This window comes from Pocillopora damicornis, chromosome 1 (genome assembly GCF_964200805.1).
Source record: "Pocillopora damicornis chromosome 1, jaPocDami1.2, whole genome shotgun sequence".
Taxonomy (NCBI): Eukaryota; Metazoa; Cnidaria; class Anthozoa; order Scleractinia; family Pocilloporidae; genus Pocillopora; species Pocillopora damicornis.
Genome location: NC_142670.1, coordinates 5,438,327 through 5,567,000, shown reverse-complemented (window position 1 = coordinate 5,567,000; position 128,674 = coordinate 5,438,327). Strand labels below are relative to the sequence as shown.

The 128,674-nt window shown below is 37.8% G+C and overlaps 9 protein-coding genes across 11 annotated transcripts; 5 read left to right on the top strand and 4 right to left on the bottom strand.

Annotated features, from left to right (window-relative positions):
* Positions 1-9,245: 9,245 nt before the first annotated feature.
* On the bottom strand, positions 9,246-23,091 carry LOC149051542 (uncharacterized). 2 transcript variants are annotated; one of them, XM_089183932.1, is made up of 19 exons: positions 21,764-23,090; positions 19,967-20,002; positions 15,873-17,776; positions 15,722-15,781; positions 15,356-15,554; positions 14,552-14,659; positions 14,230-14,317; positions 13,909-13,999; positions 13,793-13,842; positions 13,454-13,580; positions 13,272-13,375; positions 12,714-12,816; positions 12,458-12,608; positions 12,265-12,346; positions 12,043-12,109; positions 11,254-11,342; positions 10,960-11,080; positions 10,647-10,688; positions 9,246-10,532 (listed from the first exon to the last, which is right to left on the bottom strand). In XM_089183932.1, exons 1-19 carry the CDS (start codon positions 21,834-21,836, stop codon positions 10,368-10,370), a joined length of 3,660 nt encoding a protein of 1,219 aa, XP_089040058.1. In that variant the 5' UTR covers positions 21,837-23,090; the 3' UTR covers positions 9,246-10,367. The 2 variants fall into 2 exon arrangements, with proteins under 2 accessions (XP_089040058.1, XP_089040063.1); XM_089183937.1 differs by lacking the exon at positions 15,722-15,781 and having other exon boundaries at positions 21,764-23,091.
* On the bottom strand, positions 9,246-51,517 carry LOC149051539 (stimulated by retinoic acid gene 6 protein-like). The gene is made up of 7 exons (XM_089214435.1): positions 51,502-51,517; positions 50,686-50,741; positions 50,147-50,182; positions 49,826-49,911; positions 48,774-48,916; positions 47,272-47,392; positions 9,246-9,597 (listed from the first exon to the last, which is right to left on the bottom strand). Exons 1-7 carry the CDS (start codon positions 51,515-51,517, stop codon positions 9,528-9,530), a joined length of 528 nt encoding a protein of 175 aa, XP_089070561.1. The 3' UTR covers positions 9,246-9,527.
* Positions 23,219-44,830, bottom strand: LOC149051541 (uncharacterized). The gene is made up of 26 exons (XM_089186588.1): positions 42,897-44,830; positions 42,497-42,696; positions 38,762-38,850; positions 38,468-38,588; positions 38,160-38,201; positions 35,482-35,779; positions 34,470-34,505; positions 33,701-34,084; positions 32,249-32,647; positions 30,707-30,936; positions 30,551-30,610; positions 30,090-30,288; positions 28,925-29,032; positions 28,596-28,683; positions 28,259-28,349; positions 28,143-28,192; positions 27,747-27,864; positions 27,552-27,655; positions 27,082-27,184; positions 26,823-26,973; positions 26,626-26,707; positions 26,404-26,470; positions 25,649-25,737; positions 25,354-25,474; positions 25,058-25,099; positions 23,219-24,948 (listed from the first exon to the last, which is right to left on the bottom strand). Exons 6-26 carry the CDS (start codon positions 35,513-35,515, stop codon positions 24,829-24,831), a joined length of 2,676 nt encoding a protein of 891 aa, XP_089042714.1. The 5' UTR covers positions 35,516-35,779; positions 38,160-38,201; positions 38,468-38,588; positions 38,762-38,850; positions 42,497-42,696; positions 42,897-44,830; the 3' UTR covers positions 23,219-24,828.
* On the bottom strand, positions 45,046-47,262 carry LOC149051540 (uncharacterized). The gene has a single exon (XM_089185180.1). The coding sequence runs from the start codon at positions 46,330-46,332 to the stop codon at positions 45,664-45,666; it is 669 nt and encodes a 222-aa protein (XP_089041306.1). The 5' UTR covers positions 46,333-47,262; the 3' UTR covers positions 45,046-45,663.
* Positions 51,518-51,836: 319 nt separating the features above from the next.
* On the top strand, positions 51,837-88,844 carry LOC149051536 (uncharacterized). Of its 2 annotated transcripts, XM_089184961.1 has the most exons (11): positions 51,837-51,967; positions 53,750-53,847; positions 54,059-54,092; positions 54,336-54,409; positions 82,507-82,597; positions 83,132-83,260; positions 83,963-84,155; positions 84,779-85,057; positions 86,076-86,257; positions 87,886-87,921; positions 88,246-88,844. In XM_089184961.1, exons 2-8 carry the CDS (start codon positions 53,769-53,771, stop codon positions 84,941-84,943), a joined length of 765 nt encoding a protein of 254 aa, XP_089041087.1. In that variant the 5' UTR covers positions 51,837-51,967; positions 53,750-53,768; the 3' UTR covers positions 84,944-85,057; positions 86,076-86,257; positions 87,886-87,921; positions 88,246-88,844. The 2 variants fall into 2 exon arrangements, with proteins under 2 accessions (XP_089041087.1, XP_089041094.1); XM_089184968.1 differs by lacking the exon at positions 83,132-83,260.
* Positions 55,712-59,739, top strand: LOC149051538 (replication factor C subunit 1-like). Its single transcript, XM_089185134.1, has 5 exons — positions 55,712-55,828; positions 56,998-57,177; positions 57,653-57,891; positions 58,538-58,684; positions 59,402-59,739. The coding sequence occupies exons 3-5, from the start codon at positions 57,681-57,683 to the stop codon at positions 59,722-59,724; spliced, it is 681 nt and encodes a 226-aa protein (XP_089041260.1). The 5' UTR covers positions 55,712-55,828; positions 56,998-57,177; positions 57,653-57,680; the 3' UTR covers positions 59,725-59,739.
* Positions 66,717-75,909, top strand: LOC149051537 (uncharacterized). The gene is made up of 8 exons (XM_089186555.1): positions 66,717-66,783; positions 66,995-67,060; positions 68,570-68,731; positions 68,991-69,068; positions 69,789-69,856; positions 70,333-71,709; positions 71,838-74,639; positions 74,970-75,909. The coding sequence occupies exons 1-7, from the start codon at positions 66,717-66,719 to the stop codon at positions 74,634-74,636; spliced, it is 4,617 nt and encodes a 1,538-aa protein (XP_089042681.1). The 3' UTR covers positions 74,637-74,639; positions 74,970-75,909.
* A 10,068-nt stretch (positions 88,845-98,912) lies between the features above and the next one.
* On the top strand, positions 98,913-108,682 carry LOC113674944 (uncharacterized). The gene is made up of 19 exons (XM_089186614.1): positions 98,913-100,045; positions 101,132-102,193; positions 102,358-102,572; positions 102,647-102,706; positions 103,275-103,470; positions 103,895-104,002; positions 104,134-104,221; positions 104,497-104,587; positions 104,678-104,727; positions 105,462-105,588; positions 105,683-105,786; positions 106,121-106,223; positions 106,332-106,482; positions 106,592-106,673; positions 106,935-107,001; positions 107,315-107,399; positions 107,834-107,958; positions 108,256-108,297; positions 108,410-108,682. The coding sequence occupies exons 1-19, from the start codon at positions 99,988-99,990 to the stop codon at positions 108,500-108,502; spliced, it is 2,907 nt and encodes a 968-aa protein (XP_089042740.1). The 5' UTR covers positions 98,913-99,987; the 3' UTR covers positions 108,503-108,682.
* Positions 108,683-116,139: 7,457 nt separating this feature from the next.
* On the top strand, positions 116,140-125,609 carry LOC149051535 (uncharacterized). Its single transcript, XM_089199797.1, has 19 exons — positions 116,140-116,438; positions 117,558-118,433; positions 118,590-119,251; positions 119,329-119,388; positions 119,999-120,194; positions 120,612-120,719; positions 120,938-121,025; positions 121,300-121,390; positions 121,480-121,529; positions 122,272-122,401; positions 122,496-122,599; positions 122,931-123,033; positions 123,142-123,292; positions 123,404-123,485; positions 123,789-123,855; positions 124,195-124,283; positions 124,555-124,675; positions 124,981-125,022; positions 125,135-125,609. The coding sequence occupies exons 1-19, from the start codon at positions 116,381-116,383 to the stop codon at positions 125,276-125,278; spliced, it is 3,222 nt and encodes a 1,073-aa protein (XP_089055923.1). The 5' UTR covers positions 116,140-116,380; the 3' UTR covers positions 125,279-125,609.
* Positions 125,610-128,674: the final 3,065 nt, after the last annotated feature.

Below are 128,674 nucleotides of genomic sequence, written 5' to 3'. Positions count from 1 at the left end.
AAAAGAAAAAATTATCATTAAAATTTATCATCTAACCAAGTCTATTTACTCATCTGTCGTTCGTTATAGTTTTTCCTGTTTAATTGTCTTATTAGCGGCTGTTTGAAGCCCTGAGTTAGGATTGTATATTTTCTTTTTGGTTGGTGCGTCTACTAGTTTGTTTCCCTCCCTTGTTGGTCTGTTTCAGGAAGGTTTGGGTCGGGTAGAGAACGGGAAGGAGGTTTGACTCGCGTCGAAAACAGGAAAGAGGTTTGGGTCGGGTCGAAAACAGGAGTGAGGTTTATGTCGCGTCGAAATTTGGGTCGGGTAGAAAACAAGAGGGAGGTTTGGGTCGGGTTGAAAATAGGAGGGAGGTTGTACCGTTGTACTTATGCCCCCTCATTATAGATATATCCTCTGACGTAATGTGATACAGTGCCCAATCATATCTTGTGATCTATCGAGCAACACGCGGCTTGGGACTGGTTAAGAGACTCCGTTGTAGTTCTGTCTTTAAGCAAAAGTACTCATTCAAGGGGGTCGGGATAAGTGGAAAATTTGACCAGTATTTTCCAGTAACAGCGGATGAACAACTTCTTGCTGATTTCAGGAAAATTTGCTATCTACATGGTCATTGCTAACCAGATCATTGGCCTTTCTCTCACACACATTTCTTCCCTGCAGTCTGGCTTTATTTACAGTCTTTACTGCTCGACTTGCGACTCCAATGACAACATTTTACCCACAAGCTAAGACAAAAGCTCAATGTGGTGTCATATCATAATTGATTTATTTTCTTTAATAGTTGAAGATCATAGATTATAATTCGTTGACGCAAAATTCTATATTTTTTGACGCTTCATCCTGATCTGCCAGAGGTGAGATCGACTGAGAGGTCAAAGTTGTGATTATTTGTCTGCGTCATGAAGTCTTCCTTCAGTCAGAGAAGTTTGGCCTTCAGTTATTTATTTGGAATACTTTGGGTTTTTGCTGTATCGCTTTGAGCCCTCCGTTAAAAAGGTTGAAGTAGTAGATTATGATTTTATTGCGGTTCCGCTGATTATAGCTGTCACACCTAGCTGCATATTTTATACTGTCACAGATCTAGAGCGCTCTGTTGTTATTCCACAGAGCACTTCAAGCTCAGTGATCTGAAAGACAATGATCTTTGAAAACCAAATTCCTCACGTGAAACTTATAAGCACGTACATCACATGAAAGCCAGTAAGGCAGCCGTTCACGAATATACACTATCGCCTGAGCCATACTCGTTTTCCATCCCATCGCCTAAACACATCTCTTTTTTAGTACAGTTTTCAAATCATTGAAGGATACAATGCACTTGTGGGTGGATTTGTCATAATCTACCCCGTTTATGACAAATTTACACAAGGATCAAATCGAAAATCGGGGTAAAGATGACTACGGAAAGTCAGTAGGACATAATCCACTTAAAGGATGAATTTCACAGAATTTATCCCGTTTTTCTAGAGTCCACTGATCAAATGAAAAATCGGTGTAAAGATGGTTACTGTAAGTCCGTAGGGTTTCTTCTACTTAAAGGATCAATTTTTACAGAATTTGAGATCTAAAAGTGAAATTCAGGCAAAGTTAAAACAAATTTTAACAACAAACGACTGGGTGTCATTTAAATCATCTCTTATTCAAATGGTTCCTGATCGTTGCTCAAAGACATGGCTCGAACAAAACATCTTTACCCTTCCGTGGTTTGTAGAAACGACGAAGCAGCCTTGAAAACCAGTTTAATCCAACCATATTCGCCCTGTTTGAAGCAACACAAAAAGAAATTATACCACCGATCCTGAGTAATTAGAAAATCATGATAATCTGAATGAGCTTACGCAACGACGAAAGAAATATGTCACCGTGACATGTGGACATATGGCTTAAATCATTCATCACCGATGTATGCATCAATCCCACGTTTATGTTATCGTTGGTGATCAATGGCAGCTCTTTTCTTTACGTACACGTTCTTTTCAACCAAACATGACAGCGTTACACGTAGGCCAAAGGAATCAAGACTGATTGGAGCGCCTTCCAGAACAATCATAAAAAGTAATGAGTGAATTGAAAGATTCAAGTATAAATCTAAAAGCGTTTAGTCAAAAATTCTGCAGTCTGATTGGCTTTGCTAATCCTTCACTATTTAACAATATTTGAGCAACAGACCGAACTTTCTACCGGTGTACCGGCATAGTAACCTACTTGAGTTGTTGGGAGAACACGACAAAAGTTTGTAAATCACCCACCCCAGGCTCTTTATTAATAAGTTTTTCCCACTTTCTTTTAACATCCCAAGTGGGTTTTCACGCTGGTAAACCAATAAAAATTGTAGTCCACTGCTTTTACAGTGTAACTTAGAACAAAGCAGATGGCTTAACCAGTACAATAAACGGTTGGGTTTCAACCAATCAGGGCGTAGTATCTAAGTTATTCCACAAGGCGTAGCAGTTGTGAGTGCGATGTCTGAATCAGTCATAACGCAGAGGAAATCACAAGCGACAAATCTTATCGGTTAAGAATAAACCAACAAATCGAAGAAAACCTAGTAACAAGATAGGCTGGCGTTTTAAATCCTCTTTGTTTACAACCGTATAGTGTCAGGCTAATCCCTTAAAAAAACTAACTCTATCACAACGCTGATAGCTGTATTCTGTACCAGGTCACTTCTCCGACATGTCAGCTCGCCAACACTATTGGTCAACTCGTCAACAGTGACATATTTGCTCAACTCTCATTTCATAGTTTTAATTTTAAAAAGCTCAATCCGAGATTGATATTCAATACTAATTAGTGATATACAGTGCGTAACGTGAATAGCCTATGTACAGATTGTAAAATAAAGAAACGAGTCTTGCGGTTAAGTTATTAATGCTCGGCTGATTTCTACTGAGAGAATACTGTTATTTTCCTGAAAATTCTGTGCTTGATTTTCGATTCAGGCTTTAGAGCGATAGAGATCTCATGCGAATAATCTTACCGTGGGAAAAACCCATTTTACAACAATTTATGTGAAAAAATTTTTATGTAGTATATTGTCAGAGTTTGGTATCCAACCCTGCTAGATTATCAATTTTGACCGCTTACGAAATTGATCCCGGGTACAGGACTTCCGTCGTATGAGCGATCTTCGTTTCTCTGGCCAAACGCGTACCGCGGATTTCGTCGCCACCCTGGAAAAGAAAAGCTGATGATATTTTGTCAGCAGTAAAAGCTTCCACACAAACTTTAACAACAGTTACCCTTATCTGAGGATGGTTCCAGACAATTTATGAAGTACAGAGAGGGAGCAAGCAGTAACTCCTCCCCAATCTCCATCCTTGGATAGCTTTTTATAGCCAGCGTTCAAAACTGTGAGACGATGATCACGAAAATCGCGAGTGATCGACGAAATATCGTGCCATAAAAACACTTGTAAATGTCGAAAGTAACCATTATCGCTTTGTTTATGCTTTACTTCGCTCTTTGACTGGTCCAGAAAAATTGCACCATTCTTTCAACCAATCAGATTAAAAGCTAAAACCAATCTCGACTTGTTCACCCGCGTTTTCCCGCGTTTCAGGATGTTTGGTTTTTTTTACTTGGACTTGTCGTATGGCTCTGAAAAGTAGAAGCTGTTGTTAAGACACTGACGATATCGTATTGAACCATTCAAACGAGTTTTTCTCTGGGCGATACATCTTTTCAACTCATTGATATACATTATCGTTATGTACCCTGTTTCTTTTTTCAGATCTCTAGGACTGTTTCAATTTTCTTTCGCATACTTTGCGAGAGAGTGGTGGTTTCTTATGTTATCCTTTAAGGCGGAAATTGGCGCACGGCTAGCCAGAATTGATCCCCTCGCACATGCCGGATGTTGAACTGCTGTGTGTCGTGTTCCCCACAAATGACTTACCCTTCTCTCAGATGGGAACCACTTCTTTCTCACTTCACGATAGAGCAGGATACCGAACCTCATCCAAATGAATGCAAGGCAGAGGTTGATTGGAACTGACCCCAGATATGTCAGGTAAAATAATTCCTTCTGGTACTCTCCCTAAGTGAAAAAAAGAAAAGTAATTCAGGAATGAATAAATAAATAAATAAATAAATAAATAGAATAAAAGAGTAAAAATATACATGTGAATAAATAACTAAATGGGGGCCGGTCATTATTCATCACCTGGGGGAGGGGGGTAGGGGCAGGAGGATTTTGGTTCATTATGATCAATTGGACCTGATCACCCCCATAAGACTCTGTAATATCATTACAACCCCCACCCCACCACACCCCGCACAAACGCACATACACGCATACGCACACCCACCCCCACTCACACTTAAAAATAAAGCAATTTGCTTTTTTTAAGTTCCAAACAACATACATACACTCATTGACCTCGGTGAACACGCCTTGTAACTTGTGGCAAGGGAAAATTCTGTTGGCTAGATTATCCTAATCGTAGCGCGCTCGACAAAAGTAGTGAAACATACAATTTCGATCGCTGTTTTTCCAGCTGCAGGCGATGCAAAAAGGGACAATTCTAGAATGATTAATTTTTCTTTAACATGTGTCCCGGAAATTTCGTGGGTTTTATGTTCAACTAACACGCGCTTAAAAGTTCATTCATCGCTCACACGTACAAATCAGAGGAGCTGAGTATACTCTGCGAACTATATTTCTACTTTTAAGAGGCAAGAAAAATTATCATGACACAAGTGCAAGACTCTAATGTCAAGTATTTAATGTCAGCACATTACATACTTTATGGTTGGAATGTTATCTTACCTCCGGGCGTCTCGCAAATGTAGGCATTTCTTCTAGGCGTCGAGATAACAGGCCTCCATTCTTAGATATTTCCGCCCATTTGTCGTTACTATTTGACTGAGAATCTCGCCATTTTGAAATATTCCGTTGTTCTCCACTCACCCAAGTCCAAACCCCACCTTTCTTCTCTAAACCAATGTGCCACGCACTAGTATTCCAAGTACCACGTTTTTGAATCTCTTAATTGATAAACTGCTATTCTTCTTCAGTTTCGATGGAGACTAAGTAGCCTCCCTGACTGGAGCAGACATTCCTGTTGTTAACCCAAACTCTTTCCCATGTTGAAAAGATGCAAGAGGAGTTTTTGAAATAGGTTGCTTGGCATTCTATGGGAAGCAAATAAATAAATAAATGAAAAAATTTCTACTGACGATAACAATAATGCTGACACGAATATAGAAGCGATCCTCGATCCTCGATCCTTAAACAAACGATGGACATCAAAAACCCTCTACCTCACTAAAGCAAAAATTAGAATTAGGCTTCGTTTTACCAGTGGAAATTGTGCAGATCAGGGTAGTAGCGCCGTTATTCTTTGAATTTTTTCTTTTTTTCTCCAACTTACGTTTTAATCACGTAATTCTAACAGGAAGTCTATGACTAATTATGTGCATAATCGGTCAGATATTATTTTTTTTCCCGTTCAATTTAAGGTGCATAAATGATAAAATTGGAATTAAGCTGCCTCACCTGTTCCTGACAAATCCACCAACAAATGAAGGAAAAAATAAATAAATTGATTGTTAACTCAAGAATAACATTTGAAACAATGAAAAAGTTTATCAGATTTCGATTTAGACGCTGCTAATGTATTTTATTTGCTACATACCCTTTAACATATACCCAGGACTTTTATTACCTTCCCTAGGGAGGAGACGGAGAAATTTTAAAAAATGCCGCATCTCCGCAATTTACCAACCAGCTGAACAAAACTTGTGTAAAATTTTTTTAAGGATACGGTAGACATTCGCGAATGTCCATCGGAAAATTCTTTAAACAGGCTATTCAGAGTGCAGCTAGATTATAAAACAATGAAAACGATGTAAAATGCACTATCCAGAAAAAATAGTGTTTCGTTTTAGCTCACAACAATTCAAAACGGACGACGGCTGTTTCTTTAACCAAATGAATCGGGTATCAATTCTGACCGCTTGAATAAAAACTTCCGCACAATTTGAATCTTGATGGGTTGGTTTCCAAAATCTGTGAGGATTTTTCCATATTCTTGGGTGTTACTAATTTGTGGATCAGCAGACCGTGGTACCTGCGGAACCCACATATTTTGTTTTTTGTTGTTTATGGTTTTTTTGTTTTGTAAAAGAAGAGCATTGAGATAAGTATAAGTTTGCTTTTGGGTACAAAGAAGAAAAATTTAAAAGAAACATATATGTATTAATTGTCCATGACGTCCAACTTGGCGAGCAGTTAGCAGTCATCTACTCTGAGTGTTAATAACTGAACAATAACTCGAAAGCTGTAACGGTTTGGGTACCGCGATATTTGAATAACGCCTCATCCGAAGGCTCCCAGTGAACCTAAAAGTTGGAATTCATTGTACATGACCCTGGAATGAGGAACACGAGGTGTAAAGTAACATTATCGCCCGTGATCCTTGTATAATTTCGGGGTGAACCATTAAACATGACTGGAAAGAGGGCTTTATTAAAAACCCAATCTTATAATTTTTAATTTAAGCATAAATCAAAATAGAATCTCCGAGTGGCTGTAAGGAATTCCATAACTGAATTTTAATACGTAAATATTGTTTAATTTTAAGAGTTGTTTTAATTATTTTTTTCTGTGAATGCACTTCACTTTAACCCCTCAGCGCATTCTTAAAATCAGCCATCGAAATTCATGAATAGTGATGGTGTTTTAACTTATTACGAGTAAGGAAGAAGTACACCAACCCAATCAATTTTTTCCCAAACCCCGGATCGAAAGTTAAAGTATGTATCTGCCTAACCTAATGCTAATTTAAGTGGACCCTGTTGGGTAAGTAAGTTCGATCGCTTGTCTAAGCTCGTCAAATGTTTAGCAGCTATCTGACGCATAAAAAGAGGAGACACGTTTCCCTTTTCACATCTTGTCATAGTGACATAAAACGATAGAAACTAAGCTATCTGTTCCTGTTATCTTAAATATAGCTGCAAAAGCTGTTGTGCAGACAACCACGACGCGAACAACATGACCACCGCATGAATGTCTGTCTTGTGCTATTTGATCTTTGATTTCTTTGCACTATATGGAATCTAAAAGGCTTCAGGAATCCAATTTATGAGAGATCCTTCTCTAATTAATAACTAAGAGTTTATTGCGCACATCTTTACAGGCTGGCTTGTTTTGTTTTAATTAAGAGTGCCAAATAACCGCCACCTGACATTTTTTCTCAGATTGGTTTCGCTGAGTTTCACAAGACGTTCCAAAATCGATATAAATGTTTGCAAATGGATAGTCAAAATATAATTAAGGTGGTACTTACTTCACAACTTATAAAATTCAATTGTACTCATCGCACAATTCATCAAGCGCATGAAACTATTGTAGGTTGAAACTATTATAGGCGCGGTGGCTTCATTGTTAGTGCGCTCGACTCCGGATCGAGTGGTCCGGGTTCGAGCCCTGGCCGGGGTAATTGTGTTGTGTTCTTAGGCAAGACACTTTACTCTCAAAGTGCTTCTCTTCACCCAGGTGTACAAAATGGGTACCAGCAAAAATGCTGGGGGTAACCCTGCGATGGATGGCATCCCATCCCGGGGGGAGTAGCAAACTCCTTGCCGCTTCATGCTAATGAAACCGGAGTTAAGCGCCGGACCCATAGGCCACTTGGCCTGTATAAAGGTTTACTTACCTAGTGCACAACTTATAAAATTCAGTTGTACTCATCGCACAATTCATCAAGGACACGAAACTATTATAGGTTGCTGTCAGTAAGCTGTCTTTACACTTACACGGATGTTTCATTCTGGCTATTTCTTTTTCAATCATTTGGCATTGGGCAAAAAGTGAAAAAAAATGAGCAATTAATAACAATGATAATAATGATAATACAAAGATCCCAAAGTTTTACTATGATGATTAAAAATAGTTTAGAAAGGAGATTTGTAGAGTTTGGTATGTTTCGTTATTAGAGCTCCGAAGCTTAAAAATGAAAATAAATATTTCACAAATTGGAAAGTCAGTTTCGACGGTTTCGTAGCTACAGCAGAACAAATAGGGATAACTAGCGTCGTACTTACCCAACATACAACACATTAGAAAGGTTTTGAAAAATTTTCGGGATTTAGTTCCATTTGTCATCCACTTTATAATGCCTAAGATGTGTAAAGGTTGCTGTTAAGAGCTGTAGTTACACTAAAATTTGATTCATCTCACCTGAGAGTTTTGGATTTGCGGCATTCTCGTAAAACGCTTTGGTACTAGTTTGAGTTTAATGCAAATCATGGTCTGTGATCGCATATTCATGGCGTTAGTCTCCATTTTTACTTTTCTGTCATAGACGGAACAATAGACAAAAGGCAACTTGCACCAGATGTGGACCATTGTTTTTCTTAATACAATCGAAAAACCTCACGGCATTAAACCCCTTTTTGTAGTTGAAGTTTTGTAAAGAAGCAGCTCAAAAATAATTGATGTTCAGAACTATTATGTCTTTATGAGCTCTGCTAATGAAAATGATTATTATTCATTCATCTCGCCGATGACATGCTTAGCGTTTCAGTTGGTGGGTCTAATTACTTCGTATGCCTTCAACTTTGATGGACTAATTCGCTCATGTGTTAATTAGCGAGTATTATTACTTTCGTAGCGCGGCAAACTCCGACATTTTACTCTCTTAGAATGTCTCTGCGCTAATGGAATAATCGATAATTTATTCTGGAAAATTCCCTAGTCCTAGCTGCGATCTATTTAGTCAATCGAAGCTTAAAGCGTTTTGACCTATCGCATTTGAGCGGTGTAGAGAGAAATGTGCTTGTATATTCTAGAATAATTCTTTTTTTTTTTACTCTTCCGTCTTAATCGTATGCTCCGTCATTCATGTTTGTTTATAAATGGGTGTGAAATAACCTAGACTGTTGTAAATTGTTAGGAACATCTATGTAATCGACTCCTTCTCTGGCTTGTTGAAATTTCTCTTCAATGCTACGTCTCCGCTGTAGTGATATTTAGAAACCAGGCCAGTGGAAATATTCGGCATTTCTATCGCCAAGCTTTTTCCTTTCAATTGTATACTCTGTTCTTTAATCGTTGTTTAATGATGTGTGCCGAATAGTTTATAATCTCTTGGTTTGTTATTTCCGCTTAAAATTGCCCCAATTTAATTCCAAATTATTCGATGTATTTTCGATTCAAAACGATGCTCCTTATCTTAGAATGCGAAAAAAAAAATGGGTAAATGAAACTGATCTACAAAAGATCCAGTCATAAGGAGTTTTTTTTTCTGTTCCTTTTAAATTGGTTGTTTATTTATTCAAACATTTACGTATTCATCTACTTATTCATTACACAACAACTTTGAATGACAGCGCTAGCTGGTAAGACTATTAGTATTACTTGTTACGGTACAATTTAACAGACAGAAAGAGCATCATTTATTAACAAACGTAACTACTTTATTAAACAACTTGTAATATTTTTATCAATGACCGACTGTAAAAGGAAGTAGAATAATTATCCTTAAATAAACTGATTGAAGCCCACCATAAACTATTTCTTAGCTCACCACTGACACAATCTCACAGTTGTCTCCAAAGTGCCTCAAAATTAACAATTTTCCACAGTACCTCTCTCTCGGTATAGCCTTCTGAAAAGTCAGTCACTCCCGACAACAACATTACTGCTGCACAACTGAGTCCTTATGTACAAAGTATTCTTGAAAATTCCGGACACTTACAACACAACCATATTGATAGTGTTATATCATAACTAAGTAACCTAGTAAAATGCTTCAGAAAGTTCCTTGGTATGCATTTCAGCATGACTAGGCATTCTCTAAATTTTTAGAAACTTATACTTTAAGTTATTATCCATATGGCTCATTGTTAAAAGTAATAACAGCGTTTGGTGAGAAGTTTGTAAACTCAATAAGTGAAAAGTCGAATATGAAATAATCATGCGGTAAGCGCAGAAAGTTGGCGCGTAAGAATCAAAAGATAAATACGTTCAATTAAAGGTGCGTGCTAGAGTGCTTCTTAAAGAAAGACAATTCGTGATATCTTGACATGAATTTCCGCGTCATCTGTAGTAGACTGTGGTCTCATTCGAAGGAAAGTCATCAAGATACTGAGCTATTAGAAATTTGAATTTATTGATTGATTTACTTCGATGAATCTTGCCTACAAATATAAGATCGCTTAGAAAATAAGCTTATAATCATAAAGAAGATAGGTTACAATTACACTGAACTGGTTGAGTGCTTAAACATTAATAAAAAGAAAGACCTCTTTTTAGCTGCAGATCGCAAGTCAGACCGATCGTAGCCTACTTATTGCTGTTAACTTAGTGATTGTACTAAGTAATTGACTGTCATTTCCGGTTGGCTGGATCCAATTATTTAAGTTACGTGCGATTTCAATTCAAACTCAGCACAAGACTGCATTTCAACTGCCCATACATCCCCAACCTCACTTGGATTGACCTGTGAGCTCTTACTTGTGGAGTTGTTCTTTATAGAAGATGGAAAAACGATATTCATCTTTCCTTTGAATCCCTCTCTGATCTGCAGATAGACAAGCAACATGAAATATGGTTCTTAGCACTAGTACTCGGATATTTATCGAAACAATAAAACTTGATGATATGGAGTTGATAATCAGTTTAATGTTTTACTTACCTGACTGTTTCGCATGCAGTGTAGAGCGAAAATCAGGAAACCCTGCAGCATAAAAATGATTTCAAGATCATTGATTTTTATAGTATACAAACAAATCAGTCAAATACCTATTAAGATTTCCAAGAAAGAAAGAAAATTGCATATCTTATAATGGAAAAAGAAGTCTGTCTTCCCTTGCATACTCAACTGCATTTTTGTTTTCAAATTAAAATTGAAAAAAAAAATGTGATTACTGCAATGGTGTCCCACTTGGTTAGAAAGTAAAATAAAGATAGAGATTGAATAATTTTGAGTATTACCATCGAATACTGACCTGAGCAGAGTTAAGTACGGTGAAGATGTGAGCGAAAGCTTTATGTACAGGCGAAAGGAGACCGAATACCCATGTGACACCCAGCAGGGGAATCATTACCACGCATGCTGTGATGCTAATTCTAGGAGTGAAAAAGAGAAAATTCCTTTATTTTCCTTTGACAATGAATTTTCATTTTAGATATCGTATGGCCTTACTGATTAAGGAATGAGGAAGTTAGGCGAATATAGCCTCACAGGAGGACATGGTAGCTTCTTCCACTCTTTTGTTTTAGGTTTAGGTTGTGAATCTTACCGTATTTGCTGAGAATGATACTCTTCCCCAGTCGGCTGCAACAAATTGATCATCTCCTTTATGACTCGTACGAGTATCAAGATATTGAGCTGAAAAATACAATAAAAATAAATTGATTATTAGGATATGGTTGTCGAATAGCCAAAGTAGAAAGGATCCTTGCTAAAGACGTTATTAGTTTGGTAACTAGCTGGGGATGAAGAGTCATTTACAGGGAATAGAACTCCCAACTGTGGGACCTAGATTATGAGCTTCGATTCCCTGACTTCGAGCAAAAGAAATCGCGAACTAAAGTGTCTGAACTAAATGAACTATGCAAAGTGAATCCTCATGTTAAATCACATAAATTTAATATCTCCTAAACTTCCTGCCCCTTTCATCTTGTTCAATGTTTTTTAAGAGTTACTTTTGCGCAAAAAACATATGTTGGTATATCAGTGTGAAACAGTGAGAAAACTTCAACAAGGAAAGGGAAGAATCTTTTTCCTCATACTATGTAGTTAAAGTTGGAGAATGTATGAAGCTATCTATTTCCCGTGTAGACTTTGTACCAACAGGCTTTACTCGCTATTAAAGGCCATCACTTAGTCATAATTGACCAGCATCCCTGTAAAAAGCAGCTGCGTCCAAATTTTTTTGTGAGTAAATAGGAAAAGGAAAATAGTAAATGATGTGTGATGTCATATCATACATATTTAATTCCTTTTTTAAAGATCAGAGAAAAAAATCTTTAGCAGCAAGTAGTCCAGGTATACCAATCACAATTACCAGCACTAATCATAAACTCACAACTTCAATGAAAGCCACAAATGCGACGAATATCCAGATCAGGTTGTCAGACGAGGAAAGCCAGCAACTAAACTCGAAGAGGTGAGAGACACGAAAGAAACACAAATTGTCAGCAAATGAAATGATACCTGTCTCAAAATATATGAAAAAACAAAACAAAGAATTAAATGCAACGAATTAGAAGGAGAAGAGCAAGAAGAAATCGTCGAAGTTTTTTCTTACTATTGATCACTCGTGTAGCTTTGTAACCCTTCTTTTCCAGCAGCGATGCCAAGTGACATGGCCACCATGATCACTGGAAGACCTACCCATAAAGAAAGGAAGGAAATCAAAACATTTTACTGCATGACAACACCAGATTTGGCGGTCCGAAAGCATGGTTACAGTTACCAGTGCTTAAAAATAATAAACTCACCCCATGAGGTGACGTGATACATGTACATCTTGGTGTTAATGTTGCAAACTTTCACAACGAAGAAGTAGAGATAAATTCCCTCAATCAGCATCCAACAGAAAGCGGCCATCAAGAAATACTGCATCAGAGCTGCTATTGTAACACAGACAGCCTGTGGAAAGAAAGAGTTTTCGTATTCTTATCACGCTCCTTTCGACAAGATATTTACGGTGCAACGGGGAAATTCATTCCATGGATAGAAAAAGGGGCCACTAACTTTGTTTTCTGTGGCGTTTATTCCGGCGAGGAAGATGATCTGTCCAGCTCCAAGGGACATAGAAACACTCATTCGAATTTGAGAGAGAGGTTGACCAACATCTCTGATGAAATAGTAAAAAAAAATAGTAATAATAGTAAAAATAAAAAGAGTGAATTAGAGAAAAGCAACTACAACAATAACAACAACACACTAAAGACACTAAGCACAAAAAAGAAGAGAATTGAATTAATTATAGTGTACAGTAAAATATGGCCAAAGAAATCAAGTAAAATTCTGACAGTAAATGAAAGAAAAATACTCAGTAAATAGCTCCAGAAAGTACAAAAAAAGAAAGTATCACGGGGGAAATGACTAGACCCTAAGCAATTCATAAACAATGAAACTATGAGTTGTTCAAGCGTTCTTTATGGGGCATGGAATGTAATTTGAATTTTTGAGTTACCCGACATTCGTGTTTTTAGTGGCATGGAGATTTGCACTGAGATCTCTTTTCTCTCTAGCATAGTTGAGGGAAGTCAAGAATCTACCTCACTGATACTCAGGTTCATTACTTACGTGAGGCAAGAATAAAGTATTAATGTTAAAAGGATCCCGACGATGGAAAGGCTTAGTCCGACGTGGGTGATAATTTTCAGAGCTGTTTCGTCCTCTTCGGCGAGCTGTGTCAAAAAGAAAAAATTCAAATAAGAACATTGAGTTAGTTAAATGTTATTTAAATTATTTTGGCTTTTGATTACCTTTGTGCTACCGTCGTAGTTCATTAAGACGGCAAAATGCGTCAAATGATTGCAGCTGCAAACTGTTTCTTCTGAGTTGCTTTTCAATGAAACTACATGGCATCCTTCCTCTGAAAAGCCTTCTGACCTAAAAAAAAAAGTAAAGTTAACAAAGCGCACAAAATTAAACACTGTTTGGGGAAGAGGTGATGTTCGGTAATTTTACGTTATAGTTTAGTGTCTCAGTTGGGAGAACATTTTAGTCGGACTTTACGAAAAAAGACAACATCTTAGCTTCCAGGAAATTGTTAACCTGAACAATGAATAAATACTATACAATAAAATATTGCAGTTTTTTACCTTGTGTTAAAGCCACTCCAAAACATACAGCGCTTCTCTGCTGTCGAAACCTGAAAATAGATTTTATCATGTCAAAATAAATCAAAACAATGCATAACAACTTATTTTAATTTTACCTTCAGATTTTCGAACTTTAGGATGACATTTACTCGCAACTTGTTTGGCTTGGGGTCCATAGCTATGGCCATTATCTTGGAGTTGATATAACTATAAAGGAAATTTATTTAAAAATAAATCAGAACCAAAGAAGTAACATCGTTTACCTTTGACATATTGAAGCGAATTTTTCATGAAGGTGGACAGGCAGGGAAACTTCCAACCCCAGTTAAGGTTTTGGAAAGTGTCTAAGTTCAGGTTAGTTGAACGTAGATCTTATGTGTTTCCGTGTTACGTATTTCCATGGAAAGCGACATACAATAATAGGAAAATAGCATCACCTTTTGTTGTCTGTTTCACTCCTGATAGCTTGATCTGTCAGAAGTAGGTCATGCAGATCCTTGTACACGAACGCAACTACCAATGATCCTTAACCCCCCAAAAACAACAAAAAAAAGGAATCAAACAGCAAAAAGCACGCAATATTCAAATTTTCTTTAGGCTCTGAGGATGTGACATCAGAAGGAAGGCGGATGATGAAAGAAAATAGACTATGTAAACTAATGAAGCTCATTCTTAAGGTTTTATCTCGATATATAAATTTCCAGTAGAGAAATTAAGGCAACTAAAAGCTGTATAGGTAACACCTTATTTAATACGAACCATTCTCCTCAAAGTTTGAAGAGGCAATATTGATTCTCGTATGCCATTGTTGTACCTCAAAGCTGAAGTCACTCGCGTTCAAGTGATAGGCTTTTTGAATTACCAAAACTGCCGGAAAAACAATACTTATAGACAACATACGTTTTGCGGTATAGTTTATAATCATATTGAATGGACGTGTATTGTTTGTATTGTATTTACCCTTTCATGACTCTCCAACGAATACAACCATTTTAAAAACGTAACGCTTTTTTAAAGGAACGTTCTACACGGACTAAAATTGTGAAAAATCATTTCTGAAATGTCGTTCCCCGTTTCAGCAGAGAAAATTAGCGTTCATTAGGGAGTTTTTACGAGTGCGCTTAAAAAGCAGGGATTTATATACATCGTAGACGATATGCCAATTTTGAGCTCAGTGCATAGCATGAAGTAAAGGGAAATATTTGCAAGATTTGATTATTTCAATAGCAATTTCTGTTCACAAATATACTTTATTATTAAGGATAGATTGCAAAAACAGAGCAAGAAGAAGGGTTTTAAAATTTTGAAGGATTCCTTTTTTCTCTTCTTGATTGTTTAAGAATACCTCTAATTTTCCTCTCCAATGCAAAAAATTAAAGCGTCAAAGATATTTAAAAAAACAAATGAGTCGATGACATACAACAACATTTCTAAAAGGTTAGGTTTACAGTGAGTTCTTACATTGTCTAGGAACTAACACAACTCAGTCCGTTGGTCAACAAGTCAGTAAGTAACAGAGGAATACACTTTAAAACTAAACAGAGTTGTAGGCCGTAACCTCACCTATTTTTGAGAAAACGAACCTCTCCAAAGGTCTCATTCCGCTCAGGTGTTGCTTGCCATAATTAAGGGCAAATTTCTCGAAGGCTTTTGCCACCTTAAAGATGGATATTCTTAGCGTTTTAACCTCTTCCATGCCAGCCTTGTCTTTTGTGACGTTCTTGATTTTTATGATGAAATCTTCAAACATAGTAACAGCCTCCTACAATTACATAAAATATTTCGAGATCTTAATTAGCCTGTCTCGTATAGACAATTCGTACTAAGAATGCAGATAGAGCCTAGCCTGAGGCCTCAACTGATGTTTAGGGTTTCAATTGCTAGAAAACTCTTTCAGGAGCCTAAATTTTTATTATGAAAATTGTATACCTCTATGGTACTCCTTCTGGTATTGATAATTTCGTCAAATTCTAAAACATACTCATTTGCCTGGAATAAATAAATAAAAAAGTGTCCGTCAAATTTATAAACCGTGCAGGTCCTGAAAAGAAACATGCAGAGACATATTTGGAACACATACCAGTGCCCTTAACAACGATGACAATGATGCTGTTTGCAATGGCGAGAGAGAGGACAGCGACGGCGACGGCAAAGACGACAATGGCGATGGCGACGTGGATGGCGACGGTGAATGCAATGGCAATGACGAGAGCGAGGATAAGGCTGAGGGCAATGGCGATGGTAATGTCAATGTCGATGGCAATGTCGATGGCGACGACGACCGTGACGGCGACGGCGACGGCGACAGCGATGGCAATGGTGATGGAGCTGGCGAGGGCGAGGGCGTGAACGAGGGCGAGGGCGTGGACGAGGGCGAGGGCGAGGGCGAGGGCGAGGGCGAGGGCGAGGGCGAGGGCGAGGGCGAGGGCGAGGGCGAGGGCGAGGGCGAGGGCGAGGGCGAGGGCGAGGGCGAGGGCGAGGGCGAGGGCGAGGGCGAGGGCGAGGGCGAGGGCGAGGGCGAGGGCGAGGGCGAGGGCAAGTGCAGTGCCCTTAACAACGATGCTGTTTGCAACGATGCTGTTTGCAATGGCGAGAGAGAGGACGGCGACGGCGACGGTGACGGCGACGGCGAAGACGACAATGGCGATGGCGACGTGAATGGCGACGGTGAATGCAATGGCAATGACGAGAGCGATGACAAGGCTGAGGGCAATGGCGATGGCAATGTCAATGTCAATGTCGATGGCGACGGCGACGGCGACAGCGATGGCAATGGTGATGGAGCTGGCGAGGGCAAGGGCGAGGGCAGTGCCCTTAACAACGATGACAATGATGCTGTTTGCAATGGCGAGAGAGAGGACGGCGACGGCGACGGCGAAGACGACAATGGCGAAGGCGACGTGAATGGCAACAGTGAATGCAATGGCAATGACGAGAGCGAGGACAAGGCTGAGGGCAATGGCGATGGCGACGTGAATGGCGACGGTGAATGCAATGGCAATGACGAGAGCGAGGACAAGGCTGAGGGCAATGGCGATGGCAATGTCAATGTCGATGGTAATGTCGATGGCGACGGCGACGGCGACGGCGACAGCGATGGCAATGGTGATGGAGCTGGCGAGGGCGAGGGCGAGGGCGAGGGCGAGGGCGAGGGCGAGGGCGAGGGCGAGGGCGAGGGCGAGGGCGAGGGCGAGGGCGAGGGCGAGGGCGAGGGCGAGGGCGAGGGCGAGGGCGAGGGCGAGGGCGAGGGCGAGGGCGAGGGCGAGGGCGAGGGCGAGGGCGAGGGCGAGGGCGAGGGCGAGGGCGAGGGCGAGGGCGAGGGCGAGGGCGAGGGCGAGGGCGAGGGCGAGGGCGAGGGCGAGGGCGAGGGCGAGGGCGAGGGCGAGGGCGAGGGCGAGGGCGAGGGCGAGGGCGAGGGCGAGGGCGAGGGCGAGGGCGAGGGCGAGGGCGAGGGCGAGGGCGAGGGCGAGGGCGAGGGCAACGTGAATGGCGACGGTGAATGCAATGGCAATGACGAGAGCGAGGACAAGGCTGAGGGCAATGGCGATGGCAATGTCAATGTCGATGGTAATGTCGATGGCGACGGCGACAGCGATGGAAATGGTGATGGAGCTGGCGAGGGCGAGGGCGAGGGCGAGGGCAGTGCCCTTAACAACGATGACAATGATGCTGTTTGCAATGGCGAGAAAGAGGACGGCGACGGCGACGGCGAACACGACAATGGCGGTGGCGACGTGAATGGCAACGGTGAATGCAATGGCAATGACGAGAGCGAGGACAAGGCTGAGGGCAATGGCGATGGCGATGGCAATGTCAATGTCGATGGCAATGTCGATGGCGATGACGATGGCGAGGGCGATGGCATGAGCGATGGTGACAGCGATTGCAATGGCGTAGGCGATGGTAACGGCAATAGCGATGGCGACAGTGATGGTGGGGGCGACGGTGACGACGATGGTAAGGGTGATGTAGATATTGATGAATCTTTAAAGAAAAATAAAGCTTAAGACCATATCATAAGACAAAATTGCCTTAATTTTACACTGTGATTGCAAAAATGCAGGCAGAGAGCATACCAACAAAATGGCCGCTCAGAACGATGAAATCTCTCAAATGCACTCGATGTTTTGTTGGTTAAACAGAACACTTTTATTGTTTCCTTTGTATTTTCCAAGTCGTTCGCACACATCTTCTGTGATTGATGTTCCGATAAAGTTTTGGGATTTTTTTGGAAACTAGACACCAAATGAGTAGAGAATGAAATATCTTCTGAAGAGTTTTCCCTAGTGGCTGAAAAAGCTGTAAGACAATATTTTAACAGCTTGTTCCGTATTCTGTTGTTTGAATTGTATTCCACCGATCAAATTCCATTATGCCTCATTAGACTTTTCTCCATCACGAGTTATTTCCTCGTAAACAACTTGCATTTTATCACTTATTCGAACCGCATTATCCAATACCAAAAAATTCACATGAAAATGAATGCTACTGATAGTGAATTATGTACGTAATTCTCCCGCGTTATGACTTTTTGTGAGAATAAAAGTCGCTTTTAGCTACTTTGGGCTTGATCCCATCGCATTTCAATTCAGGTGGCAAAGTCCAGATAGGCAACAACGAACCAAGGAGCCGTCTTTAAAATACTTTCCTCATCTCCTATTCAAAATATCTTCACTTATTCGAGATCGCAATCTATCTTTGGCTAGGGTCTATTGGAAATACTACAGGGTTTCGTTTCGCTTTTGGCGGTAAAACGAGGATTCTTTTTTGAGGTAACTAACTGTAGACGAATAATGTTGATCTTCTTGCTGTCTTAGGAACAGCAGTAAACGTTGTCTCTTTCTCGACCGTTATTTGTGTGACGAGACCAAACAACAACGGTAAGCGTGGCACCGATGCATTTTATTTTTCCTTAGAGGGTTTTTAGACAATAGAGACAATAGACCACAAATAGTGTAAGTTCAGATAATTTAGGTTTTGTTTTCTTTCTTTTTAGGTGAAGTAATGCGATATTTTCGCTATTTTAAAAGTTATGCTTTTTTCCGTTATAAAACTGAAAGCGTTAGGAACACCAAGTGTCCCATCTCAACCCTCCTAACCAAAATAATAGTTCTTGCATGCTTCGCATGTCTATGTTTATCTTTTCGGTGAGCAGAATGTCAATTAAAACTCCAACTCAGTTTTGACTATTTTTAAAACAAAAGAATGTATCTACGCCCCGTGGTAACATAATTATGAGAACTGAGGCAACCCTTACTAACCTCGGTGTAAAATAGTGGTTGCTAGGTCGATCGAAGTGCTCACAATATTCGAATTAGATGCAGGATGGTCAGTTTATTATGTTCACCGCACATTTTGCGCTGCATTGAAATTAGCCCCTACAACTTTACAGTTCAAACGATTGGATATTAAAATAGTATGCAATAAACGTAAAGGTGATTCCCCTTTGCGAAGAACAAATAAGTCTGCAAGTCTTCTGTATTTGTTTTATAAAACGATAATCGGCATGTCTCTTAACTGACATGAGTCACTAGCACGCAAAAGATATCGCACTTCACATCATCACGCGTTATCAACTAGCAAAGCAACTGGACTGATGATTCTTTGCAATTGTAATTCACTATCAGTTTCGTAACTGCTGTTACTCGCAATAGTGATAGTAACAGAACCGTCTGTAACTTTCCTCCGCTCGCAATGTTAAAAGTTAGACACATATATCGTTAAAACGTTCATTGAGATTGTTTAAAACAATAATTTTGAAACAGGTTGCTTGGCACTCTATGAGAAAAAATAAAGGAATGAATAAATAAACGAAAAAATGTATACTGATGATAACAATTGTGATAATGATAATGATAATGATGGAGACGAGAAAGTATTTTTTTTGACACTATTAATTTTAATAACAAACAATGGGCATCAAAACCCTCTACATCACTGAAGCGAAAGGTTTTAAAACTGGAAATAAGGGAGATCAGGGTAATAGCACCGTTATTCTATGACTTTTTTGTTTTGCTTTTCAACTTACGTTTTGAGTCACAATCCGATGTAATCCTAACAGGAAGTCTGTAAGTCTATGGCTAATTATTATGATAATCAATCAGATATTTTTTTTTTCATCTTCAGTTCATTTTAAGGTGCATAAATATTAAAATCGGAATTACACTGCCCCACCTGTTCCTGGCAAATCCATCAACAAATGAAAGATGACTGTAGAAGAGAAAACGAGCAAAATAATTGATCATTATCTCAAGAATAACATTTGAAACAATGAAAGAGTTTATTAGATCTCGAGTTAGACTATTTCTAATGGAGATTATTTGCTACATACCCTTTAGCATCTACCCATGACTTTTATTACCTTCCCTAGGGTGCAGACGGATAAATTTTAAAAATGCAGCATCTCCACAATTTACCAACCAGCTGAACAAAACTTTTCACATGTAGAAAACATTTTTAAGGATACGGTGGACCTTCGCGAATGTCCTTCGAAAAACGTTTTTGCACGGGCAATTCGGAGTGCAACCAAACCATATAACAACGAAAAGGTGCGCTATTAAAAAAAAAAAAGTCTCGTTTTAGCTCGCAACAATTCGAAACGGACGATACTTTATTAAGCGAATTAATCAGGTATCGATTCTGACCGCTCAAATAAAAATTCTGCTCAATTTCAATCTTGAGGGGTTGTTCTCCAAAATTTAGTGAGGATTTTTCCATATTCTTGTCATCGGGTGTTACTAAACTATGGATCAGCAGACCGCGGAACCTCCACCATAGATTTTTTTATAAAAGAAGAGCAATGAGATTAGTATAAAGTTTGCTTTCGGGTACAAAGGAGAACAATTTAAAAGAGAAGTATGTTTTTATTGTCCATGACGTCCAACTTGGCGAGCATTCGGCAATCATCTACTCCGAGTGTTAATGACTGAACAACAATTTGAAAGCTCTAACAGTTTGGGCATCTGAATAGTGCCTCATCCGAAAGCTCTCAGAAAAGCTTTAGGCTGGAATTCATTGAACATGACCCTGGAATGAGGAACACCATCGTATCATTTCATGATGATCCATTAAACATGACTAATAATTTATTTATTATTTGAACTATACTTAAATTAAAAAAAGAATCTCCATGTGGCTGTAAGGAGTTCAATTGCTGAATTTTAATTCGTAAAAATAATCAATTTCAAGGGTTGTTTGAATTATTTGACTCTGAGTGCACGTCACTTTAACCCCTCAGCTCTTTCAGAAAAGCAGCTATCGAAATTCATGGATATTAACGGTGTTTTAATTTGCGATAAGAAAGGAAAAAGTGCACCAATTGAAACATTTTTTTCCAAATACCGGATCGAATGTTAAACTTTGAATCTAACGCCAGTTTAAGTGGACCCTGATGATTAAGTTCGATCTCTTGTCTAAGCACGTCCAACGTTCAGCAGCTATCTGAAGTCGACACGTTTTTTGTTTTTCACATCTTGTCATAGTGGTATAAAACGATAGCAACTAAGTTATCGTGTTCCTGTTATCCTAAATATGGCTGCTAAAGCTGTTGTGCAGACAACTATGACGCAAACAACATGACCACAGGATGAATGTCTCGCCTGTGCTTTTTGATCTTAAATTGCTTTGCACTATATGAAATCTAAAAGGCTTCAGGAATCCAATTTGTAAGAGATCCATCTCCGATTACGAACTAAGAGTTTAAAGCGGACACCTTTAGAATCTGGTTTGTTTTGTCTTAATGAACAGTGCCAATGTCCACCAACTGACATTTTCTTTCAGCCAAACTTCACAGGACGTTCAAAAATCGATATAAAGTTTTGCAAAAGGAAAATCAAGATATAATTAGGTGGTTACTATACTAGCGCACAACTTTTAAAAAAGGTTTTGCTCTCTTTGTGGGATTCAGTTGTACTCATCACGCAATTTGGTGGCTACCGCACAACAAACAGGAATAACTAGCGTCGTACTTACCCAGCACACAACATGTTAATAGAGTTTTGAAAATTTTTCCGGATTCAGTTCCATTCATCATCCACTTCATCATGGCCAAGATATGCAAAGGTTGCTGTTAAAAGGAATCCTTACACTAATATTTGATTCTCCCAGCTTGAGAGTTGCGGATATACGGCATCTTATAAAACCCTTTTGCACGAGACAGAGTTTAATGCAAATTATGATCTCTGATAGCTTGTTCCCGACGTTTGTCTCCATTTTTTTTCCCGTCAAAGAGGCAACAATAGATAAAAGGCAGCTTGCACCAGATGTGAAGCATTGTTTTTCTTAATATAATCGGAAAACTTCACGGAATTAAAATACTCTTTATAATTCCAATTTTATAAAGAAGCAGCTCAAAAATAATTGATGTTAAGAATGATTATTTCTTTATCAGCTCCGCTAAATGAAAGTTTTCTTAAATCAACTTCTGTTTTGTCAAACGGCAGCTAAAGCTAGCACGCCATCTGTTCGTATGCATAAACGGAAATGATTATTGTTTATGCTGCCGTTTCAGTTGGTGGGTGGTGGTAATTATTTCGCTGGCCTTCAACTTTGGTGGATTAATTCACTCATGTGTTAATAACATGTATTAATATTTTTACAGCACGGCAAACTCCGAGTCAAAGGATTCCTTCTCGATTTTCTTAGACCGTGAACTCGATGTGAGTTTACGTAAAGTTGATCGTTAATTAATGAAAAAACGAACGGAGGCCAACGGCCATAGTTTAGCGTTCAGCCTACAAAACAACTCTCCCATGCAAAAGCGTCATGCAGACCATTACTTTAGTGTCCAGATGTTTGAATTCCAACATTTTAGAAGGAGCGGTGGGGTCAAAATATGAAGTAGCCTTAGCTGTAATAAAGTTAGCCAATCGAAGCTTGAAACGTTTTGAGATATCACTTCTTCCGCCTAAATCGCACGCTTCTTCATCCATGCTGATTTATAAAGAGGTGCAACGTAGTTTAGGTTGTTGTAAACCGAGTTAGACACATCTACATGTTCAACTCCTTCTTTCGCTGGTTGAAATTCCTCTTCAATGCTAGCCTCTCCGTTGTAGTGATATTTGAAGGCCAGGCCCTCGCAAATTTTCCGCATTTCTATCGCTGAGCTTTTTCCCGTTAAATTGTCTACTCTGTGTAAAAGTTCTTTCATCGCTGTTTAATGAAGTTTGCGCAAGAGAATATAATCTCTTGGTTAATGCCATTTACGGCTAGCATCGCCCCAATTGAATTCCAGATTATTCGATGTATTTTCGATTCAAAATGCTACTTCTTATCTTAGGGATGCGAAAAAAAAAGAAAAAAGAATAAAACTGGCAAATATAACTGATCAAAAACGATCCAATCATGCGGGTTTTTCTGTCCTTTTAATTGAGCTGTTTATTTATTCAACCATTTGCGTATTCATCTATTTGTTCATTTACCAACAACTTTGAATGTCAACTTTATTTTTTTTATTTTTTTTTCAAATTTAATAAACATTTATTGAAGAAACATTTGTACAAAACTAAACTTACATTACATTACTCTACTTACATTACTCAACATCACTCTACTTATTACATTACTGTACTTATTGGATAAGTCACTTTTACTTATTTCTTACTAACAGTCACTTAGTAACAGTCACTTACAGCGTCATGTTACTTACATAACGTTACTAAACAGAACATGACTTACAATACATTACAATACAAAATTCGCAATTCGCTAATTAAGCTCACTTGCCTACCTATAACTACTTAAGTACTTTACGAAACGGCACCTTAATTACCTTCTACGAACACTACAAAGCAAATTTAGAGACAGTGTTGGTAGAAAGAAAAGATAAGATTTTGGGCTTTGATTTAGTGTGTCTGTTTAAATTGGCTGGTTAAATCAGGAAAAAAAGGCTTGGCGGGAAAATCTGTGAATTAGGGATGAGCTTCTTTAAATTCCTGCATGTTTGGTTTCTTGTCGAAACATTTTCAAGGGTAAATGAATAATTAGATTAATTAGATTAATTAGATTTGATTAGAATAATTAGAATAATAATGAAAAGGTGTAGTCTGTGTCTTGGGAAATCGGTTAGGTGAGTTAAACGGGGGATGTCGTTAAAAGTTATTTGTTTATTTGAAAGTGTAATGTCGGTGTCATTTTCCTGGTTGAACCATGATATGGCTGTGAACGTCAACTTTAGCTGCTACTACTATAGGCATTTTTTGTTACGGTACAATTTAACTAACAGAAACAAATATTAAACAACTTTAATATTCTTACTAAGGAGCGACTCTTAAAGGAAGTACACTTTTATGCTAAATAAACTTATTTAAGCCCACTACAAATTACATCTTAGCTCACCACTGACACAATCTCACAGTTGTCTCCCAAGTTCCTCGAAATTAACAATCTTCCACAGTAGCTCTCTTTCGTTATAACTCTCTGAAAAATCAGTCACTCCCGACAACAACAACTACTACTGCTGCACGATTGAGTCCTTTTGTACAAAGTGTTCCAATAATTCCAGAAGCTTGCAAAAACCATTTTGGTGGTGTTACACCATAGCTACGCAACCTAATAAAAATTTGCAGAAAGTTCCTTCGTGTGCATGTCAACATGACTACGTATTCTAGAAATTTCTAGAAACTGATAATTTCAGTGACTATCCATAGCTTATAGTTAAGAGTAATAACAGTGTTTGATAAGAAGTTCATAAACTAAGTAAGTGAAACAAAGCAGTCATCAGCATACGGAGCCATTAGGAATTTAAATTTATATATTGGTTTATTTCGATGATTCTTGCCTGCAAATATACGATCGCCTAGAAAATAAACTTATTATCATAAAAATGATAGGTTTCAAAGACATCAAGTTGAATGCTTAAACAATAATGCAGACACAGACCTCTTTTTACCTGCAGATCGTAACTCAGACCGATCGTAAGCGACTTATTGTTGTTAACTAAGTGATTGTTCTAAGTATTTGGTTGTTATTTCCGATTGGCTTAATCAAGTTATTTAACTTAAGTACAATTTCGATTCAAATTCAGCACATGACTGCAATTAAATTGCCCATACATTCCCAACCTCATTTGGATTGACCTGTGGGCTCTTCCTTGAGGAGTTGTCCTTTATAGAAGATGGAAAAACGATGTTCATCTTTCTTTTGAATCGCTCTCTGATCTGCAGATAGACGAGCAACACGAAATATGGTTCTTAGCACTCGAATATTTATTGAAACACTAAAACTTGATGATATAAAGTTAATAATCAGTTCAATGTTTTTTCTTACCTGAGTGTTTCGCATACTGTGTAGAGCGAAAATCAGGAAACCCTGCAGCATAAAAATGATTTCAAGATCATTAATTTCTACAATATGCAAAAAAATTAATAAAATATCTATTAAGATTTCCAAGAAGGAAGGAAAATTGCACATCTTATAATTGAAAAAGAAGTCTGCCTTCTCATGCATAGTTGACACCTATTTGTCTTAAAAATTCCAAAGAAATGTAATCTGACCATCCTAATGGTGTCTCACTTGCTCAGAAAGAGATTAATGTCTTTTTACAGTTACCATCGAATACTGACCTGAGTAGAGTTAAGTATGGTGAAGATGTAAGCGAAAGCTTTATGTACAGGCGAGAGGAGACCGAATAGCCACGTGACACCCAGCTGGGGAATCATCACCACGCATGTTTTGATGCCAAGACTAGGAGTTAGAAAAAAACATTCTTTTACTTTCCTCTGACAATGAATTTTCATTGTTAAAAATTGTGATGCCTTACTGATTACGGAATAAGGAGGCTAGGCAAATATAGCTCCACAGGGGGGGCATGGCAATCTCTTCCACTATTTGGTTTTAGTTTTATGATGTGATTCTCACCGTATTTGCTGAAAATGGTGGTCTGCCCCTGTTGGCTGCAACAGATTGGTCATCTCCCTTACTACACGTAGGAGTATCAAAATGTTGAGCTAAAGTATACAAAAAAAGGTGATTATTTAGATATGGATGTCAAATAGCCAAAACAGGGGAGGATCTTTGCCAAGGAAGTTATTAATTCGGTAACAAGCGTGGGATGAAGAGTAATTTACTGGGAATAGATCCCCCAACTGGGGAACCAGGATTAGGAGCTTCGATCCTCTGCCAATGAGCAAAAGAAATCGCGCACAAAAGTGTCTAAACTGAAAGAACCACGCCAAGTAAAGCCTTATGTTAAATTATATAAATTACATAAATATATCCCACTCTTCCTGCTCCTTTCACATTTTTAATTTTTTTTGTGTTTTTTTTTTTTCATGAGTTATTTTTGTGTTGAAGGAAGGGGGAGAAGTTTTTTTTCATAATGTGTAGTAAAAGTTGGAGAATTTATGAAGCTATCTTATGCCTGTGAGGACATTGTCTCCACAGGTTTTTCTCGCTATTGAAGACCATCAGTAGGTTAAAATTGACCAGCATCCCCGCAAACAGCGGCTACGTTCAAAGCTTTTTGTGAGTAAATAGGGAAAAGAAAATGATATACATTGTCTTGGGTCATATCATAAATTTTTAATTCGTTTTAAAGAGCAGAGGAAAAAATCTTTAGCAGCAATTAGTCCAGGTATACCGATCACAATCACAAACACTAATCATTAACTCACAACTTCAATAAAAGCCACAAAGGCGACGAATATCCAGATCAGGTTGTTAGTTGAGGAAAGCCAGCAACTAAACTCGAGGAAGTGAAACACAAGAAAGAAACACAAATTGTCAGAAAATAAAATGATACCTATTTCAAACTATATCCAAAAACAAAACAAAGAATTAAATGCAACGAATTAAAAGGAGAAGAGCAAGAAGAAACCCTTGAATTTTTTTCTCACTATTTATCACTCGTATAGCTTCGTAACCCTTCTTTTCCAGCAGCGATGCCAAGTGAAATGGCCACCATGATCACTGGAAGACCTACCCATAAAGAAAGAAAGGAAATCAAAACATTTTACTGCATGAAAACACCAGATTTGGCGATCCGAAAGCATGGTTACAGTTACCAGTGCATGTTTTAAAATAATAAACTTACCCCACGAGATGACGTGATACATGTACATTTTGGTGTTAATGTTGTAAACTTTCACGACGAAGAAGTAGAGATAAATTCCCTCGATCAGCATCCAACAGAAAGCGGCCATCAAGAAATACTGCATCAGAGCTGCTATTGTAACACAGGCAGCCTGTGGAAAGGACGAGTTTCCGTATAATTCTTAACGTGCTTCTTTCGACAAGATATTTACGGTGCAAAGAGTAAACTCATTCTATGGATAGAATGAGAGGCTACTGACTTTGTTTCCTGTGGCGTTTATTCCAGCGAGGAAGATGATCTGTCCAGCTCCAAGGGAAATAGAAACACTCAGTCGAATTTGAGAGAGAGGTTTACGAACATCTCTGGTAAAATAATATTAAAAACAAGAAGAATGAATGAGACAAAAGCAACAACACACAGGAAAAAATGGCAATAAATTAACTAAATCTTGACAGCGAAGGAAAGAAGAAAGTCAGTAAATAGCTCCAGAGAGGACAAAAAAAGAAAATATTGCGAAGAAAATGTCTAAAGCCTAAACAATTCATAAAAAGTGAAACCATTAGTTGTTCAAAAGTTCGTGATGGGGCATGAAATGTAGCTTGAGTTTGTGAATTATGCGACATGACTGTTCTTGTTTGCATGGAGACTGACATTGAGATCTCTTTTATCACCAGCCTTGTTGAGGGGAGTTAAGAATCTACCTCATTATTAATCGAGTGCATTGCTTACGTGAGGCAAGAATAAAGTATTAATGTTAAAAGTATCCCGATTATGGAAAGGCTCAGTCCCACGTAGGTGGCAACTTTCAGAATTGTTTCGTCCTCCTCGGTGAGCTGTGTCAAGAAAAGAAAAATTAAAGGACAACATTGAGTTAGTTCATTGAGCCCATAAAACTATTAAGTAAGGCAAAAATAACTTTATTACCTTTGTGCTACCGTCGTAGTCCAGTAAGACAGCAAAATGCGTCAAATGATTGCAACTGCAAACTGTTTCTTCTGAGTTACTTTTTGACGTAACTACATGACAACCTTCCTCTGAAAAGCTGTCACACATGGAAAAAGAGTAAAGTTAAAAAATTATTCATCGTTTGGGTAAAAGGTGATGTTTGAGAATTTTGCGCTAAGATTTTCTTCCACTGTAGTCATATTTGCGAGAACATTTCAATCAGACTTCCATTCTCTAAAAACGACAACATGTTGGCTTCCAGGAAAGTGTTAATCTGCGCAAAAACATCTGAGAAAGTTCATTCATTGTCCTACATACTAAATTTAATTTAAGAAGGAATAAATACTATGCAATAATATATTGTAGTTTTTTCACCTTTTGCTGCGGCTACTCCAAAACATACAGCGCTTCTCTGCTGTCAAGACCTGAAAATAGATTTTATCTTGTCAGAATAAATCAAAACAACGCATAGCAGCTAATTTTTATGTTACCTTTAGGTTTTTGAAGTTTAGGATGACATTTTCTCGCAATTTCTCTGGCTTGGGGTCCATAGTTACGGCCATTATCCTGGAGTTGATATACCTATGAAGAAATTGTATTTAAAAATGGACCAGAACCACGGAAGCAATGTTACATATTCTTGGTAGATTCAATCAGCCAATTTTTCATGAAGGTGGAATGATCAGAGACAAGCAGGGAGTCTTCCAACCCTAGTTAGGGTTTTTGGAAAGTGTGTCAGTTCAGTTTAGTTGAACTTAGATCTTATGTGTTTCCGTGTTATGTGTTTTTAGAGGTAAACGACATGGAGTAATATGAAAATAACGTCACCTTTGGTTGTCTGTTTCACTCCTTATGGCTTGATCTGTCAGAAGTAGGTCATGCAGATCCTTGTACAAAAACGCAGCTGCCATTGATCCTTTAAACGCCCCAAGAACCAACAAAAAATGCTTTTAAACAACAACAAAAGAACAATATTGAAAAGTTTATCAGGCTCTGAGGTATGTGACATTTTAGGGAAGGCGAATGATTGAAGAAGATAGACTATGTAAACTAAGGAAGCGCCTTTACATGAAGCTTTATTTCAATAAAGAAATTTCTATCGGAGAAACCAAGGTAATACTAAAAGTTGTAAAGTTACCACAGTAGTTAATACGAACCATTTTCCTCAAAATTTGAAGAAGCGATATCGATTCTCGCTCGCCATTGTTGTTCCTCAAAGTCGAAGCCACTTGCATTCAAGTGATAGGCTTTTTGAATGACCAAAACTGTCGGAGAGAAAAAAATGACAAATGAAAGCACCTACGGTGAAATTTGCAATAGCACACCTACACAAACATGCGTTTTGCGGTGTACACAAATATTTCATAATCTTATTGGATGGAAGTGTATTGTTTGTATCCTATTTGCCCTTCAACGACTATTCGACGAATTCAACCATTTTACAACGTTTTTTCAATGTAAAACTGATGAAAAAGTGCGTAGTACTGCACGGACTAAAATTGTGAAAACTCAATTCGTTCCTCGAACCGTTTCGTTAGAGAACTATAGAGTTCATTAGGAAATTTTTACGAGTACGGTTAAAAATCTTGCATTTATGTGCATCGCAGACGATTGGCCAATTTTGAGCTCAGTGTACGGTATGAAGTAAGCGGAAAGTATTTCTAAGATTTGGCAATTTTAGTTAGTAAAGTGTTACTCACCAATCTATTATTTAAGAAAAGTTCCAATAAACAGATCGAGAAGAACGCTTTCACAATTTGAAGGATTCCTATTCTCTCTTGTTGATTGTTTAAGAGAACGTTCAATTTTCTTCTCCACCGCGAAAAATCAAAGTATCAAACAAATTGAAAAAAAAAAGATGAATCGATGACATCCAACAATAACATTTCTGATAAGTTGGGTTAATAGCTGAGTTCTTACATCATGCCATAGGAAATTAGACAACTCAGTGGGACAGTCAGCAAGTTAGTAAGTAACAGAGGAATAGACTTTGAAACTAAACAGGATTGAAGGCCGCAAACTCACCCATTTTGGGGGAAACGAAATTTCACAATTTGAAGGATTCCTATTCTCTCTTGTTGATTGTTTAAGAGAACGTTCAATTTCCTTCTCCACCGCGAAAAATCAAAGTATCAAACAAATTGAAAAAAAAAAGATGAATCGACGACATCCAACAATAACATTTCTGATAAGTTGGGTTAATAGCTGAGTTCTTACATCATGCCATAGGAAATTAGACAACTCAGTGGGACAGTCAGTAAGTTAGTAAGTAACAGAGGAATAGACTTTGAAACTAAGCAGGATTGAAGGCCGCAAACTCACCCATTTTGGGGGAAACGATCCTTTCTGAAAGCCTCATTCCTCTCAGGTGTCGGTTGCCGTAATTAAGAGCAAATTTCTCGATGGCCTCTGCCACCTCAAAGATGGATGTTTTCAGTGTTTTAGCCTCTTCTATGCCGGCCTTGTCTTTTGTGACGTTCTTGATTTTTAAGGTGAAATCTTCAAACATAGTAACAGCCTCCTACAATTACGTAAAATATTTCCAGGTCATTAAACAGGCAGTCTCATACTGTATATACAATTCACACTAAGGATCCAAATGGTGTCCAGGGTATTCATTGGCCAGAGAACTCTTTTGGGGCCTGGATTATTTTTTCAGCTTCACCATTTTACCTCATATGGCTTAATGGTGGTTTATCCTTAAAGGTCAGGTATTTACTTTTTTATCGTTTAAAAACATACACCAAAGTTAAAAAGCCTTTAAGTCATATAGAATTAGATACCTGTAGGGAAGTCCTTCTGGTAATATTTATTCCGCCAAATTTTGAAACATACTCCTTTGCCTAAAATTAAAAATATTGTCTCTCACGTTTGTAAACAGAAGAGATGCTGAAAAACGGCATGCATAAAAACGGTAAATGACTATTTAGAGAACATACTAGCTGCTCAACTGGTGATGGCGATGGCGATGGTGATTGCGACGGCGACGGCGACGGCGACGGCGACGGCGACGGCGGTGGCGATGGTGATGGCGAGGGGAATGGCGATGACGAGGGCGATGGTCGTGGCGACAGCGACAGCGACGACGAAGGCGATGCCGATGGTGATGGTGAGGTTGCTATTCTGGGTGATAGTGAAGGCGACGAAGTTACCAAAGATATCGAGGAATCTTTAAAGAGAAATGTTAATCAAGACCACATCATACAAAAAAGTTGCCTTACTATTACACTGCGAGGGCAAAACTGCGGACGGAAAGGGGAGTAACAAAATGGCCGCTAATAACGTTCAAAACTCTTAAACGCACTCGATTTTTTATTAGTTATACAGAAAGCTCCTATTGTTTCTTTGGCATTTTATTCATCTTTGGCACACGTCTTGTGTGATTATTGCTTAGATAGGGCTGTAGGATGTTTTTCGAAAACTACACACCAAAATATTAGAGAATGAAACATATTCTGTAGACTTTTCCCAGTATTATAACATAGCCAGTAAATTTGTCTAATCAAATTCAATTGCGCGAGCGTGCTTCATATTCCTATTGTGCACGCTCATGACGTCAGCAATCAAATCCCTCGAGAAAAACATTTTCCACTCAAGAAGCTAGAGTTGCTCTCGGCTACGCCTCGAGCAACTCTTACGCATCTTTCGTGCTCTCCAAACTTCCCGCGTGCTTCATATCTCGATGAACGCACGCTGACGTATGAACCAATTTTTAATTGACTATCTCTTAGACAAGAAAGTGTATCTACGCCCTCTGAGGATATATGAGAACTGAGGTAATCCTTACCGACCTCGTTATAGAGTAGTGGTTGCTAAGTCGATCGAAATGTCCGCCATATTCGAATTAGATGCACGATGGTCAGTTTATTATGCTCACTGCACATTTTGCATTGCATTGAAATTAGCCCCTACAACTTCACAGTTCAAACGATCGGATATTAAAATAGAACACAGTAGACTTAAAATTGATTCCCCTATCCGAAGAACAAATAAGCCTGCAAGTGTGTTGTATTTGTTTTAGAAAACGATAATTGGCATGGTTCTTAACCGACATGAGTCAGGAGCTCTTCACAAAAAGATAACGCTCTTCACATCATCACGCGTTATCATCTATCAAAGCAATTGAACTGATAATTCTTTGCAATTGGTATTCACCATCAGTTTCATAACTGTTGTTATTCGTAAAAGTGATAGTAACTGAACCATCTGTAACTTTCCCCTGTTCACAAGGTTAAAGTTAGACGCGTATATCGTGAAAACGTTCATTGAGATTGTTTCAAACATATTTTAATTTACTCAAAGGTAAGTGTAAACTTGATTTTGACTGAGTGAGGGTTTTTATAATTTCTCTCGAGAATACCACAAACGTTAGCAAATAATGTTTTATATTGCCCTTAAGCGCTTCTAGTGCCTTCGAGTTTACTCAAAATAACATAAAAAAAAAGAAAAAGAAAAACAACAACAACAACATATCAACTCACCCTTGGCGATCTCACAAATATAAGCGTGCTGTTTCTTCCAACTTTCATTATTATGAATTCCAAACACGCCCCGTTCGCCATTACGGAACCTCTTGTACATGAAAGCCGCGTCGTGTTCACCACTTGGCTCCCCTTGTCCCCATTTGGAAATAGTCAGCGGTCTTCCACTCACCCACGTCCAATTCCTGGCCCTTTTTCTTAAACCAATTCTCCATTTATTTTCATAGTTTGTAGTATTTCGCCTTTGAATTTCGTCATTAATTAAACTCCATTCTTCTTGGGTTTCAAAGGAAACTAGGTCCCCTCCTAGACTTGAGCATGTGTCTCTGCTCCAATGCTCGGACTCTCCATCCACTGAAATTATGTACCAAGAGTTTTTAAAAGTTATATTTGGGCATTCTACATGATGGAGAAGATGAAAACAAAGATACCAATTATCCTAATGACCATAAACAAAGCGATAATTTTAATAGCAATGATAACATAAAAAGATTATAATCACAATAAAGGAAAAAATGAATGAGGCAGATAACGTGACTCATTCCCAAAATAATTCCTTTTTCTTTTTTTACATCATATGGTTTTGTTTGATCAGTGTCAGTCAATACAATACATCCTTCTTCACTACGGCGTCCGCCACCCTGGCCTGCTTTTGTGGATTAGTTAACTTCACTTCAGCTAAGATTATCATTATAAGGTTATTTGTGAATTCATGTAATTTTCGTAGTTGAGTTTTTGAATATTAATTAGTTCCTAGAACAGTGAGCGAGGTCTTCTATACTTCAAATACGCTTTCGGTAAGTCTTTGCAAGTCCGTTCAAAGTGGACATTGGTACCGGAAATTTTGCAACAGTAAACAAAAGAATTCAACGAGAAAAAGCTACTTTAAAATTCCCCTTTTCATGAAAGACCAGTTCCACAAGAAAACTACCACACTTAAAGAGAGAAACAAGAAACAAGAAAACTACCGCACTTACAGCCGTAACTCATTAGGGCTCTTAAGGAAAACATTTCGTTAATTTCAAGGGAAAAAAACTGTTATTCACCAGCCTAGGTCGGTCCGTATTGGGAAAGACTGTGCAATTTATCTGAACTACCGGTGCTCAAGACCTTGGGCACAGTGATAACCAATACAGACCTTCCAGCCGGTGAATAACATATTGATGACTTGTACAAGAAACACACACCCGAACACACAAAAATAAAAGTACTTCGATGTGTTATGTACAAAACATCAAGCATACACAAAAAATTTCACGGGCAGTGTGTTCAACTACTTATGCGCGCCTAAAAGTTCATTCGTCGCTCACACGTACAAGTTAGGTGGGCTGAGTATATTCTGTGAGCAATGGTTTTTTACTTTTAAGAAGCAAGAGCAATTTTCATGACATACGTGCAAGACTGCTATTGTTTCAGCACATTATATGCTTTATGGTTGGAATATGATCTTACCTCCGGGCATCTCGCAAATGTAGGCATCTCCTTTATCATTCAGAGAGATACCATTAAAGAGGCTTCCATTCATGGATATTTCCGCCCTTTCGTCGTTCACACTTGGCTCAGAATCTCGCCATTTCGAAATATTCAGCTGTTGTCCACTCTTCCATATCCAAACCCCGTCTTTCTTCTCCAAACCAATGAGCCACGCATTAATAGTCGAAGTATTCCAAGTAGCATGCTTTTGAATCTCATGATTGATAAACTGCCATTCTTCCTCAGTCTCGATGGAGACTAAATAACCTCCCAAGATGGAGCAGACTTCATTGTTATAAAACCTGTAAATTTTTCCTTTCGAAAATATGTAAGAGGAGTTTTTGAAACAGGTTGGTTGGCACTCTATAAGAAGAAAATAAATGAATAAATAAATAAACGTAAAAATGTATACTGATGATAACAATAGTGAAAGCGATAATGATAAAGACGAGAAAGTATTTTTTATATCATTAATTTTAATAACAAACAATGGGCATCAAAACTCTCTACATCGCTGAAGCAAATATTACAATAAGGCTAGGTTTTAAAAGTGGATCTTGGGGAGATCAGGGTAATAGCACCGTTATTCTTTGACTTTTTGTTTTGCTTTTCCACTCACGTTTTGAATCGCAACCCAATATAGTTTTTAAAGGAAGTCTATAACTAATTAATATGATACTTAGTTAGGTATTATCTTTTTTTCCATTTTAAGGAACATAAATATTAAATTGGAATGAAGCTGCCTCACCTGTCCCTGGCAATTTCATCAACAAACGAAGGATGTCTGTAGAAGAGAAAATGGACAAATAAATTGCTTGTTATCTCAAGAGTAACATTTGAAACAATGAAAAAGTTTATTAGATTTCGAGTAAAACGAGTACTAATTCATTTTATTTGCTACATGCCCTTTAACATCTATTCATGAATTTTATTACCTTCCTAGGGAGCTCACGGAGAAATTATAAAAAAAATGCAGCACCTCCGCAATTCACCAACTAGCTCAACAAAACTTGTCACATGTGGAAACATTTTTAAGGATACGATAGACCCTTAGGAATGTCCTTCGGAAAATTTTTTTAAACGGGTTATTCGGAGCGCAACCGAACTATACATGAATGAAAAGAATGTAAAATGTGCTATCCAGAGGAAAAAAATGTTTCGTTTGAGCTCGCATTTTAAGCGAATGAATCGGGTATCAAATCTGAGCGCTCCAAGGAAACCTACTTTCCACTATATGGAATCTAAAAGGCTTCAGGAATCCAATTTATAAGAGATCCATTTCTGATTAAGAACTGAAAGTTCAATGCGGAAATCTTTAAAGTCTGTTTTGTCTTGTTTTAATTAACAGTGCCAAATATCCGCCACCTGACTATTTTTTTTTCTGTTTGGTTTGGCTGAATTTCACAGGACGTTCCAAAATGGATATAAATGTGTCACAAATGGAAAGTCAAGATATAATTAAGGTGGTACTAACCTAGAGTACAACTTATACGAATGTGTCATTACGAGTGATTATTATTCAATTATTTTTCATTGCAAGGAAAGAGAAAAATATCGAAATAACTAATACTAACGATAATGATGATAATTAGCTTTAATAATTAGACAACAACTAGAGAGGACATGTTAAGAGTTTGGTATGTTTAGTTATTAGAGTTCCGTAAGGTAAATGTCGAAATAAATATTTTACAAATAAAAGTCAATTTTGACGGTTTCATAGCTACCGCAGAACAAACAGGAATAACTAGGGTCGTACTCACCCAGCATACAACATATCACCGATGTTTTGAACATTTTGCAGGATTCACTTGTATTTGATTCACACCGCGTGAGAGTTGCGGATTTGCGGCATCCTCACAAAAAGTCTTTCGTACGAGTTAGACTTTAATGCAAATCATGATCTCTGAACACATGTTCATGGCATTTTTTTCTGTCATAGACGGACCAATGGACAAAAAGCCACTTGCACCTGGTGTGGAGCATTGTTTTTCCAATAGAATCGGAAAACTTCACGGCATTAAAATACTTTTTGTAGTTGAAGTGTTGTGGAAGAAGTAGCTAAAAAATATTTGATGGTAAGAACAGTAATTGTTTTATGAGCTCTGTTAGATGAAAGTTGTCTTAACAAAATTCTGTTTTATCAACGGGCAGCTTAAGCTAGTATGCCATCTGTTCGTTATGCATAAATGAGAATTATTGTTATTTATTCATATCGCCTGTGACATGCTAATTACTTCGTATGCCTTTAAAACAACTGTGGCTAACGGCCAAAGTTTAGTGTTCAGCCTACAAAATAACTCTCCTCTTCAAAAGCGTCATGCAGACCATCACTTTTCTGTCAAAATGTTTGAATTCCAACAATTTAGAACGAGCGGTGAGTCAGAAGCTCTTAGTGCGAGACGTTCTTGGATCATAGTGATGTGCTCTGTGGGCGAGACATTCTACTCTCCCAGTATCTCTCCACGCTCATGGAATAATTTATTATTTATTCTGGAATATTCGCTCGTCTTAGCTGCGATATATTCAGAGGTCAATCGAAGCTTGAAGCGTTTTGACCAATCACATTTGAGCAGTGCAGAGAGGAAAGTGCTTGTTTACTTCAGAATAATTCTTATTTTAACTTCTTCCGTCATAATCGCACGCTTCGTCACCATGTTTATTTATAAATGGGTATGACGTAAATTAGATTATTATAAACTGTTGAGCACATATACATAATGGACTCCTTCTCTCCCTCATTGAAATTCCTCTGCAATGCTAAGTTTTACTATAGTGATATTTGAAAACCAGGCCTATCGAAATATTCTGTATTTCTATCGCTAAGCTTTTTCCTTTAAATTATATACTCTGCGTAAGAGTTCTTTAATCGTTGTTTAATGATGTGTGCCGAATAGTGTATAATCTCTTGGTTTATGCCATTTAAGGCTAACATTGCGCCAATTCAATTCCAAATTAATCGATGTGTTTTCGATTTAAAACGACACTCCTTATTTTAGGAATGCGAAAAAAAAATGGGTACATGTAACTGATCCAAAAAAAGATCCAGTCATAAGGGGCTTTTTCCTGTTCTTTCTAAAGAAGTTGTTTACTTATTCAAACATTTACGTATCGATCCATTCATTTATTAAGCAACAGCTTTGAATGTCAGCGTTAGCTGCTAAGACTGTTAGTATTATTTTTAACAGTAAAATTTGAAAGACAAAAAGAGCATCATTTATCAACAGACCCAATTAATTTATTAAACAACTTGTAATATTCTTGCCAAGGAGCGACTCTTAAAGAAGTAGAATAATTATCCTTAAAGAGACAACCACAAACTATTTCTTTGCTCACCACTGACACAATCTCGAAGTTGTCTCCAAAGTAACTCGAGATTAACAATCTTCCACGGTTGCTCTCTCTCGGTATAGCTTTCTGAAAAGTCAGTCCCTCCCGACAACAATTACTACTGCTGCACGACTGTGTCCTTATGTACAAAGTATTCTCGCAAATTCCGGACGCTTACAACACAACGATATTGGTAGTGTTACATCATAACTATTTAACCTAATAAAATACTCCAGAAGGTCCCTTGGTATGCATTTTTGCATGACTGGGCATTCTCGAAATTTCTAGAAACCAATAGTTTCAGTCATTATCCATAGCTTATTATCTAAAGTAATAACAGTGTTTAGTGAGAAGTTTGTAAACTCAATGAGTGAAATATCGAATATGAAATAATCATGCAGTAAGCGCAGAAATTTAGCGCGCAAGAATCGAAAGATAAATACATTCAATTAAAGCTGCGTGCTAGAGTGCTTCTTAAAGAAAGACAATTCGTGATATCTTGGCTTAAATTCCTGCCTTGTCTGTAGTGGACTGTGTTCTTACTCGAAGGAAAGTCATCAAGATACTGAGCTGTTAGAAATTTGAATTTATAGATTTGTTTATTTCGATGAATCTTGCCTTCAAGTATACTATCGCCCAGAAAATAAACTTGTTATCGTAAAGAAGATAGATTACAATTACAGTTAGTTGAGTGCTTAAACAATTATGAAAAGAAAAACCTCTTTTTAGCTGCAGATCGCAAGTCAGATCGATCGTAACCGACTTTATGCTGTTAACTAAGTGATTGCAATAAGTAATTGACTGTCATTTCCGGTTGGCTGGATCCAGTTATTTAAGTTAGGTGCGATTTCGATTAAAACTGAGCACAAGACTGCAATTTAACTGCCCATACATCCCCAACCTCACTTGGATTGACCTGTGAGCTCTTCCTTGTGGAGTTGCCCTTTATAGAAGATCGAAAAACGATGTTCATCTTTCTTTTGAAACGCTCTCTGACCTGCAGATAGACGAGCGACGCGAAACACATTCCTAGCACTCGTACTCGGATATCTCTCGAAAAACTAAAACTTGATGATATGGAGTTAACAATTGGTTTGTTTATTTTCCTTACCTGAGTGTTTCGCATGCAGTGTAGAGAGAAAATCAGGAAACCCTGCAGCATAAACATGATTTCAAGATCATTAATTTTTACAATATGCAAACAAATTAGACAAAATACCTATTAAGATTTCCAAGAGGAAAGAGAATTGCATGTCTTATAATTAAAAAAAGTCCGTCTTCTCTTGCATAGTTAACAGAATTGTTTTTTTTAAACTTCCAAAAAATATCATGTGACGATCGTAATGGTGTTTCACTTGGTTAGAAAGTAAAATAATGATAGAAATTGAATGATTTTGGCAGTTACCATCGAACACTGACCTGAGCAGAGTTGAGTATGGTGAAGATGTGAACGAAAGTTTTATGTACAGGCGAGAGGAGACCGAATAGCCACGTGACACCCAGGAGGGGAATCATCACCACGCGTGTTTCGATACCCATTCTCGGAGTTAAAAGAAAACATTCATTCATTTTCCTTTGACAATTAATTTTCATTTTTAGATATCGTAATGCCTTACTGATTAAGGAATGAGGAAGTTAGGCGAATAGAGCCTCACAGGAGGACATGGCTGCCTCTTCCACTATTTTGTTTTAGTTTTATGTTGTGAATCTTACCGTATTTGCTAAAAATGGTTGTCTTCCCCAGTTGGCTGCAACAAATTGGTCATCTCCTTTATGACTCGTACGAGTATCAAGGTGTTGAGCTGAAGAATACAATTGGAATAAATTGATTATTTAGATATGATTATCGAATAGCCAAAGCTGGAGAGGATCCTTGCCAGAGACGTTACTAGTTTGGTAACAAGCGTGGGATGAAGAGTTATTTACAGGGAATAGAGATCCCAACCGGGGAGCTTTGATTATCTGACAAAGTGCGAAAGAAATCGCAAACTTAAGTGTCTAAACTGAATGAAAAATTTCAATCTACTTCTCTTACTGCCCCTTTCATCTTGTTCAATGTTTTTTTTAGGAGTTATTTGTGCGCGAAAAACATGTCTTGGTAAATCAATGTGAAACAGTAAGAAAACATTAACAAGGAAGGGGAAGAATCTTTTTGCTCATACTATGTAGTTAAAGTTCGAGAATTTATGTAATTTTGGTAGTTGAGTTTTTGAATGAAGAAATGTAAAATGCATATGGTTTCCGTGTTTACATAGCCTGATGTCGATAAGCTGGAAACCACTCCGCTTCGCGTCGTGGTTTCCCTACGCTTATCTCGTGTTCTCCCAACCTCCCGCGTGTTTACATCAGGCTATGTAAACACGGAAACCATTTTACATTTCTTTTATAAAATAACTAATGAAAGAGGAACGAAAACCGTGTTTACGTACGCTTATGTAAAATGGTTTTATGGCCAATCAGAGCGCGCGTACTATTTGAATTATTTTATAATATCAATTAGTTCCTCGTTGAGCTGCACCTCCCCCGCCCCCTACACTTCCTTCTTCCTCTCCCACCTGAACAGACTTAGAAAAAACGTAAATTAAATGTGAATACAAGTTATCATAAATGTCCAACTGGAGATACACAGTTAACCTTATAAAGTTGTTACCGGAAAGTTTGTCGGAAAAAAGAGCAAAAATTTAAAGTGCACGCGACAATCTCAAAAGATTATCTGGGTAACGGTAATTAATACGGACATAAAAAGTAAAGATAAATTAATTAGTGTTAGTTCGTTCTTTTTTTCGTTTTCATACAGTTTAGAATGTAAAGTCAGTGTTTTAGATAAAATAGGTTAATCAAACCCATGATGCCTCGTCCTTAAATTAACATTTTCTTAACTTTCCCTGAAATCCTGAGGTCAAGTCTAGCCATGACATAAAAGCTACCCGCAATACCTTTCGGGGTTATCCCTTGCACTTCCGACATGCTTTCTTCTGACAGCCTTTCTGGAAAGAACTGTATTTATTTTTTGTCTTTCTCAGAGGGCGCAGTAACGAATCCTGTAATCTTACTGGCCATAAGTGCGGTCCGGATTTTCCTAACTCTGCCCACTGGCACGGTATCACTTGCGCAAGCCCCGCACTACATGCCTAACTTTGTTGCTAGTTTTCGTAAATACATTTCGTTTTGCCAGCCGGGCAGTATTTTCAAGCAAATTATTTGACAAAAAAATCAAGCCGATTAACAACTTGTTGATCCTCAATTTCTCTCTCTCAAATCACTTTGGTTGCCAGCCAAAAATTTGAGTTTTAAATGAATTTTGGTAGCAAGTATGTCATTAAATAGGTTGACACGCGGCCTAAAAACCATTTGTGACTAACCTAAACCTTCAGTAGAAGAAGCTCAGAAAGTTAAAAGGTGAGGTATTTCTTTACAATTGAAATTATTAGTGGAAATTTCATTTATCATATATCTGAATCTCTCAAACAAGTTGTTCATTAAAAACCAGTGAGCGAAGTCTTCTATACTTTAAATACGCTTTCGGCAAGTCGTTGCAAGTGCGTTCAAATGGGACAGTCGCTTCCGTAATTTCACAACAGAATACGAAGGAATTCAGCAATAAAAAGCTGCATTAAAATTCCCCTTTTGATGAAAGACCAGAGTTACTCGCGTGATTGCACTAAACAAACGAGCAAACTCCCACAACTTCAAAATATACTTTTAAATTTAATTACAATTACTTTCACGTAAGTTTATTTGCCAAACCAGCGCCGTTGTTGTTGTTGTCCTTTTTTCTTACGCGCCCTCTAATTGACAGGTGTCAGATTGTGACAGATACTTGTGAAACAAATGTTTCAAAGTTTTTTTAAAGAAGCCTTTTAAATCACTTTTTTCAATAAACAAATAAAAATATTTCAGTGAAGCCTCTCTTTAATTTGCATTACCTCAGTCTGTTTCGACTACCATTTACTCGCTCAAAATTTGTTCAGTTCATGGAGGATCTTGCCGTAATTACAGCACTAACTCATTAGGGTTCTTTTGGAAAACATTTCGTCGAGTGTGGAGAAATTCTGTACAGTAAATGGTGTTAACCCGGGGGTAAGCACTCTCTTAGGTACTTAGGTCCAGTAATCTGGTCTAAGTTAGATGGAAAAATAAGAGCAATAAGAACGCTGCAAGAATTTAAAAACGCTTTACATAAAGTAGATATACAAAGTTTAATCTCTTCGAATAATTGCAAGAACTGTATTTTATGTAAATCTTAAATATTTTAAATATTATCAAGATCATATTATTGTAATTATTATTATCTTATTATCTCATTATATTAAGGTTATGATCTTATTATACAGGGTAGGGTATTATAAACATGGGGTCTACTATTTCGGGGTAGGGTAGTTTTATATGGGAAGAGCTCTTTTATCATATTCCAATAGATTTTTAATGCATGGTTTTATATAGATTAGATTAGTTTAGTTTAGGTGTCCTTACTTAGTGGGAAACTGCTATCTTATTTGACACGTAAATAAAGTTTATTATTATTATTATTAACATGTAATAGTGTAGTTTGATCGTTCAGGTGAGTGTAGTCCTAAGAAGGACTGTTGTCGGTAGTGGTGACTGACGTTTCGACAACCCAAGGTAAGCCCTGACGACAACTCACTACGGAGAGCAGTTTACAGGAAACCGACACATACCTACAAATTACTGGACGAGTCATTCTACAACCCGACATCAAAGAAAGCCACAACTATCAGGACTCTCACGCGACGAGCGCAACTAGTATGCAACACGACAGACAGCTTTTGCACTAACCTAGTCTATAGAACGACATACAGCACAACAGAAATTCATGGAGAATATTGGATTATGGCCTGAGTGTAACGCCATAACGCCACTTTATTAAAGCAGATAATAATAACATCTACAAAAAGAGAGACTGAAAATTTAAACTAGAGAAAGCCGTGCCAGGAGGGGCAAACCCTGTGGGAAAAACGGATAGGAAATCTGAGGAGGGCCAGGCACGACTTAGTCCCCCGCCGAGACTACTAATTAAATAATTTATCGTAAGCAAACGAAATCCGAAACTAAAGAGCAATAGATCGAGCAACTTTTAAGGGATCATTAACAGTGTGCTTAATGTGCCTGTTCTTTGAAATGGCACATTTCCAGCCGGCGTGCGTGTCCAGCAGATCAGCAGAAATACTCCTACACGCAGAATTTCAAGCGGCGCCAGACTTGATAATATGCGTGCCATAACTAGTGATGTCGTCTACAAATGGCTTAACGTATTTCCTAAATTCCTCTCTAAGCGTCGTGTACCAATCGCCTTTAGTAGCATGAAAATACTCCTTAGACTTAGATTAAACAATTCGTCCAACGAGGGGGGAGGATGACTCAGTAGATGAAGGAAGAAGCTTGAGTAACCTCTCGGTAATAGAAACCAGGCGAGTAGCCTTATGAGACCTTGCTAGGAGGGATGTATGCCCCTCCCGCCAATCTTAGGAGCTGCCCATTTACGCCACTTCAGCCAGCCAGATCTGTATTTCTGCTCGGTGGAAGGAGCCCTGGACTCCAACTGTAAATGGAGAAGGTTGGAACAAGCCTACGCAAAGATAGATCGACCAGAGAATTTGCGTCACGCCAAATCCCCGATTGCAGAACGTCTACAAGAAATAAAATAAAATAAAATAAAAGTAAGAAAAAAACAAAAGGTAGAATAACATAAAAAAAGAGATACATAATACAAACAGAAAATGGGATGCCACAAAAACCATCAAAACGGCCCAAGAGATACTGCCAAATCAGGCAAAACACAATAAAATAGCAAACGCGACGTAAAAACAATTTAGCCCAGAACACATACCGTCAAAACGACGATGCCAAATCAGGCAAAAGGTTCAAAACAAACGGAGGTCAAACTATTGACCGAAATGACACTGCCAAATCAGACAAAACACAACGAGGTTAGACTAAAAGATCAGCAACGACAAGGTGAGGAGCAGAGCTGAAAGAAAAGAGACATGTATGGTAAACAAGGATGACAAAAGCTCACCTAAAAAATACCCGTAAGGCGAACATTCTGAATCTCGGGTAACCACTGAAAACTGAGGGACGCGCCTTGTAAATTTGCCTCTGACCGGGACCTTCCAACAAGAGGTCTTCTATACAAGGAAGCTCAAACACTCCCTTAATACAAGACTTGAACGGAGAAGAGCTGTCATGCAAAAAGGGCCAAAAATAGGCCGAAGGCCACTGTGGAACGATCAGAGTGCCGTAACCAGAGCACGACGAGAGAGCTCTAACAGAAGGGACGATGGCACTCACAGGAGGGCAGACCCAATTGTTCTCGTCTCGCCAATCCAAGGCCAAGGCGTCAACGCCGCTGCAGCCGGGGGAGGAAAATTTATAATTGAACCTAGGAACCTGGGCGTTGTAATGCGACGCAAACCGATCGATTGTGTGAGGGCCCCATTTGGCGTCAATCACACGAAATACAGAAGGGTTGACGGACCAAATCTGCTGAGAAAATCTGCCCTTTCATTAAGCGACCTTGGGATCCATTGCGCTTCCAGAATGATGCTGTTAACAAGACAGAGATTAAAAATGTCCATGGCCAGAGCCTGGAGATTAATTTTGGAGCTTCCGATAGCAAAAATTCTGGCGGCGCCCTGATTATCAGTAAAGATTTTAACTCTCTTGTATTTCAATTAAGCAACGTAGGAAAGCAATAAGAAATAAATAGCTTTCAGTTCGCGGAACGTAGAACTTTGGCCGATATCCTCGGGTTCCCACATGCCGCTGAAAACGGTGCTGTCTAGAAAAGTTGAAAAAGCAGACACTACTAAGGCCGAAAGGAAGAACTGCAAAGGTAGAATATCTAACAACGCCGGAAAAAGGCCAAGCAAAACCGAGATACTTTTGGTGATCAAGACAAATATCAACATGATGTAGCCGGACTTAAGGTCCCATGTGAAAAACCAGTGTTCTTCATCCAGAACTTGGGATAGCGAGCGCAAGTCTTCATATTTGAATCTGGGTTTAACTAAACAATTGTTGACGCGCCTAAGATCAATAAGGAGACGCAATTTCTTTCCTTCCGCGACTGTTAAAGGATTCATGCAGAACGGAGGAACGACATGCTCAACAATACAACCATTACTAAGTAGCTCGGTAATTGCTTCGGCCAGAAATTCTGGATGCTGAAGCGCAGATCTGTTGTTCTTTAGAAAGCACTGTGAGGGATACTAGGCAAAAGGTAACCTGTAACCTCGCCTAATCATGTCAAGCACAAAATCTGAAGCATCTAATGCTTCAACCCAGAAGTTAAGCAAGGACTTCAAACGACCTTTGACGTCATTGCTACCGCCTTTACCACTAAATTCGTCGCTACAGGAAGACAATAAATCTACAAAATCACACTCAACTTGCTGGGCATCAGCATTATCAGTGATCACCAAACCGCCCTCTTGTCAATCACGGCGAGCGCTACTCTTTGAAGTGTCCGCAAGTTTCGTGCGTGTCAAGCTCAAATGACCAAAACCTCCACACTGAAAAAGGGGAAGTCACAATTGCATGAAAATAAAATCCACAGCATAAAAATAAAAGAAGTAGCGTGGAGTAGCGTGTGGCGTTAGCAGACCCGAAGGAAGATCACTAACTGACAACAGCTCTATATACGACACGCAAATAACGCGTATTGCGTAACTGAAACATCTAATTGTCTAACACAATAGACTGCCAAATACAGAACATGCAGAAAACAAATATCTGCTAAACGTACCGCACATATTTTGATATTCTGCACTAACTTAGTCTATAAAACAACATACAGCAAAACAGCAATTCATGGAGAATATTGGATTATGGCCTGAGTGTAACGCCATAATCGACGAGGTAAAAACAAAGCCAGTATAACGAGAAAGAGCAGGCTACTTATCTTAAAACAAGGCCCCAAACGACGAGCTGGTCTAGCTTCCGAACGAGAAGCCAAATCCTTAGACGAGAATCTCGACGAAGAAGCCGCGCGAAATACAGAGAAGGAACCACTTCCTTTCTCGTCAGAACGGACACGACGACGCTTCTCTTTATTATGGGCGGCCGTCACCACCAAAAATACAAGGATGTCAAATAAATCAGCAAATACAAAGCTGGCCTAAGGATCGGCTGCAGGATAGCACAGCGAATATACCGTTTGTGTGTACGCTGTACCACTCGACATTACGCTGAGCCATTTCACGCAACGCTACACTGTTTGTATGTACGCTGCACCATTCGACATTACGCTGAGCCATTTCACGCAACGCTACACCGTTTGTGCGTACGCTGTGCTATTCGACATTACCCTGAGCCATTTCAAGCAACGCCACACCGTTTGGTATGTGCACTGTACTATTCGACATTGCGCTGAGCCATTTCACGCAACGCTACACCGTATGTGTGCACACTGAACAATTCGACATTACGCTGAGCCATTTGACTCAACGCTACACCGTTTGTGTACTGTATTGCAAAAGAGTTCTAAGCTATTCGCAATTGAGCTAGTCCATTTCATAATTTCATGTTCCAACTCGACATAGGCAACTAGACCGTTTATCAATTGGCTAAACTATCCATGTTTAGGGTGTTCTGTTTCATGAAGGAAAACTAAACCGTCTATAATTTGGCCACGCCATTCCTTTATTAGCTATGCTATCCTGCAGCCGATCCTTAGACCAGCTTTGTATTTGCTGATCTATTTGACATCCTTGTATTTTTGGTGGTGACGGCCGCCCATACACTTTATTGGTTTTTCTCCCGGCTCTCCTCTCGGCCTGGTAAATTCTCTTCTCGTCGTCGGAGTCAGAGGCGAGTTCGTCAGACAAATATTCGTTAACAGTCGCCCATCCACATCCGCTCTCGTCAGCTAGCTTAATGCCTTTAACACGCTTGGAAACTAATTCAGTACCTGACTCCAGGGCAACTTTAACTTTCTCGTACAATTTCTGCTTGAGAGCGTCGGATGCTTCGTCTAGTTTATCCATCACCTGGAGGGAATGATCCAACTGCTGCTGGTTTCCTTTCCTTTTGCAGGTATATTGATCGCGCCGAGCTCTCTTGACTGCTTGATCAACGGACGAGCTGTTCTCCTCGGAAAATCGCTTCGCGAAATCGCTAAGCTTAGATTCAATAACCTTAGTGAGGTTATCGGCTAAAGAACCCATCGATTCAGAAACGGCAGACTGTATAGCAGCAGCGACAGAAGGATCTAAAACTCCATCGCTCCGACTAGAACATGCCCTAGCTTCCTCAGAGTCGCTCATGCTAAAGAACAGTGGAGTAGCGTGTGGCGTTAGCAGACCCGAAGGAAGATCACTAACGACACGCAATTGACGCGTACTGCGCAACTAAAACACCTAATTGTATAACACAATAAGAATACCAAATACAGAACGTGCAGAAAACAAATATCTTCTAAACTACGTACCGCAGATATTTTGGTGTTATCTGACGAGAACAAGTACCTTAACCGTGTTTTTTCCAAGAACAACTATAACGAGGACTTCATCCGACGATACACTCACCGACCTTAACTACTACTACCGAAGCTAACGACAACGCAACTCCTACGACCACAGCAACTATACCGCACATAAAGGGCATATCTGAAAACATCTCGCGCATCCTACAACCATTCAATATCCGCGTCGCTCACAAACCCATTTCCACGTTCCGCCAGTTACTGACTAACGTCAAAGACCAAGACGAACCGAGGAACAGACAGGGACTGGATTATAAGATCAACTGCTCCGACTGGCACGCCTCCTAAATCGGTGAGACCGGCAGAAACCTCAAAGCCAGACTGACTGAACACAAACGAGCGACGAAGAAAGGCGATGTCTACAATCACATTGCTGGACAACACCGACTTACGAACCACACTATTGACTGGGACTCTGCGCAATGCCTAACCCACAACACCAACTACTTTCAACGACTGACTCTGGAAAGCTAGTTTACTAACTTGGAACAGACTCCTCTCATACTGTGTTCCCTATTTACCAGGACATGTGTACAAAAAATGATCCAAAATTAACACAAACATCACTTCTTTCAAAGCCAAGAGTAGTATTCCACATTAGAGTAATATTTGAATTAAGTATTGGCAATTGTATAGTTCTGAGAACTGTATTTGATAATTAAAAAACAAACTCACAGTCTGATTAAATTGGTATTCATAAACAAAGTAATAGCTAGCTCACCTGATCGTAACATAAAGAAAACCAAGCAAGGACCCAACCAGTCTGTTGTCAGTTGTCAGACAGGCAAAAAATGGGTAGAACAGGATCCTGTATACAAGAACAGCGACAATATTCTGAAAAACTAATTAAAACAGAGGAATTAATTTTTTTTTCTGCTAGCTCATGTTGAGTGTTGGACTGCTGTGCAGGTAAAGGGGGTAAGTTTGTAGAGAAACTGTGGTGCTGTTTCAGTGGGGGAGTATAACAGGGTAATTAGAATTATTGTCTGAGTTGATAGTGGAAATTGGCCACTTTATAGAGTTTAAAAGCTGACGTTTCGTGTGCAATAGCCCTTCATCAGAGCAGTTGGAGGAACTGTGGGTTGTGTGTGTATTTATAGGCAGAAAATGGAGCTATGCTATTGGTGGGAATATGGTGATGAGAAAACAAGAATAAATTAGTTAAATGAAAAGCATTCATTGATACCATGTGGCTTAAGAATACCTGTTTGAAAGATAAATTTTGTTCTGGAGTTTTGCGGCCCTCCAAGTTGCCTTATATAAATGTATAGGGGAAGGCTGCAAAGTGCCATATGCTGCCCAGAATTATTAGGGAGATTAAAGTATCTAGCGACTGGTTTGGATGTGTCCTTGTCATTAATTTTTACATTGCAAAGGTGTTATGGCTGTGTTGGTAGTTGAAGGTTCAAGCCCCAGACCAAAACAACACTCAGGTCTTAAAATAACTGAGGGGAATGTGCTGTCTTTGATACAACATCTGCAAATGGTTAGACGTTCTAGTCTTCTTGGCTAAGGATGATAAACCACAGGCCCCATACTCTCCTACATCTCCTCTGTACTGGTTATAAGCAGGGGACATTAACCCTTTAACTCCCAGAAATGATTAACAGCTAACTTCTCCCAATAATATCCTTACATTATCCAGCAAACAGGTGATGAGAATACCCAGACTTCTCAGGTAGAAGATGTTTTCTTGATCCAACAGAAAAGTTCTCATAACTGATGAATATGCAATTGTGCAGCAGCTAGAGAGGAGAATTAATTAATAATCAGATCTTGAGAGTTAAAGAGTAAAACAACTCACAGACTTCAACAAAGAGTAACAAATGTGGCTCCCAGTGTGGTCATCTGGCCTTGTTATCATTTACAGAGGCCCACATTTAAACCTGCTTTTAAAAGGGCCTTAACATCCAAAGGAGTATGCTGCAAACTCTGGAGAATGCAACAAATACTGCACGGATGCTAACAGCTGGCTAAGACACAAACCAAATGCCTGAAAACCCTGACAATGCATGTATTTCCTCTTAGTCATTTAAACTGTATGTTAAATTCTATATAACTATATTAAAATTTGTTCATAAACTAATATTGGCCCATGGCAACTGAGTTAACCTAGAGCTACTATAGCCTTTAAAATGATTTTAACAGTGAGAGAAAAAACAAAGTAAAACAAACAAACACTCAATTTGTTCAAAATCAGGTTGCCATGGTATGACCACTTACCCTGCACCCATCCAGCTGGGTCAGGCATCTGAAAAATTCCATTTTTTGGTTGTAAAAACACATTCAGGCATGTGCTGGAAGTGGCTCCAAACATAACAGCAAAAGTGAATCTGTTGCCAAGATCACTTAAAAAATCAAATGGTCTGAAAGGAAACCACACAAACATTAGTAAAACAGTGGCACCCAAATAGCTCAGTTAAAAATACACTTCCATTAAATCCATTCAATAAGGGAATGCCTCATATTATTGCACTGTGTTTATATTCTAACTGAAATGGCACAATTTGCTGATAGATCAGGGGTGGGGGAGTTTATGGGTCAATCTTTGCTACGTATGTACCGCTGGCCTCTCAGAAAACCTGCCCCATTATAGTCTACCCTGTGGCCAATTATACACCTCATCTGCTAAGTGAGTCACTTTACTGGAAGTGTTATTTTTGTGATCCCATCTACCCATGTGCTGCTGGCCTCTTGGAATACCTGCCCTATTCTAGTCTATTCTGTGGCCAACTATAAACCCCATCTGCTAAGTTAGTCACTTTACCAGAAATGTGATTTTTGCAATCCCAACTTAGTCAATTTCTGTTTATACATGCATCTATGTAGCTAAAACCAAGTCTTTTAAGTAGGTCATGATCCTAAAATGAAGCAACACATTTGTTTATGTGAATTTAGAACACTTTACTTTTCACCTTCAGTACATTAACATTCTGGTAAATTTCAATCTAGTTTGAACCTTCCTGTTTGTAAATCCTCACTTTGATGTATGAAAATTTTCCAAATCATGAAAATGTGTTAGTCCCCACTCTAGTAACTCTATTGAAAATATAACCCCATTGTAGCTAAGTGAGTCATGAAAATGCCACCCAAACCAGCAGCACATCCCCTTGCCTTTATTACAAGTAGCAACTTTTTCAGAAAAAAGTACATGTAGCTGGGTGTCACTCAGACTTATTACAACTACTTAAAAGTACACAATGATCAGACTATATATTGCTGACCTTCAATATAAGCCTTGATCTTTTTGCTCTATTAATCAATTCTGTTCTCACATCAGCAAACCAGGAAATCCAATGTAGTTTTGAAGTCTAGATTTGACCCTTTGCTTGACAAAGGCCAGTATAAAAATAATGACAAGCTTAAAAATAATAATACATGTAATAATTATTATCAATTGTACAAGCATGAAATTACAGATGAAGTTTAGCAAAACATCATCACCTTTCAAACTTTCTGACTTAAAACAGGGCAGAGAGGGACACTTATTCCAGAGGGGGTGCTTATTGGAAGGAGGGCGCTAAACCAAATCATTGCAACATGTAAACAATTTTGTCATCATTATTTGATGAAAGTTACTTCTGTATTTCAGTTACAGCTGGAGGAAGACAGCAGAGATCAAACAGACTCTCCTAGATAACTGTGGGGCACCTAAATTGATAATTTTTGAGATTGAAAACCCTTCAACATGTCTCAAAAAAAAAATTACAAAGACATCTTTGGATTAAAATAAATTTGTTACATTTTTAGGATTCAAGAAGAAAAAACAGGTGTTACAGAACACTAAAAATTCATGCTTGAATGGAAAATTTAAAAGTTAATACATGATAATACAGACAAAGGCAGGATCAAGCTGTCTGACACAGACACCCCAACTTTCAGCCCACATTCCCCTCACTTTCAGTTCCAAATTCAAGTGTGAAGTGAGAAAGACAACAGTACTTATTTCAAGAAAGATAAAAGAAAAATTGAAAATAAAAAATTAAAAAAATTCCTCATACAATTTCAAAAGAAATAACTAAACATGGCCTACTCTAATTTAAGACAAGGAACAGAACGAAAAGGAAGATCTGTAATTTTAGAAAGAGAGATTATCAATTTGCAAAGCAAGAATCCGTGTGGAACTCCTCTGTACGGAAGGATGAGAGGGTCCATTAGAAACCTCAAAGCTGTCGAAGAAATCATCCACAACTGCAAACCCGCAAAACCGCCAAAAAAAAAAACTCGATCAGAAACATTCTGCAAACCAACTTTAGTCGCGCGATATTTTTCAGGGACGGTGTCTGATGTCACGCAATCGAATTATTCATCGACTACGAACATCGATGCCTGACACCTTGGAAATTGTACTGCTGCAGCCTCACGGAATTTTAATTTGAATTATAGATTTGCATTTTATGGCGAAATGGCGCAGTCCTTCCTATAAATACAGAAGATTGATCTCTTCGCGAACGTAGTGAAAATTCAGCCAGGAACACCACGGAGATGTTCATATTTTCAGTTCGTTTCGTTTCGTTTGGCAAATTACAGTAAGCCCTAAAAAATTCCGGAGATATGGTCGATTCTAGTTTTACAATTGAGACTGAATGCATTGTATGACATCAGATCTTTGAAAGACAGGCGCAAGGACAGTGTTACAAACGTTAACTCTTTAACTCAGTTGTATGCAATTCTGCGCATAAACTCCATCATCTGCTACCAGTCAAGCAGATAAAATTTACAAACCAGTGTAATTTTAAGTTTAGGGAAATGCGCAATAATCGTAACACGACCACATTTGCTCCATCCAAGTCCAATCGGTAGAACTTTCATACGTATTCTTTTTGCTATAGAGTCTTTTCATATTACATGATATTTTTTTGAATGACAGCGTATAAAATATAAGTTCAAATAACTTTTTGCAAATTTCATGCTGCGAATTTGAATATTTTTCAATAAACAAACGATATACCTGGAGGAGACGACATGTGCGACAACACAACGAAACAACCAAATCGCAGAACGAGCGTGCGCGAATCTAGAGCGCATTCATTCATGAAAATATCGACATCCACAACAGAGTACGTACCCCTGAGAAGTGTTCCCCGTGCATCTATTTGCCGTTTTCAAAGCAATCTATTGGGGAAACTGCACGTGGTTCAACCTCCCTCGTCTGACAGCTCCTTTCATTTGTTTCCGTAAATTAGAATTAGATTATGTTTATCTTAGGACCTATTGTCTTTCTCGGAAGAGAAATAGCAGGAGTCTGGAAGCTAGCTAGGTAGGTTGACCGCTGACTAAAGTACAGGAGATTTTCAAAGATGGCTCGAAATATCGGAGAGCGTAGAAAAAATAAAGTAGAAAACAAGCGCGGCAAAGATTCTACTGCGAAGTCATTATCGAAACAAGATGTAGGAAAGAGCCGAACGAAAACCAAGGTAAGTAATGGATAATGTTATCAGGGAATTCGACTTCAGAGGTGACGGAGAATCGATCATCATGTACATGTGCGTCTATATACTCGGGTGCATTATTCACATTCCCATCTATCTTCTCGGGGAGGGGGGCGGGAGAACACCTTATTTCGCCAAAATTGGTATTTATTGCCATACATGGTAAAATTTCCTTTGTCTTGAATCTTTTATTCAGCACACGGTAGATAATTTTACAACATGTTTTAACCAAGATATCTTTCTGGACTGGAATGTGAGAAATGGGGTGGTACTGTGTGTTAACTAACTTTGTAGGTGTAATTTTCAATAGTCTGTTGGAGTATGTCAGGTTAGGTACAGTAAGTTACAGTGTTTTACTTTTTGTTTTTATCTTAAATAGGGTTGTAAAATGAAGCAATTTTGTCTTCGTCCTTAAATTCCCAAGATCTGTTTGCTAATTCTCCCCTCTAGTTATTGCACATTTCCTTGTACAGTTGTGATCCTGAAAGGCAGAACGGACTATAACAGAAAACTGTTTGAATGGCAAACTGCATGGATGACAAACAGTTAACAAATGGTCCTTGAAACATTCAAACGGTTTGCCTGACCATTCAAATGGGTGAATAAATTATTTGAACATTCAAACAGATGTCACAATACTTCGAACAGATGGTAATTTATTTCAGACATTATATGCAAACCGTTCAAATGGTTTGTCGAACACTTTGAACGGATCTTTTTAGTCATTCGAATGGATAACAAACGGGTTACCCATTTGAACAGATAACTGTTAGTGTCTGTTTTGCCTTTCATGGTCACATTTGTCTTAGGAATTTTGTCTTAGATCAAGATCACAACTTTTTCATTACTCCTTTGTTGGATATTGTATGGATATTCTAGGGAGAAGTTACATGTTAATTATGTCTGAGAGTTTAAGGGTTAAACAGTGTGTTGTGATACACTGCCACCTAAATTTCACTCAAGTTCAAAATATCTTGGATATTAGCATTCCCTACTAATTTATTCAAACTGCAGCTTATCAAGTCTGCAGAGCAGTTGCAGTATGTAATACTAATGCTTATTTCACGATTTTGACAAGTACTGGTTAATTTTCATTTATCCTGACTGAAGGGAAAATGAAATTGTTGATTAACTTGAAAGGTAATTGATAAAGAAACCTTGAGACTTCACCTTACCCAGACTATTTTTTCCATAAGCCTGGTATAGCCAACACACCAGCAATAAGTTTTAGAGGAGTTTAATTTCCTGACAATTTGACTGAACTCTTCTATTTACATGCCATTGCCAGTGGTTTCAAAGTAAAGTATTACAAACATAATACATCAAGAACGGAACGACTAATTACAAGATTGGAAATAACAGGAAATACAAATAACAAGAAATAATATTGTCATAGACAATACTAATAACATAGCAAACATGGGTCACTTGATGAAAGAGCAATTAACCTGACGATTTTGGAATACAGCTGGCATAAGAACGTACTTGCAATTACCTTTTAACTGGAGCTTACACCTTTTTCATTTGCATGATCTATGTGAAAGTTAAAATTATATGGATAGCTGTGCAGAGGGGGATTAGTTTCTACACCTGGTGTCTTCTCTTGATTTTCAGAGCTGAAAGAAAATGTCTTGTTAGAAAGTTGTGCTCCAAGGAACAACACCCCCCTTGATCTTATCCAATTCTGTTTGTTCTTTGTTGTCACTGAACCATGCTGATCTGACCTTTGTGTGAATGAAAATATGTAATTGTTAATTTACTGGGCAGGGTTTATCAAGCAGTGAAGATGATGAAAATGCCTGGAAACAAAAAACCAAAAGAAAATCAGAAGAGGAAGAAGAAAGGAAAAAACATTATTGACTCAGGTAATGTTTTAGGGTGAACATGAACAGATTTTGAGGCTCTACACAAACTGTTACACCAGTTGGTAGTTATGCTATGCAGTGTCCTTGTCAAATCCCAATGCAATTTGCATCATTATCAAAACATTGTGTTAAAAGATTCACATAATTATATTGTAAAACATCACAATTATAACCTGACCTTATATCTGAAGTAATCTTACATCTCTGTTAGATTCTGATGGAGATCCTTTTCCTCCAAAAATAAGGTATGTGATTTGTTTCTTGAATTTGGTTCCATTTTATACAGTTTCAGTTAAACTCTTTGGTCCTAATATCACCCCTAAATCAAGAGTCAACAAAATGATCACCAACTTTCAAAGCTCTTGATTATTAAACAAATTCTCCTTATCAGCAGCTTAGAAAATGCATAGAGAACAGTATGGAGAATATGCATACTGATGTCAGGTTGTATTCACAACCTGGTTCTCTTTCATGCATCTCTGTTTCAGAAAAGCCACATCAGTCAAGAAGGAGGAGAGTTCAAAAGCTAAGAAAAATAGGAGACCAATCAGCTTGGACTCAGGTAAGGAAATGATGTGCACTTATTGAGGGTGCCCTATACTTTTTACGTGAAGGGTGATTGGGAGATTTTATTTTCATGGGAATCATGATTTCAATTTTTTTTTTGGTTATTTTTTTGTTTTTGTTTTGTGAGTTGTGATTAAAGATGATAAGATCTTTCCATGTCCTTGTGAACAATTTTTTCTTTATTTAAACATAACCTGTGAATGAAGAATTAAATGAATTAAATGTGATTGGCAAACCATTTTATTTAATTGACTAATTTTGGGTTATTTCGAAGAGCCAAACTTGTAGGATTAACAGCTTTGTTAATGGGTAAGAAAGAGTGAAAATTTTAATTTGTGAATTTGGTTTAATTCTCTTTTTTTCTTTTTTGGTTTTATTTATATTCAGAACGTGATCATCTTGAATTTCATGTGAACATGGAAGAATTATGAATATTTATCATGATGCATGAAAAGGCCGTATATTTTTATGCGACTGAGTTCTACAAAAGGGTTTAGGGGACTCTCATTATTGATGGAGTGGGAGGGCTGGATAGGGAAAATATTGGAGGTGAGCTTGAGGTAAAATAAGGTCAGTTTTTACATCACGTGACCTTTAACCTTACTCATGCATTTGCTTGTCAAAGAAAACAAATCCATCCACTTCATCCTGGGTTCGGCACACTTACCATTAGACCACTCTGCCTTGAATAGGTTTGAATATCATAGCCCTTGACTTACATTGTGATGTGGTTTCTACAGATGAGGAAGAAGGAAATTAAAAAAGTCTGCCAAACAGACAGAAAACATACGTGTAGCTTCTAAAGAGGTCCAGCATGTTAAAGAGAGGTATCATCCATCATTCTCTTTCATTATATTTGACATTTCAGCACCAAACCATGGTGTTCATTTAGAACATAAGATATTGCTGTGGAGAAGAATCTGGCTTCTCCTAAACATATCCAGCTAAATTTTGTTTGCCAGTTGTCTGTGTGTTTGTTTTTTCCTCTCTTCCATCAGGCATTGAGAATATTAGATCTGTCATAGGACACTGCTCTTATGCTGATACATTTAACCCTTTGACCCCTAACAGTGACCAGCATCTAATTTCTCCTTACAATATCATCCCTGAATCAAACATCAAGGTCATGAGAGTAAAGGAAATGATCACCAACTAAGCTCTTGTTTGTTAAACAAATTTTCCTTGTCAGCACCTTAGGAAATGTACAGAGAACAGTATGGAGAATATGCATACTGAGTTTTAGGTGTTAAGGGTTGAAAACAAAAAAGAACTAAAATGTTTAACACAAGGATTGTTATTCTTGCTTCAGTCCAGTCAAACCTAAAGAGAAAAAAGAAACTTCTACTTTTGATTTCTTTGGTTCTACTTTAGTTGAAAGGGAATCCAGGAAAACATTTGCCAAAAGAGAAAACAGGTGAATAACTAACTACTCTTGTTTTGCCCACAACTTTTTTTTTAAAGAAAAAATCAGGCATCCTGTGTATTTTAAACAGTACTTCACACATTGTGCATTATTTGAACAGGGAAAACTTTAAACCTCACCATATCTTGCCTTTCTGTAAAATTCATGCATCACATGTTAATTTTTAGGCTTAGTCAAGCATTCCTTGTAGACCCTCTGCCAATCTGTTATAGTTATATCGGGATGAACTACAGTGAACATATACCATGTCACAAAATTAATGGGTAGTGACCAATTGAGGAATAGTTTTGGCAAAAACTACACCATGGGCCCCCTTAAAGGGAAAAGTCCTTTGGCCTCTTAGATATTTAATAACACAACTACATGTGCCTGATGAGTTTTAGTATTCTCATTACCTATTGGCTGGATAATGTATGGATATTCTCCGGGAGAAGTTACATGTTAATTTCTTATGTTAGTTAAATTATTATTATCTCTCAAAGCTCTTTCTGGTTTGTTTTCCATCCTTTCAAATTTTAATGAGAGATGCAAGACAAAGGAAAATGAAGATTATTAGAATTAAGGCTTATTTGGAAAATCTGCAGATACAGTTTACAGAAAAAAATTGTAAAATGCATGCTTTGATTAACCCTTTTACTTCTGAGATGTCAATAGTAATTCTCCTTACTGTCTGTCATACAATTCTTGTAATGTTAGTTTGGAGAATTTGGTCTTGGATCAACTAATAATCCCCTGGTTGATTATTTATTCTCATCACTTGTCTGCATGATATTGTATTGATATTGTAAGGAGAAGTTCTGTCTTGGTCACTCGTGGAAGTTAAAGGGTTAAACAAAAAAATTTATTTTATCCTTTTACTCTCAGTTGTTGTTCAAATGTTGGTTCAGTGTCAGTATCTGAGAAACTGCCCACCTACTCCTCCCCTAATCCAACATTAACCCTTACTTGTAAGCAGTTGATGGTTGTTGGGTTAGGGGAGGGGTGGGTGCGCAGATGGTGACATTGATCTGGAATGTTTATGGTGTATCTACAGAGTTTTTTACTATTTTGCCATTTATAACTTTTCAGTTTGGACAGTGTTAAGAGGCCTTCAAGGGGAGAATTAATTATTTGTCTGCTCATCTTGAATTATGCATGCACTTGATAATTTAAATTTTTAGGAAGCAGTAAACTGTTTGGATGGACTGACATTTGTTATTACGGGAATCTTGGAAAGTATTGAGAGAGAGGAGGCAGCAGATTTGATTCAAAGATATGGTGGAAAAGTTACCCAATCAGTGAGCAAGAAAACAAGTTATGTCATCATAGGACAGGATCCTGGGGAGAGTAAACTTTCCAAGGTACATTGTAACGCACAGCTCAAAAGAGGAAAAAAGAGAACTGTGAACATAAACATATAAGCTGTACCTTTTTCACTAAATTTTTATAACAAATCTGGGTGCAGCTTACTGCAAAACACCTTAGAAACTTGCCACAAATTTGCATAAATTAACACAGTTCATTGACAATTTGTAAGTCTGTAGAGCAAACTAACAAGAACTGAAAAATTTACCATGGTAGAAATTTATCATTTTCTTTCTTTTGTTGGCTTCTAAGAGAGTTTTTTTTTTCATGAGCATAAACTTATATTTCTTGCTGTGGAGTTCATTAATGTTTCTTTGTTAAGAGACCTTTTCAACTGGTTTAAGGTCGTATTTCCTTCCTTGAATAGCTAAACATTACCTGGCAAGAAACCTATGGTTCCTTTGTTGTTGTTGTTGTTGTTGTTGTTGTTGTTTCTTTTTTTGTTTTTTTAATTTGGTGCTTATCTGTTAGGCTAAGCTATGTGGAACATCACCAATAGATGAAGACCATCTGTTTGAGCTTGTCAGAACAAAACCAGGCAATGAGACCATCAAGTGTGGAGAAAAGGACAAAGAAGAAGGAGAAAACTGAACCAGTGGAGTCCCTCAGTCAGGGAAGAGATCAGTTTGAAGGTGATTCATCACAACTGAATGAAAAATCTGTGTCATCTCCAACAACACAAACACTATCATCATCAACTGCACTGAAAGGTGGGTGTTTCAAACCTTTCCAACAATTAGCACGAGAGCATGACCTCACTGCAAATTTAATTCACACTTCAGCTGTATGCCTTAAATTTCCTCACCAGTAAGCATCCTACATGTATTGATGATTACACTTAGTGAATACAATTTCTCTTGTGTGCATCCAGGTACTGTACATGACTTTGTATTAAAGTTACTGATGACATAAATACATGTGCATGTGTGTGATATACATGTACCAGTAAAATGTCATAGGAGCCATAGGCTAGTGTGCAACTGATAACATAATATGTTCATCCTCATTTCCCTTCTTCCATGTACTTAATTTATGGTGTCACTTAGTTTGTCTGTCTGTCTGTCTGTCTGTCTGTCTGCTCTTTTGTGTATGTTCATTCTTCCAATGACTGTCTTTCTATCTGTCACTTATTCTCCTTGTTCTCCTCTGTCCAGTCACCCACACATCAGTTTTACCACCACTCTAAATTCCACTTTTAGGTTCATCTGTTGGATCATTTTACTGTACTTCCTCATGTAGACTTGTTTGTGTTACTTAAATTGAGTTACAAGAGAGGACAGTTTTTTTGTTTTTTATTGCTTTATTTTTTTAATCTACATAAGATTTTGACAGTAAAGGTAATTTGTTTTTGTGCAGGAGAACCAAGTCTGTCATGGGTAGAAAAATATCAATCTCGTGCAGTGAAGCAGATTATTGGTCAGCAAGGTGATAAGAGCAACATGAGAAAGCTGATGAACTGGCTGAGAGACTGGGAAAAGAATAGAAAGAAACCAGTCTCTAAATGTGAGTACACATTGATTGTCAAGATGCTTTTCCATCAAATACATGTACATGTAACTTCTCGTCAGGCAAGTATGCAAACGGTTCAGGCAAACTGTCAGAGAAAGCAGATGAAAAAGTTTGGGTTGTAACCAGATAGGGGGACCTTTCTAGGAGGGGGGGGGGGAGTAGCAATTCTCCTAGTCACCTGATGCTACTGAAATTAACATAAGCATAGGCAAGGTTAGACCTGTGGCTCTTGTGCTGACTTTACCTCTAACCCTTTATCTCACATGAGTGACCAAGACAGGATTTCTACTTACAATATCAATACAATATCAATCAGACAAGTCATGAGAATATAGAAAAATATCAATCGGGGGATAATTAGTTGATCCAATACCAAATTATCCAAATCATAAGAATTTTATGGCAGACAGTAAGAAGTATTAGTGAGCTGTTTGAAGTAAAAGGGTTCAGTGGATGAACCTAACCTTAAACAACAGATATTTTACATAAGACCTTAAATTGAGTTGTAATGCAAATGTCGTCTTGCTGTTGGCTAAATACCTTTCACATTGACTCCAGATTGTTTCTTAATTCCCACATTCAGAAATACAATTTGTTAAACAGCTGTAACTTATGAACTTTTATGAATTTATTTTACTCGACGGTCACTTATACATGTAGTTAGTATGTTAGTAGTGGAATCACAGTTTTAAACCTTTTTATTTTGCACAGCTTTCTTTTACAACAAAGACCAAGATGGATCGTCCTTTATGGCAGCACTTCTGTCCGGTTCCCCAGACGTTGGAAAAACAACAACAGCTACATGTACCCTGGTTTGTGAAGAGCTGGGTTTTACGTACATTGAAATGAATGCCAGTGACACACGAAGCAAAAAGACCTTGGAAGAACACATTTCTCAGTCACTGAACAATAAAACCATGGATGGCTTTCTGACAGGTTGTCAAATTTCTGTAAGATTTGGAATGACTCTGATATTATTAAAGATACTTCATGAATTCTCCAGTCTTACTAAACTGATTTTCCTCTGTAGTTAATTTATTAGATTTCAGATGTCATTTTTCCTTGTAATTTGGTCGTATTCGCTATACAATAACTTTTTGCTAAATTTCGCCTTAGGTCATTTCTTTTCACTCACCCGTCGAATTAAAGCTCTATTGGTCAACTTTTCCTAAAAAATTTGTCAAGTTTCCAGGCCGACAAATCGCCTGCATCTTTAATAAGAAAATTTCCTTCACTATGCGTTCAGTATGTGTGTGTCTCATTTTTCCCTGTCTTGTCAAGACCTCTCGTATGGCAGTCCAGCGCCCTTCGATCACCCTAAGCAGGCGATGGTTTAACGACTATCACATCAGCAAAAAATAAGTATACTACAAAAAAATAGCATGTTTGTATCATTGTGCTATACCCCGGATTAATGAAAAAGAATAGTTCAAAAATGTAATATGTGGCCCTGTCCAAACTTGGCGTATAAATAGTGAAACAGCATCGCTACAAAATAGAATCATGGATCACGAAATAAGCAATGACACGATTTTCTGTTTCGAGTTCGATGAGCTCATATTCAGCTTCTTCAATACTGCTCGTGTTACCAAGTGCACCGTTTTGTTACACACTTCTGGGGCAAATCACATTTTCTCAGGAGTTAAGGTGAGGACAGAATAAGTTAATAGCGACCGAATGCAGTGAATGAGATAAACGGGTATTGACTAAAGGTACAAATAGAAATAATTTGAAACATGAGACAAAAGAATGAAAAAAATGTCGATCTTATTTACTCGTCACGAACGCAGGATCGAATCTTAGACCATCGGATTTTACGATCTGAAGTTCTCACACATAGCTATAGATTTCTCGTTAATGATCCATGACATGCAATGGATACATAAAGGATCATCCTGCATACTGCTTAGATCATCAATGTCGAAAGTTTCATGTCTTCGAATACATAATGATAGAAAGGAAATTTCAAGCTCTTGCGTGACAAAGGAAAAAATCATTTTTAACTGACGACCGAAAAGAAAAACCCTATCCGTCAGATCAGGTTAAACGACAGATTAAATATCAATGTTGACATGTAGATAAACATACCAGACCTTGAGGTAGCTTATTTATCTTCCCAGGGATTTACGAAGCTGCGGCATTTCTGATTCCAGTATCATGTCATGTGCGTCACTTGTCTGTACGAACTGTTATACATTTATTTATGGCCTCGCTTACTGCATCCAAACTCGGCTGACAGTTCTAGAGTTCAAAGAGACAGAGAGCTACGGCCTCAGATTTCTCTTCCAACTTAAAGACAACTGGTTCAGTAACAATTTATTCATAAAATTCTTATAAGATACACAGAGGGTTTCTGCACACAAAGATGCATGGAGTAAACAGATTTAAAAAAAATTTGAATATCTTCCTCGGATATTTTTTTTAAGAAGAGTACTTATGGTATTCGCTTTAGTTCTTTCCAAGACGCGAAACGATTTAACTATGCTTTTCTCTAGATACAACGAGAAGTCAAGTATTTTTCTTGCCAAAGAACTTTATTGGAGTTAAATTTATTGCAAGTAATCTTCAGGTGAGGAAAGATAATGAAGAAGTATGTAGCATATTATAATCGAAAGACAAGAAAATTGGAAAAAATTTACATAAAGAATACATATTATTGATGTGGTTTCTTTAGCTTTGTATCTGCCTCTAGTGATTACACCGGACACCTACGCTTTTGACTGCAAAAATATTTAGGGCGCAATTGGCGGGAGTTATTTACAAGAAAAAAGCTTACCGTTATTATTTTTAGAAACTTTTTGAAGTTGTCATGGTGAGAGCGGAAAATGAAAATTTGAGAGAACTGTAACGCTAATGGGAAGATGACCAAAAACAAATTTGTATCATATTGAACGAGGGATATATTGAGTTGATCACTTGAAGAGAAATTGTATCGGTACAATATAACTCACGGTGTGAATTCATCCTTATCGATTCAGTTATGGCAGGGTGTAACATGTCCTGCTCAGAGAAGAAAAGGGTTTTGCGGATGCGAGTGTTTTGCACTGAAAGAGAAAGAGCTGAATTTAAATCACAGAAATATTTAATCGCCATGGAGAAACATGTAAACAAGTAATAATCATAAAAAAATAAAAATAAAACAAACAGACAAAAATACAAGCACAATACTGGGCATTAGATGAGGTTACATCTTTCAAACTCGTGAATATGTTACCTTCATTTTTTCATCGAATTGTTGTAAAGCAAGATATTATTTTTGATATTTTCAGGCATGTAGAATTAACAAATGACATCGTCTGGAGAATAGAAGGATTCAGAGGATAACAGTTTAACAGGTACAAATCAATTTTCATTCTGCAACTGATTAGTGCTGTAGAGCTCATTTTAATTATAATGAAAGATCACAATCTTTTTTTTCTTGCGGCTGACGACAATCAAGTTTAATTTCAGTCGAATTTCCCGGTTTATTGTTATCAGATGTGAAGATATTTCAATGGTTTCTCTCATTTGACTGGTTTAATAGTCTGCACGCGATGCAATTTCCTAAAGCCTTAAACTCCTAGAAGTGATATAACTTGTAACTTATCCTTGTAATATCAATACATTATCCAGCAAACAGGCAATGAGAATACTCAAAGTTTTATCAGGTAGAATTTGTTATCTTTGAACTAACACCAAATTTCTGTATCTACTTTGAAATGAAACATGTAGCAGCTAGAGGGGAGAATTAACAATTAGATCACGGGAGTTAAAGGTTTAACTGTGCGTGATGATTATGCGGCAGAAGCGCGTGATGAGCATGTGACAAAGCTAGATAACGTGACGTATATAATTAGAGCTCTCGTCAATATCAAAATCAGCAAATATCTCTTTGTAAGTTTGTAACAAAGCTCGAGGTTGAAAAAAAAATTACACAATCCCTACGTTTCTTTTGATATGGTAACATTCGCGATATATAGTAATAATAACGGTAATATGGTTGTCGGTGAAATACCAGAATTTTTTCAGTATCCAAAACGTGACATCTCCACCGCACGCTGTAAATGTACCATTTATATCTTCACATATAAAGGTATCAATGTCGTAATTACAACCGGATTTATCAACATGACAGTTTTACCTTCCATGTGGGCTGTTTTTTTTTTCAATTGTATTTTTTACCTGAAGCTGAATTCAATTCTTTTTTAAAGAAAATAGTTCTTTTAATGAGAAACTCTTGTATTACTATGTCCGAAATTGAATTGATTTTTCGGCGAGCTGAGTTTCGATGTAACGGATCTCTGTAATCGATGCTCCTATTTAAAAAATTATATTGATTCAAATTTTCAATCAATATCTTTTGAATAAAATGGATGACACATGTCGGCCTATCGATAAGAATTTATTTTCTTGAATTGAATTATCTGTTTGAAGGAGTTAAAAGATGTCATGAACATTCGATGGTAAAATTCGTATCCACGCGCAGTTATCTAATACCTCATATTTGCGTTTATAAAATAATTAAAATAGTACGCGCGCTCTGATTGGCCATAAAACCATTTTACATGCTTCGCGTCGTGGTTTCCTACGCTTATCTCGTGTTCTCCCAACCTCCCGCGTGTTTACATCAGGCTATGTAAACACGGAAACCATTTTACATTTCTTCATTGTATTACTGGAAAAGTGTGAGCCTAAAAAAGGCTGTACATCGGCCAATTTCCATCACTACATTTTTAGCCGGGACCGAGACCAAGGCTTCGTCAGCAACGGATCAAAAGATGTATCACACGATAACTAAATTTATTGTTTTCTTAAGGCCTATTTACACGGCACGACTTTGTCGCATGCGACAAGCTTACGACAGGCCTACGACATGACTTAAGAGTCGTAAGCGAGTTGTAGGTTTGATTTACACGAAACAATTCGTGTCGTAAGCCTGTCGTAAGCTTGTCGCATGCGACAAAGTCGTACCGTGTAAATAGGCCCTTAGAGGGCACGGTAACGAATCTTGCAATCTGATTGGTTCTTTACCCGGTCAGTATTTTCCTATCTCTGCCCACGGGCCACGGTAACGCTTTCGTGAGTCGCCGAGTATATCCCAACTTTGGTTGTCATTTTTCATAAATATACCTCGTTTTCCGGCTGGGAAGTATTTTTAAGCAAACACGTCGGTCACTACCTCAAGCCGATAAATAACTTATGAATCCTCTCTTTTCTCTCTATCAAATCACTTTGGTTGACAGAAAAATATTGGTTTCAGAATGAATTTGTATAAACAATAGTGTCATTACGTTGGTTGACAAGCGGCCTAAAAGCCTTCTGCAATTAATTTTAATCGTTCACAAAAAGTACCCAGAAAGTTGGAACGTGAGGTATTTGGTTACAGTTAAACTGAACGATAGAACTTTCATTCATTTAATATCTGAATTTTCTCGAGCAATTTGTTCATAGTGAAAGAGCGAGCGAAGTTTTAATTTAAGTTCTACAACAAATATACGCTCCTGGTGAGTCTTTCCAATTCCGTTCAATTTGGACATTTGTACCTTAAATTGCACAACAGAAATTGAAGAAATTTTTTGAGAAAAGGCCGCATTACATTCCCTTGTGTCTCGTTGGAGTGTGCCGTTCGAATTTAGTTTTTGTGAAGGAAAGATCAGAGTTAAACACGCCATTACAGCAAACAAACGAGCAAACTCTCACAACTTCAAAATAAAAAGATTGAATTTACTCACAATTAATTTCCTCGCCGTTTACTTAATGAACAGAGGTAAATCTTCGTACATGAATGAATCGTCGATGAGAGTGAATAATACTTTCCGTTAGATCATTAACTGATTTTGAAGAAAACATTGTCGTGACAGTCCTTGCCAAACTAGTTCTGTTGGTTTTCAAATGTTCCTTCGCTTTTCTTTTTCTTGCGCGCTCTCTAATTGACAGGTGTCAGATTGTGACAGATACTTGTAAAAATAATGTTTCAAAGTTTGTTTGGAAGCCTTTTAAATCACCTTTATCGTTACGGAAATGAAAATGTTTCGCTGAGGCATCTCTCTTAAATTTGCATCACCTCTATTTTAACTACCATTTACCCACTCAAAAATTGTTCAGTTTATGGAAGATCTTGCCGTGTTTACGGCCATAAATCATTCGGGTTCTTTCGGAAAGAATTTCGTCAAGTTTAAAAACAATAAATATGTTATTCACCGGCTAAGGGTCGGTCCGTATGGTGAAAAACTGTGACCGAGGTCTTGAAAATGCTGCCCTCGGCCTACGGCCTCGGGAAGTATTTTCAAGACCTCGGTCACAGTTTTTCACCATACGGACCTCCCAGCCGGCAAATAACATATATATATATTCATGCACCACGGAATTACCAAATGAATCTGCGAGTTTCGTTGTGATTTTTATTTTGTTTAGGTCGAATCTGTGACCTCTGTTTTAGACAAAAATGCTGGAAAAGCTTTTATTCATAGGACAAAAATATATTGTTCAGTTACAAAATTATACGAGGTATTCAACAGGCTACAAGCATTTCTTTATTTCCTTCTGTGGGGAATCAAAGTGGGAATCGAAAGAAAACACATTTTTCATTCTTGGGTAGCCGATCAGAGCACAGCTTTCCTGCTCGCTCACGTATAAATAGCAGAGGGATTGGGAAGACGTGTCAACAAAAGTGGAAATTTTAACCCCAGAACCACGATGACTAAGATTTCTTGATCACGTATGAAAACTAAACCCCGTCAACGACACGATTAATTATTCTGGTCTTTTAAACGCCTTGGAACATCAATCCACCTCCTCGCAAAACTTGACACGGTAATCGTCGACGGTGAATAAATTTTTGTCTTCAAATGTTCGAACTACGTATCTACAAGGGAGTTAGTAGTATCATTTCTAAGTGGTTATCTGTCAGAGTTCGGTTTTCGTAGATATACCTTTACGCGCGATGACGGACTAAATGGGCACATTGTTTGCTTGTTTACATGACATCGTGCGTTGGAAGATAAAACTGTGAGCTCAGTAAATGCTGATATTGGAGCAGAAGCTTGTTCTGTATGGCAAGACCACCTCAGCAGCTTCAGGGAAATGTTCCAGATTTCCCATTCGCTATAATATCGCAAAAGATTCTCTTTTAATCAGCAATTCGTTCACAAATAATTTTTCAGTTTCATTTCGTTTTCAGTCTACTTCCTCCGCCAAATGCTCATTGCCCTGGCAGTGAATTCACTCGATGGCCTACAAGATTAAACGATGCAGGAGTCTGTGTGTTGCGCTCGGCTTTCAATTTGTTGTGGATGAAGTTTCTTGATAACAAGAGTTTTGTTGAAAAGGACACTTTCCAGTGCCATCTTCTCAAGTCCCTCAAAATAACCTCGTATTCAGCGCCTTTTCTGAATTCGAAATGAAAAAATCGAGTACTTCCCCAACATAATTTGAAGAGGGACCAGCTCTTCTAGTTATTCTAAATTTCCTGGTTCCTTCAAAAAATAATTAATGAAGGAGTTTATTGACCAGAACTTATAATTCTGTTAATAAAAAAAAAAGACTTTGTCCAGCAATTTTTCGATAGCTTTGAGGGACATTTTGCACATGCACTTTGTAGGAGAACAGGGTTGTTAAACGTGTTTCTTCACGCAATAGGCTCGTGGAGTGTTGGTAGAATTCGTGACGGTAACGCAAGCCCTCAAAGGTGTTTCGGTTTCGTTTGTTGCATAATTTTTGATCCATGCTTATCCATGCCTACTGGGTATAACTAGCTTGTTTATTGCAACTCACGCTTTTCGATAAAGGACAGCCTTGAACGACGTTTCAATAGATGAGACTACGAAAACAAACTAACCAACAGACAATTGAAAAAACAAACATGACGCAACTCGCAGAACTTGACTGTCACGCAATCACAATAGCGTAACGGAGGAAACTTTGAGATTCTTATTCATCCTCTGTGATTAAGTATAAAATGTTTTCTCTGGGTTATTTTCATCTGAGTCTCCTCTTTTGATTTTAAACAATGTAGTGCAGTACAATCGATTCAATTTTATTTCTAGCTATGGCAGAAAGCAACCTCCCAACAACGGGAGAAGAACTGGAGGTGAAAAATGAGTTTCCAGCCACAGGTGAGAAAAAGCAACAGGGAAAGACTTCGTTGTGGTGATTTTGTACTGTTTGTTAATTAAGTATATCTTAATTCTGGTGCGCAATTTTTTGGATCAATTCGACTCGAAGGTTTTAAGGAATCCACTAAATACGCCAGTATTAGAACGCTAGTTGTAATTGCACATAGTTGTGATCACTAGCAAAGTTGAAATATCTGCTCGGTAATTTCAGCGACAGAAGAAAGTCAAGTTACGTCAAGTGACGCTGAACTGGATGTATACAATGACCCTTTAAGAGGTGAGAAAACCATGTGAAATAAGATTGTTTAAAAGACGCCCCAGTAAATTTTTTGTCACATTTACATCAAAATCTGCCTATGTTCTATGAATAAGTTTTTGAAACAGCAAAGGATTGTTTCTTCAAATTCTAACTCTTTTACCAGTAAAATGAAAAACCAAAGAAAAAAAACAATTTACTGCTCGATCCGATCAGGTAAAATGCATAGACATCATTAATTATTCTAAGCAATAAAGCGACAAATTTGAAGGCGACTTAGCTTTGAAGAGCCTTAAGTTAAAGAATGGGCCAAAATTGGCCTACTACGCTTCGTAAAACTCAGAATTCTGAGTTTTAGAAGTGCTTATTTGTAAATCAACGCACAAAGTTTTGGAGATTAACTATTTATCTAAAATTTACACCTAAAATGAACAATATTTGCGCGGAAAAAAGTATTATCCTTTATGTACTTGAAATTATTCTAAATTTTGTCATTTCTTATATAAAAGTCACTTTCGGTAAGAGGGAGCTGTTGGTACCCGTAGACCTGTCAAAGTCGAGTTTTGAAAAATTTGCAAACGGGTAACTTTTTGAGGCCGCCAAAAGGAAAGTATTTGCGCTAACACCTTCCTGTCCTTTACTGTTCAATACATGTTTGGCAGAAATTTTACGCAATTTGAGAATTCTACAGAGAAGAGGAGGCATTTCACGCCTCTTTAAACAGTTATGTCAATACCAAGCCCACGCTGTAAACCACCAGCCAACAAAATGTAGAACCGCTGACTTTTATAACAGGCAAAATGGCACTTCGTGGGAAAGTGATACTTTCCCAATCAAAAAACAGCAAAAACAAAAGACATGTTTTCCGGCGCTCTTTTCTGAAGACTGGGCAAACCACGAACTCTTGTCACTCTCAGCAACATATTTCTTTTGTTGTCAGAACATTAAAAAATTTCAACCTTTTCCGCTCCTGGCTTTGCTTTGCTTTATGCATTTTTTCTCAGTAACTCATGGGATTTTATATTCTGACTTGATATTTTGGAACGTGTAACGCAGATGTAAAAGGAACTTTGGAATCCCTCTCGACTTAAGTGTAAACCGAACAGACTTGATCCGGTTATAACCGAAGCTACAGCTAAAACTCCAAATAGCTTGCATATTTTAAAGCAAACAAATTGCACAGATAAACTCTCCTGAAGGGCAATTGTAAAAGAAATTGAGTTGAAATAGGATCTCCTGGTGAAACTTGTGATATTTTGGAAAACGTAAGCCAGGTGTAAAGGGGGTTTGTGAAAGCCTCTCGACCTAAATGTAAACCGATAAACGTGAAATGCTAATAGCCAAGCTTCAGCCCAGACTCTCGACAGCTTGCACACAAACAAAATGTACAGATATTAAACTATTCTAATCTTTTGTTTTTCGTAGCTCTACGCTCCTTTAACCTAAAAGTTCGTTTGGAAGTATAAAGTTGTAGTATGAAGTCGTATCACTCATTACTATATCATTAACACCAAAACTGTGTGCTCTCAGGGATAGCGAAAGTATGTCTCGAGGAAGGTAACAAAGAATACAGACAAGGAGAAGCTAATAACGCGATAAACTCTTACACAGAAGGACTTCAAGTGAACTGCAAAGATATACGGCTTAACGCCAAGCTTTATAGCAACAGGGCAACAGCTCATTTCCGTTTGGGTAAGAATCTCACATGTAAACATATAAATCTGTCGTGCAGCGTTACAAGAAAACGGAATACACAATCTGCATCAAGAAAAGAAAAAAATTGAGCAACTGCAGAAAAGTAGCGTAAAAACACAAATCGCCCTGTAGCGGATGAAAACTAAGCAAAGAAATGATCCTCGTTGCATTTTAAGCAATTGTAATTTTTAAGGCTTCTTTGTTGCAATTGCGTGTGATTACCACTTTTTTAAACCTTCTTTTCGGAATCTCATAGCAAACTATGTGGAATGTCTCGATGATGCAACAGTTGCCATTCAATTGGAACCCACTCTAATCAAGGCTATTAAGAAAGGTGGGTTTTTCAGACATAAGCCATCAACATTCTATTCTTTGATTTCGTCAAAAGAGGATTGTGTGGTTTGTGGCAGGTAGCTGCAAGTGTCATTTGTATCTGGTGTGTCAACGTCTGTGATGTGGGTAAAAAGCATAAGAAAACGTCAATAAACTCTCAAATACCGCTACCTGGTTAGTTCACGTTGCAGAGGGCCAAGGGTCGAGGGTTCAAGCCCTAGACTGGACCATCACCCTGAGTCTTTAAACATCTGAGGACAATGTGCTGCTGCCTAAGCTGTGACATCTGCAAATGTTTTAATATTCTTGTCCCGGATATAGGTGGAAACCCGTAAGCCCCGTTTCCTGCATCTTCTCAGTCACTCTTAGCAGGGGACGAACCCAGGCAGGAGGCACCTGAAAAATTCCCTTCCAAAAGTTAACTGCTCAATGCAGTCTGCCCGAAAACTCCCGAAAAGTGCTGAAAAGCGCTGAAGTGCATATTGAAGTGAAGAATGCGCGAGATAAATTCATCGTTATCATCATCAATTGAAGCTTAATTGGTAGCCGCTTTGCATTAGCTCTTTATTGTTCATTTTCAGTTCTTCTACAAGTTCAAATTTCCTTCATTATCACAATTTTTGTTCCCAGCTAACTGGGAAATTAAGTCCATTTTATCAATACGTTTATACCTTAACAGTGATAAATTAACTTGCACCACCAATTATTCTCTCCTTTTCAGGAGCCAGAGCTTGTGTCGAACTTTGCTTGTATAAAGAAGCAAGGAGCTGGTCGCATATGGGATTGGCAGTATCCTTTAACGAATGTTTCAAACGTGATACGAGATGCAATGCGAATAATTTTTCAAGAAAAATCAATACGTTCCAGGCAGATTCTTCTACACATAATGCAAGCGATGTTCTCTTATACTGCACTGAGCAGTTTAAAGAAGCTGAAATATTATTAACGAGTTCTTTCGATTATTCCACGAAACTTTATTTAAAAGAAGAGGCCATATTAACTAATCCAGAGTTTCTGTAAAATGCCCCTCATTTTTGTCTTGAGACAAGCATCACCATGACGACCGAACTTAAACTAATAAATGCGCTTCAGAGCTAGTTAACAATCTCGAATAACTTGAAATCAAACCTCTTCAAGAAATCCACGCTCGAATTTTCATTCCAATTTTACAGTTTATCCAATACCCTCATTATTATTAAAACACAAATTTCCATTGCATTTTCGCAAATCCACCTATGATTTAGCTACCCTTGACACGTTTTAAGATTGAAAACAATCACGAACTTCTGCTTCAATTAATAAGGAAATCGAATGCTGAACTAAAAGTCAAAGCAAACACTTATGCCAGTCTCGGATGTACTTACCATAATGTTGGGCAGTTCAACAAAGCAATCGAGTACCATCAACAATGTTTAGAAATTGCTCAAGAAGTAGGAGACAAGGCCGGAGAGGGAAGAAGTGATGCCAATCTCGGCAACGCTTATCAAGGTCTAGGAGAGTTCAAAACAGCCATCAAGTACCATCAACAATGTCTAGATATTGCTCAAGAGGTGGGACACAAGGCCAGAGAGGGAGCAAGTTATGGCAATCTCGGCAACGCGTATGACAGCCTAGGAGAGTTCAAAACAGCCATCAAGTACTATCAACGTCATCTAGAAATTGCTAAAGAAGTGGGAGACAAGGCCGGAGAGGGAACAAGTTATGGCAATCTCGGCAACGCTTATCACAGTCTAGGAGAGTTCAAAACAACCATCAAGTACCATCAACGTCATCTAGAAATTGCTAAGGAAGTGGGAGACAAGGCCAGAGAGGGAGCAAGTTATGCCAATCTCGGCAACGCTTATCACAGTCTAGGAGAGTTCAAAACAGCCATCAAGTACCATCAACGTCATCTAGAAATTGCTAAAGAAGTTGGAGACAAGGCCGGAGAGGGAAGAAGTTATGGCAGACTCGGCAACACTTATCAAAGTCTAGGAGAGTTCAAAACAGCCATCAAGTACCATCAACGTCATCTAGAAATTGCTAAAGAAGTGGGAGACAAGGCCGGAGAGGGAGCAAGTTATGCCAATCTCGGCAACGCTTATCACAGTCTAGGAGAGTTCAAAACAACCATCAAGTACCATCAACGTCATCTAGAAATTGCTAAAGAAGTGGGAGACAGTGCCGGAGAGGGAAGATGTTATGGTAATCTCGGCAACGCTTATCACAGTCTAGGAGAGTTCAAAACAGCCATCAAGTACCATCAACGTCATCTAGAAATTGCTAAAGAAGTGGGAGACAAGGCCGGAGAGGGAGCAAGTTATGCCAATCTCGGCAACGCTTATAACAGTCTAGGAGAGTTCAAAACAACCATCAAGTACCATCAACGTCATCTAGAAATTGCTAAAGAAGTGGGAGACAGTGCCGGAGAGGGAAGATGTTATGGTAATCTCGGCAACGCTTATCACAGTCTAGGAGAGTTCAAAACAGCCATCAAGTACCATCAACGTCATCTAGAAATTGCTAAACAAGTGGGAGACAAGGCCGGAGAGGGAAGATGTTATGGTAATCTCGGCAACGCTTATCACAGTCTAGGAGAGTTCAAAACAGCCATCAAGTACCATCAACGTGGTCTAGAAATTGCTAAAGAAGTGGGAGACAAGGCCGGAGAGGAAACAATTTATGGCAATCTCGGCAATGCTTATCGACGTCTAGGAGAGTTCAAAACAGCCATCAAGTACCATCAACGTCATCTAGAAATTGCTAAAGAAGTGGGAGAGTGGGAGACAAGGCCGGAGAGGGAGCAAGTTATGGTAATCTCGGCAACGCTTATCGAAGTCTAGGAGAGTTCAAAACAGCCATCAAGTACCATCAACGTGGTCTAGAAATTGCTAAAGAAGTGGGAGACAAGGCTGGAGAGGGAGCAAGTTATGGCAATCTCGGCAACGCTTATCGACGTCTAGGAGAGTTCAAAACAGCCATCAAGTACCATCAACGTCATCTAGAAATTGCTAAAGAAGTGGGAGACAAGGCCGGAGAGGGAGCAAGTTATGGCAATCTCGGCAACGCTTATCACAGTCTAGGAGAGTTCAAAACAGCCATCAAGTACCATCAACGTCATCTAGAAATTGCTAAAGAAGTGGGAGACAAGGCCGGAGAGGGAAGAAGTTATGCCAATCTCGGCAACGCTTATCACAGTCTAGGAGAGTTCAAAACAGCCATCAAGTACCATCAACGTCATCTAGAAATTGCTAAAGAAGTGGGAGACAAGGCCGGAGAGGGAAGAAGTTATGGCAGACTCGGCAACGCTTATCGAAGTCTAGGAGAGTTCAAAACAGCCATCAAGTACCATCAACGTCATCTAGAAATTGCTAAAGAAGTGGGAGACAGTGCCGGAGAGGGAAGATGTTATGGTAATCTCGGCAACGCTTATCACAGTCTAGGAGAGTTCAAAACAGCCATCAAGTACCATCAACGTCATCTAGAAATTGCTAAGGAGGTGGGAGACAAGGCCGGAGAGGGAGCAAGTTATACCCATCTCGGCAACGCTTATGGACGTCCAGGAGAGTTCAAAACAGCCATCAAGTACCATCAACGTCATCTAGAAATTGCTAAGGAAGTGGGAGACAAGGCCGGAGAGGGAGCAAGTTATGCCAATCTCGGCAACGCTTATCACAGTCTAGGAGAGTTCAAAACAGCCATCCAATACCATCAACGTGATTTAGAAATTGCTAAAAAAGTGGGAGACAAGGCCGGAGAGGGAACAAGTTATGGCAGACTCGGCAACGATTATCACAGTCTAAGAAAGTTTAAAACAGCCATCGAGTACCATCAACGTCATCTAGAAATTGCTAAAGAAGTGGGAGACAAGGCCGGAGAGGGAGCAAGTTATGGCAGCCTCGGCAACACTTATCAAGGTCTACGACAGTTCAAAACAGCAATGGAGTACCATCAACGTGGTCTAGAAATTGCTAAAGAAGTGGGAGACAAGGCCGGAGAGGGGAGAAGTTATGGCAATCTCGGCAACGCTTATCATAGTCTAGGAGATTTCAAAACAGCCATCAGGTATTATCAATGTTCTCTAGAAATTGCTAAAGAAGTGGGAGAGAAGACCGTAGAGGCGTACTCACTCCATTCCCTTGGAAGCAGTTTTGAGTGCCAAGGAAATCTTGTGAGAGCCTTTGACTGTTATTATTCGAGTGTAGAATTGTATGATGATATCAGGGCCAGTCTTCAACTCAACGATCAGTGGAAGATTTGTTATCGTAATCAGCACCAAGTAGCATACAAAGGTTTGTGGCGTATAAATGTCAGTCGAGGTCAAGTTGTGAAGGCTCTACTTGCCACAGAAAAAGGACGTGCTCAAGCTCTGAGAGACCTGATGGTCGCAAAATATCAGCCTGGAGATTCTTTAACGCACGGCGCATTCCACATTTCTCTGAGGTGGGTTACATTGAGCACAGTTTTCATAACTATTAATGGACCATGCGTATACTTCTGGGTTTGCCTCAGTGAAGATAACATCCAGATGAGACAGGTACACGTCAACGATTATAAGTTTGAGGATGAATTGAAATGTTTCATCAAGCTACTGAACAAATCTGCTCTTAAGGAGATCGGTGCAAGAGATACTGTTGCAGTCGAAAATCCTCCGCTTGACTCGCCGCCAAAAGAGGAAGTGGTCAATGATGTGATGCGAGTTGATTTGAGACACTCCCAATCGAGTGCTTTAAAGAAGCTGCATGACATCATCGTTACTCCTATTGCTGACCTGATCGAAGGCAACGATGAGATCACACTCGTTCCTGAGGGGCCATTTTGCCTTGTACCTTATGCAGCGTTGCAAGACTCCAACTCATCATATCTAAGTGATTCTTTCAGAATTCGTATGATTCCCTCTCTGACGACCTTGCAACTAATTCATGATTGTCCAGCTGACTTTCACGTAAAGACAGGTGCATTGCTTGTCGGCAACCCATGTTTCAAACATCTCATCTATGAGGGAACACTTTTGGTGCAACTTCCAGGAGCAAGGAAAGAAGTGGAAATGATCGGACGTATCCTCAATGTCTCCCCTCTCACTGGAGAAATGGCAACAAAAGATGAAGTGTTAAAACGAATATCATCAGTGGCCTTAGTTCACATAGCAGCGCACGGCAAAATGGAAACTGGAGAAGTTATCCTGGCACCAAACGTCACAAGAGAAAACCCTCAGCCGCAAGAGAAAGACTATCTACTGACGATGAAAGATGTGATAAAAGCTGGGTTGCGAGCACGTCTGGTTGTACTTAGCTGCTGTCACACTGCTCGTGGGGAGGTCATGGCCGAGGGTGTGGTCGGCATGGCGCGTGCACTTTTGGGCGCCGGTGCCAGATCTGTTGTGGTAACCTTGTGGGCGATTGGCGACGAGGGAACCCTGGAGTTCATGAGTTTCTTCTACGATGCACTTGCCAAAGGCAAGAAGGCCAGTGAAGCTCTCAATCAGGCCATGAAGTGTATGAGAGAAATTGAAAAGCTTAAGGAGGTTTGGCAGTGGGCACCATTTGTACTCATTGGTGACGACGTCAACCTGGATTTCAAGGAGATTTAAAAGGTGGAACAAGTAATAATTCTGTTGATGCATTCTATTCAATACAAAGTTACATTAAATCATAACCTTTGCTCATATACGAGCAGTGATACTTGCGTGTTAGTTTCCTTTCAGTTGGGTTACGAATTTAATTTTCTCTCTGCAAACTGAGATGCAGTACAATCAAGTGGACACGTTTACGATGATAACATTCTTTTTTGGAAACATGATAGGAGTAAAATAGCAAATCTGTTTTAAAACAATCCTGTTGTGCAATGTATCGTTTCATGTGCTGAGAAATATTTCATGGCAACTCAACTATCCTCCCTAAACTGAGATTCTTTTATGTTTCAGTTAAGGCAGTGAGCATTGGAATCCCAGGGAGTTCTCGGATACCTACAAATGCTGATATTTGGACCAGAAACCTGTAAGCTACCGATGAAACCTTTGTCAAGAGTCTTCTTTTCATCGAAGCAGGAAGAACCAGAAGACGGCCAAAGTCAAGTTTGACAAGAGAACAGATTTCCATTGATTCAAAAGTTGCCTTTTTGCTTGTCTGAACTGCTTTTACGAGCTTAATCTTTGATATCCCTCTCAAACTACTGTTTGTTTTTTATTTTTCATATGATGTCTTAAAATTATCATGACTAGCTATATGAGAAGTTATTTTTAATCTAAGCATTTTCTACTGAGAGGATTTGGACGTAACATTTACGTCGAAGTTAAAACGTCTTGAAAACGTTTTCCAGAGTTTTTTACAGACTTTTTCTCAATCGGTTTAGTCTCATGAGTGATATGAAGCTATTACAGCTATGTGCGTGTGTAGAGAATTTCCATAGGAATTGGAGAATAATCAGTTGTTCGATTGCTTTGTCTATGTCAGATGGAAATTGTGGTGAACTTTTCGAGGATTTATACTCAGTCGTTGGTACTTAAAGTTAGTTTCTGCCGATCAGAATTTGGTTTATCTGGGCTTAAAATGAAAGATTTTGGCCGTAATGGCAAGGATTTAATTGGTATTAGTTAATTTTCTGAGATTTCTCCTTTAATTTTGAATGAGATAAATTGTGTTATTTTTTACAAGCAGAACGATGCATTTTAAGTATACTGTTTAATCTAATCGCCCAAAGGTAAAACGGGAAGTTTTATTTTATAATTTTAGTTGTGGCTTACAAAGCATTGAAGGAAGCTCAGAATGAGCTGGAAAGTTGGAACCAAATGATTTTATTTAATTTCTCCGATTAGATTGTTTACTTATTATCTAAGTACAATAAACTAACATTTAGATGTCAAACAATGAAACAAGTCGCTTGATATTTTGTTAGAATGGAAGAGGAGATCAATAACAAAGGAAGGAAAATTTCTTCATCGACTTGCATAAGCCATTTCTTGTCGTTTGAAGCAGTATTCGCTTATTAAAATTTTGCCCATTTCTTTGAATAGGTTTACTGAATGAGAGATAAACTTCGATATTTTCTGACTCTATAACTGCTAATATCGATTATTGGCAACCGTTTCTTAGGATGTCACGCGACGCACTTTAGCACGTTATGTGACAGATATGATGTTTTGTCGCATCTTTTCGTTTGGAGTAAAGAGCGCAACTATGTCTTATTCGCTCAACCTCTTCTCATTTCCTTGGATAGAGTTATTAAATGAGACATAAACTTCGATATTTTCAGATTTTATATCTGCCAGTTTCATTGGCAGCCGTTCCTCAGGATGTCACGCGACGCGTTTTTTTTTAGCATGTAAAGCAACAGGATATATCGTTGAAGAGGCAAGAAAAAAGAAATTACCTTTCACTTTGGGAAAGGTGCTTTATTCTGTTTATAGAAAGAGTCCTCATCATGGGAGGTACCCTCGGTGTGGTTCCTCGAGTGTAGAAAATATTGATGTTTTCTTTTTCCACGATTGCAACTTAACTAAAACAGCCTGTTACAAAAAACCGAAACTTTCTTCAAACTGAGGATGGCCGACGGAGGAGAACTTTTCACGGCTAACTGCTAAAGTTGTGGCCATTTTTCTGCTACGGTTAACCCAGACTAACACAAAACAACACATTGTAGGAGGGAAATATTTTTAAGGTCAATTTTTTTTTCTACAACTAAGGGTTCAAATTTGTCAATATTTACGCCTAACAGCTAGTTTTTTGACCGATATACGGCTACCGGTTAACCCCATGGAGACCCTCGACTGGGTGACATGCAAGATGTGAAATAAAAACGGTTTTAGAAGGTGGCAACTCGAATGTAGAGTGCTGGCTTTTGAGGAGTGAGGAAAACCGGAAAAAACAAGCCATGGAAAAATCTTGGAGGTAAGGATCAACCTGGTAGAGACGGTCATAGAGAGAGCGTTGTCGCTACGCAATACTCTTAAGTTCCAACTGAGATGCTTAATGAAGTTAACGTGAGATGTTCACCGATGTGAAGGCGAGCAAGGATAAATTTCCTTCCCCCTTTAAAGACCTTGTACCGGATCCGAAAAGTCAGTAAGCCCTGATATTTTGACTTCGCCCCACATCTAAAAAACTGCGACAACTTAGATGTTTTAGTAGGAGTTCGCTGCTGACGATAGCATATATTACAATCATTTACGAAAAAGAGCCATGGGGAGGGGGGAGGGGTGGGTCAAGGTTCCCTTTATCCACCCGGGCTGGGAGTGTGAATAGCTACGTGTTTTCAAGGGTAGCATCACAGGTGGGGTTCTCAAGAATCTTAGAGCTACGATTTTAGAAGGTAAAGATAAGATTTTCCTGAAGAATTGCTGGACTTAATAGGCTTCTTTCGTCTGCTTAGACTTTCTCTTCGTGCTCCAGAGCCCTACTCCATCTACCCATCTTACATCTTACATCTTAGTGCTTTTTGCGTGGGCTGTTGGTTTGGTGTTTATCGCCTGCGCAGTATCAACCCAGGAATCGGCTTTTCAACTCTACCTTGAAAAGAAACATTTACACACGTAGCGGTTTTTAGTATATACCACATTGGTGAATAGAGCTCTTCACGTCGGCTGGTCGGCTAATTCGGAATGAATAGTCGAACCTGTATTAAGCGGTTGACTGTTAAATTCGCGAATTTTGTGGTCATCCTTGACTCAGTCCCATCGGCCTGTTCGGGTTGTGCGGAACGGTCACTTAGGGCGGAACCACTCGAATAAAACGACGAATTGTCTCCGAAGTAAAATTTATTCTATGTTTGTCTCCTAAAATAAATGTTAGTATTTAGAGTTCAAATGTCCTCAACGCATTGCAGATTATCTTTCTTCTTAGGACCATTGTATCTAACAAATATTATGCAAGAAAATTACGCAAATCATTTGCTGGGTAATTACCAAGAAGTCTAACTGTTAGAATTCTAATCTATTGTTCTGTTTTTACGCTGCATCATCATTTTGTTGAAGTTATTCGATACATTTTTGAGCGATTTTTTAAAATAAACTTAACATTAAAATGATAAATTATGGCTTAAAATGTTGTTTTCTTGTCTTTTGTTGTTAACCTGTATTAAATGGTGATAACAATCAGTTACGGGTTTAAAGCGGTTGCTCGATTGTACCGTCTTTATGAAAGAATGAAATGGTTAGTTAAAAGACAAAAAGACGAGTTCCCTGATGTCATTACCCTCTGAAGTAAAGGTCGGTATTTTTGCAAGTTCCCACCGAGATTCCCACGGGACACTTGTTGGGATCTCTCTCGGGATGCCAATGAGGAGATTTCTACCAGGGTGCCATTGGGATCCTCGCCCGGATAAAAACTAGCGAACAAAACTGAATGAAATCCAGTTTCGCTCGCAGTCCCACCAATCCAATATTTCACTCCCACCTCACTTTCCACTTCCGCTAATTATTTTTCCGAGAAAGATCAGAGGTCTGCACAATGTTGGAGTTCGCTAACTGTACCAAGCTGTTAGACAAGGGAGACTGAAATTGAAGCACACTCAGTTTTCATTGGTTGATTGGAAAATGGCAGATAGTTTAGCGAACAAAAACTTTGCAAGAGTAATTACAATGTTGTCGACATCGTCATGAAAGCGCTTCAGTAAAAAATTAAAAAGTTAATACATGATAACGCAGGCAAAGGCAGGATCAAGCTGTCTGGCACAGACACCCCAGCTTTCAACCCACATTCCCCTCACTTTCAGTCATAAATTCAAGTGTGAAGTGAAAAAGAAAACTGCACTTTATTTCCAGAAAGTAAAAAAAATTTAAAAATTAAAAGAATTCCTCGAACAATTTCGGAAGAAATAACTAAACAAGGCCTACTCTAATTTAAGACACAGAATAGAAAGAAAAGGAAGATCTGTAATTTTAGATAGAGAGATTTTCAATTTGCAAAACAAGAATCCGTGAGAGGGTCTATTAGAAACCTCAAAAAAAAAATTATCCACAACCGCAAAACCGCAAAAACAACAACAACAACAACAACAACAACAAAAATTCGTTAAAAACCGAAAACCGCATGCAAAACCGTCAAAACATATAAATGTTAACATTCCAGTTCTCAAAACCTTAATCGATCCGATACAGTGTTGACAGGTGGAGCACACAGAGGTTTCGCGGCTATTCGAGATCAGTGGAGGCGCATAATGACTGCTTGGATCGAAGAGAAACCGGAATGCAAGTAGGAAAATCCGAAAACCACATCAGAGATCAAATCCGAAACCCATTCGACGAGTATTTTTGACGAAAACCGAAAACCAAATGCCAAAGAACAGAAAATCCGTTAACCACAATGAACACGCAATCCGAACTGAACCGAAATTCTTTGGCAAAAAAACCGATCTTGAAAAAATATCGAAAATTGTAATGCCACCCTTAAGGATGAAACAGTCAGTTCAGTCCACAAATCAAACAAATGATGATACAACAACCATTATTATCGCTGAAACCTCCACGAAAACTTTTTTTATTATTACTAGTTTTGAATCAGAAACATGCTGCAAAACAACTTTAATCACGCGATATTTTTTCAGGGAAGGTGTCATGTCACGCAATCGAATTATTCATCGACTACGAACATCGATGCTTGACACCTTGTAAATTGCACAGCTGCAGCCTCACGGAATTTTATGTTGAATTATAGATTTTTATGTTATGGCTAAATGGCACAGTCCTCCCTTTAAACACAGAAGAGGATTGGTATCTTTGCGAACGTAGTGAAGATTCAGCAAAGAATACCACAGAGATGTTCATATTTTTTTCTATAGAGTCATTTTATATTACATGAAATTGTTTTTGAATGACAGCGTATAACATCTCAAATAACTTTTTGCAAATTTCATGTTGCGAGTTTGAATATCTTTCAATAAACAAACGATATACCTCAATGAGAAGACAGCGCAACGAAACAACCAAATCGGAGAACGAGCGTGCGCGAAGCTAGAGCGCATTCATTCATGAAAATATCGACATGCACAGCAGAGTACGTACCCCTGAGAAGTGTTCTTCACGGGTCTATTTGCCATTTTCAAAGAAATCTAGCGGGGCAACTGCAAGCGGTTCAACCTCCCTCGTCTGACAGCTCCTTTCATTTGGTTCCGTGAATTTGAATTAAATTGTGGTTATCTTATGACCTATTGTTTTTTTCGGAAAATTAGCGGAAGAGAAATAGCAGGAGTCTGGAAGCTAAGTTGGTGACCGCTGACTGAAGTACAGGACATTTTCAAAGATGGCGCGAAACGTCGCAGAGTGATGTGAACACGTCGCCATACTGAAATGGTTTGTTAGTCGTTTTAGTTCTCAGCGGCAGTGTTTAAGCGGTGTTTCAGTTATAATTACATATTTTTGTACAGGATATTCGATCGTTCTTCAGCCCTACTGGAAAGACAGCGAAGCAAGGCGCTTCGAAAGTAGAAAATAAGCGCGGGAAAGATTCTACAGTGAAGTCTTTATCGAAACAAGATGTAGGAAAGAGTCGAAGGTAAGGTAAGGAAGGTAAGTAATGGTTTATGTAGCATTTGAGAGAGAAAGATATTTGTGTTATCAGGGAATTCGACTTCAGAGGTGACGGAGTAAAGATCTGCCCATATCACAGCCCCTGTCTGACTGAATCGATCATCATGTGTATCTATATACACGGGTGCAATTCACATTCCCATCTATCTTCTCCGGGGGAGAGGGGGGGGGGGACACCTTATTTCGCCAAAATTGGTATTTATTGCCATACATGGTAAAATTTCCTTTGTCATGAATCTTTTATTTAGCACATGGTAAGTAATTTTACAACATGTTTTAACCAAGAGTTTCATTCCACTACATATATCTAACCAAAGGTATCTGTGTGGTACTGTGTGTTAACTAACTTTGTAGGTGTAATTTTCATTAGTATGTCAGAGTATGTCAGGGTAGCTGAGTGAGGCTGATAAGTTACAATGTTTTGCCTTTGTCTTTTTTATCCTAAACAGGGTTGTAAAATGAAGTTTTTGTATTCATCCTTTAACTCCTAAGATCTGTTTGCTATTTCTCCCCTCTAATTACTACACATTTCCTTGTACATTTGTTATAGGAATTTGTTCTTAGATCAAGATAAAAACTTTCATAACCCTTTTGTAGGACACGGTATGTATAGTCTAGGGAGAAGTTACATGTTAATCACATCTGGGAGTTTAAGGGTTAAACAGCATGATGTGATACACTGCTACCTAAATTTTACTCAAGTTAGAAATATCTTGGACATTAGCATTCCCTACAAATTTGTTTGAACTGCAGCTTCCTAAGTCTGCAGAACAGTTGCAGTATGCAATACTTACAAGTATTTAATGATTTTGACAAGTACTACATGTAGTTAATCTTTCACTTACTCAGACTGAAGGGAAAATAAAATTGTTGATTAACTTGAAAGGTGATTGATAAAGAAACCTTGGAACTTCACCTAAACCAGACTATTAAATTTTTTTCACAAGCCTAGTGTCTTCTCTTGATTTTTTGAGCTGGTAGAAAAAAGATGTCTTGTAAGAAAATTGTGCTCCAAGGAACAACACCCCCCCCCCCTTCCTTGATCTTATTCAGTTGTTATTGTTAGGTCCAAAGAAGTCAATTTATCTCACATTTGTGCAAATAAAAATATGTAATTGTTAATTTTCTGGGCAGAGTTTATCAAGCAGTGAAGATGATGACATTGCCCAGAAGCAAAAACCAAAAGAAAATCAGAAGAGGAAGAAGAAAGGAAAAAACATTATTGACTCAGGTAATGTTTTGTGGAGAACATGCAGAGATTTTGAGGCTCTACACATACAGTTACACCTCTGTATTTGTCTGAATGGCTTTAATGTAAGTTCAGCAGTTGTACATACTGTAATTATATGTATGACATCACAATTATATCCTGACCTCATTTCTGAATTAATCTTACATCTCTGTTAGATTCTGATGAAGATCCTCTTCCTCCAAAACTGAGGTATGCGAATTTTTTCTTGAGTTTGGTTCCATTTTATACAGTTGTAGTTAAACTCTTTGACCCTAATTTCAAGTGTCAAGGAATTGATCACCAACTATGGAAGCTCTTGATTATTAAACAAATTCTCCTTGTCAGCACCTTACAAAATGCATAGAGAACAGTATGGAGAATATGGATATATAAAATTATTTTTATGTGACTGAGTTCTACAAAAGAGTTTAGGGGACTCTCCTTATTTATGAAGTGAGAGGGCTGGATAGGAAAATATTCAGTGTGAGGTGAGCTTGGGGTAAGATGCGTTTTTTTTTTTTTGTTTTTGTTTTTTTTTTTTACGTCAGGTGACCTTTAACCTTGCTTATGTACATGTATTAGCTTGCAAGAGAAAACAAAACCATTATCTTTATCAAGGCTTGAGCACACTTACCATTAGACCAGTCTGCCCTAAATAGGATCTGAATATTACAGCACTTAAGTTATACTTTGATGTTGTTCCTACAGATGAGGAAGAAGTTGTGCCCAGGAAATTAAAAAAGTTTGCCAAACAGACAGACAATGTAGCTTCTAAAGAGGTCCAGCAAATTAAAGAGAGGTATCTTTCATCGTTCTCTTTCATTATATTTGACATTTCAGTACCAAACCACGGTGTTCATTTAGAACATAAGATATTGGTCTGGAGAAGCATCTGGCTTCTTCTAAAATTATCCAGCTAAATTTTATTTTTTGTCTGTTTGTTTGTTTTTTCCTTTCTTCCATCAGGCGTTGAGAATGTTAGACCTGTCATGGAACACTGCTCTTATGCTAATACATTTAACCTTTTGACTGTGAAGAGTGACCAGCATCTAATTTCTCTTTACAATATTCCCCCTGAATCAAACATTAATATGCATCCCTTTTTTTTGTTGAAAGTAAGTTATTGAAATGGTCTTCTTTCACTGGAGCTTCTTTTTGGTGAAAGATGATTTATAAACATTTACTGCACATTGTGTTTGCTTTTCTGGTTTCTCCAAAATTTTAACAATTGGATAGGCACATGTTACACACAGGTGTCAAGGTTAAGGGCACAATAATAAAGGAAATGATCACCAACTGAACTCTTGTTTGTTAATCAAATTCTCCCTGTCAGTACTCTAGGAAATGTGCATGTATATCAGTCTAACCTAAAGGGAAAAAAGCAATTTCTGCACTTGATTTCTTTGGTTCTACTCCAGTTGAAAGGGAATCCAGGAAAACATTTGCTAATGAAAGAAAACAGGTGAATAACTAACTACTCCTTTTTCACCCACAATTTTTTTGTAAAGAAAAATTCAGGCATCCTGCATATTTTAAACAGTACTTCATGCGTCATGCATTTAACAAGGAAAACTTTAAACCTCACCATACCTTGCCTTTCTATAAAATTCATGCATCACATGTTAATTTTGGGCTTCATCATGCATTCCTTGTAAAACCTCTGCCAATCTGTTATACAGTAGTTATATCAGAATGGACTATGAGTCACGCATACCATGCCACAAAATTAATGGGTATATTGACCAATGTTTGAGTCATGCATTATGTAATCATATTCAAGATACCTCGTGGATGGGGAGAGGAGATGTTGGAGAATAGTTTTGGCAAAAACAACACCATGGGGTCCCTGAAAGGAATAAGTTCTTTTGCTCTTAAGATATCTAAATCAACTCTCTTCACTGTCTGTCACACAAGTGTTATGAAAATATCTTTGAGAATATGTTGTTCAATCAATAAATATCCTCTTGACTGAGGATTTTCCTTCCTATGATATTACATTGCTGTTTGACTGTGAATTGGTATTGTTATGAGAAATTAGAAAATTGATCAATCTTAAGGGTGCAAATTTTAAGCTCGATCCAGAGCTCAACCCAGTTAATGATCATCCCTTAATTCCTTGTAGAGCAAGTCAATAATTTTTTATCCTTTTTCATTTCCCACAAAGATCTGACAAGTCTGAAGAAAATGAAGACTCCAGAGTCAATAGAAAAGAAGAGTATAGAAATGGGAGAGAAAAAGAAGGAAGAGAAAATGGGAATGTTCACCATCACGCAACAGAGCAACCATCAAAGAAAAGAAAGGAAAACTTCTCAGAATCAAAGTCTGAGGTTAAAAAGCCTTCCCCTGAGAAGAAAAAGGTTTGTAAGCCTTTTGATTACCATACTTTATTGTTGCAAAATTAATCATTACTATCAATGCATTAACCTGCTACCCTGGTACTAGAATGGATTGGATCTGATATGATTGCATGTGTATGGTAAGTGTTATCAAGCACTTGAATAAGGTACTTGTAGATGAAACAGTAACATTTTATGACTAAATTTGGCTCTGTATAGGATCCAAAAGCTTACTCAAACTTGTGAACTGGTGGTACATGTGCATGTTGCATATACATTAACCTGTCCTACTATGAAAGTAGATTGTTTTTACTCAGATGCACATTACTAACAATACTTGCAACAAAACATTACTTACAATACTAACACTACTCAAAATACTACAATTACTGTTGACCTAGAATTTATGCTAAAAACAGTAACAATAGTGACAGAACTTTCAGTTACATTCTTGTTGACTTTAACTTTGACATTCCGGGAAGATGTTGCCTCTTTGTCTCCACTATTTAAAGCAGCAGTGTCTTTCACCATCAACATTCCTATTTGGGACAACTCTTGCCTAAACTAGACAACTCTCAGTTGTTAGAATGTTTGATATACATGCAACTTTTGTTCACTTCAAATTTTATCCATAGGCATTTTAGGAAGTACCAAAGACAACTCCTGTTAGCAAACTGGCCACCAAAGCTGCTACAGTTCCAGAAACTCCAGTTAGAGACTCAAAACCAAGTCCAAAGAAAACTGTTACTCCAAAAAAGGATAGAAAAGATGTCTGTGAGGAAACTCCAATCAAAGGAACAAAGGTGTGAAAATCAGAGAAAGTGGTTGAAGTTCCACCCTCATTGGAAAAGAAAAAATCAGGCTACCATAGTTGTATGGCAAGAGATGGTCCTAGGACACTTGGTTCAAAGGAAATCTTTCAGGTAGGTTTCAAAGTCCAAGATCTGATTGTTAATTCTCCCCTCTTGCTGTGAGATGTTTTCCTGTAAATTAATAATGAGAATTTCTTATTACATCATCATTAAAAGGTTTATTTTCAAGCTTCATTTCTACCAATTCCCTCACATTCAAGAACCAATCATTGAAGCACCTAGCATGACCATATTGGGAAGTGTCAATCACACAATTATAACAACTACATGTACCTGATAAGTTTTATTCTTCACAGCACCTGTTTGCTGATAATGTATGGATATTCTTGGGAGAATTTACATGTTAATTAATTCTGGTAGTTAAATTATTGTCTCTCAAAGCTCTTTGTGGTTTGGTTTCCATCCTTTCAAATAAATTTTTAATGAAAGATGCAAGACCAAGGGAAATAAAGATTATTAGAATTTAGGCTGGTTTGGAAAATCTGCAGATACAGTTTACAGAAAACAAAAATTGCAAAATGTATGCTTTGATTGAGCCTTTTACTCCCAAGATCTCTATAGTAATTCTCCTAACTGTCTGCCATACAATTCTTGTGACATTGGTTGAGAGAATTTGGTCTTGGATCAACTAATAATCCTAAGATTGATATTTGTATTTATTCTCATTACTTGTCTGCATGATATTGTATCTATATTGTAAGGAGAAATTCTGTCTTGGTCACTCATGGGAGTTAAAGGTTTAAAAAAATTATATTTTATCCTTTTACTCTCAGTTGTTTTATAAATGTTGGATCAATATCAGTATCTAAGAAACTGCACACCTACCCCTCCCTTAATCCAACATTAACTGTAATCAGTTGCCTGTTGTTGGGTTAGGGGAGGGGTAGGTGAGCAGATGTTTAGATACTGACATTGATCCCAAATGTTTATGTTGTATCCTCAGAGGTTTTCTACTTTTTTGCTATTTATAACTTTTCAGTTTGGACAGTATTAACAGGTCTTCAAGGGAAGAATTAATTATTTGTCTGCGCCTTCTAATCATGCTTTCACTTGATAATTTAATTTTTAGAGAGCGGAAAACTATTTGGATGAACTGACAGTTGTTATTAAGGGAATCTTGGAAAGTATTGAGAGAGTCAGGAGGCTGCTGATTTGATTCAAAGATATGGTGGAAAAGTTACCCAATCAGTGAGCAAGAAAACAAGTTATGTCATCATGGGCCAGGATCCTGGGGAGAGAGAACTTTCTAAGGTACATTGTAATGCACAGCTCAAAACAGGAAAAGAAAAAAAAAAGTACCATTAACACCAACATATAAGCTGCACCTTTTTCCCTAAATTTTTATAACAAATCAGAGGTACAGCTTACTGCGAAGTCACTAGGGAAACTTGCCACAAATTTGCACAAATTAAAACAATTCATTGATGATAACTGAATCTCGGGAGAAACTGCAAGAATTATTTCAGAGTGCATGCGTGTTCGTAAAACGCGACTGTTAAATGTTCATAAAACGCGACTGGTAAATGATCGCAAAACGCGACTGTTAAATTTTCGTAAAACGCGACTGGTAAATGTTCGTAAAACGCGACTGGTAAATGTTCGTAAATGTTCGTAGGTTAGATAGATGAAAAGTTTAACATTCGACCCGGTGTTTGCAAAAAAAAAAAAAAAAAAAAAGAAAAAAAGGGTGTTCAATTGGTGTACTTTTCCCTTAGTCATCGCAAGTTAAAACTCCATTCCTATTCATAATAGTTGATTTTCAGAATGAGCTGAGGGTTAAAATGACGTTTACTCACAGAAACATAATTAAAACCCTCACAATTAAATAATTTTTATGTATTGAAATTCAGCAACGGAACTCCTTAGAGCCACTTGGAGGTTCTGTTTTAATCAATGCTTAAATTAAAAATTCTGACATTGGGCTTTAAATAACATCTCTTTCCTGTCATGTTTAATGGATCACCCCGAAATTCTACGAACATCACCGTCGATGATGTTATTTTACGCCTCATGTTCCTCATTCCAGGGTCAAGTACTATGAATTCCAGCTTAAAGGTTCATTGAAAGACTTCGGATGAGGCGTTACTCAGATATTGCGGTACCCAAACCGTTACAGCTTTCAAATTATTATTCAATTATTAACGCTCAGCCTAGATGACTGCTGACTGCTGGTCAAGTTCGACGTCTTGCACAATTAAAACATGTTAATCTTTTAAATCATTCTTCTTTATCCCCGAGAGCAAACTTTACACTTATCTCAATCCTCTTCTTGTACAAAAAAAAAAAATAAATATGTGTTCCTGAGGTAAAACAGGTTCTGGAGGTTCTGGAGGTTCCGAAGGCTCCGCGGTCCGCTGATCTATAGTTGATTAATACTCAAGAATATGCAAAAAACCTCACAAAGTTTTGGACACCACCCTTTCAGGATTCAAATTGAGGTTTTATTTGAACAGAAAGATTTGATACCCGATTGATTCGCTTAAAAAAACATCGTCCGTTTCGAATTGTTGCGTCTCAGTCGGTTTACGATTACATCGAGCTAAAACGAAACTTCTTTTCTAGATAGCGAAATGTTACATCCTTATCACTGATTTAGAGTTTGGTTTCAATACGAAGGTCTACCGTATCCTAAGAAATGTTTTCCACATGTAACGGGTTTTGTTCAGCTGGTTAGTAAATTGCGGAGATGGTGCATTTTTAAACTTCTCCGTCATCTCCCTTGAGAAAGGTAATCAAAGTCGGGGGTAGATGTTAAACTGCTTGCAGGAAATAAAATGCATTAGTACCAGTCTAACTCGAAACCCAATGAACTTTTTCATTCTTTCAAATGTTATTCTGGACATAATAATCAATTCATTTGCTCATTTTCTCTTCTACAGTCATCCCTCATTCGATGATGGAATTGCCAGGAGCAGGTGAGGCAGTTTAAAAAAAAGATAATATCTGACTGATTTATCATAATAATTGGTCATAGACTTCTGTTGGAATTACATCGGATTGTGATTCAAAACGAAAGTTGGAAAGCGAAACAAAAACGTCAAAGAATAACAGTGCTATTACCCTGGTCTCCCCAATTTCCACTTTGAAAACCTTGCCCGATTTTAATTTTTCTTTCAGTGAGGCAGAGGTTTCTGATACCCATAGTTTTTAATTAAAATTAATAGCGGTATAAACATTATCACTATTGCTATCAGCAGTATACATTTTTTGAAATTTATTTATTAATTTTTTTTCCATAGAGTGCCAAGCAACCTGTTTCAAAAACTCCTCTTACATATTCTCGAAAAGCGGAAGGAATTCGCGTGACAACTGACGCGTCTGTACATCCCAGGGAGGTTACGTAGTCTCCATCGAAACTGAAGACTGGCAGTTTATCAATGATGAGACTCAAAAGCGTGGTACTTCGAATACTAGTACGTGGTTCACTGGTTTATAGAAGAGAGACGGGGTTTGGATTTGGGTTAGTGCACAACAACTGAATATTTCGAAATGGCGAGATTCTGAGCCAGATGGTAACGACACTTGCGCGGAAATATCCAAGAATGGAGGCCTCTTTAACAGTATCGCTTGCTGTGATAAAAATGCCTACATTTGCGAGATGCTTGGAGGGAAGATCACATTCCAACCGTAAAGTAAATTATGTGCTGAAACATTAGTCTTGAACTTGTGTCATGAAAATTGCTCTCGCTTCTTAAAAGCAAAAATATTGTTTACAGAATATGCTCAGCTCACCTGAGCGATGAGTGAACTTTTCAGCGCGCATTCGTAGTTGAACATAATGCCCATGAAAATTTGAAGAACGTATGTTAAAAATAAAATTATAACAATCACTCTAAAATTGTACTTTTTTTGCATCGCTTGCAGCTGGAAGAACAGCTATCGAATTTGTGCATTTCACAACTTTTTTGGGATAATCTAGCCGATGGAATTTTCCCTCGTCACAAGTTGCAGGGCGTGTTCACTGAGGTCTATGAATACATGCATGTTGTTTTGTACCTAACACGTCGAAGTGCCTTTTTTGTGCCCGCATGTGTTTTTTCTTGTAAGAGTTGGTGATAAATATGTTAATCACCGGCCGGGAGGTTCATATCGGGTAAGACTGTGCCCAAGGTTTTGAGTACCGGTACTTAAGACAAAGTGCACAATTTTTCTTACTACGGACTGACCGAGGTTTGCAAATAAAACTTTTTTTTTTTTCTTTTTAAATAAAACTTGACAAAATGTTTACAAAAGAACCTTAATGATTTAGGGCTGTAATTATGGCAAGATCCTCTATGAGCTGAACAATTTTGAGCGAGTAAATGATACCGGGCTAATGCAAATTAAAGAGAGGTTTCACCGAAATATTTTTATTTGTGATTGAAAAAGGTCAAAGGTTTCTAAACAAACTATGAAACATCTTTTTCACAAGTATCTGTCACAATCTAACACCTGTCAATTAGAGAGCGCGTAAGATGAAAAAGCGATTGCACGCTAAAAAAGGAAAACACCAAGCACAACAACAACAGTACTGGTTTATTAAAGAAACTTGGGTTCAGTGACTGCCACGACAATTTTCTCTTCATAGACAGTCAATGATCTTAAGTTTTACTTGTGCCATTGACTACTGATGAACGAATATACCTCTGCTCAGTCAGTAAATGGAGATTGATTGTAAGTAAATTTAAATCTTTGTTTTGAAGTTGTGGGAGTTTGCTCGTTTGTTTGGTGCAATCGCGTATGGAAATCTGGTCTTTTATGAAAAGGGGAATTTTAATGCAGCTTTTTCTCATTCAAAACCTTCGTTTTCTGTTGTGAAATTTACGCCACGAGTGTGCAAATTGAGCGGACTTACAAAGACTTGCCGAAAGCTTATTTAAAGTATAAAACTGAAGATATCGGTCACTGTTTTTCGATAAACAAATTGTTTGAGAGAATTCAGTTATAAAATGAATGAAAATTCCATTAATTAATTTGATTGTAAACAAATACCTCTCGTTCTAACTTCCTGAGTTACTTCTAATGAAGGTCTAGGTTAATTAGGGTCTGTTTTTAGGCCGCGTGTCAACCCATTTAATGACATGTTTGCTACCAAAAATCATTTCAAAACATTTCTTTTTGCCGGCAGCCACAGTGACTTGAAAGAGAAAAAGAAGAGGATTAATAAGATATTAATCTGCTTGATTTGCTTTAAAATGATTTGCTTAAAATTACTGCCCAGCTGGCAAAACGAAATGCATTTATGAAAAATGGCAACGAAGCTAGTGATGTAGCCGGCGACTTGCGCAAGGGATGCCGTGCCGCTGGGCAGAGGTTGGAAAATCCGGAACGCATTAAGAACCTCTAAGATTGCAGGACTCGTTACGGTGCCTTCTGAGAAAAACAAATAATAAATTAAATTCTTTCTGGAAACGTTTTCGGGAAAAGGCGTGTCAGAAGTGCAAGCGATAACCTTGAGCGGTATTGCGGGTAGCTTTCACGTCATGGTTAGACGACCTTGGGATTTCAGGGAAATCTAAGAAAATGTCACGTTAAGGACCGGGCATCACGGGTTTGCACCTATTTTTAAGACGAGACTGACTTTGAGTTCAAAACTGCATGAAAAACAGAAAAAAATACAAGTTAATCCTTACTAATTTATCCTTAATTTCTTTTTATGTCCATTTTGATTACCACCACCCAGGTAATATTTTGAGATTGTCGCGTGCACTTTAAATTTTTGTCTTCATTTTTCCGACAACCTTTCCCATAACAACTGTATACGGTTAACTGGGTATCTCCAGTTGCACATTAATGAGAACTTACATTCACATTTAGTTTTATGATTTTTAAGTCTGTTCAGATGGGGGAGGAAGAATAGGGGGCGGGGTGAGGGGAGGCGTCAGCTCAACAAGGAACTTATTAATTTTCAAAAACTCGACCAGCTTGAGGAGCTCGGGAAAAACACGCTTAAACTTTAAAATGATTCAAATTAAATGCAAACCTTTTCATATCCCTCATGCTCAATGTAATCGAGACTTTGCCGGTGCTTAATGTAATCGACGATTGAATGGTGTAAGGTGCAAGCAAATGCACATAGAAATTAACACCGGCGAGTATCACCATCAAGCCAATAGCTACTGTTTGTAAACCACTTCTCCAACTACTGTATCAATTACCAAAAGCCATTGCTTATTAGTCTTTTCTTCCCGCAGTAGTGTCAACAAAAGGGATGTTCGCGGTATTTGTAGTGTATTCCAATTGTGTCCGTTAGCATAGCACACTGCGGGTTAAGCACTTCGTATCAGTGGCGACGTATGGTTTTATAGCACATTTAGTAAAACCTGTGTTGAAAGGAAACCAAAATTTATTATAAAATATCCGTTTCATCCAAGTTTTGTAAATTGAGTAATGATGAAAAGCTTGAAATTACGAACCTTTACGCCATTTGTGTCCCCTGTCATTCGCCACCCAATATTTTGAAAAATATACAGACAGTTTGCTAGAGGAAAGCCTTAAAACAGTAAAAGAACTCAGTTAACTTATCGTTCCAAACAAAGATTTACATTCTCATCCATCTTAAGCGTGGCCATCGCCCTCGCCCTCGCCGTCGCCGTCGCCGTCGCCATCGCCATTGTCACTGCCATCGTCATCACCATCGCTAATGTCATTGCCATCGCCATCGTCATCACCATCGGTGATGCAAATTTCAACTACAGTTCCGATAACAATACCTAATAGTAATTATTAATAACAAAACCAGTAAGAGCGTATGTCGTAACACTTGTGAGGTATGATACTATTGATACTATATACTATATACTGCATCCTATATACTCAGGTGTAGCACCTAACTGTCATGACATAACTCGCAGCGCGTGCAGCGTGGCCCATAGTTCTGAAAGTTAGAAGTAACCCATCTACCCGAGAAAATTTCGTTTGTGTGCGACCGTATGACCCTCCTTACAAGGTGCTACTTTAAGCATGTACGGGCAATTGTATTGCAGGCTCACATCTAGTTATAACGTAAATAAAAAGGAAATAAAAAAGGAGATAATGCACATGCACGGTTGCTTGCATAACTTGGAGACCCCATTTCAGTGCGCTAAGAAGCTCACTGATACAAAGTGATTTACCAGAGTTCGTGCAGTGTACCGCGAGCACCCTGATAGTGATTACACGAGGGCTTCTCGTGGGCTAGCAGAGTTGAAGCAGCGCAAACAAATGAATTTGGCGTTTTGAGCGGGAAGTCATACTGAATACTTTGTGGTTGAAAGCTTCATTGATTTTCGCTAATTACACCGCAAGAGGAACGCCAAAGACGACATAAGAAGACTGATGTTAAACGGCGAATATCTAACAAAGAGCGACGTGAGAAAGAAAGACAAAGAGCTCCAGAGAAAAAAAATACTGTAAAGAGGTCAACAACAAAGAAAAATCGAATTACAAAGGAGCCGAGAAAGGAGAGACAGGAAGTAAGTTTATTTTTATCTGAGTTTTTCCTACGCTAAATCCCAGATTCTATACTTTTATACCAGCTTCAGTTTATAATTCATCTGTTTTACCACAATGAGTATCCAAACAATACTCTAGATATTTAAAAATTATTACATAATGTCTTTCATAATTGTACACATTTTATTTGCCACTTACACTTCTTGGGAGCGACTTTTTTTCAAGACCGCGTAAGGACTGGCACATTTACCAAATAATGACAACCCTCATATTTCAGTCAGAGGTTCTGTATAGTGAACTTACAAACGAAGTGAGGTTTTCCTCCCAGATTTGCTTCTTTATTCTTGAAAATTTGCGAAAACTGAAACGAGCGTCGGTAGTCGTAAATTGGCTGAAATCAGTGTCCCGAGTAAAGGCAAATGAACTTTGCTCATCAAAAACGCAAAAAAAGCAAGCTCGTATCAATTTGGTAAATTTGTATTGAAAGGATTGAGGAATGGTTTATATTTAAAACGGAACTATTTCATTGAATTTAGAGCTAGCTGATCATCAATATTTCAAAACATAAATATCACAATTACGGCTACGAATATCCGTGAAAAACATAAAGGTTTTCAAGTTTTCGACTGTAAAATTAGGGAAATTAAAAAGTTTAACTTTATCATTTGGGAGAAAAAAAGATTACAGAATACAGAAGGGAAACTTCAATTGTGCTAGCTAATTTCCTCCATTGCCTTTCATATTTTTGACCAAATAAACTTCAATCAGTTGTTTGGGGTTTGCCTGCAGTATGTAAAATTGCCAGAGTGGACTTCTTCAGTTAGAAAGATATTGCTTTGAAATTTTATTGACTCATAGATAATTAAAATATATGGCTGCAAGAAAAAGCACACACACACACAAAAAAAAAATCACAGAACTATATATGAAGATCATAAAATTTTGAAACATTTGTGTTATTGGTGATTGGCTTGTGAAATTTTTGAGGTTTTTCCTATTCATCTTCAGGTTGATTGGATTTTGGATTTTACATTGAAGCTGAAATAGATTTATTAATTGCTTATGTTTCATCATTGCTCGTTTGCATTTTTAATCTTGGTTTAGGTTAAAAGATGTTTTTGAGGCAACATCCATAATGAATTATCTTTTAAAAGGGAATGTTTCGATAACTTTCTTCATTTCTCTTCGAAGCAACATCATTTAGTATTTCTGGAGCACAATTAAAGGAAGCAGGTTATAAAAAAGTAATCGATTTTTATTCAGTTCAGTATTTGGTTATGAGAGTAACATTTTGTGTTTTCACATGCAACAGCAGGATGGTTCAGCTGAAGATGGCCGTGAAAACGAGTGAAATCTATAGTAACAAAGGTGACTTTTGGGGAAACTCGAGCACTTAATTGGTAAATACCTCTTGGCTTGTAGTTCTGATGATAACAGATTGCTGACACAAAAAATTCAAATATCAGTCCTGTATGATTCGTCGTGTTTGCATACATTTTCTAGCGCCGCTGACAATATACCTAGGGCGCAGTTTCCCACGCCACGTGCGTAGTTTAAGCGTTACTTACAGGATTTTTTGCCTTTTTTTTACCGAGTTAGTTTTAGCAAAGGATCTTAGGCTGTGTAAGAAGCAATAATTTCGAATCGTCGCCGGATAGACCCTCATTTGTTATTCGTTTTTATCTTCCTGTACAAGAATACAAGGAATCAGACGCATAGAAGTTGTTGTGTCTTATTTATTCTGCCAAGCGTAGCTGGCCCCTACAAGTCCCTATACAAGAATGTACCTTCATATGACCTGTACAGAGAGAGCTGAAAGGATGTATTTATACTTGGCACAACTACTTTATGTATAGTGAAACCCACTTCCCCCCTGAAAAAAAAAATTCCTATTAACATGAATGTATGAGAGAAGCTCCAGAGTTACTGACCCTCTTTTGGTTAGAATGCATAAGGTTTGGGGATTGTAATGTATATTTTTCGGCTATCAAACTCTTAAGTTATACCAATCATAATTTTAATTGCATGATTGCCATGTGTTCGTCCTCAAAAGTTGTTGCAGATAGGTCTGTAATCTGTCATCCTTTGTTAAAAATTGCGCAATTATTTCATTTTGCAGTATTTACCTCATTGTAACATGTAATTTGGGTTGCAATAAATACTAAGGCTAAAGATTTCAATACTGCTCGGTGTTCTTACAAATGCTGATACCCCTTCCATATAGAAAACTTTGATAAAAGGAACTGGTCGCAAGATATGTGAATTTGAAAAGAAGGGAATCTGGAAAACCCCGAATCCTCCTTTACTTAGGACCGAAATTAATGGGCACCCTCCTCTTTGAAGTCATGTTTTTACTTCGACCTGCCTCCTCCACTTTGATGTTCAGGGGTACGAAGATTATCCCTCTCACCCCAAGGAGTGATTAGCATCCTATTTCTCCGTACAATATCACCCCTGAAAGAAACATTAAAGTCAATAGAGTAAAGAAAATGAAATTGAGTAAGCTAGAGTTCATGCAGGGACAGTTCATGCAGAGGGAGGGGCTGGGGGGGGGGAACCTTGGCACCCCCACTTTTTTTCCAAAAATAAAAGTAAATTAAACAATAAATAATTAAACAAAACCAACGGAGCCAAAAATAGCCTCCCCCCCACACACACACTCAAAAACTTGCTGCGCGTTCCCTGTCATGTCCCTTGACGACTTGAGCTAGAATAAACTTAATTACTGTGGAACCAAATGCTGTCTAATCCTTGAAGTCCGTGGCAAGCTCGCTTGAAACAGATCTCCGTGTACCAGGAAACCGAGACGAGTTTCCGTTCCCGCCGCAAGCGGTCTCTACCGAGCTATTACCCCCCCGTTATTGTTGCCTTCCCCGCAATAATCAAGTTAGGACGAAAAACCTATCGTTACAGTGGTGGTTACGCCGGGCTTTTCGTGGAGCTTCCAGGACGATATGAAGGTTCAAGAAAATGGCAAAATTCATTTCCACGCGAGAGGTGTGAAGTAATCCCTTGGGCGCCAGCAAGAAAGGATCTCTCGAGTACCAGAAATTTCCTTTGTCCAGTTATGAAGTCCGCGAAGAAAGTTTTAAAGAAACGTTCGTCGCGATATTATTTACGGAGCAGAAAGTCAGTCCCTCCCACTGCCAGTAATAGTACGCCCAAATTAAATAGAGAGGTGCAAGCTTCTTTGTCCAAAGAAGAAAACTGTACCTTGTTGTTCGAGTTGCCATTCTAGACAGTGATTCCAGCGTAGATATTGAAGCAATTCCTTCCAGTGGCCCACTACGAGTTTCTACCCCATTTTCCAGTCAGAGCCGAGCAGATAAAACGAATACAGAGGCCATAGATATCAGCATCGCTCCAAACGCAAGTCCTTCCATTGTCCAGTCGCCCATTGTTAAACCGTCCATGGTTTAGCCAAATCCGTAGAAACCGTTTTCGTAAACGACCCCCTAAACGCCTAAAAAGTCCAAGAAATCAGGGATTTCGAGAATCTCGGATCACAAGAAGACGAGGAATCAAGCGCTCGTGGTTCGCCTGTCCAGTTAATTAATCAATCGGTGGATTTTTACGAATAGAATGGAAGAAAAACCAACGGACTCCCCATGTGGCTTTTGTGTTCACGTCGCATTATCGCCCTTAGATTATATTTTTGCTCTCGCAAGCATGTCTTTAAGGGATTTGTTTTTTTCGCCAACGGTGCTTTTAGCTTTATATAAACGCAGTCGTAACATCTACATTCGCGCGTATATCTAAGGAGTAGGATTCAATCGAGGGAGCGAAGGAATTATCTAAATTTATGCGAATCGCCTAATGGGTTTTTCAGCTGTCTTTGGAAATATGGACCAAAATGTATATCGCACAAGGATAGCAACGTTTCGAAATAAGAAGGGTTCTGACTAGTTAAAACAGCGTTTAATTTCACGATGAAAATGCAGAGTAAGCAAACTTAAGCAGCAATTTCGATTTTAATTTTGCCACGAATTTTTCGGATCTATTTGAATTCCCGTGCCTAAGAAAAAAACAAAAAGAAAACGAGCAGTATGCTTGCTGCACGTAGCCGAGTATTCAGACCATACACCTTAATAAAATAATAATAATAATAATAATGATAATAAACTGTATTTAAGTACGATCACGTAATGAATAAGGGATAAAAGGTAGTCAATTTTTAGCGTTTCAAATGCTTGCATAGAATATATCAAACCACAGGCGGCCCAAGCTCGCGTCTCAAGAAAAAGCCAACGATTAAGAGGCGATCTCTGTAAGAGCGGTCCAAGGTATTTCGCATCGGAAAAAAGTTTTCCCTCAAACTTTGCCCAATAAACTATCTTTGGTAGCAAGTAAAGGAAACCACATTAGTTTCTGGAAATACGTTAAAATAAAATTTTTAGAGCTCTCAAAAGTCAAAGCTGCTAAAGGCCCTTTTTTGACCTCTTGCGACATCGAAAATTTCAAAAGTTGAATACCCTGGTCCTCGTATCACACCGCATGCAGCAAAAAATCTTTTGTATTTTTAAACTGTGTGATATGTTAGGTGAACAAAAAGTATTTCAATTTTGATATTTGTTTATTTAGGGGTTCGTCAAAATTGATTTAAAAACACTCGTTAGACATGTTAGACAGCTTTCTGAAATTGGTCAAAAGTACTCTTTCCTTCTTGGTTGATATTGCTCAAGTCCAGACCAGACCATTAAAAACTCCGCTTGATTTCTTCTAATAAGATGTTAGGCTGCAGAAAAATGTAAAAGCATCTTGCACTTATTAATTTTGTTCGCTGCGGTGTCTTTAAACTTTCAGCGATTTTGTTAGCGTGACAGCCGATTATGCAAATTAGTTCATTGAACAAACTCCGACCGTTTTATATAAGTAGCTCAAAAAATCTTAGATTTTAACCATTTTAAGTTGAAAGGATAGTAGGACAGAGCTTTTAGACTACACCGATTGATACTCTAAACATTTCAAAAGGCCAGAATTTGACAAATTTTACCCTTTTCGTGACGCAAGACGTCAACAACAACCTGAATCATAATTTGATTAGCGCTCGCTTAACATTTTAATGGAAACTCTTTTTTAAAAATTTGGCTTCTGCTATTTCATGCATATTTGAGTTCTGAAAGGTTATGCTTTTCAAATCTGTATGAACATTTCAGAGTCAAACTACAGGATTCTATCGAGTGTAACCGGCGATAGCAGCACATACTAAAATACACCGTGACCAGTGACTATGTCACGTAATTCCATCGTATAATTGTCCTGAATACCTCTCAAGTCTAAGTAAAGCAGCGATTGCTCGAATTTCTAGCTGACAGGAACAAATGATATTTGGTCGTCACACCTGTCTGTATAGCAGTCGCTGTTCATAACTTTGGAGAGTTCTTGTGAAAAAGGATATCGCATTCGCTTAACGGGTGAACGTCATAATTAGACCGCATTACAACTCCACTCCGAAATCATTTCCTCCATTTTCGCTAGAAATGTTGTCTTTGTATCTCGCATTTTGAATGCGAGCTCAAAATGTTTGCACATGTCTCTTAGTACCTTGACTTTGAGGCTGGGCAACCTTCACTCTCTTGCCAACGAGCACACATCATCAACCAAGAAGGAAAGAGTACTTTTGACCAATTTCAGAAAGCTGTCTAACGAGTGTTTTTAAATAAATTATGACGAACCCCTAAATAAACAAATATCAAAATTGAAATATTTTTTATTCACCTAACATATCACACAGTTTAAAAACACAAAAGATTTTTTGCTGCATGCGGTGTGATACGAGGACCAGGATATTCAACTTTGACTTTTGAGAGCTCTAAAAATTTTATTTTAACGTATTTCCAGAAACTAATGTGGTTTCCTTTACTTGCTACCAAAGATAGTTTATTGGGCAAAGTTTGAGGGAAACTTTTTTCCGATGCGAAATACCTTGGACCGCTCTTACAGAGATCGCCTCTCAATTCATGAACGCTTCACGCTTTTTGTGACTCGGTGTTAAGTTAAGAGAGGAACCGTTGAAAATTTGAACACGTTATAGGGAATAGTATGGGGAACGAAATATGGTCGATTTACTGTGATCAAACTCATTACGAAAGTAATATTAAATCACTCATATCAAACACGATAGACAACTTCGACGGAGCAGTTCTAGATTATCATTGCGCAGAAAAAGAAATGTTGTGCATTGATAATATTTCAGTGCATGTGTTTTGTGTTTTCCTTTATTCTAGGTCATTTCCCAAACATTTCGAAAAACCGTAATGGAAGTCTGAAACAGCTGGTTGATAACAAAAACATTTATTATTAGCTTTTAGGTATCAACCCGTCAATATTTAGGAAACGGTTAATCGGAATACTATTCAGAACTATTATGCCCGTGTTCAAAAACAGTAAATTAGTATTGTCACTATTATTATTATAATTACAATGTGGGTTGCAGTTAAAAATCGCAATGGCGACAGTTGTATATGAAGGAAATTTAATTTTAAATTTTTTTTATTTATTTTTTTTCAGGTTTTATTTATTTTCGAGTCAAATAAGCTCATTGCGAGAATTTCTTAAGCGATAAGGTCGACTGGGTTTGCCAATACCCGTTGTGCCTTTAGGTTTCTAACGCATCAAGTCGGCCTTCCCTACAAAATCCTCCTTCTCCCTCGCAGGTGAAAAAATAACGACGATATTCCGCGTGACTATGATCCCTAAAGTCTAACACCAAAGATTCTTCATTGTTACTTACATAATTATTTTGATATGTTGGAGAAAAAAAAAAGGGAACACTCATGTCTAACGAATCCATCTCTACCTCTGTAAGTTTCTGAAGTCAAACAACTAATTAAGCTTTGGTGAACTATTATCTCCATTTGTTGTTCCAAGAAACGTAAAACGTCGCATATTTTGTCAATAACATCTTCTAGTGCGTGGCACGTGCAGGTGAAATCTACCGCTCTGCACTATTTAGCGAATACCGTTAGAAAACGCGAACAAAACATATCTATATTATATCTATTTATGATAGACATTTTACAAGTGGAAACGCAATTGTTTCGAAGCAACTCCTAGCGTTCTTAACAAAACCTATTTCGACGTAGAGGCGTTAAATAAACAAAGAGTGGCACCTGTCAATAATTGATAGTATCATTAAAGTGAATAAAACCCGTCATCACAAGTTGACATCTTTAGCCCAAGGCTATATTATTCAAAAATGCACCTTTTTTCGCCAAGTATTGTGTATCCCATGCTAAACTATTGAAAAAGCTTTAAAATTCGAATGAATCATTTGCTTGAAAAGTTAGTTTCATTTTTGTCATATTTTTTTACTTAAGTAAGAAGGCTTACCGCTACTAAATTTCGGCAGAAATACCCGAGGAAAATAATTTGCATGACAATCAGTTTACCGTGATGTATGTCAGCGCTGAATAAACGGCTGGTTCTTGCTAAAAGGAAAATTATCACAAACCTTGAATTTATATTGGCAAAGGATATTTCGGACCGATCTACAGCCACTGACAATTTTCAAGAAGGTTGCATTTGGTTCAGCTTACAGGAACTAAACTCACCCAACGGAAAAAATAATGATGACGAAAAGCTGCCAGTTGTGGGGAACGCTCCTGTTATCAATAATTATGTTGAGTGGGTACCAAAGCTTCTTTTAAAAGATTGATTTCATTTAGAAAAAATTAATTTCATTTAGAATGCATTCTAAGCGTACTCCGAGGAGTCCATCTAATGGCTGCCCTTTGAAAAGCCTCCAAATGCCGCTAAAACTTAGATTAGTTTAGGATTAGACGATCCTTAGTGGCAGGTGGCCACACAGGCTTTTTCTCAGGAAGCCAAGACGAAATATTTTAGGGGATGTATTCCATGGAGCCATTTTACCCTTGTATTATTGAGATACAGGCTTAAAGCCTGTTCTAAATCAGGCTTCTATTACGAAAAAGTGAAGCTTTTGCGCAAACATGCAACCAGCGATGGGATATTTTATGCAAATTCTGTAATGACTTCAAAGAAAGTTGAAATTTCCGTCGTCTCTCACCTTTCACAAACTACTGAGCTTTGCAGGTTAACAATGCAATGTTTTCTCCTTGGAAATTTTCATATGGGTCAGTTTTTCCTAGGTGTTTAATTTACCATTGATATGTAAACAATGTCTGAGAAGCCAACATCGTTATGCAGAAACGTTCTTTACACCCAGGGATGCCTTTATGTATTTCTCAATTCCTAAGCTGCAAAACGTAGTTTTGGAAAGAAGCCTCACTCTTTAATCTTACAAAGGCCGCCTATCTTTGGAAAAAGTAATAATGATATAAACAAAAATTAAGTAAACAAACAAAAACGTGGACAAATAAATATAAATAAACGGCGTTAATGATACAAAATAAGATAAAATACTGAGAAATATCTCACCTATATAGAAAGTTGCATAAAAGGATGTTAGTTTTTTAAAGATATCGCTTTTTATTAACTTGTATATTGGAAACTTCTGTCAACTTCGTGGTAGTTGAAGACTTGGTTTCAACGAGATGATGTATGCAATCACTCTGCTGTAATGGTAGTTTCCATGAAAATTATACTCAGCAGTCTTATGCAACAGTGGTATAATTATTTACACAACGAAGGTTCTGCGATACCTTTGTATTTTTCATAACTATCTTCATCGTTATTTTCAAATTCAATATTCTTATATTTTTGGTTTTGTTCTTGTTTTTGTTGTTTCAGGTTTTACCCTGGGCAGTGGAGATTGTGATTCGAACAAATGTAAATCGGTATGTGAAAATGGAGGCGATCATTGCAATTCGCTCGCGAATTATGGTAAATATATTTGTTGTATGAAATGCAAGGGGAGAGGGTGTAAACAGACGTGCAGTAATGGAGTAAAGCTCTGTGAAATGAATCTGGAATGTGAAGGTAGCGATTGTGACCAAACCTGCAACGCTGACGAATGTTATCTGAACTGCAGTGGGAACAATTGTAAAACACAGAAGTGTCAAGGTAAAGGCAATGTATGTGAAATGGATCTGGAATGTGACGGTCAGGATTGTGAACAGACCTGCGAGGCTAAAAAATGTAATCTGAACTGCAGAGGGAAAAATTGTAAAACACAGAAGTGCCAAGGTAAAGGAAATGTATGTGAAATGGATCTGGAATGCGACGGTCAGGATTGTGAACAGACCTGCGAGGCTAAAAAATGTAATCTGAACTGCACCGGGAAAAATTGTAAAACACAGAAGTGCCAAGGTAAAGGAAATGTATGTGAAATGGATCTGGAATGCGACGGTCAGGATTGTGAACAGACCTGCGAGGCTAAAAAATGTAATCTGAATTGCACCGGGAAAAATTGTAAAACACAGAAGTGCCAAGGTAAAGGAAATATATGTGAAATGGATCTGGAATGCGACGGTCAGGATTGTGAACAGACCTGCGAGGCTAAAAAATGTAATCTGAACTGCAGAGGGAAAAATTGTAAAACACAGAAGTGCCAAGGTAAAGGAAATGTATGTGAAATGCATCTAGAATGTAACAACCAGGAATGTGAACAAATATGCGAAGCCAAAGTATGCAACCTGACCTGCAGCGGGAGAAAATGTAAAACACAAAGTTGCAGAGGTGATGCACAGGTGTGCAATAAGTATTTTAACGCTAACGATTGTACACAGATGTGTGACGGTCACTCCATCACTTCAGATTCATACTCGCCGAATATCGTTACATCTATTGGGGCTTCAACAATTCGAGTATTCGCAACTAAAATTTCAACGGGACATGGAACAGAAGCTTGCGGTGAGTACAATAATACTTTGGATACTTAAAACATTCTTTTTTTGTTTTACGAAGAAGTGTTTAAGATTCTAAAAAAGAAATATGAAATATTTTCTTGGAAAATTCGGCGCACCTTACCATAGCGTCAATTTTATTTTAACAATTAAATATTCTTCAACATTCAGCTCGGTTGCAATCAATGTCGCAGTCACCTTTGGCATTAATCTCACCGTTACCATCACCTTCGTCACACTCACCATCAGCAGCAGTGTTACCAGCGAGGGCATCAGTATCTTCATCATTACTGTTGTCATCATCGGAAACATCGGCAGCAGGATCATCATCGTCTCCGTCTCTACGGACACGTCAGTCATCGACGTCGGAAGTTATTAAAAATCTGGTAAGCAAAGAATTGTAAAGCTTTTTATTTACAACATTGTTGTTCGCCAACTTTATTTTCTTTATTCATCTCAGGCAAACGATTCTGTTTCCAAACTAAAAGGAGGAGTAATCAGTAGAATCTTGTCCTTGATGGTATGAACTTATTTCTTTCTTATCTTTTGTGATTAATCCACTTAGTCTATATGAAGTGTGCAATGGTTAGAGAGACTGACCGATACAATGCAGCAGTTCCTAAGCTTGAAGAAAACTCCTAATTCATTCGAAGAAGAGCAATCAAGACCGTATCATTATCGCCATCGTTCTCAATATCATTATTACAATTATTATAGCATTATCATTATCACTATCCTTATTATTATCATTAATAAGATATGAACTGACATCAGTGAAATAATTGATTCCTTAACTTGTGCACATCCTACACACCATTTGGCTATCTTGCAGGATTTTTGTTCTTTTATCCATTTTTGGCTTTTATTTGTTTCTTTACCAATTTTTTATGTAACCTAACTAGAAGTAGACGAAATATAGGCCTTGCTTATATAATTAATGCATTACTTTTACCGCAAACTGTTTTGTTAAAATGTTCGACCGCGATCAGGGGTTCTGCCGCTCGATACTCATGGGAAACTCTTGTTTGAGTCTCACGGATCCCAACTTTTAGCATTTTACTTTAACAGAAATATGTTATGTTATTCAGGAAGCTATAGGGATTTTTGAAGACTTCATCACCAGTACCCAAAACCTCGAAAAACCTTTTACCAAAGAAGAAATCGAAATAATAAGAAATTCCGTCTTTAAAGTGGCAGTCGCCTTGGAGGTATTCGCACTTGATTATGGCAAACACCAAATGATTGGAGCGAATTCTTCAGTAGAGATAAACAGCCGAAAACTGGGTGAGTCAGTGCATGATCATTTGTACCGATTTGAAGTAATCCATTACTTGTTTATCGACTGACACAATGACATAATGGCTGATTTGATGATTTAACTTTTTTTCACGGGACCTGCTGATCGGTGCTGTAGCCAGATCAAGCCGGTTAATCCCTCCCATTGACCATTTATTTTTATCAATCACAGTGATTATGGACATTTTTTTTCGGCGATTGGAATGTTCAAAAGCGTTAAAACCTCAACTTTCCGATGTCATGATGATCTATAGAGGACTGTACTTTTTAGAAGATTATGTAAGGAATACGTAGCTTTCAAACAAGTAAAATTATCATATTAGGATTATGACTTGCTTTCGGACCAACACGAAAAATATCTCTTGGAAAATGTGTTACTCTTAATTTCGTCTTTATTTTTTTTGTCCATCAGTGTTGGCTATACAAAAAACCTACCGAAAAAATGCTAGTGACTTTTATCTTGGGAAACAAGAACTGCAAACAAGCCTGGAGGTTTCCTATAAAAACTTTGCCAACAACGGTTTGTATTGACTTCAGTTTTTAAATCTTTGACGTGCTATGACAAAGCACAACTCTTCATTCCTCTTCAATTTTTTTGCAGTTTTGAAATACATCTACAAATACATACAAGTTTTTTTTTTACTTTTTCAGAATCAGTCGTTGTTGGGATCGTGTACAAGGATCTCCATGACGTATTAATTACAGATCAACCCTTCAGAACTATAACGGGCGCCACAAAGTGAGGTTACCTCCTACAGTTTCTTAACTAAATGCCCCTTCCATCGAAAATACAAAAAAAAAGAAACTTGATCAGTTGAATCTACTAGGTTGTAAATTTTTCAAAACCCTGTCGAAAGAAAATTGGTCATGTAAATCAATGATATTTTCCGTGTTTGATAAATTAGCCTTTAAGTAACACTGGTTCGAATAGGCTCCCAGCTTGCTGTTTTCATTAAAATAATTACTACACTTTAAATAAATCTGTTTCATACTGATTTTATATTTCCTCCGAAGGTATTTGGACTCGTGGATAACTGCCGTGGCTTTAGATCCAAAACCAGAAAAGTTAAAAGAGAATGTCATCTTAAGGTTCAGAAATCTGAAGGTAAGAACACGATCAAAATCAGTATCAATTGTTTTGCATTGTGATATTTATTCCGAGTATATGATTTTAATGTTTATATTCCGATTACAGACTCGTGAAGGAGAGAAGAAATGCATGTTTTGGAGTGGCTCAAGTCAAAGGTAACAGCTGGAATATATTTTTCATCCTATTCTAGGAATAGCTGATTCTTCATGCTTAAATTATGAAAAAAATTTAATGATTATTATACTTAAATGGGTGTTTTTCTAGGTTTACTATTAGCTGTCAATAATTTCTCACTCGACTTTGACGAGACATTGAAACTTTCCCCACGTTCTAAAAAGGCCTTTCAAGGTCAATCTGTTTGTTCTTTAAATGAAAGCATTGATTTGGTGAATGTTATTTTTTTCTTGGGAGGTTTTGTAATTGCTGTTTTTCTTTTTTCTGTCTCCATAAATATATCTATACATCAATTGCTTTTAGATTCCTTCCATTTACTTTAATTCTACGTTCACTGATTTGTTTGTTTGCATTATCGTGTTTGTTTGTTTCTGTGTTTCTTGCCTTGCTTGTTTCCTTGTTTGCTTTTTCACTTAGGTTAGGGTGTATTGATGTTTGACGAGTCTAAATAAGAATTGTGCTAAGCCTGAATATCAATATCATCAGTATACCACTTGCCTCAGATTTAAAGTACTGACAGTGATCACTCAAATGCAAATCCATTAGTGACAGGGAGAAGATGTCGACAAAAGCCAAATCCGAAAGTACTCAACGATGTGTAGAGGTTATGAACTCTGTGAAAGTAAGACAGAAATTAAACTTATCGGTGCCCTGATAAGTTTTCTTTTATTTTTCTTTTGATCATCATTATTATTCATTATTTTATTTTTTTCAGTTCGGGCGAATTTTCAGAGACAGGATGCCACTTAGTTACTTCGAAAAGCAACTCAGAAGAAACAGTTTGCAGCTGCAATCATTTGACTCATTTTGCTGTCTTACTTGACTCCAACGGTAGCCCAGGGGTAATGAGTTTATTTTCGCCTTACGTTTAGCATTGGTTATAAAATTTCGTAGGATCAAATAAAAAAATTGCCATCTCTTCATCTCTCTTCACAGCTCTTAAAGGAAGACGAAACTATTCTGGAAATTATCACGAACGTGGGACTAAGTCTTTCCATCTTCGCGATTCTTTTGACAATTATTCTATATTCCTACCTCACGTAAGTACTGTAACCATACGCTCAAAGAACCGAGTCTTTGCATGACCTTAAAGGCTTTAGGGCTTAGAACAGACAAGTTCTTTAAAAAACATATCGATTTCATTAAAAAGTATTTCGACAAAATAAATTAATAACAAATGAAGATGATCAAAATGTAATAGAGATTTATAAAATTTATGTGCGAAAGCAGGTAAGATGTCTTAACTAGTACAGTACATAATTAATAGAATACCTTGTCAGATATTCCTTCGTTTTGTTTTTGTTTCTGTCTCGTCTTGGATTTTTTTTTCTGTTTGTTTTTTAGTTTTTTTTTATTGCTTGCTTGTTTTACTAGAGACGTATGGCAACCTCTGACTCAAATACGACTGAGTCTTTCTGTGTCCCTTGGAGCTGGACAAATAATCTTTCTCGCCGGCATAAACGCTACAGAAAATATGGTAAGTGTTTTATTTATCTATTCATGGTCTCTATGCTTTTTAGGAGCCTAGAAGATTCCCTAGAAAATAATATGAAAAACCTACAAAAACTTTTTTTCTCTCTCGCAGGCTCTATGTGTCCTAACAGCAGCTTTCTTGCAGTATTTCCTAATGGCAGCTTTCTGTTGGATGCTGGTGGAGGGAATTTATTTCTTCCTGTTTGTCGTGAAAGTTTATAACATCAACACCAAGATGCATATGTATCATTTCATATCATGGGGTATTTTTATTTCACTTGATGTAATTATCGTGAGCTGCTGAATCGGAAACGCCTCAAATTGGACGCGTGACTTCTCCAGTTGCGCTCACTTCCTTCTTCTTATGTTTAGGTTTACCCCTCATCATGGTTAGCATTTCAATAAGCATCGCCGCTGGAAAAGATGGAATTAAAAGCTATACCAGTGAAAAATAGTATGAGAAACAGTCAATAATACACCTGCAGTCTGTTCTCTTCCTCTTCTCTCTCTCTCTCTCTCTCTCTCTCTTTCCATTTTTAATAATCAGCATTTTACGGCGTATTGCTGCTGTTAATATCTCTTTCTAGTTTTCCGTCATTACCCCATTTGTTTTCTCTGGCAGTTGTCTTGTCTTATTGTGTTGTTGTGTTTGATTTGTGTCGTACTGTGAAGGTTATACTCAAGACATTCATTTTTTTTATATACTCGTCTCCAGCTGCTGGCTGTCCTCAACAAACAACTTGATCTGGATCTTCGTCACATTTGTAGCTTTCATTGAAGTTGTGAGTCTCTGATTAATTAACGCCTCATTAATATTGTTATCATTGTTATTACTATTGTCGGTAATATTATTGTTATTCCTATACCAAGACTACCTATTATTAAAGATTTTCATTAATAAAGTGATAGCGTGGCGCAGCACAGGGCTCTCTGCCGCCCATCATAGAGACGCAGGAGTGCGTTGGCTACCTGAAAAAAGAGGTTTTAATTTTTAATGAATATTCAGACTTTTCTTTTTTCAAACGCTCACAAAGAGACGAATGAGAATTTTTTCTGTTGTCGGTGATGCATTTTATATTCCTTGCTTTTTTTCAGCTCAACATTTTGATACTCGTCCGAGTGATAAAGGAGATGAGCACATTAATGCAACCCACGGGAGAAAACAACCGTACACAGCAAATACGGGAAGTTTTCAAATTTAACATTTATTAGATAATTGTGATAAACTTGCCCCCTGAATTTTATAAAATTCAGGGGGCAAAGGTAAATTATAACTAGTTTCTACAAAGGCTCCTCTGGTAATGTGATCACATTCTTGTCGCATTTAGTTTAGCACTATTTGTCTAGATTCCGCTCTAGTTAGTCTGCGACGATGAGGCAATACGACTTTTGAAAAAAGTTAATTCACCTGAGTGAAAGAAACGGTTTGTCGTTGCTCATTATATATTGACGGTTAAGAATATATGAAAGTCATATATTTGAACTGCGGATAAAGACATGAATAAGTGATCCTCGCAGTGATGTGCGCTACTTAGGCAGTAGTGAAAATAAGGCCTAGTGCACATCACTGCGAGGATCACTTTCATTCATGTCATTATATATTGTCGTCGTTTTTCAGACTTGGCATTAAAACATGTGCGGTGATGATCCCAGTGCTTGGTGTCACGTGGCTTTTTGGACTTTTGTTATCATTACACAAAGCTTTCGCCTACATTTTTACCATTTTCAACTCTACTCAGGTAAGCTTTCAATAGAAATCAGTCAATAAATAAATTTTATTCATCTGTTCACATACTTAAATGCTCAAAGTATTCTTTTACCAAAAAAAGACTCTTTGACATTGGTCATATGATATCGCCTATTCAAAATAACTTACCCAACATCAGACAATCTTTATTGGTCTACAAGATATGACACTTGCTCTAACTCATTCTTTCGCCACTTTTATTGTGCTTTCATCTCAAACGATCATACCTTTATGACCCTTCTCACCCGGATTACAAGAGGTGTAATACTGATATAATTATCTGTTCTAGGGAATCCTGATTTTTGTTCTTCATTGTGTGCGGAACAGCCAGGTGAGATGAATATCAAACTGAGGATGTACATAAGGCGAATTGTGTAATTGCTAGACATCAATAGAAATTTTGTGGGTCAGAAATTGATATTTGGTCGCCTGTTCATCTGCAGATTAGAGAGCGATTGAAAAGGAAGATGAACATCATTTTCCCATCTGCTGTAGATCGTGGAAACTCTGCGAGGAAGAGCTCACAAGTTAATTGAAGTGATGATAACGTTACGTTAAAAAGAGGATGGATGAGATATCACAGCTGTGTAGCGATTCTTTAAGGAAATATTACTCCAGCAAGATACAAGCACAGACATATATCGAGGAGCACGAAAACTTTTCATCACCATCGCTCATAATTATTGCCACAGCGGAATAGTTTTTTTTTTTTTTATCATAATTGGTACTAAATAGTTACTTTCTGGAGCTTGGGGATATCACAACTATATAATTTTATTTGTTTTCCTCGCTGTATGATTGTGGATCGCACTCTATTCTATTAAAAGAATTACGAAATGAAACAGTTTATTTCGATGTTAATGGATTATTTCGCCATGCTTGTTTTAAGCAGGTGCAAAGAATTTAACCGAAGACAAGACGTCAAGAATTCGCGTGACATACAATCTCCTGCAAATTTATTAGCAACAGAAGGATGATATTTACTAAAAATAACACAAGCTAAAAGCTTATCCTTCTAGCAAGAGACTGATCTTGAATTTCCATTAACCTGATACTGCCAAACCGGGAAGAAGTACAGAATTGAGGAAACGTAATGCTGTCAGAAAATTAACTCACAAAAAAAACAAAAAACAAAAAAAATGTTGACGAAATTTTGTCAGATATGGGGAATAGTCTTTTTATCTATGAATTTGTTGAATGAGTACGAAAGTTCTTTTTAGAACATAAATTATTGTTCACTAGATTAGTGCCACAAACATACTCCGAAAATTATGACTTCTTCAGAGTTCTTTAGCGAGACTCGAGCTCTTTACCCTCGCAGCGGCTTTCGGAGAGAAATAACAATATCTCCAGATAAACTCTCATAATAAGAGCGGTCCTAAAGAGGAGCTTTGGGGCACCTCGCAGTTCAAATCAAACTTTGACAGACAACCACGAACTAATATCCTCTGACTACGCCCTGATAAATACGATCAGAACCACTTGGACACCCTGCCTCCAAGTCCAAGCGTATTGAGTGCCTCCAGCAAGATTTTATGCTCGACTGTATCGAAAGCAACACTAAGATCGAGTAGCACTAGAAGGGTTACATGTTGTTTATACATATTGAGCAGGATGTAACTCTTCAGAAGAGCAGTTTCAGTGCTATGATGCACCCTGTAAGCTGACTGAACGTTCGGGTATAGATTCGTGTCGACCATGTGCTCGTGCATCTGATGGAAGACTGCTTTCTCAGTGAACTTCGATAAGAAAGCCAAATTGCTTACCGGTCTGAAATTCTTGAGTATGATATGAAGACCAGGCTTTTTGAGTAACGGACATACTAGTGCCTCCTTCCAGGACTTGGGAAAGTGTCCGGCTTCTAATGATTTGTCAATGATCGTAGTAATGACGGGGAGAAGAGGATCCGGCACATCTGCTGACCAGGCGAGAGGGCATTGGATCGAGCGAGGGCAAGGTGGGCAAGACTTCAATGTTGAGTTATGGATAAGCGACTTAACACTGTTGGCAGACAGGATCTTGAATGCAGATAACGATGGAGTCGATCGATTGAAGCCATCAGCAGTAGTGAATGCAGAGGCAGGTAAATCTATAATATCAGCATCGATTTGTCTCTGGATTGTATCAATCTTTGACACAAAATACTTTCCAACTTCGCTTGCAAAAGTGGGGGCGTGCAGATTCGGAGGTAACTCATCGCCCTGCGACTGATTAAACAGGCTTTTACTAGCACGAAACAACTTTCGCTGATTACAGCTGTTATCCTCGATTAGCTTAGTGTAAAACGCCTGTCGTGCCTTGTTCATAAGATTGTTGACAGCATTGCGCTTAACTTTGAAGACAGCCAAGTCGGAGTCAAGTTTCGAAAATCTCCATCTTCTTTCAGCTTTCCGTCGCTCTCTCTAGGCTTGTCTGATTTCGTCTGTGTACCATGGAACTAGCAGACGCATAACAATCGTTCGAGGCTTAACATGGGCATGTTTGTAAAAAATCGTTGAAAAACGTGGTCATGGGGATCCTGTGATCATCAGAGTCAGACTGTGGTCGACAGACTACAACCAAACGAAGACCGTAGGAAGAAGCTAGCTGGACGGTCCACTCTGAAAACTCAAATGACATGTTAGCACCACCACCCACTTTCTTGACGGTCAGCAAGTCCCTGAACAATAGAGCTGTACCACCGCCTTGACGACAATCACGTATATGATCTAAAAGCTTACATACATTCGGACAATTCCTTCCAATTCCTTCCAGTGACCCATCACGAGTTTCCACCCCATTTACTAGTCAGAGTCAAGCAGATAAAACGAATACAGAGGCCATAGATATTAGCATCGTTTCAAACGCAAGTCCTTCCATTGTCCAGTCGCCCATTGTTGAACCGTCCATTGTTCAGCCAAATCCGTCCAAACCGTTTTACTGTAAACGAACCCCTTAATTTCCCTAGATGTTGAAGAAATAAGAGATTCCGAGAACCTTGGATCACAAGAAGAGGAAGAATCAAACGCTCGTGGTTCGGCTATCCAGTTAATTAATCCATCGGCAGATAAAACACAATAACGAGTTGGCTTCGAGTAAAGTTTGGACAGGGAAGCTATGTTTTGTGTTTTGTGCATTTGTACATTAACTAATTATGCACGCTAGAGTGGTTGCGTGGAAAATATCAACATGAGAATAAAGGCAAAGATAGACCGACCTGGACTCCCCTTATGGCCTTTGTGGTCGAGTCGCATATCGTCGCATTATATTTTTGATCTCGCAAGCATGTCTATCAGGGATTTGTTTTTTTGCCAACGGTCAACAGGTCCTTTTAGCTATATATAAACGCAGTCGTAACATTTTAGATTCGCGCGTACATCTAAAGTATAGGATTTAATCAGAGGGGAGGGGTGGGAAAGAAGGAATTCTTTAAATTTATGCAAATCGCCAAATGGGTTTTTCAGCTGCCTTCGCATTTTGATACGGCTTTGGAAATATGAACTAAAAAACCAAAAACGTATATCACACAAAGATAGCAACGTTTCGAAATAACAAAGGCTCTAGCTAGTTAAGAAACTGTTTAATTTCACGATGAAAATGCAGTGTAAGCAAACTTAAGCAGCAATTCCGATTTTAATTTTGCCAATTTTGTAATTTTAAAAAACTGTATTTAAGTACGATCACGTATTGAATAGGGGAAAAGGTAGACAAATGTTAGCTTTCCAATGCTTGCATAAAATATACCAAATTCATTACGAAAGCAATATTAAAGTAAACATATCAAACACGATAGACAACTTCTACGGAGCTCCTCTAGATTATCATTGCACAAAAAAAAAACAAACAAACAAAAAAAAAGTTTTGCATTGATATTATTTCAATCTATGTGTTTTCCTCTATTCTACATCATTTCCCAAACTTTTCGAAAATCCCTAAGGGAAGTCTTAAACAGCTCGTTGATGACAAATACATTTATTGTTAGCTTTTAGGTATTAACCTGTCAATATTTAGGAGACAGGTAATCGAAATACTATTCAGAATTACAATGCCCGTGTTCAAAAACAGTACATTAATATTATTGTTATTATAATTACAATGTGGGCTGCGATCAAAGATCGCAATGAACACAGTTGTATACGAAGAAAACTCTTTTTAATATTTTTTTTTCGGGATGAAGTTATTTTCGAGTCAAATAAGCTTATTGTGAGCATTTCTTAAGCGATAAGTTCGACTGGGTATGCTAATACCAGTTGTCTTTTAAGGTCTTCGAATGCCTAAAGTCGGCCTTCCCTACAAAATCCTCCTTTTCCCTCGCGGGTGAAAAATAACGAGTCGTCTGTTACCATAATCTGCGTAACTATGATCCCCTAAGTCTAACATTACAGATTCTTCATCGTTACTCAAATAATTATTTTGATATACCGGCGACGAAAACAGGGAACACTCAGTTTCTAACTCGGAAAATTTTTGAAGTTAAAAAAATCAATTTAGCCTTGGTGAGCTATTATCTCCATTTATTGTTCCAAGAAACGAAAAACGTCACATATTTTGTCAATAACACCTTCTAGTGCGTGGCACGTGCAGGTAAGATCTTCTGCTCTGCATTACTCAGTGAGGACCGCTAGCCAGAAAAAGCGAAGAAAAAAAATCTATTATGACAGACATATTACAAGTGGTGAGGTGATTGTTTCGAAGGAACTCATGTGATGCTAATGCTCTTAAAAAAAAAAAACCTAATTCGACGGAGCAGAGCGAAATAAACGAAGAGTGGCAACTGTCAATAATTAATAGTAACATGAAAATGAATAAAACCCGTCACCACAAGTTAATATCTTTAGCCTAAGACTATATTATTGAAAAATGCACAGTTTTTCGCCAAGTATTGTGTACTCCATACAATTCGAATAAATCATTTGCTCGATACCTTAGTTTCATAACTGTTATATTTTTTACTTAAGTAAAAAGGCTTACTGCTACTAAATTTCGGCAGAAATATCCGACGAAAATAATTTGCATGACAATCCATTTTTCTGTTGTGTATATCACTGAGTAAACGGCTGGTTTTAGCTAAAATTTGAATTATCACTAGCATTGATTTATACTGGCAAAGGATATTTCGGACCGGTCTTCAGCCACTGACAATTTTCCAGAAGGTTGCATTTGGTTCAGCTTACAGGAACTAAACTCACCCAAAGGAAAAAAAAATAATGATGACGAGAAGCTGCCAGTTGTGGGGAACACTCCTGTTATCAATAACTATGTTGAGTGGGTACCAAAGCTTCTTTTAAAAGATTGATTTCATCTAGAATACATCCTAAGCGCACTTCGTGGAGTCCATCTTATGGCTGCCCTTTGAAAAGTCTTCAAAGACCGCTAAACTTAGATTAGTTTTAGATTAGACGATCCTCAGTTGTAGGTGGCCACACAGGCTTTTTCTTAGGAAGCCAAGACGAAATATTGTACGGGATGTATTTCAGGAAGCCTTTTTAGCTAATTATATTGAGATACAGGCTTAAAGCCTGTTCTAACCCATGGGTCTATCATAAAAAAATGAAGCTTTTGCGCATATATGCAAACAGCGATGGGATATTTTAAGCCCAGTTTTTTTTTCCAATTTAAAGATATGCAAATTCTGTAATGACTAAATAGAAAGTTGAAATTTAGGTCGTCTCTCACCCCTTACAAACTACCGAGCTTTGCAGCTTAACAATACCATTTCAAGTCTCTCAAGTCTTGTTTTCTCCATGGCAATTTTTATATAAGTCAGTTTTTCCTTGGTATTTAATTTATAATTAATCTGTAAACAATATATGAGAAACCAACTTCGTCATGCGGAAATGTTCTTTACACCTAGGGATGCCCTTAAGTATTTCTCAATTCCTAAGCTGCAAAACCTAGTTATGGAAAGGAGGCTCACTCTTTAATCTTACAAGGGCCGCCTATCTTTGCAAAAAAAAAAATAATAATAATAATTTAAAAAAATTAAGTAAATAAACAAAAACTTGGATAAATTAATACAAATATATCCAAAAATAAGATACAATACTGAGATATATCTCGCCTATATAGAAAGATACATAACAGGCTGTTTGTTTGTAAAGAAATCGCTTTGTATTAACACCTTCGTGGTACTTGAGGATTTCGTTTGAACGAAATGATGTATACCATCTGTCCGCTGTAATGGTAGTTTCCATGAAAATTATACTCAGCAGTCTCAGTGGAACAGTGGTCTAAGTTGTTTATTTGCGCACCAAGGGTCTTGCGATGCCTTTGTATTTTTCAGAACTATCGTCATTGTGGCCGCGTCGCATCATCGCTCTCAAATTACATTTTTGCTCTCGCAAGCATGTCTTTAAAGATTTTTTTTTCCGCCAGAGGTCGACAGGTGCTTTCAGCTATAGATAAACGCAGTCGTAACATTTTAGATTCGCGCGTTTATCTAGGTTATAGGATTTCGGAGGTGAGGGGTGAGAATAAAGGAATTCTATAAATTGATGCGAATCGCCTGTTGGGTTTATCAGCTGTCTTCGCATTTTGAGAAGGCTTTGGAAATATGGACCAAAAAAACCAAAAACGTATATTGCACAAAAATAGCAACGTTTGGAAATAACATGGGTTCTGACTAGTTAACACAACGTTTAATTTCACGATGGAAATACAGGGTAAGCAAACTTCAGCAGCAATTTCGATTTTAATTTTGCCACGAATTTGTCGAATCTTTGTTAATTTCCGTGCCTAAGAAAAAACGAAAAGAAAACGAGCTATTTGAGATCGGTATGCCTGCTTCATGTAGCCGAGTATTCATACCATACACCTTAATAAAATAATAATAACAATGATAATAATAATAATGATGATATTAATGATAAACTGTATTTAAGTACGATCACGCTATAAGTAAGGGAAAAAAGGTAGACAATATTAAGTCTTTCAAATGCTTGCATAAAATATATCAAACTCATTACGAAAGCAGTATTAAATCAAACATATCAAACACGATAGGGAACTTCGACGGAGCAGTTCTAGATTATCATTCCGCAAAAAAATAAATGTTGTGCATTGATATTATTTCAGTATATGTGTTTTGTGGTTTCCTTTATTCTAGGTCTTTTCCCAAACATTTCGAAAAACCCTAAGGGAAGTCTGAAACAGCTGGTTGATAATAAAAACATTTATTATTAACTTTTAGGTATTGACCCGTCAATATTTAGGAAGCGGTTAATCGGATTACTATTCAGAAGTATTATGCCCGTGTTTAAAACAGTAAATTGTTGTTATCACTATTATTATTATAATTACAAAGTGGGTTGCAATTAAAGATCGCAATGTACACAGTTGTATAAAAAGAAAATTTATTTTTATGTGTATCTTTTTTTTTTTTTTTCAGGTTGTATTTAATTTCGAGTCGAATAGACTTATTGCGAGCATTTTTAAGCGATAAGGTCGCGTGGGTATGTCAATACCAGTTGTGTCTTTAGGTTTTCTAACGTATAAAGTCGCCCTACGCTACAAATCCTCCTTCTCCCTCGTGGGTGAAAAAATAACTACCTAAAATAACGTCTGTTACCATATTCCGCGTGACTATGATCCCAAAAGTCTAACATTAAAGATTCTTCATTGTTACTTAACTAATTATTTTTATATGTTGGAGACAAAACAGGTAACACTCACATCTAACGAATCCATCTCTACCTCTGTAAGTTTCTGAAGTTAAACAACTAATTAAGCTTTGGTGAGCTATTATCTCCATTTATTGCTCCAATAAACGTCACCTATTTTGTCAATAACACCTTCTAGTGTGTGGCGCGTGCAGGTGAGATCTATTTAGCGAATACCGTCAGAAAAAGCGAGCAAAACATGTCTCTATTATATGTATTTATGATAGACATTTACAAGTGGAAACGTAATTGTTTCAAAGCATAGCATTCTAAACAAAAACTAATTCGACGTACAGGAGTTAAATAAACAAAGAGTGGCAACTGTCAGTAATTGATAGTGACATTAAAATGAATAAAACCCGTCACCACAAGTTTATATCTTTGGCCTAAGGGTATATTATTCAAAAATGCACTGTTTTTCGCCAAGTATTGGGCATCCCATGCTTAACTATTGAAAAAGCTTTAAAATTCGAATGAAGCATTTGCTTGAAAAGTTAGTTTCATTTCTGTCATAGTTTTTTACCTAAGTAAGAAGGCTTACTGCGCCTAAATTTCGGCACAAATACTCGACGAAAATAATTTGCATGACAATCTATTTCCCGTCGTGTATGTCAGCACTGAGTAGACGGTTGGTTCTTACTAAAAGGAGAATTATCACAAGCCTTGCATTTATATTGGCAGAGGATATTTCGGACCGATCTTCAGCCACTGACAATTTTCTAGAAGGTTGCATTTGGTTCAGCTTACAGGAACTAAACTAACCCAACGGAAAAAATAATGGTGACGAGAAGCTGCCAGTTGTGGGGAACACTCCTGCTATCAATAACTATGTTGAGTGAGTACCAGAGCTCTTTTTAAAAGATTGGTTTCATTTAGAATGCATCCTAAGTGCACTCCAAGGAGTCCATCTCATGGCTGCCCTTTGACAAGTCTTCGAAATACAATTGAGCGCAAACAAAGACCGCTAAAACTTAGAGTAGTTTTAGATTAGACGATCCTTAATGGCAGGTGGCCACACAGGCTTTTTTTCTCAGGAAGTCAAGACGAGGTATTTTAGGGGATGTATTTCAGGGAGCCGTTTTACCAATGTATTATTGAGATACCGGCTTAAACCCTGTTCTAACTCACGGGTCTATCATAAAAAAGTGAAGCTTTAGCGAAAACATGCAAACGGCGATGGGATATTTTAAGGCGGTTTTTTTTAAATTTAAAGGTATGCAAATTCTGTAATAATTAAGCAGAAAGTTGAAATTTAGCTCACCTCTCACATCTCACAAATCAGCGAGCCTTGCAGCTAAACAATATAATTTCAAGTCTTTTAAGTCTTGCTTTCTCCTTGACAATTTTTGTGTGACTCAGTTTTTCCTTGGTATTTAATTTATCATTAATCTGTAAACAACATCTGAGAAGCCATCGTCGTTATGCAGAAATGTTCTTTACACCCAGGGATGCTTTATGTATTTCTCAATTCCTAAGCTGCAAAACGTAGTTATAGAAAGAAGGCTTATCGCCTATATTTGCAAAAATTGATAATAAGATATAAACAAAAGTTAAGTAAATAAACAAAAACATGGATAAATAAATATGAATGAATGGTGTTAATAATACAAAAGAAGACAAAATACTGAGATATCTCACCTATTTAGAAAGTTACATAAAAGGCGGTTAGTTTTAAAGGAACCGCTTTCTATTAACTTGTAAATTCCAAATCTATGTCAGATTCGCGGTAATTAAAGACTCGGTTTAAACGAAATGGTGTACATAATCACTCTGCTGTAATGTTAGTTTCCATGAGAATTATACTCAGGAGTTTTATGTAATAGTGGTGTAAAGTTGTTTATTTGCTCAAGGAGGGTCTTGCGATATCTTTGTATTTTTCATAACTATCGTCATCGTTATTTTCATATTTGATATTCTTATGTTTTTAGTTCTGTTCTTGTTTCTGTTGTTTCAGGTTTTGAGCTGGGCAGTGGAAATAACAACGGGGATAAATGTATATCGCAATGTAATAATGATCCTTGCAATCTGCTCAAAAATTGCAGCGGTGGTAATTATGCTTGTTTTATGAAATGCAAAGGAAAAGGGTGTAAACAGACGTGCGATACTGGAGTAGAGTTGTGTGAAATGGATCTGGAATGTGAACGTAACGATTGTGACCAAACCTGCAAGGCTAAGACGTGTAAACTGAACTGCAGCGGGAGCAAGTGTAAAATGCAAAGCTGCAAAGGTAACGGAAATGCATGTGAAATGAATCTAGAATATAATGGTCCAGACTGTGACCAAACCTGCAAGGCTAAGACGTGTAAACTGAACTGCAGCGGGAGCAAGTGTAAAATGCAAAGCTGCGAAGGTAACGGAAATGCATGTGAAATGAATCTAGAATGTAATGGTCCAGACTGTGAACAATCCTGCAACGCTGAGACGTGTAAACTGAACTGCAGCGGGAGCAAGTGTAAAATACAAAAGTGCAAAGGTGATAAAGTAAAGGAGTGCAATATGCATTGTAACGCAAACGATTGTACACAGGAGTGCCATGGTACATGTACAATCACTAGGACTTGGCCAACAAGTTCTAATATTAAGCTAATATGCTCTGGGAATGGTAAATGTTGTGGAAGTCTCATGCTTCCTTCCAAGTCATGGTCCCTCACGACAAGAATCTTTCAGACCTGCACTGGGGAAGATAAAAGCTGCATTTGCACCAAATTTTCAGATACTCACCGCATCACTTCAGATTTATACACGTCGAATGCCGTTACGTCTGTTGGGGCTTCAACAATTCGAGTATTCGCAACTAAAACTTCAAAAGGACATGGAACAAAAGCTTACAGTGAGTATAATAATACGTTAAATACTTAAAACACTCTTTTTTTGTTTAACGAAAAAGAGTAAAAGATTCTAAAAAGAAAGAGAATGTATTATTTTAAAAGTCGCTGCATTAAAATTTTAGTGTCAATTTGATCTTGACAATTAAATATTCTTCAAGATTCAGTTCTGCTGCAATCAACGTTGCAATCACCTCTATCATTAATCTCACCTTCACCATTACCATCATCTTCATCACACCCACATCACGCAATATTATCAGCAGAGGCATCAGCATCTACATCAGCACTCTCAGCATCATTATTGATGCCAGAAGCAAAATCAGCGTCAGCATCAGCATCAGCATCACCATCAGCAGCATCACCATCAGCAGCATCACCATCAGCAGCATCACCGGCAGCTGCATTACCGGCAGGGGCATCAGCAACCTCATCAACAGTATCACGATCATCATCAAAGCCAACAGCAACATCAGCATTAACATCAGGATCAGCATCAGAATCATCAGCAGCAGCATCATCGGCAACAGTACTTCCAGTAGGGGCATCAGCATCTTCATCAACATCATCATCATCATCAAAGCCAACAGCAACATCAGGATCATCGTCAGCATCATCATCAGTAGCTGCATCATCGTTAGCAGTATTATCAGTAGTGGTATCAACATCTTCATCACCGCTATCACCATCATCATCAAAGCCAACAGCAACATTTGCATTGGCATCAGCATCAGGATCATCAGCAGCATCATCAGCAGCAATATCATCTTCCCCATCTCCACAGACACCTCTGTCATCGAAGTTGGAAGAAATTAAGAATCTGGTAAGCAATGTATTTCTCTCAAGCTTACTACTTGCAACATTGCTGTTTGCCAACTTTATTGCCTTTCTTCATCTCAGGCAAACGATTCTACTTTTGAGCTAAAAGGAGGAGGAAACAATAGAATCTTGTCCTTGATGGTATGAACTTATTACTTGCTTATCTTTTATGATTAATCCACTCAGTCTGTGTGAAATGCGCAATGATTGGAAAGACTGACCAATGCAATGCAGCAGTTTCTAAGCTTGAAGAAAACTTCGAGCTCACTCGAAAAAGAGCACACAAGACTGTATCATTATCGCCATCGTCCTCATTATCATTATTATGATTATTACAACATTATCATCGTCACTATCGATATTATTATAATTTCTAAAATATGAACTGGCATAAGTGAAAAAAGATAATTCCGACTCCCTTGACGAGTTCCTGGACACTTCTTTAACTTGTGCACATCCTACATACCATTTGGCCATTTTGCTGGATATTTATTCTTTCGTCCGTTTTTGGTCTAATTTATTTCTGTATCAATGTTTTTTTTCATAATCTAACTAGGAGTAGACGAAATATGGGCCTTGCTTGCATATTGAACGCATTGCCGTTGTCTGAAGCTGTTTTGTTAAAATAATAGAACACGATCAAGGGTCCTGCGGCTCAATACTCATGAAACACTCAAATATCTCGTTTGACTCACGCAGATCCCAATTTTTAGCATATTTCTTTTAACAAATATATGTTATGTAACTACAGGAGGCTATTCGGGTTTTTGAAGACTTCATCACCAGTATCCAAATCCTCCGAAAACATCTTACCAAAGAAGAAATCGAAATAGCAAGAAATTCCATCTTTAAGGTGGCAGTCGCCTTGGAGGTATTCGCCCTTAATTATGGTAAACACCAAATGATTGGAGCGCATTCTTCAGTGGAGATAAATAGCCGAAAACTAGGTGAGTCAGGGATTGAAAGAATCCTTTACTTGTTTATTGACTGACACAATGATCGATGACAGAATGGCTGCTTTACTGATTTAACTATTTTTTTTTCATGGGACCTGTTGATCAGTGCTGTAGCCGGATCGAGCTGGTTCATCCCTCCCATTGACCATTTGTTTTTATCAATCATAGCAATAATGGACAATTTTTCCGGCGATTGGAATGTTGAAAAGCATTAAAACCTCACCTTTTTGATGTGTTGATTATCTCGAGAGGATTATACTTTTTAGAAGATTGTGTAGGGAATACAAAGCTCTCAAGCAAGTATAATAATCATATTACGATTATGACTTACTTTCGGACCAACACGAAAAATATTTCTTCGAGAATGTGTTACTCTTAATTTCGTCCCTATTGTTTCTTCTCCATCAGTGTTGGCTATACAAAAAACCTACCGCAAAAGTGCTAGTGACTTTTGTCTTGGGAAACAAGAACTGCAAACGAGCCTGGAGGTTTCCTCTAGAAACTTTGCCAACAACGGTTTGTGTTGACTTCAGTTTTCTAAATCTTCGATGTGCTACAGCAAATAACAATTTTTTTATTCCTCTCCAATTTTTTTCAGTTTTGAAATACATCCACAAATATATACAAGTTTGCTTGTTGGTTTACATAGTCTGTTTGATTCAGACATCCGCATTTGCAACTTGGATTTCATGTTGTCATGTTGTAACCTGATTTTTCTTTTTTTCTTTTTTTAGCATCAGTGGTTGTGGGAATCATGTACAAGGATCTCCATGAAGTATTGATTACAGATCAACCCTTCAGAACTATAACGGGTACCAGGAGGTGAGGTTACCTCCCAAAGCTTCCAAAGCAAATGCCCCTTCCATCGAAAATACACATAAAAAGAAACTCGAGGGGTTAAAGCTATAGGAGTCGCAAATATTTCAAAACCCTATTGAGAGATAATTAGTCAGAGAATCAATGATCTTTCCATGTTTGATAAATTAGCCTTTAAGTAACACTGGTTTGTATAGGCTCCTAGCATGCTATTTTCATTTAAATAATTACTATGCTGTAAATAACTCTGTTTCATACTGATTTTCTATATCCTCCGAAGGTATTTGGACTCCTGGATAACTGCCGTGGCTTTAGATCCAAAACCAGAAAAATTACAAGAGAATGTCATCTTAAGGTTCAGAAATCTGAAAGTAAGAACACGATCAAAATCAGTATCAATTGTTTACGTTGTGATATTTATTCCCAGTATATGATTTTAATGTTTATTTTCCGAGTACAGATTGGTGAAGGAGAGAAGAAATGTATGTTTTGGAGCGGTTTAAGTGGAAGGTAACAGCTGGAATTATTTTTCATCCTGTTTCAGGAGTAACTGATTCTTCATTCTCAAATTTATGTAGTGAATATTATACTTAAATGGGTGTTTTTCTAGGTTTAATATTAGCTGTAAATAATTTCTCACTCGACTTTGATGAGACATTGAAACTTTCCCTACGTTCTAAAAAGGCCTTTCAAGGTCAATCTGTTTGTTCTTTAAATGAAAGCATTGATTTGTTGAATGTCATTTTTTCTTGGGAGGTTTTGTAACTGCTGTTTCTTTTTTCTGTTTCCATAGCTATATCTATATATCTATTGCTTTTAGATTCCTTCCATTTATTTTAGTTATACGTTCATTGATTTGTTTGTTTGCATTATTGCGTTTGCTTGTTTCTGTGTTTCAAACTTTGCTTTTTTCCTTGTTTGTTTTTTCACCTAAGTTAGGGTGTATTAATGTTTGACGAGTCTATTTAAGATTTGTGCCAAGCCTGAATATCGATATCATTAGTATACCATTTGCCTCAGTTTGAAAGTGCTGACAGTGATCACTCAAAGGCAAATCCATTAGTGACAGGGAGAAGATGTGGACAAAAGCCAAATTCGAAAGTACTCAACGATGTGTGGAGGTTATGAACTTGGTGAAAGTATGACAGAAATTAAACCTATCGGTGCCCCGATAAGTTTTTTATTTTAATTTTTCTTATGATCATTGTTATTATGATTATTTTATTGTTATTTATTATTTTCTTCGTTTCAGTTCAAGCGGATTTTCAGAGACAGGATGTTACTTATTTACTTCGAAAAGCAACTCAGAAGAAACAGTTTGCAGCTGCAATCATTTGACTCACTTTGCTGTCTTACTTGACTACTACAACGGTAGCCCAGGGGTAATGAGTTTATTTTCGCCTTACCTTTAGCATTGGTAATAGAATTTCGTTGGATTGGGTAAGAAATTTGCTTTCTCTTCATTTCTCCTCACAGCTCACAGAGGAAGACGAAACTATTTTGGAAATTATCACGTACGTGGGACTGAGTCTTTCCATCTTCGCGATTCTTTTGACAATTATTCTATATTCCTACCTCACGTAAGTACTGTAACCATACGCTCAAAGAACTAAGTCTTTTCATGAACTTAAAGGCTTTAGGGCTTAGAACAGACAAGTTCTTTAAAAAAAATCGATTTAATTAACATGTGTATTGAACAAATAACAGTAATAACGAATAAAGATGATTAAAATGTAATAGAGATTAATCAAGTTTATGTGCGAAAGCGGGTAAGATGTCTAAACTAGTACGATACAAAATTAGTGGAATACCTTGTCAGATATTGCTTCGTTTTGTTTTTGTTTCTGTCTCGCCTTTGGTTTTTTTTTCTGTTTGTTTGTTAGTTTTTTTATTGCTTGCTTGTTTCACTAGAGACGTATGGCAACCTTTGACTCAAATACGACTGAGTCTTTCTGTGTCCCTTGGAGCTGGACAAATAATCTTTCTTACCGGCATAAACGCCACAGAAAATACGGTAAGTGTTGCATTTATCTATTCATGGTTTATCTGCTTTTTAGGGGCTTAAAAAATTCTCTATAAATTAATATCAAAAAGCCACAAAAGCTTTTTTTTTCTCTCGCAGGCTCTCTGCGTCCTAGCAGCAGCTTTCTTGCAGTATTTCCTGATGGCAGCTTTCTGTTGGATGCTGGTTGAAGGAATTTATTTCTTCCTGTTTGTCGTGAAAGTTTATAACATCAACACCAAGATGCATATGTATCACTTCATATCATGGGGTATTTTTATTTCACTTGATTTAGATTATTATAAGCTGCTGAATCGGAAACGCCTCAAAATTGGACACATGACTTCTCCAGTTGCGCTAACTTCCTTCTTCTTATGTTTAGGTTTACCCGTCATCATGGTTAGCATTTCAATAAGCATCGCCGCTGGAAAAGATGGAATTAAAAGCTATACCAGTGAAAAATAGTATGAGAAACAGTCAATAATACACCTGCAGTTCCTTATCTCTTCTTCCTCTTTCCTCTCTCTCTCTCTCTCTCTCTCTCTCTCTCTCTCTCTCTCTCTCTCTCTTTCTCTCTCTCTTTTCATTTAAATAATCAGCATTTCACGACGCATTGTTGCTGTTAAGATCTCTTTCCAGTTTTTCATCATCACTCCATTTGTTTTCTCCGGGAGTTGTCTTGTTTTATCGTGTTGTTGTGTTTGATTTGTGTCGCGCTGTAAAGATTATTTTCTGTAAATTAATATTTTTTATACACTCGTTTCCAGTTGCTGGCTTTCCTCAACAAATAACCTGATCTGGATCTTCGTCACATTTGTAGCTTTCATTGAAGTTGTGAGTCTCTGATTAATTGACGTCTCATTAATATTGTTAGAGATTTTCACTGCTAAACGACTATCGTCTTTCAAAAGAATATCAACTCCAATTGATATTACCTTTCGTCTTTCCAACTTTGATCCCCCTTGGCCTGCGTGTGAACCAAGTAATAGCGTGGCGCAGCACAGGGTTCTCTGTCGCCCATTAGAGAGACGCAGTAGTGCGTTGGCTAGCTGGACGCAGAGGGTTTAATTTTTCATGAAGATTCAGACTTTTCTTTTTTCAAACGCTCGCAACGAGACGAATGACCATTTTTCTGTTGTCGGTGATGCATTTTATATTCCTTGCTTTTTTCAGCTCAACATTTTGATACTTGTCCGAGTAATAAAGGAGATGAGGAAATTAATGCAACCCACTGAGGAAAACAACAATACACAGCAAATACGGTAAATAATAGATAAATTTAACATTTATTAGATAATTGTGGTAAACTTGATGAAATTTAGATGGGAAAGGTAAATAATAACTAGTTTCTACACAGGCTCCTCTGGCAATGTGATCATATTGTTGTCGCATTTAGTTTAGCAGTATTTGTCTAGATTCCACTCTAGTTAGTCTGCGACGATGAGGCAATACAACTTTGAAAAAAAAAGTTCATTCACGTGAATGAAAGGAACGGTTTATCGATGCTCATCACACATTGTTGTCGTTATTCAGACTTGGCATTAAAACATGCGCGGTGATGATCCCACTGCTTGGTGTTACCTGGCTTTTTGGACTTTTGTTATCATTACACAAAGCTTTCGCCTACATTTTCACTATTTTCAACTCTATTCAGGTAAGCTTTTGGTAAAAAAAAATCAGTCGATATTAAATTGCAGTCATCTGTTTACATACTTAATTGCTAAAAGTACTCTTTCAGCTAAAAAAAGGCTCTTTGACATTGGTCAGATGATATTGCCTATTGAAAATAATTTACCCAACAACAGACAATCTTTATTGGTTTACAAGATATGCGACTTGCTCTAATTCATTCTTTCGCCACTTTTATTCTGGTTTCATCTCAATGAAACGATCATATCTTTATCATCTTTCTCATCTGGATTACAAGAGATGTTATACTGATATAATTATCTGTTTCAGGGAATCCTGATTTTCCTTCTTCATTGTGTGCGGAACAGCCAGGTAAGATGAATATCAAACTGAGGATGTACATAAGAGGAATTGTGAATTTTCTAGACATCAATAAACATTTTGTGGATTAGAAATTGATATTTGGTCTCCCGTTCATCTGCAGATTAGAGAGCGATTGAAAAGGAAGATGAATATCATTTTCCCATCTGCTGTAAATCATGGAAACTCTGCGAAGAAGAGCTCACAAATTAATCCAAGTGATGCCGGCGAAGTGTGGGCAGTAGAATTGCAGTCCTTCAAAGAATAACACAATACAATATTCAGTAATCCAATTTAAACGACTTTTGGTGATAACGTTCTCCCATCTGTAAGAAATGAAAACTCCACAAGGAAAAGCTCACGGGCTAATCTCAGTGATGTCGGTGATGTGTGGGCAGATAAAAAGTAGTCTTAATATGAGTTGGAATTAAAAAATCAGCGTAAATAACTGGATTCAATAGAACGAAAATGAGAGTCGATTGTCTAAAATCATATCATACGTTCAAGTCGCACTTGTTTAACACCAACGCATATTTTACTGTATTCCTTTTAAACCACTGTTGACTAGTATTTAATAACGACTTAATGATGGTCCACATTTTGAGTACATAAGGTAACACCTAGCTACTTGTGAAAATACCAAATACGATCGTTCTTTTGTGATTGCAAAAATAAAAGTCGATTTTTAAGATTTATAATTAATAAATGAATTAAACCAACCGATAAATTAATAAATAATTGAAAACGAGTGAATGAATTATATCTTTTAGTAATCTGGTATATTTGTTCGCATAACGAGGCACATTGTACCCTTTCGAGTCAGAGAGTCAAGTTGATCAGTTTGGATTAAAATCGTTATATTAAAAAGCAATGAAACAATCTTCTACTTTCCCCTTGGAAGAATCCCACTGAGTTTTGATCAATGATTAGAGTAACACTGTATAACGCAAGCAGAGCTGCACATTTTTATTAGCCCCGTTCTCTAAAGTCCTTACAGGGTGGAAGAGAGGGAAAGGGTTGTGAATCTATCTTAACTACCGGTACCTCCTCTCCGCTCTCACTCTCATAACCCTCAGGGAGAGATTGTAAGACGCCTGAGAAGTCCAACTTCCCTCTTGAGTGAGTGTTTATGTTGCTCTGTTATGTTTTTGCCTGTTTTTTGTTGTTGTTTTTTTGTTGTTTGTTTGTTTAAATATGAAGTCATTGCTTTAGACGTGAATTCTAAATAAGTACATGACATAAAATCTTCCGAAATGTTAAGTAATCCTTTCCACCGCATGATTATAAGCCCGTTAGATATAAATTAAGGCCACTTTCCGTAGGGCGCGCGCCGGATATTCGTAACGACGACACCCCCGCTTTCCCTCTCCTTTCAAAAGGGGGGAGGGGAGTACCTAGAGAGACCTAGCTACACCCACCTATTTCGTATCCTCTCGTCATGTTAACAAGAGGATAGATGAGATATCAAAGCTTTGTAGCGATTCTTTAAGGATATAATACTCGAGCAAGATACAAGCACAGACATATATCGAGGAGCACGAAAACTTTTCATCACCATCGCTCATAATTATTGCCGCAGCGGAATAATTTTTTTTTCATAATTGCTACTAAATAGTTACTTTCTCGAGCTTGGGAATATCCCAACTATTTAAATCAATTGTTTTTCTCGCTGCATGATTGTGGATCGCACTCTATTCTATTAAAAGAATTACGAAATAAAACAGTTTCTTTCGATATTAATGGATTATTTCGCCATGCTTGTTTTAAGCAGGTGCTAAGGATTTAACCGAAGGCAAGACGTCAGGAATTCACACGACATTCAATCTCCTCTTCGTTTATAGTAAGAGAAGGACTTTCCGTAAATTGTGATAACTTCTGCCTTGATGCAATAAGCATGAACTCAGTTTTTGTCATATTTAGGGTAAGCTTGTTAGCACTCAGCCATTCGTACACATTACTCAGGTCGTAATTAAGGCAATAATTTATATGATCAAAGTCAGTGCTGGCAAGCGTCAGGCTGGTATCATCAGCGTACATTCTGGGTTCCGAATATGTCAGACAATGTGGTAAGTCATTAATATATATTAAAAACAGAAGGGGTCCCAAAATTGTTCCCTGGGGAACACCACATCTTAGATATTTCGGAGTTAACTTACAAGAATTTACATGGCAAATCTGTGTTCGATTATCTAAATAAGAAGCAAACCATTGATGACTAGTCCAACAAATCCCATAGTATTGCAATTTTCGTAGCAAAATATCGTGATCTACTGTATCAAATGCCTTTTTGAGGTCTAAAAACACTACGGCATTAACAAGACCACGGTCTATATCAGATCATTTGTTCCCACGTGGAGGATTATTGCCTTCGGTTTTTTAGCCAAGCTTGGTTGTAGATAATGCTCCATGTCTGCGGTTGTAGCACCAGGGAAACTTCTCACAGTTACGCGCTGTTTAGCTGCCCGACTTAATAAGTCCCTGCGTAATCCTTTGACAATCGAATCTCCAACAATGATTGTGCCTTCATTAGGTCTTTGCTCCCCTTGGCCGTTCTCACTAGTATCATTATTTTCCATTTGTAGTTGCTGGTTCTGGGAACTGGCTTTGCCTTTCTTTTTCTTCTTCCCTCGTTTAGGATTATTAGACTTGTTTGACGTAACTGTTTGCCAGTCATCAGAAGCAGGTTGTGGGTCGTGTGAACTTACCGAACGATCTGAAGAAAGAATTTTAATTGATTCCATCAAACTTGCTTTTTCTTGTTGAAGTTCTTGGATCTTAAAAAGAGTGGAGAGAGGATGTTATGCGTTGTTACGATATATTTTCCGCAAGCCAAGCTTGGTGGATGGTTGTTGTTGTCGAGTATATTAACCTACTCCTCCCCTTCCCATCTCCCCACGTGTATTTTCTTTCTTTAAGTTTTTTTTTTTTCTTTTTTTTTTTTTTTTACTCTTTAACGGTTAATTTAACAACATTGATAAAATAATCTCTGACTTACAGAATTCTAGGATAGAATTCAAGAGAATGTAAACTGATAAAACAAAAATACTTCTTAGGTTATATTTTTATATGTTCTACTTGCCACAAGGTTTGGGTTTATTGCTGCGAACGGTTACTAACCATGCAAAATATCAACCTTTAATCCAAAATCTTTCACGAAGGCCTTGAGAAAACTCGCACTAAATGTTACATTTTTTAACCTAAAGACCAAAAAAATCGAGAAACTGAACGAGATAACGGTTTTAACTCGGTGGCCTTGTGGCACCGTTTGAGGATGCCGTGACCGCGCATTTACGAAAAACTTGATGTCCCGTATGGGTACCTAGGTGACGGCTGCACGTCGGCCAGCCGCAACACTGTTATTACAGCTTTCGATTATGTTTGTTTTGCTATCAAGAAGTGTTTGGTTTCGATAGGAAGCAAGAAGATCTGGAACAGCTAGCCACAATCACATAAAAATTATGCGATTTTCAAACTGAAGTGGTCGTTTTAATTCATTATTGCTACGTCTTAATTGACGTTCGGTACAGCACCTTCGGTCAGAAGTAATATATAGGGTCTCAGGGACACAGTAACCTAGTTACTAACCTTCTTAAGTTATTGTGACGAGATATCACGCTGAAAATACATGTACGTGTATGATCTCAACCGCGCAGAACGAAGTTCG

Coding starts and splice junctions, on each gene's coding strand:
- LOC149051542 (XM_089183932.1), bottom strand. CDS start 21,836: ATGATGAAGTGGATGATGAATGGAACTGAATCCGGAAAAATTTTCAAA. Junction 13,581..13,792: donor TGGAGTGGCTTTAACACAAG/GTAAAAAACTGC, acceptor TTTTTTTTTTAG/GTCAGAAGGCTTTTCAGAGG. Junction 11,343..12,042: donor TTGTGGCTTTCATTGAAGTT/GTGAGTTTATGA, acceptor TGTATTTTTCAG/CTCAATATCTTGATACTCGT.
- LOC149051541 (XM_089186588.1), bottom strand. CDS start 35,515: ATGTTCAAAACATCGGTGATATGTTGTATGCTGG. Junction 28,684..28,924: donor TTCAAATTTTGAGGAAAATG/GTTCGTATTAAC, acceptor GGGCGTTTAAAG/GATCAATGGCAGCTGCGTTT. Junction 27,185..27,551: donor ATACTTTATTCTTGCCTCAC/GTAAGCAATGCA, acceptor TTATTTTACCAG/AGATGTTCGTAAACCTCTCT.
- LOC149051540 (XM_089185180.1), bottom strand. CDS start 46,332: ATGAGCGACTCTGAGGAAGCTAGGGCATGTTCTAGTCGGAGCGATGGA.
- LOC149051539 (XM_089214435.1), bottom strand. Junction 50,183..50,685: donor ATGGACCCTCTCATCCTTCC/GTACAGAGGAGT, acceptor ACAGTTATCTAG/GAGAGTCTGTTTGATCTCTG. Junction 48,917..49,825: donor GGATTTCCTGGTTTGCTGAT/GTGAGAACAGAA, acceptor GTTTCCTTTCAG/ACCATTTGATTTTTTAAGTG.
- LOC149051536 (XM_089184961.1), top strand. CDS start 53,769: ATGATGAAAATGCCTGGAAACAAAAAACCAAAAGAAAATCAGAAGAGG. Junction 53,848..54,058: donor AAAAAACATTATTGACTCAG/GTAATGTTTTAG, acceptor CATCTCTGTTAG/ATTCTGATGGAGATCCTTTT. Junction 83,261..83,962: donor TTGCTAATGAAAGAAAACAG/GTGAATAACTAA, acceptor TTTCCCACAAAG/ATCTGACAAGTCTGAAGAAA.
- LOC149051538 (XM_089185134.1), top strand. CDS start 57,681: ATGAAGACCATCTGTTTGAGCTTGTCAGAACAAAACCAGGCAATGAGA. Junction 57,892..58,537: donor ATCATCAACTGCACTGAAAG/GTGGGTGTTTCA, acceptor GTTTTTGTGCAG/GAGAACCAAGTCTGTCATGG. Junction 58,685..59,401: donor AAAGAAACCAGTCTCTAAAT/GTGAGTACACAT, acceptor TATTTTGCACAG/CTTTCTTTTACAACAAAGAC.
- LOC149051537 (XM_089186555.1), top strand. CDS start 66,717: ATGGCAGAAAGCAACCTCCCAACAACGGGAGAAGAACTGGAGGTGAAA. Junction 67,061..68,569: donor ATACAATGACCCTTTAAGAG/GTGAGAAAACCA, acceptor GTGTGCTCTCAG/GGATAGCGAAAGTATGTCTC. Junction 71,710..71,837: donor CTAAAGAAGTGGGAGACAAG/GCCGGAGAGGAA, acceptor GTGGGAGACAAG/GCCGGAGAGGGAGCAAGTTA.
- LOC113674944 (XM_089186614.1), top strand. CDS start 99,988: ATGATGACGAAAAGCTGCCAGTTGTGGGGAACGCTCCTGTTATCAATA. Junction 102,573..102,646: donor CGGAAGTTATTAAAAATCTG/GTAAGCAAAGAA, acceptor TATTCATCTCAG/GCAAACGATTCTGTTTCCAA. Junction 108,298..108,409: donor ATTGTGTGCGGAACAGCCAG/GTGAGATGAATA, acceptor GTTCATCTGCAG/ATTAGAGAGCGATTGAAAAG.
- LOC149051535 (XM_089199797.1), top strand. CDS start 116,381: ATGGTGACGAGAAGCTGCCAGTTGTGGGGAACACTCCTGCTATCAATA. Junction 118,434..118,589: donor ACATGGAACAAAAGCTTACA/GTGAGTATAATA, acceptor ATATTCTTCAAG/ATTCAGTTCTGCTGCAATCA. Junction 123,034..123,141: donor TAAACGCCACAGAAAATACG/GTAAGTGTTGCA, acceptor TTTCTCTCGCAG/GCTCTCTGCGTCCTAGCAGC.